Source organism: Haliotis cracherodii, unplaced genomic scaffold, assembly GCF_022045235.1.
Source record: "Haliotis cracherodii isolate W230 unplaced genomic scaffold, xgHalCrac1.p SCAF_13, whole genome shotgun sequence".
Taxonomy (NCBI): domain Eukaryota; kingdom Metazoa; phylum Mollusca; class Gastropoda; order Lepetellida; family Haliotidae; genus Haliotis; species Haliotis cracherodii.
In genome coordinates this window covers 36,145,206-36,289,384 of record NW_027266268.1, presented here as the reverse complement: position 1 = coordinate 36,289,384, position 144,179 = coordinate 36,145,206, and the positions used below count along the sequence as shown (strand labels likewise).

At 41.4% G+C, this 144,179-nt stretch overlaps 5 protein-coding genes across 6 annotated transcripts in view; 1 reads left to right on the top strand and 4 right to left on the bottom strand.

The window, feature by feature from the left end:
- The window catches only part of LOC139458672 (whirlin-like), a 46,547-nt gene extending 26,193 nt beyond the window's left edge, over positions 1-20,354 (top strand). The window contains exons 14-16 of the mRNA XM_071240086.1: positions 1,166-1,289; positions 15,843-15,992; positions 17,294-20,354. Of these exons, the coding sequence (XP_071096187.1) occupies positions 1,166-1,289; positions 15,843-15,992; positions 17,294-17,527 (508 nt within the window). The 3' untranslated portion in view covers positions 17,528-20,354. The remainder of the gene's footprint in view (positions 1-1,165; positions 1,290-15,842; positions 15,993-17,293) is intronic.
- Positions 20,355-23,100: 2,746 nt separating this feature from the next.
- On the bottom strand, positions 23,101-52,484 carry LOC139459270 (AP-3 complex subunit mu-2-like). Its single transcript, XM_071240721.1, has 13 exons — positions 52,397-52,484; positions 49,681-49,759; positions 48,407-48,512; positions 47,738-47,850; positions 45,837-45,961; positions 44,406-44,565; positions 43,517-43,630; positions 42,373-42,446; positions 41,605-41,710; positions 39,876-40,034; positions 39,094-39,144; positions 37,684-37,752; positions 23,101-24,820 (listed from the first exon to the last, which is right to left on the bottom strand). The coding sequence occupies exons 1-13, from the start codon at positions 52,429-52,431 to the stop codon at positions 24,755-24,757; spliced, it is 1,257 nt and encodes a 418-aa protein (XP_071096822.1). The 5' UTR covers positions 52,432-52,484; the 3' UTR covers positions 23,101-24,754.
- Positions 52,485-55,916: 3,432 nt separating this feature from the next.
- Positions 55,917-93,928, bottom strand: LOC139459894 (ATP-dependent RNA helicase A-like). The gene is made up of 29 exons (XM_071241609.1): positions 93,898-93,928; positions 92,500-92,626; positions 91,063-91,197; positions 90,238-90,334; positions 88,969-89,081; positions 88,151-88,290; positions 81,119-81,165; positions 80,194-80,330; positions 78,208-78,297; positions 77,364-77,552; positions 75,012-75,089; positions 74,779-74,898; positions 73,682-73,895; positions 72,940-73,022; positions 72,345-72,501; positions 71,236-71,357; positions 70,122-70,335; positions 69,496-69,590; positions 68,884-68,957; positions 68,103-68,255; positions 67,174-67,334; positions 65,540-65,651; positions 64,741-64,908; positions 64,076-64,160; positions 62,707-62,805; positions 61,502-61,669; positions 60,574-60,689; positions 58,785-58,979; positions 55,917-58,151 (listed from the first exon to the last, which is right to left on the bottom strand). The coding sequence occupies exons 2-29, from the start codon at positions 92,608-92,610 to the stop codon at positions 57,686-57,688; spliced, it is 3,939 nt and encodes a 1,312-aa protein (XP_071097710.1). The 5' UTR covers positions 92,611-92,626; positions 93,898-93,928; the 3' UTR covers positions 55,917-57,685.
- A 10,277-nt stretch (positions 93,929-104,205) lies between these two features.
- LOC139459893 (uncharacterized) lies at positions 104,206-113,740 on the bottom strand. 2 transcript variants are annotated; one of them, XR_011652704.1, is made up of 4 exons: positions 113,214-113,740; positions 106,054-106,264; positions 104,900-105,010; positions 104,206-104,265 (listed from the first exon to the last, which is right to left on the bottom strand). XR_011652704.1 is itself a non-coding variant. In XM_071241608.1 (3 exons), exons 1-2 carry the CDS (start codon positions 113,681-113,683, stop codon positions 106,066-106,068), a joined length of 669 nt encoding a protein of 222 aa, XP_071097709.1. In that variant the 5' UTR covers positions 113,684-113,703; the 3' UTR covers positions 104,863-105,010; positions 106,054-106,065. The 2 variants fall into 2 exon arrangements, 1 of the variants encoding a protein (XP_071097709.1); XM_071241608.1 differs by lacking the exon at positions 104,206-104,265 and having other exon boundaries at positions 104,863-105,010; positions 113,214-113,703.
- A 20,122-nt stretch (positions 113,741-133,862) lies between these two features.
- Positions 133,863-141,323, bottom strand: LOC139459269 (uncharacterized). Its single transcript, XM_071240720.1, has 2 exons — positions 140,851-141,323; positions 133,863-134,114 (listed from the first exon to the last, which is right to left on the bottom strand). Exons 1-2 carry the CDS (start codon positions 141,321-141,323, stop codon positions 133,916-133,918), a joined length of 672 nt encoding a protein of 223 aa, XP_071096821.1. The 3' UTR covers positions 133,863-133,915.
- Between the last annotated feature and the right edge of the window lie 2,856 nt (positions 141,324-144,179).

The window sequence follows — 144,179 nt, the reverse complement described above, 5'->3', positions numbered from 1 at the left end:
TTGATCTAGCTTGTTACTTTTTAGACATATTTAATAAGCTGACATTAATCTTCCAGTTGGTAACTGATGCCAGTGTCTTACTGGATGACCAAGGGAGATAACTGCAATTTTAATGTAGTTTATACACTGGGTACATGCTGTTAACACATACCACAATGGCAGTAAACTGTCAAGTTCAGACAGATTCCACTGTACTTTTTGTTGTTGTCAAGTGTTCCCCTACGTGTATTTTGTTTTTGCTTTGAGTATCGGTAAAGTTCCCCGTGATGCCAAGACAGTGATATCACAACCGTCCAATCCACACGCTTCAGACTGATTACATGTTCCCTTTTATTGCATGAGTTTGTTGTAAGTTTGCAACGTGTTTATGGATTAACCTTACTCGTAAGCAGAAAATGTCGCCTACATATGCAGATCTTAATTGGCTTGTCTTCTGTTAATCCCATTGGCTTAACATTTTAGTGTGTTAATTTTTATAGAGATTTTATGTTTAGATATTTAGTATCCTGTGGAGTTTCCGGGCTAGAATAGGTCTTCAGGAACCCATGCTTGTCGTAAGAGGCGACTAACGGGATTGGGTGGTCAGGCTTGCTGACTTGGTTGATGCATGTCATCGTATCCCAATTGCGTAGATCGATGTGCGTGATGTCAATCACTGGATTGTCTGGTCCAGATTTACAGATTGCAGTCATATAGATGGAATATTGCTGAGTGTGGCGTTAAACAACAAATATAAAAACAATCAAAGATATTTCATTGTCTGTTCACCAGTCCTTCTCATGTAACTAATTATCTCTGAATAAACTATTGTTTAAAACAGACAACAGCAATCTTGATACTAGGACATGAGCCAGATGTGCTCATGGCCGAGATACACTGTCAGATGGGGTGTGTGTGTGTGTGGGGGGGACTGGTCTAGAACCCCTACCTAACTCTGCTAAGTTTCATTTGAACAAAGATTAACAGGAACTAGACAGATACTTTTTATTTCAGGACGAAAGTAGAGCCAGTTAAAGAAAATGGAATTCTAGAAAAATCAATCTGTTGCCCATCACCAAGTACCTGTTGCGAATGTCTCTCAAAACACAATACATGGGAGACACCACTGTCTGTACTATTTCATATGCCTTCTTTCGTATGACTCTTTAGATTATTTCTGTGGCAGGGTGACGATTTCAGCAGCTGCACCGGTTGACATCAACACAACATTGTCACCTATCAATGGTCACCATGGCGATGGATATGTTGACACAAAGATGTCACCACAGCCAGCTCCTAGAAAGTCAAAAGTGAGTAGTTTTAACTTTTCAGTGAATGAGTGTGTCATGTAGTATTCTATCGTGACTTTTTTCAATCTTGCTTTCTGATTGGTCTGCGTGTACTATAAAATTATGTCCAGTGAGATGAGACGAGACAGGTGAGATGAGACAGAGGTGTGTCTGCCAGGGATGAGATGAGACAGAGGTGTATCTTTACCTGGGGTGAGATGAGACAGAGTTGTCCCTTCCTGGGGTGAGATGAGACAGAGATGTCTCTTCCTGGATTGAGATGAGACAGAGGTGTCCCTTCTTGGGGTGAGATGAGACAGAGGTGTATCTTCCAGGGGTGAGATGAGACAGATGTGTCTCTTTACCTGGGGTGAGATGAGACAGAGGTGTCCCTTCCTGGGTTAGATGAGACAAAGTTTGTTTTTACCTGGGGTGAGATGAGACGTCACTGCCTGGTCTGGCATTGCTACTTGGGTTGTAATGATTAATGTAAGAAAATAACAATAAACAATATAAGATTCTTTTTTTCCCAATTTGCTTGCTACAGGCACTTAGTTTAACATCACTGACAGACCTTCTTAGCATAATAGTCAAACATAAACATTAACACAGAAATATCATTTCCTGATACGTGATAAGTGGAAAATACAGAAAGTACTGGAAATCATATGAATGTTTATGTAATACTGTACCGACATGTTGTTACTATGGAAACGTTGCAGAATAATGTCATTTCTCTTGTGACACTTTCCATCAACTAATATTAATTGGTTTCCATAGTAACACAATGGGAGTGTTCCCATGTAGAATAGTGGTTTCAAATGAAACAAATAAATAACAGACTGAAGGTCCCATCTGCAGCAGTAGAGACACAGATTAGATATTGATGTATGTTTTATATTGTTATTAGAAAAGAATATGACAACATTGTCTATGTGACTATCTAAATGGTAAATCTCTTAATTGCCACTGTAAACATGATAAAGACACAGTAAGTAGGGTCATTATAGGAAAACAGTAGGAGTAAGTGCCACGCCCATCAGCCACGGCAACTGGAGACACTATTATGTTGAAATGTCATATTCTTTCCCGTCTCATGGACAACGCGACAAAATGTGTGCCGTAAATACTCTGTTAAATTGTACATACAAATCATTCAAAGTTTTGGTATGTTTGTTACTCTATACACTGGCATTTATTTCTAGTCCTGGCGCAAATATCATTCTTTAAACGGTGAGCATCTGTCAATTCTGGAAACTGGCACTGAATATTGGTCAAGTAGTTCATTATTTTCTGACCAGATGTTTGTTGGGTGTCTACCTTTGTGTTCACCTAGCAAGTCAATTAGAAGTCAGGAAAACAAGGTACTCAGTCATTGACAAAGCATAGAAACCTTATTTCTTTCAGAGAATATTAAGAAAGACAAGACTCACGTCAATTGGACAGCCAATAAGAAAGCTTTATCGAAAATGCACAATCTTTTGCCCATGGACTAGGTCTTACTAAGTCTTAGCGCTATGATTGTCATGAGTCTGTGTTAAAGTATGGGAGTTACGATCATCTTAGTGCTATGACTGTCGTTAGTCCATGTTAAAGTATAGGAGTTACGATCATCTTAGTGCTATGACTGTCGTAAGTCCATGTTAAAGTATGGGAGTTACGATCATCTTAGTGCTACCATTGTAGTTAGTCCATGTTAAAGTATGGGAGTTACGATCATCTTAGTGCTATGACTGTCGTTAGTCCATGTTAAAGTATGGGAGTTACGATCATCTTAGTGCTATGACTGTCGTTAGTCCATGTTAAAGTATGGGAGTTACGATCATCTTAGTGCTACCATTGTAGTAAGTCCATGTTAAAGTATGGGAGTTACGATCATCTTAGTGCTATGACTGTCGTTAGTCCATGTTAAAGTATGGGAGTTACGATCATCTTAGTGCTATGACTGTCGTTAGTCCATGTTAAAGTATGGGAGTTACGATCATCTTAGTGCTACGACAGTCGTTAGTCCATGTTAAAGTATGGGAGTTACGATCATCTTAGTGCTATGACTGTCGTAAGTCCATGTTAAAGTATGGGAGTTACGATCATCTTAGTGCTATGACAGTCGTTAGTCCATGTTAAAGTATGGGAGATACAATCATCTTAGTGCTATGACTGTCGTTAGTCCATGTTAAAGTATGGGAGTTACGATCATCTTAGTGCTACGACAGTCATTAGTCCATGTTAAAGTATGGGTGTTACGATCATTTTAGTGCTATGACTGTCGTTAGTCCATGTTAAAGTATGGCAGTTTCGATCATCTGAGTGCTATGACTGTCGTAAGTCAATGTTAAAGTATGGGAGTATGGGAGCATCATCTTAGAGCGTCAAAGATCGCTTTGTGAAATGGGGCCCAGGTCTTTTGGAAAAACATTTTTAACAGCCAATATGTTAGGCCTGTACAGTTTCTTGCTTTTATGAACTTCTTGGTTGATATGTGGGCCAACAAAAAGAGACAAAAAGATAAATTTGAAAATGAATTTGAGGTTGATTTCCCAAACCTCTTGAAACCTCATTTTATTTTTTCTTTGCAAAAGACAATCATTTACTTTTCTTCTTAATTACTATGAGGAACACAAACAGACACGCAATCCACATTGGCTTGAGTTATGAAGTACAAAACAAATTATAATTAATTTCTTTTGCAAAGATTTGGTTACGTTTATCATTACCAGAATCTGAACAAGTCTGGCCTTGACTGAGTGTTAGAAGAAGAATGTAATTAGTTTTGTAGCCTTATCGGAATAATTACGGTATGTATGCTACAAATAGTGTCTTATGGGTGTCAGCTGATATTGATTTATTCAAGGACAGTAATCACCTGCTGATAATTGTCTTACCTGCTTTGTTGATGAAGGATGCTGAACAAAAAACATATTTTCTGGAAATTGGAATATGTGGCTCCGTAGAAAATGAGACTACAGAGGCTGCCAGATGTTATGATAATAATAAATAATAATAGGCCATTTGTATTGCACACATTTCCACACCACACAGGGGCATGCTCAAAGCACTGTTATTACCCCGGTCACTGGATCAATGTGCACTAAACAATCATTCTCAGCTCCCTGGGGAGTATGCAATCCAAACAGAGTGTTAAGTGCTAGAAGGATAACAACCACATTGCCATCTCATCACTGGTGGGTGAACAGAGGCACATTTCGAACAGTCACATGTCCAAGGAGACACCACATGTGTTACATGTGCTTTAGTGTCAATCACTAGTGTCTGGTCCTGACTTGATTATTTACGGATCGCCATCAAATAGCTGGAATATTGGTGAGTGCTGTGTTAAACAAAAAAACAAACAAATTTACCTGCCCACACACGTCATACTTCAGCCACTTGATAATGTACACGTAAACCATGTTTTTCCCTTTTATGTTGTCGTCTGAAATTCCCCTGCCGGATGCTTGGCATTAAGGGGATAAAACAAGGACCTGTCAGTATACTAACGTGGGCTATCCATGATATACTGCAGCATGGTAACTCGGTGGGCTACCACTATAAAATACTGACACACACCCCATTTTACCTCACCTAACCTTCTTTAGAAATTGGCAAATTGTCTGGCACTCTGTCTAAAGGGGCATTTCATGGCCCCCTATAATAATAGTTCACCAGTCCCTAAATAATATTCAAATTTAAAAAAAGCAAAAACACACACACACACACACACACACACACACACACACACACACACACACACACACACACACACACACACACACACACACACACACACACACACACACACACACTCAAAATCCTAATCTCACTGGCCAACCAATCCATAAATAAATGACTGGTCTCTTAGAAAGTCCATTGTATTGAAATCAGTTTTATTTGTATGTATGCTAGATTACCTCAAGCTCCTTACATTGCTATCTTGCTCCCTAGAGAGAGGAGAATAAATGTGTCAAGCACTGCAAGGAGCTTTTATGTGTACTGGTTCTTGGATGGCTATGCATTGCATCACCTATAGGTACTTTTTATTACTTTATTTTCGTATCCACAAAATATAATTAATATTAGTACAAGCTGTTGATTACTGACCTTAAAGTTTAAAAATGTGATTAAGTAAGAAAAGCTTTACAATGTACTGAGACGGATTTTTTTGTGAACTTATTGATGAATCTATTACTAGTTGACAGCAATATTTTGCCCTTTTGTTCAATGTCTGATACCTTTAAGAGCGAGATATTAATGCAATATTATGTCATCAGGTACCATTGAGAACATGTAACATGTGAATTGGTTGATAATCATTACTTAGAAGTTGATGGATGACAAAGTAGACACAATTTATGGATAACAACTTCTTTAATACTGTAAAGGCGACGTTTCGATATAGATCCTTATACCGTTGTCAAACATTTGTGTCTACTATACAACATGTAAAGTGAGCTGCTCCAGCCAAGCTAGTTTCCCAGGGAGTGGGAACATACTTGTGTCATGTTACACATGTGAAACGACCATATTGATCAGGTTATGTACGGTCTCATCTATTTGATGTCACGTTAGGGTCTTGATGGGGTGTCAGTAAACAGTTAAATGTGGAGCCTTTAGTCAGTAATTATGTTTTCATCTTAGTCAATGAAAAAAACCCTAGAATAGCGGACAAGCTGTCGAGTTGAATCTAAAATGTCAGTCTGTCTGTAGGGTCAAGAAAATTGAGCAGCTGGTAGCATATCAGATTAACTGTAGTAATATGAAAGAATTAGGTGATCCTTAACTTCTTTTGAGTAGTATACAAAACTCTGGGTTTGTAGTGTCGTGTCTAGTTATACAGGACTTTATGAGATGCTAGCATGATTATGATAAACAGTAAAGTTTTAATTATTCTAAGCAGATTTATGTTGACATTTTATGTAACTCATGTTACGTTTGTGTTTGTGTTTTTTGGGGGGGTTGTTTTCTGCATATCAGTATACTCCAGAGGACCCTCCCACCTGTCTGGACATGAATGTGAATGTGTGAATGTACACCTGTGACAATGTCCATCTAAACACAGGTTTTACATGACGCAGAATATTGTGCCCTATATATATATATATATATATATACTCATCGCCAAAAGAAACATATCTCATGCCTCAGACTTGGTCACAGAAAGCACTATGACAAGGTTTGTTCATCTTGCAATGAGGCTGAAACCATTGTCCACGTGTTACTAGAATATCAAGACCATGCCCCAGCCCGGGCTAGGTTAAAACAAGAATTGCAGTTAGATCCGCTCTCTGTCATAGATCTCCTAAAGCCAAGAGATGCAATAGCGAAGGCCAAACTAACTCTATTTCTGAGAGATGGACAGCTGCTCAAACGTATATAAACAGAGCAGCCAAGGATAAAAATGAAATCATATCAATATAAGAAAATAGAAATCATATGAATGCAAAAACAGAAATTATGTGAACACCGAACTCACAATAGATATGTGAACCCTTCTCACACACAGGAGTCCGAAAGAGGGACAGGTCAGCCGAAATTGCCTAGGCAGAAGGCGACCTCTTAAACACCTAATGCAACAACAACAACAACAACAACAACATAAATACCATACATGTTGGTATATATATGAAGACTTACTCATATTCCAGAGATATTAGATTGGTTCAATGCACAAACAAAAATACTGGTATGTTGTGTGAACTGATGCTCATGAACGCATCACTGTTGACTTCATGGATCTGTGACCCTTTGTCTCGTGCAGGATTAGCGTGTAAAGTTTATGAAATCACGTGCAGCATATCGTGATAAGAATATAGACACTCTGTGATGACACTTGACTGATTGTTACTTTTGTCATCAAGTGGTACACATTGGAAACATCTCTTCTTGTGTACATACTTCTCTATATATTTCTATTGTTCGAGACTGGTGAATATCCGGGGTAGAATAGGTCTTCAGCAACCATGATGCTTGCCATAAAAGGGTGGTCAGGCTGGCTGACTTGATTGATGCATGTCATTGATCTCAAGTGCATGGATCGATGCTCATGATATCAATCAATAGATTGTCTGGTCCAGACTCAATTATTTACAAACCGCTGTGGGCTACAAAGTAGTATGGGTGTTGGAATCAATGAAACTCATCTTCTGAGTCAGCTTCTGATCATGTGCAATGATTAATATGTTTTTACACGTGCCACATATCGACCACCTTCCCGAGGCAAGAGAGTTAACTGACTTTGAAAGTCCAGTTTCCACCCTTGCCGAACTAGGCTGGAATTCCTGGGCTCAATCGTAGCGCCACCAGTGGCTATTACGTGTTATGTCTTTTCTATGCCTCCCCTATCGACCAATCAGATTCAACCTCTCGTATCACTTGCATTTGTTTCAAACAAAACGGTGGCGCCCAGTCAAGACGATCTGATCGATAATCAAGATCTATATTGTGATAAAACGAGTCTTACATCGTGAAGTGCATTAAATCATGTGAGCACCTTGATTAAAAACATGAAAAGATTTAGAAAATATCTGTTTACAAGGAGTTAGCGGTGCACATGTTTTGCAAATCCTGCAGTCGACCAAAATCTGCATGACACCCTACGAACCGGATTTCGATTTCGGTGCACGATTTTGATTGGACTATGCATAGACTCGTTAGTCCAGCCAAAATCGAACTCCATAATACCAGCCTAGTTCGGCAAGGGTGGAAACTGGACTTTCATAGTCAGTTAACTCCCTTGCCTCGGGAAGATGCATATCGACAACTTGAGACCCCACAATCATAAGACCCCGAAAATGTATCACTGAGATTCGCTTTGCTCGAAAATTGATAGACCCCTGTAAATTCCTGTATTTATTTATCTTTAAATTATATATTTGCTGTTGTTTCAGTTACATTATATGTTGATATTCATGTTTGATAAATTGATTCTTTTTATGACATTTGATTATTTGAGTGTTAGTTTACATTCTGTTTGATTATTTAATTGAGGCTTACGTAGGTGTTAATCTAATACTACCCATATACTTGATGGTATCTCAGATTTACTGGGTTTTTTTAGGTTGATTGAAAAATGTTTAACTTTCAAAACAATATAGGATAACTTATCATACCTGAATGGGTGAGTGAGTTGGTTTTATCGCCGCTTTTATTAGTATTGCAGTTACATCACGGCATGTCAGCTTAATGTGTGAGGAAAGCCCGAAGTGATGCAGGTCTCAGACGTTTGCCACTTCGGTGAAACCCACGAGCACGGGTATGGTGCTGACAAACCTTGAAGCATAATTGGGGCGAACCAGGATTTGAACCCACAATCATAGGTTTCTGGTGTGCCCAAGGGATGCAACTCTGCACATCAAATTGCGGCGCCTTAGACGACTGGGCCACCCGTGCCCCCTCATATCTGAGAATACAAGAATATTGGGAACAAGTTGTTAGAAAAACGTCTCTTTCCCCACAATCTTACATGTCTACCTTTTTCAATAACACACTCAAACTACTTCAGTTCCAGTAGGCTAGTTCTATGGTGCTGTCTTGTTCAAGAAACTTGTCATCAGAATTATTATGCCACACATTTTTTATTTTTCGTTTCATGGGCCACGGCTCCTACTGACAAGCAGCTGGAAAAAAAATAAATGAAACATGAAATATTTATTTTTATTATGTCTCCCGCTAGTAATATAGACCAGCATATGAAATAGATGTATTTGTCTAAAGTCAAGTTTTTTTACTACCTATGGCAATCGTTGTGACAAATTTAAAAAACTAGTTTAATATGTTGTATCATAATGTATCCTTTTTACTGTATTTTTGTCATTATCATGCATAAAAATACTCAGCCAAAAAACTCCACTTTTATGTGGGTTTCAAGGAAATAAGCCTTACCAGATATTGTGATATTTTTGTGAGATTTTGAAATTATGGTAATTGTCTGTCAGTGCATAATCCATTTATTCTTCTTGACAGAATGCAGGGTGATTTCACAATACCCCCGACAGGTAAACACATTGGAAGAACACATTATCCGTTTCCGACGCAAATTTTCCCAAGCTGCTAATGATGATGAGCTATCAGATATCATATTGATCCATAGTGTTGTTCCGGGGGATTAGCTTGCACTGAAGCCAGCATCCGATACAATACATCATCACTGGTGGTCACCTGGTCACACACAGGGGCACCTGCTGCTGGAGTGGGCAGTCGCTGACCAATGGTCAGAATCAGGCAGTGGCAGCTGGTGTTAATTATCTAATGACTGCTTGAGTGCTGATGTGATGGTGGACGTGGAATGTGGATATTTATCATTTGTTTTTGTGATTTTAAACCATGGAGTTTCATTCATCAAATTTGGAGGATGAAAATGTTTCTAGTTTCTACTGATGTAATTTAATTGATCTTCTTTATGGAATCAGGACAGTTGTCAGTTTTACTCCACTGGCCAACTTAAGCATCAGAGGAGATTTTGAGCAGGGAGTTTCTGGTAATTTGTGATTGACGACATGCTGCAGATGGCATATGTGGTTAGGTGTGATTGACGACCGCTATTGATGGACACGTGGTAGATAGCGCTTGTTTCTTTCAGAGACCATTAACGATGAGACGTATTGCATCCATAGTGTCTTGAACAACTGCAGTAACAAGTGACAAATTCAGAATGTTGAATTAAATTTCGACATTTAGTTGAACAGTTGAACTGATGGATGAATTGGATCAGCAGGTGGACACTTGTGATGCATTGTTCACAATTCCTATAACTACAATTGCACAGGAACCTTGTGATGGAACGGTTAGTTGAGATACAGAAATGGTCCTGAGAGATGTAGAAATGTATTGACAGATGACTGTTGACTACACACTAATGATGGATGGGAATACGTCATGCTATTCAAACGGACATCATTTCAGGAATGGAAGCAAAATGGGGCAGTGAATTGATATAACAGACACCAGACATTGCCAACACCACTCATCTAATGGTTTTTGGTGACTTTCACTCATCGATCACTCACTGGCTCCAATGATCAGTCACACTATAGAAAAACGGTCCTGATTGTTTACGACCTTGCTATCAGCGCTGATATAGACAGTCCGGAAGGGAATATAGTGGAATGGTATGGACTGTCATCAAGTCATCCAGTGTAAATAATGAAACCAGTGACTGTGTAATGGTCAGTTGTCATGACATCACCAGAATGACCTAATGGATATGTCAGTCAATTATCCATAAGCATTCATATTGCTGACAATAGTACATGTATTGACTACAGTTTCTGAACATGTGTTGGATGGCTGTGTTGCTGTGAATATTTTGTTTTTGGATAGTTCAGTGACAACTTACATTGCCATGTGTGTCCTTGACCTTCGGGGAATGTGTCCGATCGCAGCGTTATGACATCATTTTTGTGACTCCGCATCACGCAGCATTCAGTCATTCATTGATGCATTAGTGAAGTATATGCATTGAATGAGGATTGATCAGTGGCTCAAAATATGATCAAAGTGAAACCATGGTTACTGTCATTCCATTTGGTTAAATAATAGAAAAGACTTATTATTTCTGAAATATAACAAGGAACATTGTAGACAAAATATTTAGTTGTTGAGAAAAGCGTAAAGTGAAACCAGTTTTGCTGTTCAAATTAGTCATGTTACAGAAATTATCTATGCTGTTTCTTTAAGGTACTTTGAAGAAAAAACGATCAACCCTTGAAAATTGTGATCATGTCTTAAAAAAATCTTCACAGTTTCAAATTCATATAAGAATTTGCAGATTTGAAGAAGAAAGTATCAACTGTTGAAAAATATGATCAAAATGAAATTGTGATCTTTACCCAATTTGGTTTTGTCACAGAATATATCCTCGTGGTTTCGAAAAAACATTGTATGAAACACCAGTTGAAGATGAAACCAATGTTACCTTCATCCAATCTGGTTATGTCATAGGAAAGATTTATGTAGTTTCTAAAACATATCCATCATCTAGACTTACTCCTTGTGTTATGGGCTTCTCCAGGTCAGGGCTGTGTTATATGTGAGTGAGATAGGAGGGGGTGTTTTCAGTTCTCTGATCATAAACGACCCTAATTAATCTTGATGTCCTTCCTGGAGTTAACGCAGTGTACAATAATCTCTGGATATGCAGCTTTTGTGGATACTCTTAATGACTTCGCAGCAGGAAATATGATACACTGTGTATGCTTGGAGGGATAGTATGTCGTTGGTGTCAGGATGAAGTTGGCTGTTGTTGATGTAGGAATGAAACAGATACATTTGAGGGCAAGGACCTCTGATGTTAGTGATGTTTGAAGGACAGTCTGAAAGTACACGAATCATTTGTTACTAAACACTGTTTGATTAACAGCATATCTTTCTGTGATAAGGTTTCATAACTGAGAGTGGAGTAGAAGATACGATCTCAGCTTATTGACCATTGTCTGTCGATCCTGATGTTTCCTTGCATGGATGTGTTTGTGGGGGAATGTCATCCTCTTGAATGATGCTGTGAAGACAACTCTTGCACTATGTCTGCAATCTAGCCTCAGTTTGGATGATGAAGCTGATTGTTCTTCCTCTTTGTGATGCAGCTTGGAATGGATGATCAGTTGATAATATTGATGAAATATGTCATACATCCTGACAGAAAAAGAGAAACTGGGAGCTAGTTGTAGTCACACAAGATGAGATAACTGAGGATAATTGATAACAACTGAGGATAATTGATGATTAGATCTTAGGTGATGATTTTGACTAATGATTAGATCCTAGGTGATGTTTTAACTGATGATTAGATCCTAGGTGATGATTTTAACTGATGATTAGATCCTAGATGATGATTTTAACTGATGATTAGATCCTAGGTGATGATCTTAACTGATGATTAGATCCTAGTGGTGATGATTTAAACTGATGATTAGATCCTAGATGATGATTTTAACTGATGATTAGATCCTAGATGATGATTTTAACTGATGATTAGATCCTAGGTGATGATTTTAACTGATGATTAGATCCTAGGTGATGATCTTAACTGATGATTAGATCCTAGGTGATGATTGTAACTGATGATGAGATCCTAGGTGATGATTTTAATTGATGATTAGATCCTAGGTGATGAACTTAATTGATGATTAGATCCTAGGTGATGATTTTGACTGACGATAAATGATGAATATGATGATGTGGGATGATGAGTAAGATGATTACTAGTTGTTATGGTGTTAACTGATGATTATGGTGATAACTTTATCTAATAATAAAGTACGATTATGACGACAACTGATGATAACTGATGATGATCATTATGGTTATGGAGGAATCTGTCGTCAAGAAGATTGGGAAGTTCTAGTCGTGGATCTATTCACAGCAAGCGATCACCAACTGAGCTACACAAGGACTTGATTTCCGTGTAATACCACCACTGCTTGAAGGACATTAGCAGTGTTGAAGGATGGGCTGACATTCAGTTCGTATCAGTCCAGCTTGCTCTTGTGCTGACTACGGTGCCGACCACGGTGCCGACCACGGTGCCGACCATCTGGATGGTGGTGGTTTGGATGGAGGGATGTCTGTCTGTTGAGCCATTTCGCATCCCCAGGCCCAGAGTCTACTCCGCAGCTGATGTTGCTTATATTGAACAGCATGAGAAGGTTTTTGTTATTATTATCATTTAAATATTATAAGTGTTACTATTGTCCTTTTTAAAATAATTCTTATTCTGAAAAAATATCATGTCATTTTTTAAACATTTTTAATTATCATTATTGTTTAATATATTTATTGTTGTTATTTACAAAAATCATGCTTATTATACAAAAATATTCTTATCATATTATTTAAAAAATATATTCATTATTTTGTTTTTATTATTTAGTACAGATTAAAATTAACAAATGCAGCAAAGAGGGCTTGGGTGATCCTGGCACAGTCAGGCTGGTTAGGCTCATCATCAGCTCAGGGCCCTTGCCCCCTCTACACGCAGCCCAGACAGCGAATGGGACTTCTCCCAGGAAGCACTGCTTTGTCGAACCAACCTAGAACTTTTCGGAGAATGTGAAGACTCCCCAACATTGTGCAGTACCCAGATTGTCAGAAGGGCTGTATTCCTGGCAGCAAACCCGGGTACTCTCCCAGTGTCAGTCAACAGATTGGGAGGTACCAAACCTAAGGCTCTGAGAACAATGGGGAGTCAGACAACTTGGCACTTTGGATGCAAGAGTGACATTTTCAAAGCGAGGTCCGCATATTTGCCATGTTTTCCTGTATCTTGTCAATCACATCAGTGTCAAAAGGGACAGAAAATTCAATAATATGAATGATTTCATAGAATTTATAAAAAAGGACAAGATCAGGTTGGTTGACCTGGATACGTCTGGGGCTGTATAGGGGTCTATTCCAAAGTATTTTGTATTTATCATTTTCCATTACCCTCCACATATTCTGGGCCGTACCATGGATGGACCACTGTCCAAACCACAAGCATGGCGAAGACGGTAATAAAAGGATCGAGCCATGCCATCATGTCACTTTAGATACTGTGTTTGTGCCAAAGCTGGGCATCCATTGACCATATGTTGTACAGACTCATAAAATTCATTGTATAATCTACATTTCATGTTTATGTTTTGATGCAAAATCACACATTGACGGTTTTGAATGGGAAGAGACTGGTCCTGATCAGGCCACTTTTCAGGCCATCCGACTTCATCCAAGCATAGGAATCTACAGGGTTGCTGATCTTCTCAACACACTGCGCATTAACTAGATTCTGGTCTGATATAATCTGGCACTTCATGTGGTTGACACTCATTTCTGTACAGCCCAGCAGTACAGAGCCATCTACAGAGTCAACACTGAGATTGAGATTATGTCCCACATCCTTGGCTCGTTTATGGAAACTGTGGAATGCCTTGTTTTGATTATGAGTCTTGACATGCTTCACAGTAGGATCATCAGACAAATAAATGTGTGCAAAAGTGACAATACAATTCTATCATGAAGAACCTCCATGTTAATCAAACCACGCCCTCCCATTATGGTTGGTAAATATGAGCCACTGAGGGAACAGCGAGGATGGTGGGATCTATTGTCTGTCATGATGCTTCGTGTGAGGGTGTCAATGCCCTTGACTGTTGTAATGAGAAGTGATTTTTTTTTTTTGCTTGACAACGGTATAAGGAGCTATACCAAAACGTCGCTTTTTGCAGTATTAAAGAAGTTGTTATCCATAAAATTGTGTCGTGAAATGAGAATTGGTTGGCAATGATGGCTGCCGCGTGTTCCTTATCAGTTCCTGTTTGCCTGCACTGAACTCAGCATCAGAAGAACTTGCGAGGTGGCTGCCTGAGGTCACATTGTACAATAAACAGTAACTTCATCCCCATCTTCATAACAGGGCAGATAGTAGGCATGTGACCGTGACAGGTGGTGTGACCGACAGGCGGTGTTACGGTGACAGGCGGTGTGACCGTGACAGGTGGTGTGACCGACAGGTGGTGTGACCGTGACAGGTGGTGTGACCGTGACAGGCGGTGTGACTGTGACAGGCGGTGTGACCGACAGGCGGTGTGACCGACAGGCGGCGTGACTGTGACAGGTGGTATGACCAACAGGCCATGTGACCGACAGGCGGTGTGACCATGACAGGTGGTGTGACCGTGACAGGCGGTGTGACCGTGACAGGTGGTGTGACTGTGACAGGCGGTGTGACAGGTGGTATGACCGACAGGCGGTGTGACCGTGACAGGCGGTGTGACCATGACAGGCGGTGTGACCATGACAGGCAGTGTGACCGTGACGGGCGGTGTGACCGTGACGGGCGGTGTGTTGTCACGGTGGTGTGGCCGTGACAGGCGGTGTGACCGAGACGAGCGGAGTGACCGTGACAGGTGGTGTGACCGTGACGGGCGGTGTGACCGTGACAAGCGGTGTGACCGTGACAGGTGGTATGACCGTGACAGGCGGTGTGACCGTGACAGGTGGTGTGACCGTGACAGGCGGTGTGACCGTGACAGGCGGTGTGACCATGACAGGTGGAATGACCGACAGGCGGTGTGACCGTGACAGGCGGTGTGACCGTGACAGGCGGTGTGACCGTGACAGGTGGTATGAGCGACAGGCGGTGTGACCGTGACAGGCAGTGTGACCATGACAGGCGGTGTGACCGTGACAGGTGGTGTGACCTGGCTGATTGTGCAGTATCCTGTCCTCATAGTGTGGAGTGTTGCTCATGTTATCAACCACTGGTTTGTTTTGCGATATAGCTATAATATCGCTGATTGATGTGCTTTATCACTGGGTGGTGGGATAGCCTAGTGGTTAAAGAGTTGGCTCGTCACGCCAAAGACCTGGGTTTGATTCCCAACATGGGTACAATGTGTGAAGCCCATTTCTGGTGTCCCCAGCCGTGATATTGCAGGAATATTGCTATAAGTGGTATAAAACCATACTCACTCACTCACTCTTCACATAGGCCAATGTTCAGTGCCTTATCCTTTCACAAATAGCACTCTAATTCCATCATACAGATACTTTTACGTTATATTCTAAAATGTTTTGACCCATGTCCACCATATTGTTTCTCAGGAGGAATCAATGAAGGCCAAGTTCAGGGAGGTGTACGGCGACATCCCACTCCACCTGGTGAGCCTGTACAGAACTAAACCCACCCTGGGGCTGGCGATAGAGGGCGGGGCCAACACGAGGCAGCCACTCCCACGGGTCATCAATGTACAGGTATGATCCAGAGTTTTACCACACACAACCTATACACAGAAGACATGAGACTGGGAGGTCTGGCTATCGAAATAGATTATGGAGATCGATAATCGCGAACTAAATATTGATCAATTATCGATAAATATCAGAGAAGCCACTGGTGAGGAGTGACACATTAGTTCATTGATTACTTTGTGGATGTTTGAGATATAACGAAAACAGTTGCTTTCCGTCTTCGACAATTGACATTACTGATAATAACAAGTCTGTTTTGGTAAGTTTATGTAAGTTATAATCAATGACAACAATTTCGTATCGATAAGTGTTAATATTTCTTCTCATCAACGATAATTTTGATTATCAATGTTTTCAGCCAGCCTTAGAGACGCTAGTCGCTGTAGGCAGTTTGGGTTGTATACTCCCCAGGGAGTTGAGAATGATAAGTGGAATGCATACGGATCCACTGGTCAGGGAACAAATGAAACCGCATTTGAGCAGATACCAGTACCTGGATACCTGCAGTATAGAAATGTATAAAATAATAATTAGAATATATTGCTGAGTGTGGTGTTAAACAACAAACAACCTAACAAACAAAAGGGTTCACATCAGTGGTGTTTGAATGTACCGGTAACACTGGTCCAGTCAGATAGCGATTTGTCACACAGCAAAAGAAATACATTTAAAATTTTGACTGACCAAAATTCATGTCATGTCAGTAGAAGTGGACAGATTACGATAATGTACATGTGGATGACTAAGTGTTGTGTGATTGTTGGTGATGTGCTCTACTCCACCCTGGTCACAGGTTAGGTCCAAAATATTGGGGCAATTTAGTATTGGTTAATTTCGGGACTGGTCATTTATTGCAGGGTGGGGGTGGGGGTCAGAGTTTTATGCACTAATGTACAGAAAATGATGACCCTTGGATGACCCTCCCAGTGTCCTTGTACATTTTGTCATGACCCTCCCTGTAAAAACAAGATGCAATTTAAAATACTTTGTATTTTATTATATACTGTCCATTTTTTCATGACCCTCCCCAAATATGTGAATTATTTTTTATGACCCTCTTCTAGTCATATTTTTTGGTGACCCTCCCGATTCCCTCTGATCCCCCCCACACACCCACCCTATAATATATGACTGGTACCAGACATTCTATTGAACACATCAGATGGAATGGCAATTTTTAAGTTCAAGGTCACTATTTTCTTTAATTTATCTTGGTTGATATAATACTTAAAACAATAAAATTGTTACACTTTTATCATGTGAGAAACATGAGTTTCATCAATATCTTATATCTTGTATTTTAGCCTGGAGGATCAGCATTCGAGTCCGGTGGTTTAAAGGTCGGCCATGTGATTCTGGAGGTCAACGGTCAGACGATGGTGGGCCTTGGCCACACAGACGTAGCCAGGGCCATTGCTGAGGCCTTCAAGAACAAGCAAGCGAACAAGATGGAGTTGCTGGTCACAGAGACAGGTGTGGAGGTGAAGGGCGTTGATGCTGCTGGCGGGATGGAAGAAAGGGACTCAGGAAGATTATAGCCAGGAGGACATACTGAGGTTTACAGAGGGAGAAGTGTGTAGCAGGGTGTCAGCCAGTGACAACCAGTGACAACCAGCCACAGAGCTTACCACTGTAGTCATGTGACCAGGTGTTGGTCTCCTTAGAGGATTCAGGATTTTTCGTCCCATATCCAGCTCAATAACTAGTCAAGGTGTCATTTCCAAGTCAAGGTGGCTGAAAAAAAACGGGGTAGACCCCTCTGCCCCGCTGGACCTGCCAGGGAGCTGGGATATGCCTGGAAGGACCAACCTGATGAAGATTTGTTAAAGATGAAGAATGTGGATGCTTTTGGGGGAGGTTTAGCTGTCAAATATTTATCTGAGGGATGGTGACAGACAATGGATTCAAAACAATGAATATTGAATGTGCAATTATATGTTGATGACTGAGGATCTGTTGTTTCACTGAAGTCGGTGACTGCGACCGCCTGGAGATGTGTTGTGTGGGATTCTTCAGCAGAGGCTTATGATGGATGGATAGTATGAGAACATTCTACACTGCCCATACTAGTGAAGGGGTTGACCGACGCGAGTGGTCAGAGATGAAGTAGTCTTAGATGATGATGATGATGATGATGATAATGAATACTGTTGAAGATAATGGAATGGGGTTGCCTATACCTGGTTCACGTGGCACAATGTTCTAGGATATGGAAAACTCATGTATTTTGGATGCTCATGATGATCCCAGTGAGATGAAAACTTATTTTCGTGGGTGGAACTCTTCATGGCATCAGTGCTTGTCAATCGTCACAGGAACTTGTCTTGAGGCAATGGCATTTGTCTACAATATCCTCCAAGACATCACAATGTCCAGCATGAACACTTGTGTCAGTTGTTTAGTACTAATGTCTACCCCTGGGATTCTGGGTTACACAAGGTGTCCGGCAGCCGATGCTGGTCGTAAGAGGTGACTTAGTGGATCAGGTGGTCAGGCACGGTGACTTGGTTGCCTCCATGTTGTCGGCCCCCATTGACGTAGATCGTTGCTCACAATATCGATCAGTGGATTGTGTGGTCCGGACTGGATAATCTACAGATTGCAATCATATAGCTGGAAATTTGCTGTGTGGCTTTAAACAACAAAGATTTGTTTTGTTTTTTTCGTTGTTTAACGCCGCACTCAGCAATATTCCAGCTATATGGCGGTAAACAACAAAGACACACACTTCTGTGTACAGTATTCACATATTCTTGGGAATGAATACATCAGCTATGTTGTTTCAGATAGACTGTATTTAGGAGCCATTGTATGATCATGATGATATCTCATGCATGCATAATGTTTTCATAAATTTCATTAATCTTGTTTCTCATGACTTTCTTGTCAAGATACATGAATTTATATTTATATGACGTTTTTATAGAGCTACTTAAGCGTGACCAGGTGATCTTGATCCACATTGATGTTTTTTATATATTCGTGGATCACTGTTCACATTGAATATGCTGACAGTGAATATCTGAATGGCTTTTGGGTCTTAAAAATAAAGTATCGATATTGACACTGTGACCCGTGGGGTTACAGGATATATAATATAAGAATATAGCACCCCAGCATATCCTAAGAGGCGACAAAGTGGCTTGGGTGGTCAGGCTCATTGACTTGGTTCAGGTCATTGTATTCCAGCTGTATGATGGATGCTCATGTCAATCACTGGATTGTCTGGTCAGACTCAATTCTGTACAGGCCGTCATCGTATAGCTGTAATCTTGTGTGCAGCATTACCAAGACACAAATTGAGATTATGGCAGGTGTGTCATGAGAATCGAAAGCCTTACTTTAGTTGTGCTTGTATATATTGCTGTTGTATATTAACTCCCCTGATTGAGTGGTTTTATATGTTTTACATATCTCAGTTTTAGCAACCCGGGGGAGGTATATTAGATGATATTTTCTGTTTTGTGCTCTAGACCATGTCGATGTCAGTGACTTCAATTCAACACATCTTCATTATCACTGGTCACATAGCGGTCTGTCACTAACACTTGCAGCCAGATTGCGTCCTTGAAGACTATTTTGATTACAAGGTCGTGATAATCGGCCATTATAAAGCCAAGATGTCACTGTGTGGAGGGACATGTTCATGGAGGGTACCTTACCAGTATTATCCCATCAATGGATCGCTGTGCACTTAATTACATTCTCTGCTCCATGAGGATCATACAACCCATGGTACCTAATAACGTGGGTTTGCATTCACATTAACATTATGTAGGACGACCAGGCACTGCTGGGTGACAACAGGCATTATAAAGATGAGAATGTAAAGCCAATGGTCTATCCTACGCTACATGTTCCAGCTCTACTGGATACAGACTAGGGTTTCGGCCATGTGGTTAAAATGCAGACTTCTTGCAGGGTGTTACCTTGACCTTCAAGGGGCGGTCGGGTAGTCTTGTGGTTAAAGCGTTGGATCATCACACCTAAGATCCGGGTTTGATTCCCGACATGGGTACAATGTGTGAAGCCCATTTCTGGTGTCCCCCGCCGTGATATTGCTGGAATATTGCTAAAAGCGGTGTAAAATCAAACTCACTCATTTAACCTACAAAACTAGGGGTCCCCAATTTCTAATTTCAAGGGTCCAGACAGAAAATATGCCATGGTGTACTGTACTGTATTGTAAAGTTTAATAACTAGGTACTGTAATTACAGGAACTGTATATTTCTCGTCAAGAAGTTGGTGCAATGAATAGAATTGTGTATCCCTTGGGACGCAATATATATATTTTTCGCATCCATTCTATACACTTACTGGACGCACAATTCCGCATCCCATAAAATCCTGCTCTTGAATCAGTAAAATGCTCCATATTTTTCTACTTTTGATGACAAATACTGGAAGCTTCCATCTTCTACAGTATTTTCACATTGTTTTGATTATTATCATCATAAGCTTCGCCCAGTACTCAAAAGAGATAACACTGACACTACTTGCAGGTTTGATAAGAAATAATAAGTGCAATTTATGCATGTCATAATTTTGGTGACCATTGCACACATATCTACTGGGGCGATGTGTGCAATAAGCATGATTAGGATCAGTAATATGTCTGTGTTTGGGGGTCTCTGCAGGTCTGTATTTTGTATGAAGAATCCTGCAGAACTGCAATCCTGATGTTTCTTATGCTGGATACTGGTTATACTGCCTGGAACCATTGTTATCTGTTACCATGGTGATCAAAGAAGATACTGGTAATACTGCCTGGTACCATAGTGACCACAGAGGATAGTGGTAACACTGCCTGGTACTGTCATCTGTTACCATGGTGATTACAGAGGAAACTGGTAATACTGCCTGGTTCTGTCATCTGTTACCAAGGTAATACTGCCTGGTACCATTGTTATCTGTTATCATGGTGATCACAGAGTATACTGGTAATACTGTCTGGTACTATTCTGTTACCATAGCAACCATAGATCATTTTGTCACATCATCACAGAGGATATAAATCACATATTGTATATTACAAAAGACTTGTGTTTTCATTTCACATTTAATCTTCCATCAGCATGGCATTTACATTGATTTATCTATACACCAAGAATATACAAATTCATAAATACAATTACAACATGATCAAGATATAATTGCCAAAATAAGAGAAACAACAAATCAACAACATAGATGGGATGTTGATGATATAACAATGTTCTCTCCTTTAAAAGAGAGTGAGTTCTGTTCCACACACCCATGAGCAGTTCTGTTGTTCGGATCCGGGGTCGCCCCGGCTATGTTTCTAGGTTTGTCAGCACCATACCTATGCTTGTGGCTTTCACCAAGGTGGTAAATATCTAAGCCCTGTATCAACATGATCACTTTGGGCTCTCGTCCCACATCAAGCTGACACGCTGATGTGACTTGAATATGTTAAAAGAGGCGTTAATACCCAACTCTCACTCACTCACTCACTCACTCCTGGTTGAATTATGTGATCGTACCCCAAAAGCTTGAACGGTTGCTCATGCTGTCAATGGGCAGTCGGGTAGCCTAGTGGTTGAAGCATTCGCTTGTCACGCAGAATATTGATAAGTGATATTTCTGTAATATTGCAGCAGCATAACACAAAATTCACTCACTCACTCATTCCAATCTCACTGAACATGTTGATGTCTTAAGTTGTATAGCAGTTTGTCAGGAAAGCCTCCGTTGATGCAGGAGGTCATTCTGGATTGATCACAAGCTGCCTTAGAACCAGAAGAAGATAAATCGGGGATACTGCCTGTCCGACACGGCAACTGTGATCATCATAACAACGTATCGACAATCATCTCTAGATACACTTATCTCTTATTATTCCCGTATCGTTTTGTAACAAACCATATTGAAATTGACAATGGGGCGACTGCTTATTAAAACCATACACAACAAGATAAAATATGTCAAAGATCAAAGAGCAGAGATTAAAGAGACTTTTTTATATTAGTTACTAGACAATCTTACACTGCTGCATTTTCTGAAAAATCTGTAATATACACAAGAAAAAATGGACTGTCATCTATATTTTCGGACTTTTAAAGATTACTTGTAGATGGGTGATGATGGTCAGGGAGAACATCATGCTGAGAGCACTGTGATATACATTGTTATAGGATACAGTTAATTCTCACATCTACCATTACATCAAAGCTGATTGCATCTTCTGAAAACTGCCACATCCCATCAGCACCTATCAGTCTCCAGATCAGTGTCTACTGTGATAGTGCAGTTACATGCTGAACAATGAACAAAACTGTGCCTTCACACCATGGTTCAAATTATCACTGGCAGTAATGACATAATTGTATTGACCATGTTCACACTAACACTACATATTAACCATTAACAACCTTTTCTTGTGCTCTGCACAAATGCAGCTGTCTTACTGAGCATCCAATAGGTACACAGCAATTGGCAATAACATTAACACCTCATCAGCCCATGGATTGTAGTCGGATGCATCTGGGCACATTCCACAAATGATCTCAGCGCTAAGATGATCGTAACTCCCACTGTTTGACTTACAATAACGTAGAGCTAAGATTGCTGTGGGGAAGAAGGCCTGAGGAATAGGACCTTTATGTTTTGTGGAAGCTAGAAAATGACTTTTCTCCAAACGTAGTGTTTTGATTCACATGTATCTTCATGGAAGAACTGATGCCCCTCATTGTCCGACATCACGAAATACTCCTGTGATTCTACAAACCCTTTGATAGTGTTACTAATGACGAACCTTCTGGGTAGTGTTTTCACTGCTGGTACATCCTGCAATATATCCATCATATATCTACTATTTACAACAACTAAACTAAAATTAAAACCTAGTCCCATCTATGTTCAACCCCTATGTCCAACAAGGGCCAAGTGTACTTTGACAGGAGTTCGACCAAAGCAGGTCCAACTCTATAAAACATTTTTCTACTGTACTTATAGTTCATATGATTTTATGACTCTGGGCCCCATTCCACAAAACGATTGTAGCACTACAACTGTGGTAAGTCTATGTTAAAGTATGGGCGTTATGGTCATCTTAGCGCTACGATCGATTTGTGAAACAGGGCCCATGTCACCTTTTGATTCTTGCAGGAGATAATAGATTTATCCCTGAATTCATGTAATATACAAAATATGATTTCTAAGTGTGCCCTTTGGATCCCTGCACTTCTGATTTTAACCTGTCATTGGCACTACAATACAAGGAATTTAGAACACTGCCATGCCTAGCACCTAGGTAAAACAAACCAACTTTATTTTTAAGCAAATCATTATTAAATTTCTTTCTGCTTTTTAAGGAAAAGAACTGGCGGATGCATGATCAAAGTAACAATACATCTCTGGTACTGATAAAGACAAAACTAATAAAGGAACTGGATCGTCCATTATGTACACGTGAACACATTGGTACTGGCTTAGACGATTCAAATTCTTAGGTCAACAATTTCATCAAATATGCTGGTCCAATAACAAATTCAAGTAATAATTAATGAGGACCAGGGTGGTTTGTACAAAACAACCTTAGCACTACGACTGTCGTGAGTCAATGTTGAGATATGGGAGTTACAATCACCTTAGCACTACGACTGTTGTGAGTCAATGTTGAGATATGGGAGTTATAATCACCTTAGCACTACGACTGTCGTGAGTCAATGTTGAGATATGGGAGTAACGATCACGTTTGCACTACGACTGTCGTGAGTCAATGTTGAGATATGGGAGTTACAATCACCTTAGCACTACGACTGTCGTGAGTCAATGTTGAGATATGGGAGTAACGATCACCTTAGCACTACGACTGTCGTGAGTCAATGTTGAGATATGGGAGTTACAATCACCTTAGCACTACGACTGTCGTGAGTCAATGTTGAGATATGGGAGTTACGATCATCTTAGCGCTAAGATCGTTTTGAAAAACGGCACCCTGGTGTGTTAATGAGACGCTTTCACACATTTGGTACCAAAGTATCCATGAGCTTGTTACGACTGTCTGTCGTCAATACATCACGGTTTTTATATACTGTGTTCGTCTATCGCTCGGCAAGGATACCCCTGGTATGTAGCGACAAAAGTCTATTTTAACTGAGCCAACAATGAAATGAGGCAGTGTATAACTCACGGATTACATTCCAGAGCAGTGATGATTTACCATTTAACCACTGCCACGGACTAATTTGTATATCACGTGATCAGACTTTTCACTTGTTCATAAACAAATCTGCTTATACCGAAATCAGAGCAGACAGGCCTAATGCGCAAGCCTTTCTTTGGCGTGATTTCAGTGTATTTACTATGTATAACATTTGATAGTCACTAGGGCCGGCCTAATATAATCTATATTTATCGATAATTGATCGATATTTTGTTAACGATTATCGATCTCTATGATCTATATCGATAGCCAGCCCTAATAGTCACGATATGGCTGAAATACAACTGATGTGACTTTAAATCTTAACTCTCTAACTCATTGGTCTGAGTACTTCCTGGCTTCAATCTATCAGTAGCCAGGTCACCGCTTGAATCGTTACATATCGACTACACAGCAGTGGCTGTATGTATTCAGGGTTGATGGAGGAATGTAGTTTATACAAATCCGTGAAGTATTGCCGACGTATCGTCAGAATGTCTCTGTGCACCAGACTGTCCCGTACAGCCGTCCCAGTGATGATGTGCATACTCCTACATACATGGAAATCAGAAACACAGATAGTACAGTCTTTGTTGATCATGTGCGAATCTGGAACTTTCCCGCCCTTGTTAAATACTTCACTCCCTTGAAAGGTTTGTATTTCTGAAAGCAGAGAATATCAAAAAATTGTGTATATGAAATTTGAATTATTTGAAACATTTGTATAAATGACATGAATTATACATGGATTAGCATTTGTCTGAGAAACTAAGTGAACTCGTGGTCAATGACTGCGACAGAAGAAGAAACCAAAATATTTCTAGATTCCAAATTCTGTGGATCCATGATGTAAACAAACGATGCTGAAAGGGATTCACATGCAGGGTTAAAAATTGGCACTGGTCCTATAGTCCTTGCCAAACTGCCTAATGGTAAAGGTATCATAAGGACAAGCAGAAAATTGCCATTTTTAAGGGTTTTGCTATATGTTATCATTATAAGGACTAGTGGACGAAAACTGTTAGTTTCTAACTCTGCACATGACGACCAGTTATGTTTTCATACATTGGGCAGTGGGGAAACCAATTGGTAAAAGCGATCATTCGTCACACCGAAGGCATAAGTTTGATCCCCCAGATGGGTACAATGTGTGAACCCCATTTCTGGTGTCCACTGCTATGACATTGCTGGATTATTGCTAAAAGAGGCGTCAAAAGCATACTCACTCAATCAGTTCCTACTTGTTCCTACAAATGTTCCTACTTGTTCCTACAAATGTTCCTACTTGTTCCTACAAATGTTCCTGAATAACAAGGCCTACTAAATACAAAATGCTAGTGTGATGCGTCTTTCGCCATCACTGTCATGGTTCACAAGCCATTTTCCAATGCATCAGATCTTAGTTTTTCACCCTTCTGTCTTTAGATAAAATAAAGTTCCTATAAGGCATGGTCTAAATTTGACATAAACTATGGCACAGTTAGTATTTTTTCCAAACTTTTGCCTGGACAGGCAGTAAAAACAAGGGTTGACTTTTAGAATGGAAAATTAGGTATATTTTTTGGTAATTGGGAAAGATTTTTCAGTCCTATTTTTCTGATTCCTAAAACACATGAAGATGACGGCCTCCATTATCTATTTGATCATACATGTATCGATCTCCATTCAGTCATGGACATACACTGGACCTGTTCGCCACAACATCAAGAGTTTATAATAAACAACCAATCAAAATACCACTTCTGAATTCGAGTTCAGTAAAGATCAAAATTCAAAATTGCAGCCCCATACGAGCGAGCCCTCGATATAGTGAACAAAGTCAGATGGCTGTTTTTATTGATATTAAGTGGAAAAATATGTTATTTTGAGTAGAAGACAGAGAGACTGATAGTCATATGCCAGTAGCTGTATTTTAGATGCAAACAAGGTAAGTCGAGTACTGGCGATAATTCCACTTGCTGGCCCAGGATATGTTATCATGATGGAATGGAGATGTGATGGACAGGATTATCGAGGATGGAAGATGACAGGTATGCAAGTTTGTAATAAATAAATCCTTGTCAAATGAACAATACAGATAAGGGAAATATTCATGTTAAACCACATTCAACAAATATCTGTCGGGCTTCACACATTGTACCCATGTCGGGAATCGAACCCGGGTCTTCGGCGTGACGAGCAAACGCTTTAACCACTAGGCTACCCGACCACCCGTCCACATTATGAATCCAACAAAGCACAATTCACTTGGTAAAGTTGATACAGAGAGTGTGTGTGTTTATCTATGACTAACACCTCACTCAGCAATATTCCAGTCAAATGACGCAACAATCGAGTCTGGACCAGACAATTCAGTGATTGACATTGTGAGCAATGATCCACGCTATCGGGGTACGTTGACACGCTATCGGGGTACGTTGACACGCTATCGGGGTACGTTGACACGCTATCGGGATACGTTGACACGCTATCAACCAAATCACCGAGAATAGTGAGTGAGTGAGTGAGTATGGTTTTACGCCAATTTTAGCAATATTCCAGCAATATCACGGTGGGGGACACCAGAAATGGGCTTCACACATTGTACCCATGTCGGGAATCGAACCCGGGTCTTCGGCGTGACGAGCGAACGCTTTAACCACTAGGCTACCCGACCGCCCCCACCGAGAATAACCAACTGATCCATTAAGTCGCCTCTTACAACCAGCACAGTTGCAAGGGACCAGTTCTATCCCTGAATCAACATTGATTTCCCACTCAAGTCGCTTCTTACGACTAGCAATGGGGTGGTGTGGACCCATCCTACCCCAGAACTCCATTGGAGCGACACAACAAATATTGTTGTTTCCAACGCAATAACAACATATATCATCAATGAAATATTTAAAAAAATTCAAAATAAACTAAATGGGTTAAGTTAGGATTAACAGATATTGATAACAGTTCAATATTAAAACTAAATATTAGTTCATGAGTACATGAATTTATACTGAACTACGAACATCTTGAAAACCTTTTCCCTCCATGCAAAGCAAGGTAAAGACTGAAATACATCAGCACGTTTTCAGCATGCAGTCAGTACAATCTAGCTTAAACTGTACAACAGACTACTGAATAATTAGATCAACAGCAGAGACACCAAAGGAATCGACTGTCAACAGCAGATTTGAAATCCTGTTTATGGTAAGGGAGATAACTCAATGTACATGATGTACTAATGAACATTTTTCGTTAGCAACCTTTTCAATCTCATCTAAAACAGGGTCCCGTTCCACAAAGGGATCTTAGCGCTACGACTGTTGTATGTCAGTGTTAAAGTATGGGAGTTACAATCAATTTAGTGCTAAGATGGCTTTGCGGAATGGGGTCGATCCTCTAGTCCGATATAATAGCTCTCTGCGTGAAGATCTGAGGACAACCACATAGGAGGTTGCATCTGGTGAACTTTTTAATTAGCCAGTTAGCAGTGAGGCTTCTAAATTCTTGGTATTATAGAGCAAAGCATTCAGACAAGCATACCTGACTCGAAAAGGAACATCAAGTGTTATCCCAACATTAAGCCCCCTGTGTTGTGGATATTTCGTACATACTGTTGCTTCTGAGCACAATGGCATCTACCCCCAAAACAAGGTTGGAACTACATTTAAAAGCTTTAGGAGCCTGGGTAAAGATAAAATGCCTTTGTAATGTTAAAACAATGGGGAAATTTGAAATTTGTACTAGCCCACAAGAATTTGGCTCCCAGGTTAGTGTTAATTTTTAACTCATTGAGGGTATTTTGCGTTCCAAGGCGTTTTCTTTTCATAAGATTAAAATGTCCGCATCGAGGTGTTAAGAAATGAGTGAGTGAGTATGGTTTTATGCGGGTTTTAGCAATATTCCAGCAATATCACGGCGGGGGCCACAAGAAAAGGCCTTCACACATTGTACCCATGTTGGGAATCGAACCTGGGTCTTCGACTTGACAAGCGAACGCTTTAACCACTAGGCTACCCGACCGCCCCGTTAACAATCATTTAGAAAGCTGACATCAGACTGGCTCCAGACCGCCAAATTTAGATTTGGTGGTCGCTCAGGGGTCTCCCATGGAGGTGTCCTCAGACCTTCATGCAGAGAGGTATCATATCGGAGAAAAACATCTGATTTAAATCACATGTTGATAATGAGGATAAAAATGAAATACAAAAAAACATTTCATTTCTCGTCAAAATGAAAAAATCTGACATTTATTTAACAGTTGATTTGGTTGGCATCTCTGATGTTTACAAATACACAGATGACAAAATGGGTGAGAATCTACTAAAACAGCTTGATATTCATCAGGATCATGCCACATCTGCTGAAACACAATCTCAAACACAATCGCGAACACAATCTCGAACAAAGGACACAACAACACAACTTAAACAGGGTGGTGAAAAGGATGACCCAGGATATTTTGAGTGGAACGTTTTCACAAGTGTCTAATCGTTTGAGTGTAAAAACCTCAAGGTGCTTTTTGAGATGAAGAAATAGTTGGAAAAATATGCTGAGAACATCAGCCAATTTTGCCCAAAGCATAAGAGTGAGTATTTTGAGTGATTGGGGCTGAATTCTGTAGCTGACAAGGGCTAAGATACATCATGAACATCCAGTGAAACTGTGCTTCATTGTTAATCCATAACAGCTGGAAACTTGCTGATGCTGCATTAAGCTTGTTCATTCATTCATTCATTCATTCATTCATTCATTCACTCACGCACTCACTTACTCACTCACTCAATCACTGAGCTGGTGAAATGCACAAGCATCAACATGGTGCTGACATACCAAAGATCAGAATAAGGTTGAAACCGTAAGAAGATCCTTGCAATGCTAAGGGACACAACTCAGTACGGCAAACTGCATCACCACACACCACTGGGTGAGTATGTGAGTGAGAGGGTTGTCTTTTAAGCCACTTCTAGCAATATTCCAGCAATATCAGAGGGCACACCAGAAATGGGAGCCATCAAAGATCATGCACCCAATCCATTTTAGAAGAATCTTTCAAAAAGATAGAATAATGGAGCATTCCTCAGACTGGTAGTTGTCCCATGGATTGAGTCCTTGATTGAGGAATGTAGTGCTAGATTTTCATATGAATGAATTATGACTTTTATATCAAAGCATTCCAACAATTATATGGGTGATGGAGTAGAAAGCGGGATGCTGATGTTGAGAGGCAGAAACAATGGTAGACGGTGCTTCTCCTGCTGTCAGGGAGAGCATGCAGCGGCGCCATGCAGTGCTTGGATGAGACTCCACCACGCACAACAGGGAAGGGGAGACAACCCAAGACAACTCCCACTTGGACTGTCTGAATATACTACGGTTGGTAGTTCTCACTAAAGAGAGTTATCACTTACAGGTAGTTATCACTTACAGGGAGTTATCGCTTACAGGGAGTTATCATTTACAGGGAGTTATCACTTACAGGGAGTTATCACTTAAGAGAGTTATCACTTACAGGTAGTTCTCACTTACAGGTAGTTATCACTTACAGGTACAAATCATTTAAGAGAGTTATCACTTACAGAGAGTTATCACTGTCAGAGAGTTATCACTTACAGGTAGTTATCACTTACAGGGAGTTATCACTTACAGGGAGTTATCACTTACAGAGAGTTATCACTGTCAGAGAGTTAAAACTTACATGGAGTTATCACTTACAGGTAGTTATCACTTACAGGGAGTCATCACTAACAGGGAGTCATCACTTACAGGGAGTCATCACTTACAGGTAGTTATCACTTACAGGGGGTTATCACTTACAGGGAGTTATCACTTAAGAGAGTTATCACTTACAGGTAGTTCTCACTTACAGGTAGTTATCACTTACAGGTACAAATCATTTAAGAGAGTTATCACTTACAGAGAGTTATCACTTACAGGGAGTTATCACTTACAGGTAGTTATCACTTACAGGGAGTTATCACTTACAGGTAGTTATCACTTACAGGGAGTTATCACTTACAGGTAGTCATCACTTACAGGGAGTTATCACTTACAGGGAGTCATCACTTACAGGGAGTCATCACTTACAGGTAGTTATCACTTACAGGGAGTTATCACTTACAGGGAGTTATCACTTAAGAGAGTTATCACTTACAGGTAGTTCTCACTTACAGGTAGTTATCACTTACAGGTACAAATCATTTAAGAGAGTTATCACTTACAGAGAGTTATCACTGTCAGAGAGTTATCACTTACAGGTAGTTATCACTTACAGGGTGTTCTCACTTACAGGTAGTTATCACTTACAGGGAGTTATCACTTACAGAGAGTTATCACTGTCAGAGAGTTATCACTTACATGGAGTTATCACTTACAGGTAGTTCTCACTTACAGGTAGTTATCCCTTACAGGGAGTTATCACTTACAGAGAGTTATCAATGTCAGAGAGTTATCACTTACATGGAGTTATCACTTACAGGGAGTTATCACTTATAGGAAGTTATCACTTAAGAGAGTTATCACTTACAGGTAGTTATCACTTACAGGGAGTTATCACTTACAAGGAGTTATCACTTAAGAGAGTTATCACTTACAGGTAGTTATCACTTACAGGGAGTCATCACTTACAGGGAGTTATCATTTAAGAGAGTTATCACTTACAGGGAGTTATCACTTACAGGTAGTTATCACTTACAGGGAGTCATCACTAACAGGGAGTCATCACTTACAGGGAGTCATCACTTACAGGTAGTTATCACTTACAGGGAGTTATCACTTACAGGGAGTTATCACTTAAGAGAGTTATCACTTACAGGTAGTTCTCACTTACAGGTAGTTATCACTTACAGGTACAAATCATTTAAGAGAGTTATCACTTACAGAGAGTTATCACTGTCAGAGAGTTATCACTTACATGGAGTTATCACTTACAGGTAGTTATCACTTACAGGGAGTTATCACTTACAGGTAGTCATCACTTACAGGGAGTTAAAACTTACAGGGAGTTATCACTTACAGGGAGTTCTCACTTACAGGTAGTTATCACTTACAGGGAGTTATCACTTACAGAGAGTTATCACTGTCAGAGAGTTATCACTTACATGGAGTTATCACTTACAGGTAGTTCTCACTTACAGGTAGTTATCACTTATAGGAAGTTATCACTTACAGAGAGTTATCACTTACAGGTAGTTATCACTTACAGGTAGTTATCACTTACAAGGAGTTATCACTTAAGAGAGTTATCACTTACAGGTAGTTATCACTTACAGGGAGTCATCACTTACAGGGAGATATCATTTAAGAGAGTTATCACTTACAGGGAGTTATCACTTACAGGGAGTTATCACTTACAGGTAGTTATCACTTACAGGGAGTTATCACTTATGAGTGAGTGAGTGAGTTAAGAATTAAAGTCACATCGGCAATATTTCAGCCAAATAGTGACTAAATCAAGTTATACAGTAATAATACATTCACATAGATATTAAAATCTGTCAACAAAGGACAGTAAAAGTACATCACTGAAGAGAGTTATCACTTACAGGTAGTTCTCACTTACAGGGAGTTATCATTTAATAGAGTTATCACTTACAGGGAGTCATCACTTACGTGGAGTTATCATTTAAGAGAGTTATTACTTACAGGTAGTTATCGCTTACAGGTAGTTATCACTTACAGGGTGTTATCACTTAAGAGAGTTATCACTTACAGTGAGTTATCACTTACAGGTAGTTCTCACTTACAGGGAGTCATCACTTACAGGGAGTTATCACTTACAGGGAGTTATCACTTACAGGTAGTCATCACTTACAGGGAGTTATCATTTAAGAGAGTTGTCACAGGGAGTTATCACTTACAGGGAGTTATCACTTACATGGAGTTATCACTTACAGGGAGTTATCACTTACAGGTAGTTATCACTTACAGGGTGTTATCACTTAAGAGAGTTATCACTTACAGTGAGTTATCACTTATAGGGAGTTATCACTTACAGAGAGTTATCACTGTCAGAGAGTTATCACTTACATGGAGTTATCACTTACAGGGAGTTATCACTTACAGGGAGTTATCACTTACAGGGTGTTATCACTTAAGAGAGTTATCACTTACAGTGAGTTATCACTTACATGGAGTTATCACTTACAGGGAGTTATCACTTACAGGGAGTTATCACTTACAGGTAGTCATCACTTACAGGGAGTTATCATTTAAGAGAGTTGTCACAGGTAGTTATCACTTATAGGTAGTTATCACTTACAGGGAGTTATCATTTAAGAGAGTTATCACTTACAGGTAGTCATCACTTACAGAGAGTTATCATTTAAGCGAGTTATCATTTAAGAGAGTTATCACTTACAGGTAGTTATCACTTAGAAGGAGTTGTCACTTACAGGTAGTTATTACTTACGTGGAGTTATCACTTAAGAGAGTTATTACTTACAGAGAGTAATCACTTACAGGGAGTTATCACTTACATGTAGTTATCACTTACAGAGAGTTATGACTTACAGGGAGTAATCACTTAAAGGGAGTTATCACTTACAGGTAGTTATCACTTACAGACAGTTATCACGTACAGGGAGTTATCACTTAAATAGGAGGTCACCACTTAAAGAGAGTTAACACTTAAATAGGTCACCACTTAAAGGGAGTTATCACTTAAAGGGAGTTATCACTTAAATAGGAGGTCACCACTTAAAGGGAGTTATCACTTACAGAGGTAGTCACAACATACAGGGAAGAGGCACTACTATCAAGTATATTCTGCTCAACAAGTGGAGACAAAACATCCATATCTTTCCTCAACAAACATGGCTGACAAGAAAGAACATAGTCATAGCAAGATTAGACCAATACCACAACCATGTGTGCTACTATGTTACACACTACATCCCCAGGCAACTCTAGCTAGTGTTAGTTCTTAGCATATACCCATCACACCTGATGTCAATGATGATGAACCTTCACTGGGTCAACCATATACGTGCTTTTTCCGCAAATACATGCTTTTTTTCAACGCCATGCATCAAGAATAACACGATTGGTTTGAGCGAATCATGCTACATGTGAGTGAACAACCTTGGCCTAAAACTACTTTAAACAGTAATTCACTTAAGTCAATGTACGTCAGCTTGACGAGGGAGGAAAGATGAAGTGATGCTGGACTTTGATATTTCCATTTTCGTTAAACCCACAAGCAGTGGTGGCAATCCTAGAAACATATTCTGGGTGAATCTGGCATTCCAACATGCAACGCTTAAGAGTGGAGCAGGGAAACCCATGACAGAGTGAGCATCAAACTCCGCCTGGGGTCAGTGGAGTAACCTGAGTGAGTTGTGCCAAACGTGGTATTTCAATTATATCATCATGGTGTATATAGGAATTTATTACTCTGAATCCTGGTGGCTAGGGGACACAACTCTCATTGAAAATATGGGTTGGTCAGCTGGCTCCCCATAGGAAGACTTTACCCCCAAATTGGCATCAAACATTGCACCACTCTTTCATATAAGGTTGGGACTCAACCTGAGTCCACAGTCTGTTAGTGAACACCCAGACCACTGACCTACCTACCTACCTACCTACCTCTTCAAGCAGAACAATCCCAAACCTTAACACTGACAATGACTTAATACCATTAGACAAGAAACTACACAGCCACACCTACAGGAACAAGAACAAGAACAAGACATGAACAAATCCCCGCCAACGACATCCGAGTCGGGACTCCCCCAGGACTTGTCAATGTCTCCACACCAACACGTCCCCCTCGGTATCCCGCCCATGCTAAACGCCCCACAGTTAGTGTCAAGAGGACAGTTAGGGAAGATATAACATTCACAGCAAGAGAGGAAGCAGGTACTCACTTTTTGATCACCCTGTTTAAGGCAAAATTCTCAAAACTGAGGCTCATATACAACCAAAACTACCAATTTAATACAGAACATCATTTTCGCTTTCATGTCTTCCTTGCAGATGATAATTCCTTGACCGAAAAATGGCCTATTATTATCAATTTCAAATGTGGCCCGACCGGTATGATTAATACTTTCTTACATGACAATTTGAAGTGTTTTAATCACTGGCATCTGCAGAAGACCTTGCAAATGAAATATTGCCAGTTATCAAGGAGTGTTATTTGCATGCACTGAAAAGGACGTTGATGTTAATACAGCAATCCATTTTTTTATTTATGTTTTTTAAAATCCGGAATAAGTATCTGTGGGAAGACATGAACTCGGCATGATTATCATGATTATCATTATATAATATGAATATATATATGTATCTGTGCTTGATTAAAGATTTGGTCAGTGTTTACATGAGTACTGGCTCATTGATCTGAACAGCTGACATCAACAATCTCCACAGCACAGAAGATTATTGTATTATGTATTCAATTGCGGAATTTCCTGATATTCATCAAATAATGATGCTTGACAACCTGAGTTTTCTGAGATAGCAGCTTGATGATACATACATGGTGCTGCATTTGTTTACAAGATGATCTTCTAATCATCAGACCTCTTACTACAATTCGATACTTTGCTCTGTCAAGACCTGTCAAACCTTTGAGGTCATGTGAGGTGACCTATCTAATCAAACAATGAACATGGCGGCTTCTAAATTCTTTGTACCATTGAGCAAAACATTTGGAGCAGCATGTTTGATTTCTTTAGCAGGATAATGAATGTAAATGGGCAGTTCCAAATGAAGAAAATCATGGTCGCACCATGGCTTTTATTTTGTTTAGAAATTAACAACTACAAACTGCCACTGACAACAGATCAGATTGACAAAAATAAAGATTGAGTTTGAATTATTTTAAAAGGTGCATCTGATTGCCTGAAAATACGACACCTCCTGAATTTTGATTGGTGGCCACCTGGTCCTTCCACTGTAGAATCCTCAATAGGGTTTGTCAGATCTTGATGCAGTGAGGTACCAAATTGGAGTAAACACCTCATTTTCCCAGCAATGTCGTTCAACCAAGTGTGTTTATTCACATTGCCACTTCGGTTGTAAGCATCCTATTTTTCACACTCCTGGATCTACCGATAACTACTTTTTTGTTCCTGAGTTTAAAATATCTTTTAATAGGGTACAAAAACAACTCAGACAAAAATGCTACACTGACCAAATCTTCTTTCAAGTACAAAGACAAGTATTTGTGAAAATTGAAAAAATAGCAAGTGTGGGATGACAGGGTAATCATGACATGATGAAGTGAAACATAATGAGCTGGTAATTAGTAAGAGATGAACAGGAATAATCCAATCAAAGGTTAGAATGGACAGCCACCCTCACAAGGCAGGTCTGTGTGGGTCACATACTCCCATACACAAACCCGCGAAGCTACTGCAGCCAAGGAAACATTCCTCACAACCTAGAAATCCTTTTTCTTAGTAGGCCACTATAAATTGTAAGATTTCATCCATAATTTTCAGGGAGGTTTGGTAGGTTTGTTGTTTAATGCCGCACTCAGCAATATTCCAGCTATATGACGGCGATCTGTAAATAATCGAGTCTGGACCAGACAATCCAGTGATTAATATCATGAGCATCGATCCACGCAATTGGTATCGATGACATGCATCAACCAAGTCAGCGAGTCTGACCACCCGATCCCGTTAATCGCCTTTTACGACAAGCATAGTCACCTTTTACGGCAAGCATGGGTTGCTGAAGACCTATTCTATCCCGGAATCTTCAAGGGTTTTTCAGGGAGGAGGTATATTTTTCTAACTATCTTAAACTGTTCCAGGTATCTGCGTAAACTGATGTGATTCAAACAAAGGATGAATGCTTTGTAGGACATGAACATCGTATACTTTATCAAACAAAGCAAGATTGGAACACAAATTTTCTGTAAGTACTTGGCAACAACCAAATGGGAGGCTTAGTGTTTCATAGTGATTCTAATAATTATAGTATACGCCTTAGATATCTATTGCTTTAATTTATATTTCACTTACAGTACATCATGTTCTTGGGGTCTTTTTTATTGATAATTCAGGTTTAGGCTACACATATAAAATAATGTTTCTCAGCAATTCCAGATTGTAAAAATGGCAAGAGGAGCGCGTTTTTTCACCATTTTTCGGACATGGTTTTGTTTTCTGACAAAGAACAAAAAGAAGACATACTAAAGACTAATATCTGAAATGCAGAAAATTAGGAATGGCTCAATTTGGAACCAGAAAATTTAAATAATTTAGCAGCTTGGTTTAAAATGAAGACACAACAATGAGAGACATTTCTTTTTGTGGCCTGACTAAGCATTTAAACACAGTAGCACTGAGTTATGGAAGGACAAAAATGGAAGTTGACATCTTGGAATCTTAATAGAACAGGTGTTTTTCTACACTATGACAAAAAGGTCAGTGCAGATGAAGTGGGTGTTTTCATTATTGATCCGTAAATGAAAGATGATCATGAATTGGGAAAATACTTTATTCCGACTGGTCCATCAGAGGTTTCATGTCAACCTTAAACAAACTTCCCTTGCTATTCAAAACATGTGTAATATACACATAATAGACAGCATATCATAATTGGGTACAGGGTAATGTATATAAATTATTGTTTATAAACCTGGCCAATTTCCAAACACAGACACTGAATATTGATATCTTCCAACAGAAAGCATGTTAAATGTCAAAAAGAAAGGCATAGAAGTGAAAACATTTTAGAAAAATACAGAAAAAGCTACAACAGGCTTTCTGTAACCATGGTAACACAAAAAGCACCTGCCATGAATTAGTAAATACATGTATCAGCCAAAGAAAAGGAAGAACTAAAAAAATAAACCATATTGTATTAAACAGAATTTTGAGCTTGGATGAACAGCACAAACTGAAACCAAGGTATAACAATTTCTAAAATCAAATTATTTACACTGATGGGGTCTTTGTTGTGTTACGTACTGCAGATATCCTTAGCCGAGGGGCATCTGTTTAATGTCTGTGATATCTTTTAGTTCAGGGAGTTCAATGGAGTGTTTAACAGAGCGTTACGTTAGAACAGGAGTTTCGGCCAAACATAGCTATTCCTGTTTGACAGAAGGCTGTGTTAGACCAGGAGTGTCAGCCTGATCTAGCTATTCCTGTTTGACAGGAGGCAATGTTAGACCAACACTGTCAGAATGATCTAGCTATTCCTGTTTGACAGAAGACTATATTAGACCAACAGTGTCAGACTGATCTAGCTATTCCTGTTTGACAGAAGGTTGTGTTAGACCAACACTGTCAGCCTGATCTAGCTATACCTGTTTGACAGAAGGTTGTGTTAGACCAACAGTGTCAGACTGTCCTAGCTATTCCTGTTTGAACTAATACTTTGTTAGACCAACAGTGTCAGCCTGATCTAGCTATACCTGTTTGACAGAAGGCAATGTTAGACCAACACTGTCAGACTGATCTAGCTATTCCTGTTTGACAGAAGGTTGTGTTAGACCAACAGTGTCAGACTGATCTAGCTATTCCTGTTTGACAGAAGGTTGTGTTAGACAAGGAGTGTACTGTGTACAGTTAACGAAGATGTCTTACCTCGCCATACATGTCCAGCCGATTCACTTTGATTCCCGACACAGCCAGCTGACTTATTGTAAATGTCACCTGAAAAAAATACACGGACGAGTGAGTTAGGGAGTTCATGAGTTATATATGCATTAGTCAGAAAATTTCCACACATTAGTCTATGTAGCTGATTTTCTAAAAAATTACAGGGGGGTGGGGGGGGTGGATGTGGGTGGGGGTGACGGTGGGGTGGCACCAGGTCTTTAATCTACCTTTGTCACGGTCTAGCGTATTGCAATCTAAGTTAGAGAATTAGTGACCCGACTATTTCATTCTCTTGTGATCTAATGACGCAATCTCACCATGTTTTGACTTGATGTTTAGTATCGCCTATATATTCGCGACCTTATTCGTGTATTGAAAATGATTTTGTGACCATGATTAGTGGAATTAGTGGAATTTACATGTACACTCAGATATTACTAACATACTGTATGTATGGTAATTTTTGCCTCCTCAATAATTATGTAAAATGTGTTGTAAATCTTTAATACCATTGGATAGCTTATGTCCAGCGCTTTATTTTGATACTTACATCTTCTGTAGGCAGTGGTAGGGACATAGTAGTTAGTTTGCTATTTGCCTTTTCTCCATGTTTAAAAACACACTTGGGCTAAGTGCCCCAGACTATTGTATTGGTGACTCAAGTATTGCATATCAACATGCAGGGAAGGCTCATGGTGACTCAAGTATTGCATATCAATATGTGGGAAAGGCTTATGGTGACTCAAGTATTGCATATCAATACACAGGGAAGGCTTATGGTGACTCAAGTATTGCATATCAATATTTGGGGAAGGCTTATGGTAACAAAGTATTGCATACCAATACATGGGGAAGGCTTATGGTGACTCAAGTATTGCATATCAATACGCAGGGAAGGCTAGTGGTGACAAGTATTGCATATCAATATGTGGGGAAGGCTAATGGTGACAAGTATTGCATATCAATATGTGGGGAAGGCTTATGGTGACTCAAGTATTGCATATCAATACGCAGGGAAGGCTTATGGTGACTCAAGTATTGCATATCAATACGCAGGGAAGGCTTATGGTGACTCAAGTATTGCATATCAATATGCAGGGAAGGCTTATGGTGACTCAAGTATTGCATATCAATACGCAGGGAATGCTTATGGTGACTCAAGTATTGCATATCAATATGTGGGGAAGGCTTATGGTGACTCAAGTATTGCATATCAATACCCAGGGAAGGTTTACGGTGACAAGTATTGCATATCAATACGTGGGGAAGGCCAATTGTGACTCAAGTACTGCATATCATTATTCTGATACTGGTTTACTGTGAAACTCTGGTGACACATACTGTCCCGGAGTCTCACAGGAAGCAGGAAGCATGGGGCTGGAACAACTGTCTTACCGTACACACAGGGTTGGACTCAGGGATAGCAGCACCCGTTTGTAGACTAATCTGAAAACACAAGCTGAATGTTCACACCACTGAAGTATCCACTGCAACAAACAGAAGAAAACAACCAACCCCAACAAAAGTCTTTTAATGACTCCCTTGGCTCCAGAAGAGCAAAAATCTCTCTCACAGAGAAGAATCTGAGTTATATTTACACTTTCAGCACTATTTCAGCCCTAAGACACCAAGAATGGACACGATGTGTTTTAACAATTTTGGGAATCAACCCTGGTTTTTTTCGGTGTGACGAGCCAACGCTCAAACTACGAGGCTACACAACAATCAACCAAGTCATCGAGTCTGACCACCCAATCTGTCAACTCTTACATAGGTTACTGTGATACGACTCCAATCCTGAATGGAAACTCAAGATCCTACATACTCTTTGTATCAAGTAAAACATGTTATAACACAGAATGTGATCAGCCTAGAACAAATGTATGTTTCAGTGAACTTTGTTTCTTTGTTGTTTAACGCTGCACTCAGCAATATTCCAGCTATATAAATGTGGTCTGTAAATAATCAAGTATGGCCCAGACAATCCAGTGATTGACATAATGAGCATCGATCCACTCAATTGGGATACAATGACATGCATCAACCAAGTCAGCAAGCCTGACCATCCGATTCTGTTAGTCACCTTTTACGGCAAGCATGGGTTGCTAAAGACCTATTGGAACCCGGATCTTCATGGGTTGTTTCAGTTAAGACTGTAGAAAAATCTCCCTGCTTACATTGCCTTTGATATTTGGCAATTTAGATGCATCGATCTTGCCGACATCCCACGTCATGAGTTTGGTGACAGGGTCAAACGTGTACTTCCCCTGACTGGTGGAGAGAGTGACGTTCAGGACGGACTTTGGGAACGGCACCTCCAGTGTCACATTCTCTATCTGCAACATAATAACAGCTGACTTGAACAACTAAGTCTTTGAGCCATAACTCTGTTAACAATACATTTACATCACTGAAATGGGATAACAAAAGAAATATGTTACTGTCTCTGTAGGGTGGTGTTACAATGTTTTAATTCCTAAATAGCAACGGCACCAGTTCACTTTATCACATGGCAGAAAATATAGAAATGTTCTTATTTGTTATTATTTTTTACATAATGCCTACTTAGGAGCACAGAAACCATATGTCTTTATAGATGTTATGGAGATGTGTACACGACTGTTTCTCTAGGCTGGAGGCTGATTGATGATTTACCTATTGAGGTCCACGTACATGTCTTGTCAGTCCTACATGTAACAGGTAGAGTGAGTGAGTGAGTGAGTGAGTGAGTGGGTGGGTGAGTGAGCGAGCGAGTTTGGTTTTACGCCGCTTTAAGCAATATTCCAGCAATATCACGGCAGGGGACACCAGAAATGGGCTTCACGCATTGTACCCATGTTGGGATTCGAACCCGGGTCCTTGGCGTGACGAGCGAACGCTTTAACCACTAGGCTACCCGATCGCCCATTGCTCCTTATAAAAGTTACTGGCCCTTCTCCAAACTCCAGGCCTCCAAGAAAATGGTGGAGGCCCTGAAGCGGCAGAATCTGAGGTCATGTAGCCACCTAGTTGGGCTCTGTAGTTTTAGACCTCCTCACCCTCAAATCTTGGCTTCCATTTGCCTCATTTCGTGATGATATAATGATGATGTTGTACACAACATTACAAAATGCTGACTGGTTGTCATTCTACCGAGATGTCATTCCTTGAGTTAACCATTCACATGACCTCATCCCACCTAAATAATGTCTCAACAAAATTACATGAATCACAAGCAGTGTTCAATTAAAAAAAATAAACATACACTGAGAAGGGGTGAAATTTTGACTAGCCAGACGTGCCATCTACTTTACATTTCAGCAAGCCCTTTGTAATTTTAACAGCCCACGGGCCTATGGACCAGCAGTGAAATCAACCCTTGATGAAAACACTGGTACATATATATGTATGGTATATATAATGCGATGTGATGATACAATGGATGACGGCAAATGCTTCCTTCACAGTTGACATTGGTCAGCAGAAAGGAAAAAAATGACAATGTTGTGACAATCATTTATCGAACTTCATGCATACTGTATTTGACGTAATAAGCGCCCAGTGCGCTCTCAAAATTAGAAATAGGGGGCTCTAATTAGAATATTGTTTTGGTGAAAAGTTGGTTGAAAGATAAATTTCGTGGTTCATGCTGACAGCCTGAAAAGTTTATGTACAAAAGATATGTTTTTCAGAATTTAATTGCCATTAATTAAGGGTGCATATAACACACGAGTGCGTATTGTACGCGCATAAATAAGTCTTGTGTACATTGATCAATCGGAAGGGGTGCTAATTGGGATTGTTCATTGGCCAATATATTAGCAAATATCGCCATGGGCGCTTATAAGGGAGGGGCGCTTATTACGTCGAATACGGTAATCATTATCAACATTAAACAGGCTGAAAACCACTGCCTATTTTGCTCACTGTTTTTCCCAAGGTCTGTTTCGGTCCAATGGTGACATCAAACCTGCCTGAGTTTCCGTCTCGGAACGATATATTGTGTCGGAGATAAATTGGAATGGCAACAATACTGAAAATAGAATAAAACATTCATTACTACCTCAAATAACCTAATTAACAGTTCTGTTTATCTTCCATGCCACACTCAATGTTCCATCCAGGTGAGTGAGTGAGTGAGTGAGTGAGTGAGTGAGTGAGTGAGTGAGTGAGTGAGTGAGTGAGTGAGTGAGTGAGTGAGTGAGTGAGTGAGTGAGTGAGTGAGTGAGTGAGTGAGTGAGACAATACACCGATGCATCGGTGGATCGTGATAGTTTACTTCCCGATACAAGTATCGATCACAGTCGCACACTGAGTAACAAATATCGATTCATACCTTAAATGTTTGCTTTCATGGCTGTTACACCAAACACTAATTAGTGAAAAAGTGTGTGTGTGTGTGCGTGCGTGTCTGCTTGTACTAGTCCGGACTGATGCTGAGTTTTTGTGCTTGCCCACTGAGATACCATGCCGCTGTGTAACATGAATACCCCACTCAGACACAGTATACTGACTCCGAGCCGACCACTCCTTGTTTTAGCCCCTTAATGCCGAGCGCCAGGTAGGGTAACAACAAGTACCACCTTTTAGCGTCTTTTGGTGTGACGCATCCGGGGATCAAACCCGGACCTTCCGCTCTTCAGGGGAACGCTCTACCACCAGACCACGGAAGCCTGTGCAACAGGAAGCACTCACTTCTGGGTTCCTATGTGGTACGACATCAGCCGGAAGTGGCCATCAGGCGGCACAAACGACAAGATTCTCTCACTCTGAAATGAAAGCATAAAACTTGGTAAAAAAACTTGAGGGGGGGCTCACCATCCCAATATAAGTCTTGTTTGTTTATTGTTTAACGCCACACTCAGCTATATTCCAGCTAATAGATGGTGGTCTGTAAATAATAATAACCAGTGATTGATATCATGACCAACGTGCCACACCTTCAGGGTATGATGACACGAAAGATGATTCACCGAGCCTGAGAATCAAGCCCAAGGTCACGTTGTACGACCAGCATAGTTACTGGGGACCCATCCTAACCAGAGATCTCCACCAGTTGGGGACCCATCCTAACCAGAGATCTCCACCAGTTGAGGACCCATCCTAACCAGAGATCTCCACCAGTTGGGGACCCATCCTAACCAGAGATCTCCACCAGTTGGGGACCCATCCTAACCATTGATCTCCACCAGTTGAGGACCCATCCTAACCAGAGATCTCCACCGGTTGGGGACCCATCCTAACCAGAGATCTCCACCGGTTGGGGACCCATCCTAACCAGAGATCTCCACCGGTTGGGGACCCATCCTAACCAGAGATCCCTCCCGGGTGGGGGCCCATCCTAACCAGAGATCCCCCCCGGGTGGGGGCCCATCCTAACAAGAGATCTCCATCGGTTGGGGACCCATCCTAACCAGAGATCTCCAACGGTTGGGGACCCATCCTAACCAGAGACCTCCACCGGCTGGGGACCCATCCTAACCAGAGATCTCAGTCGGTTTGGGACCCATCCAAACCAGAGATCTCCACCAGTTGCCTCATTTTGTTTGTTTGTTGTTTAACGTCGCACACACAAATATTCAGGCTATATGACGGCGGTCTGTAAATAATTGAGCTTGGACCACACAATCCAATGATTGACATCATGAGCATCTATCTATGCAATTAGGATACAAGGACATGCATCATTCAAGTCAGCTAGCCTGACCACCTGATCCAATTAGTCGCATCTTACGACAAGCATAGTCGCTTATTACGGCAACCATGGGTTGCTGAAGACCTATTCTAACCTAAATCTTCGCGGGGGATCATGTAAAGATCTGTGACGGATAACCCTCACCTCCCATCTCTTGAATCGGACACATGGATGGAAGCTGACGTCATCCAGGAGACGAGGGTTGATGAAGGACAAGGTGAGATCCGGCATCCCACTCAGTTTGATCAAACAGTCAATCTGGTGGGAAAAGAAAAACATGATCAAATCCAACCGATAGACTGGCAATGAGTGATCAAACTATCAATGGACTGTAATGACAAGTTAAACATTGACAGTCTGGACACTCTTCACTTACTTTAGGCCAAAGGATTCATCTAGGATTCAAAACTAAGTGCCCTTGGAATGGCATATAAATTTGGAAAATATTTCTTTGTTCAAAATTGGGTTTTTCAAGATTTTAACCTTTTAATTTCAGAGCTATTTTAACATTGATCCAAAGCAAAATTGTGACAATAAGCATTTCACTTTATCGGTCCTGTTATCAGTGAATGAAGTCACCTTGACCATGCCATCACATTGGTCGTAACTATATCATGAATTGATTGTCTTCATTCCCACTGGGATTTCTACAGACATCTGGTGCTGACTTGAGACAGAATATCAGCCTCAGAGCAGCCATCGCTTTTCCATATGAGGAAAAGTGACCTCATTTCAAATTTATATCACTCAGACCACAAAAAATTAAGTAGCACTCAAGTACCTAAAGACGAAGAAAATAACTTTGTGTGACCCGTTCTTTGAACTGTCACGGCCATAAACTTGACAAATTCTGTCAGCTTAAAACTGAGTGAGTGAGTGAGTGAGTTAAAATTTAATGATGCATCAGCGTTATTTCAGCCATATACCGACAAAAACAAGTTGAATTACATATACAATTGAGATATGAATACAAAATTATATTTCAAAACAAATTGTAACAAATTGTCAGTTAAAAGACTAAGGTTATGCATACATATCCCTGTATCTCCGCGATGACGGTTGAGCCGGACTTGTCGATGATGGCGTCAATTTCCTCGATCACATCGAAGTAGGCCTCGTTATTCGTGTACTTGACCCCAGTCCGGCGCCAGGGGATGTTGGACAGCTGACCAGTGGGCAGAGTGGCACTCACGCTGCAGGCAGAGCGGATCAGAAATGCTAGGCCTGTATGACTGTACACTGTAATATGCTTTTCAAATGATATCTACTGCAATATTTTTTACTGTGTTCATGTATATTGGCAAAACATTTTTTTGTTCTTATTTGTATTGTATTTATCAACTTTATTCATTTAGTAGTGTAGGCCATAGGCCCATGATACCATGGTAATTTGAGGTAGTCAGGGTACCAGTTGATTCTGACACACATTGCTCTATATATGTACATCGATAGGTTTTAGATTGTGTATTTGTTAGTGGACGACATTAATACATTAAACTTGTGTCTAGTAGGATAGGTATAATATGTTGGTGCTATTGATTGGGTTCTAAGATTATTGTTTTACATATTGTATTGTATCAATAGTTTGTATCTACAGAGAAATTCATTCACGAATGATGTTTCCATGACTACAAAATGGCGGCGACTGACCATGAGTTATATTTACTTCAGTATGTAAAAACTAGGCTCTGCATGTACAATCAGTGCCAATCACTGTCAAACACTGTAGCTCCCGGTATGTAACAATACAGATACCTGTATCACAATATACTGCAATACAAATGTTATGCCAATACACAACCCCAATAAATACCAGGGAGAATTCTTACCCACCTCTCCATGCACCAGTGGAACATGGAGATATTCATGATGCTAGCTTTGGTTGCTTCTGGTTTTAGTTTTGTTTTGCTTACTATATGATGACAGCCTGCAAACCGTTGAGTCTGGACCAGACAATCCAGTGATTGACACTGTGAGCATCGATCCATGAGGTCCGGGTACGATGACACAAAATCAACCTAATCTGACAGCCTGATCCATTTAGTGGTTTCTTACGACCAAAATAGGTTGCTGGGGAACTATTCTAACCCGGAGTCCCCATGTGGTGCCTCTGTTAAATTCACCAAAAGGACAAACCGATAGAAGTTTCATTTAGACTTCTAAAGGTGGTGGAGCAGTCTTGTGGTTAAGAAATTTGCATATTGTGTGAAACCCAATTTTCTTATTCCCATGTGATACTGCTGGAATTTGTGAAATGCAGACTAAAACCAAATCTACTCTCTCTATTTATGAGACCTGTTTCTCAATCCACCAGAAGGAATGGTGGTAATTTGAATAGCACAGGGTCAAGGATACAAGGGGAGACGAAAAGTAACACTAACATGGTCAAGGATATCAGGGGAGACAATAGCACGAATGGTAATACTAAAGTTAAAGAGTAAGGCCAAAAGGGGGGACAACTGACCTGGTGGACTTGCCGGTGACTGTGTCCGTTATGGTACGGAGGAAGTTGGGAGGTTTGATGAGTTCCTTCAGCACGTTTGACTCCACGGCCAGTGGGAAGCCATTGTCCAGCATCTCGTCCAGGAGCTGAATATAGTAGGATACAGCAGTGGTCAACAGGTGCACATCTCACCAGCAATATTGACCAATGTTTCCATAACACTGCATATTAACTGAACAGAAGGAAACAGTTGTTCTCGGTTTGTTTTGGTACAGCTCGTCCAAATACACTCATCGATTAACTTGGAAGTGCTCGCCCAAACACACCCGATGCTATACCACTTGCGCATGTTCTTTTTTGTCATAACCTCAAAGTTAAATGTAAGGGAGATAGAACATTGGAATATTTTGGACCAAATCAATGCCCATTAAGGAGATCAAATTTAGTGTTTTCAAATTTGAGGTGGTCTAACTGTAGATCAGATACCTCTTCTCGTAATTTGGAATGGAGTGCTTCAGATAGTGTTCCGATAATAAATCTTGACCTTGAGTAATTTTTGTAACATGTTTCACTACCTGTGACCCCATTGTGGAACTTTCTCAGATAGTTTACCTACTGACCAATGTGCAATTATGCATTCCAAAAGAATACTGTTCGTAAAGTCTCCTTGTCTGCATGGTAGAATTACTATTGAAATACTATGTATACATATACTGCGGTTCAAGTATTGTGCTATGTCTGGCTACCTGATCATGATGAGGAAGACACATCTCAAAACCTTACCTCACAGACTATAACATTGTGTTCCTTACCTCATAGACTATAACATTGTGTTCCTTACCTCATAGACTATAACATTGTGTTCCTTACCTCATAGGCTATAACATTGTGATCCTTACCTCATAGACTATAACACTGTGTTCCTTACCTCATAGACGTCGTGGTCCTTACCTCATAGACTATAACATTGTGTTCCTTACCTCATAGACTATAACATTGTGTTCCTGACCTCATAGACTATAACGTTGTGTTCCTTACCTCATAGACTATAGCGTAGTGTTCCCTACCTCATAGACTATAACATTGTGTTCCTTACCTCACAGACTATAACGTTGTGTTCCTTACCTCATAGACTATAATGTTGTGTTCCTTACCTCATAGACTATAACGTAGTGTTCCTTACCTCATATACTATAACATTGTGTTCCTTACCTCATAGACTATAACATTGTGTTCCTTACCTCATAGACTATAACGTTGTGTTCCTTATCTCATAGACTATAACATTGTGTTCCTTACCTCATAGACTATAACATTGTGTTACTTACCTCATAGTGAGTGAGTGAGATGGGTTTAACGCCGCTTTTAACAGTATTCCAGTTATATCACGGCCCTCATAGACTATACTGTAGTGTTCCTTACGTCATAGACTATAACATTGTGTTCCTTACCTCATAGACTATAATGTAGTGTTCCTTACCTCACAGACTATAACGTTGTGTTCCTTACCTCATAGACTATAATGTTGTGTTCCTTACCTCATAGACTATAACGTTGTGTTCCTTACCTCATAGACTATAACGTAGTGTTCCTTACCTCATATACTATAACATTGTGTTCCTTACCTCATAGACTATAACATTGTGTTCCTTACCTCATAGACTATAACGTTGTGTTCCTTATCTCATAGACTATAACATTGTGTTCCTTACCTCATAGACTATAACATTGTGTTACTTACCTCATAGTGAGTGAGTGAGATGGGTTTAACGCCGCTTTTAACAGTATTCCAGTTATATCACGGCCCTCATAGACTATACTGTAGTGTTCCTTACGTCATAGACTATAACATTGTGTTCCTTACCTCATTGACTATAATGTTGTGTTCCTTACCTCATAGACTATAACATTGTGTTCCTTACCTCATAGACTATAACGTAGTGTTCCTTGAGCTGGGACTCGGTGCATTCACTGAAGTAGTCCTCGAATGTGTCACAGATCCGGTGTAGAAACTCCACCACAAACAGCGGGGGAACTGATACATAGACAGGGTTGTACAGGAGGCAGAATATTACATCCAACACACATAAACATGAAGAACTGATGCAAGTCTGCTCCACTGTTAGTCCCGTTTGACACAGTGAGTGAGTGAGTGAGTATGGTTTTACGTCACTTTTTGCAATATTCCAGCAATATCACAGCGGGGGACACCAGAAATAGGCTTCACACATTGTACCCATGACAGGATTCGAACCCGGGTCTTCGGCGTGGCGAGGGAACGCTTTAACCACTAGGCTACCTGACCGCCCTCATTTGACACAGAAGAATATGGATGTTGGAATGCTGGGAACGTTTAAATTGAAGCATGTTCTAAAGATATATTTGATATTTGTGTTCTGATAAGAAATTCAATCAATGTTCAGACAGTCAATGTGAGACAGACTTCATTTAGGCTCCAAGTTTCACTTCAAACAAGGAAATCCCAATCTATAACCATGTAACAGTGAGTATTGTTTTATGCTGTTTTTAGCAATATTCCAACAATATCATGGTTCAATGACTGGACCTTACATACTGATCTTCCTACTCACCCTCAGTGGTGGTGACAGCCACGAAGTAGAGGTTGTTCCTGTAGATGTTGATGAGGTAGTGGTGGGGGGTGGGGATGACTGGCGGCACATCCTCGGGGCAGGAGGCCTGAGAAAGAGAGACCGACATCATCACTGTCAATGCCAGTCCAATAACCAAAACCAAGCGCTGTAGACACTTTGCTTCTTTTATTCTTCCTCAGCTTACACCACTCACACAAAAACAACCTGTCACGCCGGCCGGCACATGCTCACTCACTTTCTCACAACACCAGATTTTCCACGCAGACCCACTAGCTTAGCAGACAATATATCAACAATCACCTACACCAGCAGTGCATGATGAAGGCTCTGTGGGGCCAACATGATATGTATTACCGTATTCGACGTAATAAGCGTCCCTCTCTAATAAGCACCCACTACGATATTTGCTAATATATTGGCTAGCGAAAAATCCCAATTAGCACCCCTTCAGATCAATGTACACAAGACTTATTTATTCGTGTATTATACGCAATCGTGTGTTATATGCACCCTTAATTATGGGCAATTAAATTCTGGAAAATATATCTGTTGTGTATAATACGCACAGACTTTTCTTTTGTATCATTTCGGGCTGTCAGAATAAACCATGAAATTTACAATCTTTCAACTCTGTTTTTTTTCTCACAAAAATTATATTATAATAAGAGCCCCCTATTTCTAATTTTGAGAGCGCCCTGGGTGCTTATTACGTTGAATACAGTATTTAGGCAAACAGTCTGTGACTTTAGCCACAAGTTCGAAGACAAAAATCAAAATTACTTCTGGTCTGTAAGATCACCTTACACAAATCACATACTACGGGAACAGAAACAAATAGTTGTTCCCGGTTTGCCTTGGGACAGCTCGACTAAACACTCGTCGTTTAACACCTTGAGGTGCTTTTGTGAATCTTGTGAGTCTGACGCCATGTATCTCATGACAGACTACATCCAACAACTTAACATTTACTGCCGACATATTATCGTTGACAGACAACATCTATAGGACTCCAGTCAAGAGTTTACTTTCTTAAAATAAAAATAACTTCCATTATCAAGAAGAAAATTCACCTTTATTCATTGATTTATGCCAAATTTGACAGTTTATGTTTTATTTTTTCACAACATTTTCAGGTCATTCTGCAACAAGTACAAAGTTCTGTCAATAATTGTACATAATATTTCATATATATATAATATAAAGTAACTAGTACTCTCCGTACTAATAACAGTCTAACCGCATATCAAGCTCACCTTATTCTGGGCTTCAAAAAAGTAGTCACATATTGATTTGTGTATCACACTTTTCCAATGCTTTTCCATGAACACATCTCTGAAAAAAAACAATAATGAACAAAGGTAAGTAAGACAGTGGCGTAACCAAAGTGACAATCTCGCCATACCTCACAGGACCTGATTATCAAAAGATGAAAGGCCACACTATCAAGTGTAGAAAGCACAAGAAATAACATTTTATTTAAGTTTTGATTCCAGAATTTCAACATTAAGTCATCGGAGTTGTGAGGTTGGTCATTCTGTAAATGTCTCCAATTAAAGACATCTATCCATTGTAACATCATCTTCACTTGTTTCCAATAATAAGATCTTGTATTCAATGACTTGTCATCCTGATCACTGGTGATATTAACATTTGGGGGGAAATACAAAGAGCTTGGGCAAAGCTAGGGTAAATTAGATCAGTATCTCATCATACCGATATTTCAGGCTTTATTAAAAGACCGCCTCCGTGGTCTAGTGGTAGAGCGTCCGCCCGAGGAACAGAAGGTCCGGGGTCCGATACCTGGCCGCGTCATACCAAAAGACGTTAAAAGATGGTACTTGTTGTTACCCTGTCTGGCGCGCGGCATTAAGGGGCTAAAACAAGGACTGGTCGGCTCGGAGTCAGTATACTGTGTCTGAGTGGGGTATTCATGTTAAACTGCAGCATGGTATCTCAGTGGGCTAGCACTTTAAATCGGCATCAGTCCGGACTAGTACAAGCAGTCACACAAACAGACAACGTACATGCACGTTGGTATATAAGTGCAATAATCTTGGACTCGACGTTAAACCCAATTTCACCTCACCACACCTTTATTAAAAACCTGTACACCTTCTTAGTAACACATGAATCTCATAATACAGCAGACATTGATTAATCCCGAACCTTATTTAACCCGTCCTCAGAAATGGTAGCTAGTCCTTCTTGAAAAGACAAAAATGTTTACAATGTCTACATTTTCTGTCGGTTTGATTTGTAGCAAACTGAAGCATTGAGAACTGGTTCAGAGTAAAACTAATAGCCCACAAATCCTCAAAGTCAATGAAGACTACCTTAATTCCACGTTTACTTGTCCTCAGCACGACTCAGTAGTCTTGTGCTTGCAGACAACTGTGAATTTCGAAGGCTGAATGTGAAATATTTATTGTTTGCCAAATCTCCACCTTTTGCTTCCCACCCCAACTGACCTGGACATAATAAGACCCCTAACTTCCCCAAACAGATCTTCAAATAAGAAAGCAACTCAGTAAATTATATCAGGGTGTATAGTATGACTCCATATTATCATGGGCACAATATTATCGCGGTATCGGTAAATCTCGTAATCCACACCCCCTGTTGACTGTTTACTTACGCAAATCTAAGCACGATAGTTCATCGCTTGATTGATGTATAGATAATTCAAAATAGAAAGTAATATAAACAACATAAACCACACATATCAAACCACAAAAGACCCATACTCTGATAATATAGAGTTGCCCGCCCTTGAGTCATGCTTATGACAGGTACTTTGTTCACTGAACTCGGTAAAGACTATCAGCATCGATCAATCCTAATTGATGTGTCATAAAATTTGAACAAAGAAAAACAAACATTTTGCGTATGACGTATTTAATAAGTTAGTTAGCATTCACTGATCCATTATAAATAATATAGCGATAATATAGCATATGATCCTACTGAAAATAAATGCGTAACTAAACCAGGGGCAACTTTCCAGCATAATGACAGAAATTGACTGACCATGCGATCCGTTTTAGACTCGTTTTCGACAAGCATAGGTTACTGGGGAAAGGGCTTAAATATGAAAAGGGGACACATTGACTTGATAGGTATTGAATGGAAAATTCATTTGTGCTAAAACTGTAATAGTGCACCATCACAAGTGCATTTCCTGACCAATCTCATTAAAATCAGATCTTAGTTCTCACTATCGCGAAACAAAGATCTGAGGATATCCCATCAAGGGTCAGAACGACGTTTCATCCAACCAATCACATGTCGCTTACCAGAGCATGAAAGTGACAGTCGGAATGTGTTTTCTAATCATGCAACCACGAAATATTTAACGACAGTTACGGATTTTATGATTATATCCATACAATCTAGACCATGTTTAAGCCATTCCAGAATATTCTTCTTAACAGTTTTAATTTTTTTAATGGAGAATACATCAAAATATGTTTCGAAGCGTAGTCGCCAGTTTCAAACTAGTGTCGTAAAGCTCGAGTAAGCTGCCTTCTGATTGGCTCATGTTGATTTCTTGTCGGTCATTCCATTGGTCAGTCAAAATTCGCGAAAGGATGTTCTGACGTGACCCGTAATTGGATGTCCTCAGATATTTGTTTAGCGGTAGCAAAAACTAAGATCTGATTTTAATGAGATTGATTTCCTGACTAAAAGATATCTTTACGTCCTGACTTGTGTGCAAAAGATGTGCTTTTCAGGTAGAATTACGTCACAGACAATGGTTGTGGGGATTCTTCTATTACCGTTTTCGGTTGTTGAAATTATTTTACGTTGTCCATCGTGTTAATGAAATCACAAATGTACAAGAGACATAAACCTCCCACCCACATGACCAAACGTCACGGGTCTAATTCACGGATCGCTAAAACCTGGAAACAAAACGGGTCAAACATGTCTTCGCTATAATAAACACACAAAGTATTCATGATGCCATACCCGCTGTTATTAATGACGAAAAGACTGTGAATCATCGTGAAATATGCCACATAGAAGACGGTCTCAAGAGACGGAAGAACAACCAAATACTAGGGGAAGTTACTCTTGTCATTTCCGTTTGAAGTTAAAATATCGAAAACATCTGCATGTAAAGGTTCCGAGTTCGAATCCCTTACTATCGAGCACACATTTTATTTTTTGTTTTGTTTTATTTTGAAATATGTTTGTTCGGGTATTTTGACGTAAATACCCTTACATCCCCACGTGGTTGGAGGTACCAGGGCAGGTTCTTTTTGCAAAGTGTAACATACAAATAGAACATTCACTATGGTCTCTTATTCAACATTACACAATGTTATGTTCTGTGAGGTGATCATTACACTCACTTTTTAAAAACATGTTATAGTGTTCTGACAATTCCTTTGTAAAATGATCAAAGTGGTAGTTGCCTTCAGTTCCTCAATATATGTAAACAAAAATGTTTGCAATCATCAAAAAATAATTTACAGCTGCTGTGTGAGAGTTTTCTGAGATTTTGTTAGCACCAACTGGCTAAAAAGTCAGTGATAACAAAAATGCCATGAAAATTTTAGTATATTAAACAAATTCCTTCAAAACTGGTTGACAGTACCACTAGAAACATACATGGTAACTGTTCAGTTGTATCAATTTCTCCACACAGCTCACATGTTTCATGGTCTGTCACATTAATTAGATGCAAATACTTGTGACATCTTAATAATTATAATTATTAAAAAAACTTGCCTTTGTTCACCTGCTTGATCTAAGTGATCTACTATTGTTGTGGACAAGAAGATCAAAGAAATATTTAGACATTCAAAGGGATCGTACCAAGATGAATACCATTGACAACTGAGAAACTGTGAGCATTTTCTGGAGTGACTGACTTTATATCAAATACATTGTGTCCAACTGTCCTTTTAACAGCATTTACACAAACAGAATATTTGTGTTGTGATATATTCAAATTATATTTTCCACTTATTACATTTTCAGAAAGAAATATCCCACTTTAATCCCTTACAAAAGTAATACCAGCTTACACAAAACTTGAGTGATCGTAGCTTATCTAAAACAGTCTAAACCAAAATGTTCAAAAGACATTTAGTCTGGTAATATCTGATCTACACAATAGCTGACTGCTCATGTGTTTCATGTGATATCATCCCTGTCAAGAACAGCTGACTACTTAGGTGCTCCATGTGATATCATCTGCGTCAAGAACAGCTGACTACTTAGGTGCTCCATGTGATATCATCTGCGTCAAGAACAGCTGACTGCTCAGGATCAGGTGCTCCATGTGATATCATCTGTGTCTAGATCAGCTGACTACTCAGGTGTTCCATATGATATCATCTGTGTCTGGAACAGCTGACTGCTCAGATGTCCCATGTGATATCATCTGTCTAGAAAAGCTGACTGCTCTGATGTTCCATGTGATATCTGTGTCTAGAACAGCCGACTGTTCATGTGTTCCATGTAATATCTGTGTCTGGAACAGCTGACTGCTCTGATGTTCCATGTGATATTATCTGTGTCTAGAACAGCTGACTACTCAGATGTCCCATGTGATATTATCTGTGTCTAGAAAAGCTGACTGCTCTGATGTTCCATGTGATATTATCTGTGTCTGAGACAGCTGACTACTCAGGTGCTCCATGTGATATCATCTGTGTCTGGAACAGCTGACTGCTCAGACGTCCCATGTGATATCATCTGTGTCTAGAAAAGCTGACTGCTCTGATGTTCCATGTGATATCATCTGTGTCTAGAACAGCTGACTGCTCAGATGTCCCATGTGATATCATCTGTGTTAAATCAGCTGACTGCACAGGTGCTCCATGTGATATCATCTGTGGCTAGAAGTGTTCCATGTAATGTCTCAATCTAGAACAGCTGACTGATTAGGTGTAATTCATGTGATATCATCTGTTTAGAACAGCTGACTGCTAAGTGTTCCATGTCATATCATGTGTGTCTGGAACAGCTGACTGATCAGGTGTTCCATGTAACATCACCTGTTTAGAATATCTGTCTACTCAGGTGTTCCATGTGATATAATCTGTTTAGATCAGCTGACTGATCAGGTGTTCCATGTAATATCATCTCTTTAGAATATCTGTCTACTCAGGTGTTCCATGTGATATCATCTGTTTAGATCAGTTGACTGATCAGGTGTTCCATGTAATATCATCTCTTTAGAATATCTGTCTACTCAGGTGTTCCATGTCATATCATCTGTTTAGAATAGCTGACTGCTCAGGTGTTCCATGTGATATAATCTGTTTAGATCAGCGGACTGCTAAGTGTTCCATGTCATATCATCTGTTTAGAATAGCTGACTGCTCAGGTGTTCCATGTGATATAATCTGTTTAGATCAGCTGACTTATCAGGTGTTCCATGTAATATCATCTCTTTAGAATAGCTGTCTACTCAGGTGTTCCATGTGATATCATCTGTTTAGATCAGCTGACTGATCAGGTGTTCCATGTAATATCATCTCTTTAGAATAGCTGTCTACTCAGGTGTTTCATGTGATATCATCTGTTTAGATCAGCTGACTGATCAGGTGTTCCATGTAATATCATCTCTTTAGAATAGCTGTCTACTCAGGTGTTCCATGTGATATAATCTGTTTAGATCAGCGGACTGCTAAGTGTTCCATGTCATATCATCTGTTTAGAATAGCTGTCTACTCAGGTGTTCCATGTGAGATTATGTATGTCTAGAACAGCTGACTGCTCAGGTGTTCCATGTGAGATTATGTATGTCTAGAATAGCTGTCTACTCAGGTGTTCCATGTGAGATTATGTATGTCTAGAATAGCTGTCTACTCAGGTGTTCCATGTGATATAATCTGTTTAGATCAGCTGACAGATCAGGTGTTCCATGTAATATCATCTCTGTAGAATAGCTGTCTACTCAGGTGTTCCATGTGATATAATCTGTTTAGATCAGCAGACTGCTAAGTGTTCCATGTCATATCATCTGTTTAGAATAGCTGACTGCTCAAGTGTTCCATGTGATATCATCCCTGTCTACTCAGGTGTTCCACGTGAGATTATGTATGTCTAGAGACAGCTGACTGCTCAGGTGTTCCATGTGATATCATCCCTGTCTACTCAGGTGTTCCATGTGAGATTATGTATGTCTAGAACAGCTGACTGCTCAGGTGCTCCATGTGATATCATCCCTGTCTAGATAGAACATGTGACTGTCATGGTAGAATGGAGAAATACATACTGTGTTTTCAATGTTGAGTTAGGTTATCTTCAGATTTAACTCTGCTACATTCAAAAGCTGAAGCACATTTGGTTCACATTGGAATTGGCATGGTAACCTTCCGTGCTCGAGGCAGACACTATCCACTAGAAGCCCTTTGTTCTCTAGACTACCCCCAGCCCAATAGCTTTTCTAAACTACTGTGTCCAACATTCAATGACAAAAGAACAAACTCAACATTCTTCATGAACATTTATTTCACATATAGTTCAACATCTCATTGAGGACAATAAGTCAGATCGTGTAAACAAACTCAACATAGTAAAACAGAGACATTAGTGGTGGTCCACAACTTCACTTCATCATTATCATAAAATCACTTAATACTTTAAGTTTCAGTGACAACAAAGAAAAAGGATTCTAAGAAATTGTAAAAATAACCAAGTTCCATTTCCCCAAGACATTGCCATGATGAACACATGTCCAAGGTCAGTCCTTGTTCAAAAGAAACCCAATGTACAAATAAATATGAGGACAATATTTCACAAATTTCAAATAAATCTGTAGTGCCATATCCATACTTCAATTAACATAAATAAATTGATTCCAAAATTTAGGGACAGACTGAATAATTTCCTTCCTAAAGTAGTATGGTTTTATATTGATTTTAGCAATATTGCGACCATGTCACACTAAAAATGTGCTTCACACATTATACCCATGTTGGGAACTGAACCCAGGTATTTTGTTTGATGAGCCAACACATTAACCACAAGGCTACCCACCTACTCCAAGTAAATGAATAAAAAATATGAATAACTCACAAACTAACATTGAGAGACCATGGTTTAATGCTACTTTGAAAAGAAGTTCAAGCATGCCACTGTTTCAATTGAGAGGAAAGCCCGAAGTGATGCAGGTCCTTGACGTTTACCACTTTGGTGAAACCCAAGAGCTGACAAATTAGAAACAATCAAGGCGATCTGGGATTCAAACACATAATCCTTGGTTCCTGGTACTCCTAAGGGACACAACTCTGACAGTGACGTGCAGCTCCTAGGGCAACTAGGCCACCCTGACAAACGATAAAGTTTTGTCAAAATCTTTGAGGGTTTCCTGCACACAATGACATCATCAAAAAGCCTGGAATCAATAGTCCCCCACATTGTGCACTAAAAGTGTTTAGAATTCCTGTAGACACCCGGACTGGCAAGTCTAATACATTATGAATAGTTGCCAGTCCTGATGTTTTTAACACTGGCAAAAACAGCCTGTGACGGATGGTTAGGAAGGAAGTATCTTCAACACTGGTATAATCATAAAACTGTTATGTGAATCTGTATGTGCAGATGATTAATACAAAGTTTGCAACATGAAGTAACGATACAGAATGAAGCAAGTTGTGAATGCAGAGATGCTAATTCCAAATTGACGAAGTTAGGAATATGTAGGATAACTGTGGCTTAAAATTAGTATTTATTTTTTCTTATTACTAATCACTATTAGGAATACTGTATTGCTTTGACAAAAATTAATTCATCTTTTGATCTGGCATATCATTTCTGCCAAACTCTAAGTATTGTAACCATTCCATCACAAGAAGCACAAGTTATTTCTAACTGATGATCAGTGTGTTCTAGTTGTGACACTTCTTGTAGCAAGGGCAATAATTGCTGTCTATTTTGTTAGACAAAGTTCGAAATATGTTCCACCTAATTGTATTGGTTCAATATATTAGCAGATTTGTGCTATATGCAATAATTCCACCCAAACGGAAACGGCTGTCATCAATGTGTATCTCGAAGTAGTCCCAGGCCAAGTATTGAATCAATGTTGGTCTACACGTCACGTTCGTGACACATATCAGTAGACATCTTTGTCTCACACTTTGTAACAAACACAGACTAAATGTGAACAATCTTCAGTTTCATCCTCGTAAAGTTTTCAAATGAAACATTCATGAACACATCCAATCCAGTATGTCTCGGTCCATAAAACATCCATGGTTTCTTGTGCACATAGAACAGTGATGATCCTCCATCAAATTAGTCCTGATCTCCACCACCACTTCCTCCGCTGCCACTTCCTCCACCAAAGGAGAAGCCCCCACCCCCACTCCCAAATCCACCTTGCTGCCCACCTCGGAATCCCCTTCCACGTCCAAATCCACCCCCACCGCCACCTCCACCCCCACCTCCGTATCTACTCCCACCCCCACCAAATCCTCCTCCTCCTCTCCCACCCCGACCACCTCCGTACCCGCCCCCTCCATATCCTCCTCCTCCTCCCCGGCCACCTCCGTAACCACCACCGCCATAACCACCACCGCCTCTTCCACCCCCATATCCTCCTCCTCCCCCCCGACCCCAATAGCCTCCTCCCCCACTGCCATGTCCTCCTCCACCATATCCCCCTCTCCCTCCACTGTATCCTCCTCCTCCTCCTCCACCAAAGCCCCCTCCCCCCATCCGGGGCACCTTGGCAGGGGGTCCTCGCATGTTGTTGCCTCCCCTGTCGAGAAAACATCTTGTTATCAAATCTACAAACTCACACGATATGCTCTGAATGTGAGAGTTCAGACACAAAAATATTTCCTACAGATAAGTGCAAATAAAGTATGCAAGTTGATTGGAAATGACTACAACAATATTAAGTTACTGTAAATATTAATCATGAAATTAATGTCACCAAATTAATTCGACTGCTGACACCGAGCCAAACGGTGTCAAGACACTTTACTGAACAAAAACAGTTAGGGATCAAGAATATTTTTTCGGATATTTTTATGAAATTGTGTGCTCAGTCTTAACTACATTAAAATATGCCAACAATATTGATTATTACTAAATTTGTTTGTTCAGTACAGGGGGGTGTCTACAGACCCATTCTGCCTGGTCCTGAATGACCAAGAACTTTACAACAAGAAACATGAACCCTCTTTACCAGATCATATGACGTCTGACCTCACCAGTATCTACATTCATATTGGATCCCGAACTCCCTTAAATGCAGATCACCTTTTCTAGCTATTCTAAATAAACACTTCCGGTCTGGGAAAACACATGTCCGAGCAAGACAACTTTATATAAATTTATGTCATCGTGTATAAGCCATAGGCTGCAAGGACTGTTTCACTGTACTCACGATTCCTGGCTGAGCCCAAAGCGGCCAGCGTGGGGGCGGGACATGACTCTCAGCACAGCCAGAAGACACTCCTCCTGGGGCCCCGGCTCCGCCACACCCTCCGGCTCCTTCGTCGACCGCACCATCAGCGCCTCCAGCAGTGGGCGCAACGCAACCACACAAGCTGCCACATCATACTCCATGCGGAGGTTGATCCTGAAGTGACACAATGACATCTCAGCTACACGGTGACATCTCCCTTTCTGAAAGCCAGATTCTAACCCTGGACTGGACCCCATACACCAATCTGAACATCCTGAAGTGACACAATGACATCTCAGCAACACAGTGACATCTCCCTTTCTGAAAGCCAGATTCTAACCCTGGACTGGACCCCATACACCAATCTGAACATCCTGAAGTGACACAATGACATCTCAGCAACACAGTGACATCTCCCTTTCTGAAAGCCAGATTCTAGTCCACTCACCAGTTGTCCAGCACTATCATGTCTCCCTGTAAAGTCACACTCACCAGTTGTCCAGCACTATCATGTCTCCCTGTAAAGTGACACTCACCAGTTGTCCAGCACTACCATGTCTCCCTGTAAAGTGACACTCACCAGTTGTCCAGCACTATCATGTCTCCCTGTAAAGTCACACTCACCAGTTGTCCAGCACTATCATGTCTCCCTGTAAAGTGACACTCACCAGTTGTCCAGCACTACCATGTCTCCCTGTAAAGTGACACTCACCAGTTGTCCAGCACTATCATGTCTCCCTGTAAAGTGACACTCACCAGTTGTCCAGCACTATCATGTCTCCCTGTAAAGTCACACTCACCAGTTGTCCAGCACTACCATGTCTCCCTGTAAAGTAACACTCACCATTTGTCCAGCACTATCATGTCTCCCTGTAAAGTGACACTCACCAGTTGTCCAGCACTACCATGTCTCCCTGTAAAGTAACACTCACCAGTTGTCCAGCACTATCATGTCTCCCTGTAAAGTGACACTCACCAGTTGTCCAGCACTACCATGTCTCCCTGTAAAGTCACACTCACCAGTTGTCCAGCACTATCATGTCTCCCTGTAAAGTGACACTCACCAGTTGTTCAGCACTATCATGTCTCCCTGTAAAGTCACACTCACCAGTTGTTCAGCACTATCATGTCTCCCTGTAAAGTGACACTCTCCAGTTGTCCAGCACTACCATGTCTCCCTGTAAAGTCACACTCACCAGTTGTCCAGCACTATCATGTCTCCCTGTAAAGTCACACTCACCAGTTGTCCAGCACTATCATGTCTCCCTGTAAAGTGACACTCACCAGTTGTCCAGCACTATCATGTCTCCCTGTAAAGTCACACTCACCAGTTGTCCAGCACTATCATGTCTCCCTGTAAAGTGACACTCACCAGTTGTTCAGCACTATCATGTCTCCCTGTAAAGTCACACTCACCAGTTGTCCAGCACTACCATGTCTCCCTGTAAAGTCACACTCACCAGTTGTCCAGCACTATCATGTCTCCCTGTAAAGTGACACTCACCAGTTGTTCAGCACTATCATGTCTCCCTGTAAAGTCACACTCACCAGTTGTCCAGCACTATCATGTCTCCCTGTAAAGTCACACTCACCAGTTGTCCAGCACTATCATGTCTCCCTGTAAAGTGACACTCACCAGTTGTTCAGCACTATCATGTCTCCCTGTAAAGTCACACTCACCAGTTGTCCAGCACTACCATGTCTCCCTGTAAAGTAACACTCACCAGTTGTCCAGCACTACCATGTCTCGCTGTAAAGTTACACTCACCAGTTGTCCAGCACTATCATGTCTCCCTGTAAAGTGACACTTCGTGCCCCGAACAGCAGGAGTTGCAGAGGCGTGGCCATCGTCATCTGCTTGCAGGAAACTGCCCTGGTTCTGATCTGCAGCAGGGACATCAGCATCAAGAGTTACCGTATTCGACGTAATAAGCGCCCCGCTCTAATAAGCGCCCACAGCGATAATTGCTAACACATTGACTATCCCATTGACAATTGAACAATCCCAATTAGCACCCCATCTGATTGATCAATGTACACAAGACTTATTTATTCGCGTATAATACGCACTTGCGTGTTATATGCACCCTTAATTATGTGCAATGAAATTCTGGAAAAATATATCTGTCATACATAAACATTTCAGGCTGTCAGCATAAACCACAAAATAATATTCTAATAAGGGCCCCCTATTTCTAATTTTGAGAGCGCCCTGGGCGCTTATTACGTCGAATACGGTAAACCATCTAACATCAGCGACAAGTGTGTTGTATTTGTTCAATCTCAAACATAAAAAAAAATTATTTGAAAAAAAAAATACATACAAAATAGTTAAAACAGTATACTTTTAATCAACGACTACACTTTTTTAAACTTTAAATTTAATTTAATGCTTATCTGTAAAACATGAGGCCTAACTCCAACATTCTCACTAACATCAAATGATCAACTGATATTACATAAGACATATGAACACACAATGCCATTTAGAAAGTGGTCAAATGTAACAAATGTTATATTTGGATAACACTTTCTTAGTAAAGTACAGATTCTTGTACTTTATGGGGTTGAGTTCCATCCGGAATTTGAATATGTTAAAGATATATTTCCAAAGCAATACATAAGGGACATCTCTAAAAGCATAAAATCCTGGCCATGTAACTTTTTGACATGATCCTGGTTTACCAAGAACTAACCTTCTCTCCAAAGATGAAGAAGGGTGACGGGAACTTGACCTCAAAGTTGCTGCAGTTGACCGACGACTTGTGTACGAGGGCGGCTCTGCTCTCCGTGGTCAGCACTTTGCGCTTCTCCTTGTGGTAGCACACGTTGGGGTACAGCCCCATGGACAGCAGCGTGATGGCCTGCACCACACACACACATTACTTAGTCAGTGTTTCACAAGGCAACTGGCAATACTCCAGCTATATGACGTTGTGCACATGTCGAGTCAAGGCCAGACCAGAAGTTGATATTATGAACGTCTCACAACGTCACGATACTATGACACGCCATCAACTAAGTCAATGAGTCTGACCACCTGGGTGCCATTGTACAAAGCAATCTTTGTACTAAAGTGGTAGTAACTCCCATACCTTAACATAGACTTATGACAGTCGTAGTGCTGAGGTAGTTTTGTATAACGGCACCCTGATAAATTTTAATTCTCTCTTATGACCATCAGAGGTTGAATGCAACCAATTGCAACCCCATCGGGGCATAGTGACATTTGGAATGTTAATTAACAAATAACACATTAAATATTAATTATTGAATTATCAAACATATTTCAGGGCATCAAAACTGAATCATCACACCATGCTGACAAGGTTTCAGTATCAATATAGATGCTGAATCTGAGATCATTATCAAAGAGCAATGGTCAAATCAACAGTGAAAATTGACAAGTTGGCTGAGAATAAACGGTGATGTACAACATGTATTAAGCTCGCCACATACTCATATAAGTTTATTTGTAGTATATATTTTTAACACACATTTTAAAAATTGATAAAAATCATGAAAATGTCCTATTGCCATCTGTCTCAAGAGCAAAATCCCCACAAAGTATCACCTCTGTATCTGAATGGAGTATAGAGACAGTACAGGGTGTGATTTAAAGGGGTTTCATCCTCCGGCAAGTTGTTGAAACACCACTTTATTTGGCTGTTAGCTCAAAATTAATGATGTGCAACAATCTTGAAGAAGTTAATTATTATGTCATTATACCGGGACACATCTAGGTGTCACACCGTTCACGACAATGGTTACAGCTCGGCCGAAAATGAGGCTTAAGAACACAGTCCTCTATTACGTGAGGTCATAGTTCACCACAAAAGGTACCAAAAAGTAGAATTGTGCCAGAATGTTGTTTCAGAATAAACTTGGAGTGACCACTCACAATGTCCAGTCTGTTGTCCGGCCCGGTGAAGTTGAAGCCAATCGGCATCAGGCTCTCGTCCGGGAAGCCTGCATTCACGAGGATGTCACGCAGCTGATTCTGTCACCATGGTAACAAATATAGCAACATATAATCACCGCCAAAAGTAACGCGAACCATAGAAATATATAGAGAAGTACGGTACACGAGAAGACATGTTTCCAAAGTGTACCAATTAATGACAAAGCTAACAATCAGTCAAGTGTCACCGCAGAGTGACTTTATTCTTATCACGATATGCTGCACGTGATTTCCAAACTTTACACACTAATCCTGCACGAGTGAGTGAGTGAGTATGGTTTTACGCCGCTTTTTGAAATATTCCAGCAATATCACGGCGAGGACACCAGAAATGGGCTTGATACATTATACCCATGTGGGGAATTGAACCCGGGTCTTCGGCGTGACGAGCGAACGCTTTAACCACTAGGCTACCCCAGCGCCCCTAATCCTGCACGAGACAAATGGTCATAGATCCATGAAGTCAACAGTGATGCGTTCATGAGCATCGGTTCACACAACATAACAGTATGTTCGTTTGTGTGTCGAACCAATCTAATATCTCTTGAATATGAGTAATTCTTCATATATTAACTTAAATGTATGATATTCACGTTCCTTTTGTCAGTGAGTACATATATTAAAAGTAAAGCAACAGAGAACAAACACTACAACACAGAAACTAACACATTATGGATGAATTTGGGGATACTGATTACTGCAGGCTAGGTTAATATGGGAAGTTAACCTTGGATCCAACCCTTTCGGTTGTCTGATCATCAGGTGCTTGTTCCTGCATAATGACCTTGCCAAATTGCCAAAAGTAATTATTGGTACAATATAGCAAATCAAGTCTTTAAAGGCATTTAGAAGTGATACACATAAGGAAGAGTGAGTGAGTGAGTGAGTTTGATTTTACTCCGCTTTTAGCAATATTCCAGCACTATCACGGCAGGGGACACCAGTAATGGGCTTCACACATTGTACCCATGTCGGGAATCGAACCCGAGTGAACGCTTTAACCACTGGGCTACCCGACTGCCCCGATAAGGAAGAGAATTTATGGATGTCAACTTCTTTATTATGAGGAACAACGTATAGGAGTACATATATATATGCTTACTCTTTCAACAGCTTATGAAGTTGTAAGTATATACTCCAAAACGTTGTGTTCCTTATAATCAAGAAGTTGACATCCATAAATTCTCTTCCTTAAATATAGCAAAAGGTAGACATCATAACACATGAAAATAGATATAAAACTTGTCTGGCCAACTGGGAGACCTTTTCATTGAGGAAGGTGTCAAGGCCATTGTGACTCATGACCTACCTTGGCTTCGGACGTCATGCGTAGTGTTTGCAGCGAGAGGGACTTCTGGTCACAGAAATACATCTCACTGTCCTCACCGCCCGATCTGCAACACAAACAGTCTCACTGAGAGTAGTCTCCCTTGCAACCCTATTACACAAGCTCCTTCCAAGCCCGTGACACCTTCATTACACTCTCGGAAACATCCCTGCCACCAGTGTGGGCACGGACATTACAAGAATCTTGAAATTTGCCCAAATGTAGTCATATTTATATTTTTGTTTATGTCTTTGGGAATGCTATTATAGTGAATTTTGAAAAGGTTTACGACTGACCATATTTCCCAGATGAATTTACCTTATTATTTGTTTGATCAGAATGGTTCGTGATTGCAGACGGACGGAAAATCAACCAACTTCCTCCTTACATTTTAAATAGCACTACATGATAGTGGTAATGAAACAGAAATTCAAACTGACAAACATAAAAGGTCAATACAATATACAACATAGAATGGAAGGGATCCAAGGACACTAACAAAACTTGTGAGTCAAGAGAAACCATACAAAATTTCAGGTGGAATGCAAAGGGCCCTAACTCTGTAATCATATTACGTGCAGACCACTAGAACATATATAGCCAAAAATGTAACTGACCAATGGTGAAGACAACTGAGATGACAGTACCTGGCCTCCTCCCACAGTTGGAAGGCATTGAGTAGCGCCACATGGTCGCTGCATCGGCTCCCAGACAGACTCTTATGCACCCAGCCCAGACGCCGCCGGTCGGTCGGTGTTATGAAGGGCTCAGGAAATGTGGTACTTGCAGCTATCGTGCACATCGCATCTCCAACACTGAAGTAAAGACTTGCATTAAACACACACTCATTCACAGTCTTCAAAATTCCTCTAGCCTGAGACTACTAATTTGGTATCCTGATAAAAAAAAATCCATGGATTGGTCCAACACATGCTGTTACCTCTCTTTCTAAACCTTATTTAGTACTTGTGATGAATATTTGATCACAATAGACTTAACGTCTGTTAACTTTAAGGTTGTTTAGGTCTAATGACCCTTACTTTTTTAGTCTGTCCATCGATCTCACATTATTGAGTCAATCAACTCAGATTTTCCACATCTCCTATCACCCTTTCCTTGACTGCGAGGATTACAGTGACAATAGTATCTGCTATAATAACTTTATCTGAACTGGAAAAAGTCTTCACAAGATATTCCATATGTCCCAATATATCAGTTAAACAAAGAAATCCTTGTGAGTATGACACTATATTATATAAAATATTTTTCCTTATCTCACTGTATTGTTAAATACAAGGATATTTCAATTCTTCTACATTTATCTATGGAAGGCACATGACTTATCCTAAACTACAATATTCAAGCATTTCAAGATTAGTTGCACCAATGTACCAGTTGTGACAGAAAGCTGAACAGAATGTGATTCTCCGTCCTCGGAACACTTACTAGAAGATACATCCAAAGATGATCATCTTGCCAAGCCGGGGCTCGATGGGAAGTTTGGCAAGGATCTTCCCCAGGGGTGTCAGCTCGTCATTCGCGTCCAGCGCTCGCATATCTACAACAAACAGACAAGATGCATCCTGACAACCCTACTTTGACGATCTCAGAGATACAAACTAAACGATGTACATCATGACATGATGCAGCTTAGACAGTGACACGTTGTTCAAAGGAATGGACATTAGAGTGAGTTTGGTTTGATGCCGCTTTGAACAGTATCCCAGTTATATCACAGCGTGTCAGCTTAATGTGAGAGGAAAGCCTGAAGTGATGCAGGTCTCAGATGTTTACCACTTTGGAAAAACCCACAAGCACGGGTATGGTGCTGCCAAACCTAGAAACCTAGAAACATAATCAGGGCGAACCGGGATTCGAACCCACAATCATAGGTTTCTGTCGTGCCCAGCGGATGCAACTCTGCCCAGCAAATTGTGGCGCCTTAGATTACTGGGCACCAGTGCTCTAATTACTATAGGAGAGGGGGCGCCCCTTGAAAAAACTGACAAAGAGATAGGGTTGGGGTTGTCAACTTTTGTCACAGGGGGAAGGAGGAGCACAATATGAAAACATGATACAGTCTGCGGATTTGTTATTCCAGGTATTGGCCAATGTAGACAGGCAGAGGGAGCCGACCATCACCCTTAGGTGATCATAACTCCCATACCTTAACATAGACTTAGCGCTAAGGTGATCGTAACTCCCATACCCTAACATAGACTTAGCACTAAGGTGATCTTAACTCCCATACCCTAACATAGACTTAGCACTGAGGTGATCGTAACTCCCATACCCTAACATAGACTTAGCACTAAGGTGATCGTAACTCCCATACCCTAACATAGACTTAGCACTAAGGTGATCGTAACTCCCATACCTTAACATAGACTTAGTGCTAAGGTGATCGTAACTCCCATACCTTAACATAGACTTAGCACTAAGGTGATCGTAACTCCCATACCTTAACATAGACTTAGCGCTAAGGTGATCGAAACTCCCATACCTTAACATAGACTTAGCACTAAGGAACCCAGGGATCTAGATAACTGTTTGAACCACTGAGTATTTACTCAAGTTACCATTCTCATTGGCTATTGATATGTTTTGGGGGGTATTCAATATATTTATAACTATTCGGTACAGTCTATTCGGTATTTTTACACTCATGTGTAGACATTAGTAATTCTGCTCAAATCCTGTTTCAGGAGACTAATTTTATCTGTTCATGTGTGTAACACATAACACACAACATCTATATACATGTATAATTAACAATGAGTGAGACTTTATCATCACCTTGCATTATTCACAAATACACAGCATAAGCGTATCCAGAGGGGGTGTCCAGACCCCCAACTTTTTTAAAACAACCCCCCCCCCAAGATGATTTTGATATATTGGAGGACTCCCTTTTAAAAATTAATGCTGGATCCAACCTTGTACAGCATATCTGAAGCTCTGTAAACATTGTGTATACATCACAGACTTAGATTCAGTCTGGATTAATGAGGTTGTGCAATACAGGGTGTGTACATGGCTGTACAATCTTTCACCACCATCGTGACATTGTAGCCACCTACCTCGGAGAGTAGCTTCAGCTTCAATGACGGCATCAAGGGGTGGGGGCTCCACCGCCTTGGCCAGGAATTGGGCAATCGGACCCAGTCTCAGAAGTTTGATTGACAAGGCCAGCTCATGGAGAGGAGTACGGAAAATCTCGGGTGTTGTGTGTTGGTCCAATCTTGAAGAAAATATTTAACAGTTTGAGTTTCGTCAAAAGAATATTTAATGAAAGGTGACTAAATATTTTGTTTGAGGCAACAGTAAGTGAGTTGGATTTTACGCAGCTTCTAGTAATATGCCATCAATATCACGGTATTGTCTTTACAGATTGTGAAGCACTATGTGAACATGACGGGCGGATACTGGGCTTCCCCTTTGAGTTGCAGTTCCAAAACAGTTATAGACAATGTCGAGATGAAACTACTCTTACATGTTAAATCTGGCCTTGCTACACATGTGGAAAACAAAGCCAGGCATCACTCAACCCCTCTTACTTGTCAAATCTGGCCCTGCTACACAGGTGGAAAGCAGAAACCGGGCGTCACTCAACCTCTCTTACTTGTCAAATCTGGCCCTGCCACACAGGTGGAAAGCAAAAACCAGGCGTCACTCAACCCCTCTTACATGTTTAATCTGGCCCTGCTACACAGGTGGAAAGCAAAGCCGGGCGTCACTCGACCTCTCTTACATGTCAAATCTGGCCCTGCCACACAGGTGGAAAGCAAAGTTGGGCCTCACTCAACCCCTCTTACTTGTCAAATGTGGCCCTGCCACAAAGGTGAAAAGCAAAAACCAGGCCTCACTCAACCCCTCTTACTTGTCAAATGTGGCCTTGCCACACAGGTGGAAAGCAAAGTCTGGCCTCACTCGACCTCTCTTATTTGTCAAATCTGGCCCTGCTACACAGGTGGAAAGCAAAAACCGGGCGTCACTCAATCCCTCTTACTTGTCAAATCTGGCCCTGCTACACAGGTGGAAAGAAAAGCCGGGCCTCACTCGACCCGCTCGCCCCCGTCGCTGCTCCAGGTTGGTCTTGGACGCCCACACAGTGGCGTAGTTTGTCATGTTGTTGTGGGACGTGAACAGCTTCATCTTGGCTCTGGAATGATAGGATGGATGTAAGATGCCAGTCACAAACTGAGTGCATCCATGTATAAGTGTATGTATGTGTGTGTGTGTGTGTGTGTGTGTGTGTGTGTGTGTGTTAGTGTGTGTGCATGTGACTATCTGTTTAGGAGAGGATTGGTGTTTATGTGTATGTAAGTGTGTGTGAGAGTTTGAGAGTGAGTGAGTGAGTGTGTGTGTGTGTGTGTGTGTGAGAGTGAGTGTGTATGAAGTTGTGAGTGTGTGTGTGTGTAGGAGTGAGTTTGTGTGTGTGTGTGTGTGTAGGAGTGTGTGTGTGTGTGTAGGAGTGTGTGTGTGTGTGTGTGTGTGTGTGTGTGTGTGTGTGTGTGTGTGTGTGTGTGTGTGTGTGTGTGTGTGTGTGTGTGAGCCTGTGTGCTTGTGTGTGTGTGTAGGTTTGTGTTTGGAGGGGGAAGCTGGCATGGGTTAGGGTGGCGTGGATGTCTAGTGAGCCATATAAGCATGCATGGAAAGTATTGTACTCAATATATGCAAACTGTTGTGGAGGAACTTTTTAGGAACCCCTTGTATGGTGGAGAATGGACCAGGGAACTTATAACAATCGTACAGATAGTCAAGCAAGGAATCCACACCACACAACCTACTTGCAGGAGTCGATGACAAACACAACGTCATCTATCGTCACACTGGTCTCAGCAATGTTGGTGGACAAGATGATCTGAAACATCACAAGATGGCAGAGTTATTGCTGCAGTCAGCAATTTCACGGTTTCACGGTGAGTGAGTGAGTGAATTTTACGCCACTTTTAACAGTATTCCAGTTATATAGTGGCGTGTCAGATTAATGTGGGAGGAAAGCCCGCGGCGATGCAGGTCTCAAGACATTTACCACTTCGGTGAAACCCACGAGCACGGAATGGTGTTGACAAACCTAGAAACATTATCAGGGTGAACTGGGATTCGAACCCATAATCATAGGTTTCTGGCGTGCCCAAGGGACGCAACTCAGGGCAGCGAATCTTAGCGCCCTAGGCAACTGGGCCACCCGTGCCCCTGGATGGAAACTGAAATACTTATGCAGCGGTATTATATTTGAGCAATCTACTCAAGCTTAGTTTCACATCTGCAGTTGGTGACTTCGTCTTGTACGGATCAAAGACTCGGTGTTGGTCAAAATTCAGAATCTTAGGGGTTGGTACAACTCAAATACACACAAGATGGCACATTGTTTAAACTGTTCAGTTGAAAACACCTACCTTGGTGACTCCATCTGGCACGGGGTCAAAGACTCTGCGCTGGTCCTCCCTGGGAATCTGGGAGTGAAGGGGGAGTACACGATACGATGAGCTTCCTGGGAACACAAACCATGATAGTGTCAGGGAGATCTAACAGACTTAGGGTCACCAAATTTATGACCTTTCTGGATCCGGACAAATGGCAACGAGAAAGTGAGCTAAAAAGTTGTCATAGTTTCCTGATATTATTCTTCCTACGCTGCTTCAACAACTGTCAGACATACATGATGTCACAGTAGAATGCTATGATGCTATGTTTTGTTTGTTTGGTTTGGTTTGTGGTTTAACGCCACTCTCAGCAATATTCCAGCTATACGACAGCAGTTTGTAAATAGTCAAGTCTGGACCAGACAATCCAGTGTTTGAGATCATGAGCATTGATCCATGCATCGGGATACAATGACATGCAACAACCAAGTCAGCAAGCCTGACCACCCGATCCCGTAATTGCCTCTTACGACAAGCATAGTCGCCTTTTAAGGCAAGAATGGGTTTCTGAAGACCTATTCTACCCCAGGATTGCTATGTGAACTACACTGCCTCGGAGTAAAAAAATGGATCCAGTTTGTGCTGCCATTGTGACTGACCAAACTCTGGACTGCCCTCCAGGTGCTTCTGCAGGGAGAAGATGAGGTTCCAGCCCGGCAGGAAGACCAGCACCGCCCCCGGCACCTTCAGCTGCTTCAGGTACCGCAGGATGGACTCGATCAGCTCGAACGACAGCTCCTTCTCGTTGAGCTGCGCCATGGCCACCTTGGTCTGTGGGCTGTAGTCACCCGACAGAATCAGGTTGCAATTCTCCTGAAGAAGAACATGAAGTCATGAGAAGGTCTTACATCATAGAAAGTAGCAGCTGTCCTCTACAACAAATTACAGTGGAATGTGCTTAAACCAGACGCACGAGAACAATAGTGTAATAGAGTGAGGTCCAGATTAGTGCGAGTCCCAGAGAGTTGCAGCCATTGCCGTTAGGACTGGCAAAAAAGATTGATAATCGGAATTATCATCGATGGGAAGCAATATTAACGATTATCGATATGAAAATTGTGTCATCGATTATACCTATCATAAACTATTGTGATGAAATAAAGTTTAGATTTACCAAAACAGACTTGGTATTGTCAATGATATTAATTGTTGAAGATGGAAAGTAATAGTTACTCTTTTTGTTATATCTCAAATGTCCACTAAGTAATCCCTGCATAAATGTGCCACCACTCACCAGTGGAGTGAAATATGTTGATTTCTTTACGATTTTTGTCTTTTGCATATTTGCTCAAAGATACTTCACCAATATTTATCGATAATTGATCGATATTTAGTTAACGATTATCGAACTCTATGATCTGTATCGATAGCCGATATGAATATGCAAGATCAACGACACCACAAGCAAATACAGACATCCTACACAACAACCTTTGAAAGCATAAATTTATGTTCTGCGAAAAATATAAGTAGTAAATTGCTATACATGTTTATTTTGTAAACATGGTCGAAAATGATTGTTTTTAGAATTTCATCCAAATGTTTTAAATGCCTGGTTAATCTATAGCATGTACAGTGAAGCACACACTATTTACGCCACTGACAATACCAGGATAGTGATAAAAGCTACGGTCAAGGGCTCCAGACTAGGAGCCCTGTCAGAAACAAGAAACACATTTACATGCTGGCCTTCCAACCCATGTAGAACCTAACCTCTTGCTCTTCATCTCCAGGGAGGTCGTCCCCCCCTCCTCCTCCTCCTCCTTTCTTTCTCTTCCTGTCATTCGGGGGCGGGACGAAGTTGAGCATCTGGATGCAGTCCTCCAGGTAATACTCTGTACAGAAGCAGGGGAGGGCCTCACATGACACGACAATCAATCATCAAGCTGTACATACATGGAGTAAATTAACTACGTTAGGAAGTCTGTCTGTTTGAGTATGGTTTTACGCCGCTTTTAGCAATATTCCAGGAATATCACGGTGGGGGACACCAGAAATTGGCTTCACACATTGAACCCATGTCGGGAATCGAACCCCGGTCTTCGGCTTGACGAGTGAACGCTTTAACCACTAGGCTACCCAACAGGCTACCCAACAGCCCCACGTTAGGAAGCCTGTTAACATTGGTGGTTGATGGCATGAGCATCAGCCCATGACAACTGGGTACAAGGACAATCAGCCAAGTCTGGCCTCGTGACCACCCAGAGCTCACACAGGGCAGCTTTTACTGTAACCAATGGTGCTGAGAAACACTAATCCTCATGGGTCGGAAACGAGGGGACAACCATAATTATTCATGCAGGTCAAGTTATTCCTCAGGTGCACAAAGTATGACTTAGTTCTGACCATGTATAAAGAATGACCTCCTTCTGACCATGCACTCATTTTGATCTAGTGCTAACCTTGCACCAAGTATGACCTCGTCCTGACAATGCACCCATTTTGATCTAGTTCTGACATTGCCTCAAGTATGACCTAGTTCTGACCTTGCACTAAGTATGACCTAGTCTTGACCTTGCACCAAGTATGACCTTGTCCTGACCATGCCCCGATTTTGATCTAGTTCTGGCTTTGCCCCAAGTATGAACTACTTCTGACCTTGCCCAAAGTATGACCTAGTTCTGACCTTGCACCAAGTATGACCTAGTTCTGACCTTGCACCAAATATGACCTAGTTCTGACCTTCAACCAAGTATGACCTAGTTCTGACCTTGCACCAAGTATGACTTAGTCCTGACCTTGCACCAAATATGACCTAGTTCTGACCTTGCACCAAGTATGACCTAGTTCTGACCTTGAACCAAGTATGACCTAGTTCTGACCTTGCACCGGGAAGACCCGTCCGTACACTTCTACTACTTCGCAGTCTCCGAAGTAGTCCTGGAACAGCGATGTGTCCACAGTTGCCGACATCAACACTACGCGAAGCTCAGGGTAGGTTCGCACCATGTCCCTCAGCAGCACAAGCAGGAAGTCAGTCTGCAATACAGAGGCAGTTAGTGTTTCACTTCAAAGTTCCAACATCCCTACCACGTTTACCACTTCGGTGAAACCCACAAGCACGGGTATGGTGCTGACAAACATGGAAACATAATCGGGGCGAACGGGGATTCAAACCCACAATTATAGGTTTCTGGCGGGCCCAAGGGAAGCAACTCTGCACAGCAAATCGCGGCGCCTTAGACGACTGGGCCACCCGTGCCCCCAAGTGAGTGAATAGGTAGGTGGGTGAACATTACATGTTGATAACAGTTATTGAGAAGTGATTTATGTCGCCTTCGCTCATATCACTCCATGTCAGCTTAATGTTCAAGCAAAGCATTTCGACAAGTAAAATTAACAGTATTATTTGTGTTAGATATTGAAGCAGTGTATGATTACATACAAAAAATAACAGAGTTACAACAAGCTACATACATTGATATCTCTCTCGTGGATTTCATCAACGATGACATGAGACACGCCCCTCAATCCTCCTTCCAGCCTCCTCAGCAGCGTTCCTGGACAAGTCAACAACATCATTATGCATCAAGTCACGCAGTACATTGTATCAATCTTACAGAGTCTTCATGCAATTTTTTTCAACATTATTTCAGGTTTCCAACAAGTCTAACAATGCATAGAAACCTCAACAAAGCAACAGTTAAGACAGGAGCTAAGTGACATTCAAGCATTCGTGATTATCCAGTGGATCATATCTCAATTCTGTTATGATGAATACCATGGGCCTGATCACCACCCTATCTTTGTTTCAGAAGTGATGTCACCACTGCCATCTCTGCTATCAATATTAAACTTTGCACAGAATTCCTCTCAGTGAAATCATCAACCAATCAAAATGCCTCATTGAATGTGAGTTTGGAACAGATTGACATTCAAAATAGTGGCCTCGTCCGGGTGTACCGTTGACATATGTATTAAAATTTAGAAAACTTAAAGTTATATATATATAAGACATTTTAGCTGGAAAAGAATTTTTACTGGGTACTAAGATAGGGGCGATATGCATAGGGACGTGCATGCACTTGTGTGTGGCTGTATGTACTGGTCAGGGACCATATTGGTTTTATAGTAGATACCCCACTCAGACACAGTGTACTGACCAGTCCTTGTTCTATTCCTTTAACCCTGAGCACCAGGGTGTACCAGTGATACTCACCGACAGTACAGTACAGCAGAGCTCCATACGGTCGAGGCAGGACAGACTCAAATCTGACACTGTATCCAACAGACACGCCAAGGTTCTCACATCTCTCGTTGGCGACTCGCTCGGCAATAGACACGGCACTCAACCTCCTGGGCTGTGTGACAAAGATGCCACAATCGGCACCACGACCCTCGTTCACCATCTGGTCCAAGATGAACTGCGGCACCTGATATGTCAAAATCATATTTGTGAGTGAGTGAGTGAAGGTTGTTTGTTGTTTAACGCCGCACTCAGCAATATTCCAGCCATATGATGTCAGTCTGCAAACAATCGAGTCAGGACAAGACAATCCAGTGACTGACATCATGCGCATCGATCTACACAATTGGGATACGTTGACAGGCATCAACCAAGTTAGCGAACCTGACAACCCAATCCCGATAGCCGCCTCTTAAGACAAGCATAGTCGCCTCTTACGACAAGCATAGTTTGTTTGTTGTTTAAGGCAAGAATCATCTCGGAATCTGAGCGAGGTAGGGACACTGGTAGGGAATAGGACTTTTTGTTTTGGGGGGCATTTGCCCCAATAATTGTAATATATTGCGGACATGTGGTCAAAAGTCAGACAAGGTTATGCAATATTGGTCGTGGTGGGTGCGTGACCATGTGCAGCAAGACTGACTCGTGACAGGTTTTAGGGATTCCCTCCAGCCCCACACTGAAACATGTTACATGTTGTTTGTTTGTTTGTTGTTTAACATTGCACTCAGCAATATTTCAGCTATATGATGGCAGCAGACTGTAAATAATTGATTCTGGACCAGACAATCCAATGATTCATATTGTGAACAACTATCCACATTGTGGGGTACCAAGTCACTGAGTCTGATCACCTGTTCCAGATGACTGGTGAATCTCCTCAACAACATGACATCATGACATCATGAGCATCATTCCATTCAATTGGGATCAGCCTGACCAGCCAAACCTGTTAGTCGCCTCTTACGACAAGCATAGTCGCCTTTTACGGCAAGCCTGGAATGATGAAGACCTACTCTACCCTGGATCTCCTCCACATGAGTGACAGGTCTGCTGTCCTCTCCACCCACCTGTGTAGTCTTACCACACCCAGTCTCCCCCCGGATGAGTGTCACAGGGCTTCGCTGTATCGTCTGGAGGATGTAGTCGTGGGACTCGAACACCGGCAGCTTAGACCGATCGGACATCATCTACAAAACATGTCAACAGCCAAGACGTGAATGTCTGACGTGATCAAATAACGTGAGCAATGTGTGTGCGTGGCTGCTTGTACTAGTGTATGAAAACATCCGACTGTACGTACCCTCTGAAGCTGCTCGTCACGGTTTCGCTGGTCCTCCAGGGAGGTGTAAAGATCCTGACTCACTTGCTCCAGACTGGCCTGGCAAATGTACACAACATTTATACAGCTGGCATGAAATACATCTTATCATATCTCCATGTCATAATGATGAGATCTGATTGGTCTATGTGATCTTGGTAAAATACTGTGTAACCCATCTTGGAGGGAACATAATTCTCTGTTGGGGAATAAATCTCTTATACCCTACCATGAGCAATGCAGGCTGCACGTGTATTTCTGCGAGGCAGACTAAATCCCTTATACCCAGCCTCCAAGCAAAAAGCTGCATTCAATGAGTCAATGGAAGTCACGTGACTTTTGAATTTGTGTTAATTCTCTTAAAACATCATATTAAAACTCGTGGTTTGAAGACATGTTACGCTTGAACGGATAGCTGGAAGCAAGCTTACTTCGCGGAGAAAACACAAGTCTCAGCATGTGCAAAACGAGGTAAATCGGACTGACTGGATGATATGTCGTTTCTATAGGACGTACATTCAACAATTTTGTTCCATAGCTTTTCAAGGTAGGACATAGTAGAACCACTTTCAGTCAGTGTCTCACCATTGCTAGCGGTCCTAACTTTCAGCCACTTTCAGTCAGTGTCTCACCATTGCTAGCGGTCCTAACTTTCAGCCAGTGTCTCACCATTGCTAGCGGTCCTAACTTTCAACCAGTGTCTCACCATAGCTAGCGGTCCTAACTTTCAGCCAGTGTCTCACTATTGCTAGCGGTCCTAACTTTCAACCAGTGTCTCACCATTGCTAGCGGTCCTAACTTTCAGCCAGTGTCTCACTATTGCTAGCGGTCCTAACTTTCAGCCAGTGTCTCACCATTGCTAGCGGTCCTAACTTTCAACCAGTGTCTCACCATAGCTAGCGGTCCTAACTTTCAACCAGAGTCTCACCATTGCCAGCAGTCCTAACTTTCAGCCAGTGTCTCACCATTGCTAGAGGTCCTAACTTTCAGCCAGTGTCTCACCATTGCTAGCGGTCCTAACTTTCAGCTAGTGTCTCACCATTGCTAGCGGTCCTAACTTTCAACCAGTGTCTCACCATTGCTAGCGGTCCTAACTTTCAACCAGTGTCTCACCATTGCTAGCGGTCCTAACTTTCAGCCAGTGTCTCACCATTGCTAGCGGTCCTAACTTTCAACCAGTGTCTCACCATTGCTAGCGGTCCTAACTTTCAGCCAGTGTCTCACCATTGCTAGCGGTCCTAACTTTCAACCAGTGTCTCACCATTGCTAGCGGTCCTAACTTTCAGCCAGTGTCTCACCATTGCTAGCGGTCCTAACTTTCAGCCAGTGACTCACCATTGCTAGCGGTCCTAACTTTCAACCAGTGTCTCACCATTGCTAGCGGTCCTAACTTTCAGCCAGTGTCTCACCATTGCTAGCGGTCCTAACTTTCAACCAGTGTCTCACCATTGCTAGCGGTCCTAACTTTTAGCCAGTGTCTCACCATTGCTAGTGGTCCTAACTTTCAGCCAGTGTCTCACCATAGCTAGCGGTCCTAACTTTCAACCAGTGTCTCACCATTGCTAGCAGTCCTAACTTTCAGCCAGTGTCTCACCATTGCTAGAGGTCCTAACTTTCAACCAGTGTCTCACCATTGCTAGTGGTCCTAACTTTCAGCCAGTGTCTCACCATTGCTAGCAGTCCTAACTTTCAACCAGTGTCTCACCATTGCTAGCAGTCCTAACTTTCAGCCAGTGTCTCACCATTGCTAGTGGTCCTAACTTTCAGCCAGTGACTCACCATTGCTAGCGGTCCTAACTTTCAACCAGTGTCTCACCATTGCTAGCGGTCCTAACTTTCAGCCAGTGTCTCACCATTGCTAGCGGTCCTAACTTTCAACCAGTGTCTCACCATTGCTAGCGGTCCTAACTTTCAGCCAGTGTCTCACCATTGCTAGTGGTCCTAACTTTCAGCCAGTGTCTCACCATAGCTAGCGGTCCTAACTTTCAACCAGTGTCTCACCATTGCTAGCAGTCCTAACTTTCAGCCAGTGTCTCACCATTGCTAGAGGTCCTAACTTTCAACCAGTGTCTCACCATTGCTAGTGGTCCTAACTTTCAGCCAGTGTCTCACCATTGCTAGCAGTCCTAACTTTCAACCAGTGTCTCACCATTGCTAGCAGTCCTAACTTTCAGCCAGTGTCTCACCATTGCTAGTGGTCCTAACTTTCAACCAGTGTCTCACCATTGCTAGCAGTCCTAACTTTTAACCAGTGTCTCACCATTGCTAGTGGTCCTAACTTTCAACCAGTGTCTCACCATTGCTAGTGGTCCTAACTTTCAGCCAGAGTCTCACCATTGCTAGTGGTCCTTCGTCTATGTTGCAGTTGGTCCAGGGGTTCCAGTTCGACTGGGGTGGGGACCAGGGCACCACCCCAGGGGTGCTCCGCTTGGGGGCAGGCTCAAACTCATCCAGGGAGACATGAGAAAGGAGGGACACGGGAGGGACCGAGCCATCCTCCGCTGGTCGAGGGGGTTGCTGAGGCTGATAAAATATCATTGAAGACATAATCCACAACATCATGTCCTACTGCTTTAACACTCCCAGGCACTGACCTCTTATAGAATGTATGGGTGACATATCGTCACCCAAATGGATTGATACATACAAGACTTTTCCTTCTGTATTTGGTTGGTTGGTTGATTGGTTTGTTGTTTAACGCAGCACTCAGCAATATTCCAGCTATATGACGGCGGTCTGTAAATAATCGAGTCTGGACCAGACAATCCAGTAAATAATATCACGAGCATCGATCCACGCATTTTGGATCGATGACATGCATCAACCAAGTCAGCGAGCCTGACAACCCGATCCCGTTAGTCGCCTTTTACGGCAAGCATGGGTTGCTGAAGACCTATTCTACCCCGGAATCTTCACGGGTCCCCTCTGTGTTTAAGGCTGACCTGATTCAATATTTTGAAAAAATGACAAATGAATCCTAATCAAACACAGCCCCTGAATCTTTATCAAATTTTCCAAAATTAGGATTTACTTGTCTGTACAATAGAAAATAAGGCCTGTCCTTATACAAAGTGAGATATCCTAAACAAGTATGAAGCTTTCGACTCAAAATGGAAGTGAAAATTATAAACCCTAAGAAACATGGCCGTCATGGTGAACACACAGAAAACCCACTCACCCTGGGTACTGGCTGAATACCCCATTTGTCCAACACCTGCATGATCTGAGTCTGTAACTCGGGGCTGACAGCAACATCATAAGGCTCCAACTACACCGCCAACAACAACAACAACCGTTTTTCACTGTTCTCAGAACAAACAGACAGATTCACAAAACCATATTTACCACAATAGTACCGGAACCATGTGCTTAACTACACTCAATAAATACCTCTTTGTTTCATCATGGCCCCGAGGTTTTATTCTGATATCTATACATTTTGTCTTGGGGTGTCATTTTTGGAACATTTAGAATTAATATACTGATACTCAAACAAATTATACTGACTTCCATGAAACCAGTCCTTGTTTTAAAGCTTTAAAGCCAAATTCCAGGCAGGGTAACAACAAGTACCATCTTTTATTATGCCATACTTGGCATCATTCAAACATATGCTCTCTTACAACCAAAAAAACTCTTAAAGGGCAGAGCCACTTTGCAAATTTCAATATTTTAGCACATACATATTCATAAATGCTGGACCAAAATTAAATTTGAAAAACAAAAATAGCCTAAAACAGACCAAAAAACTGACAGACAAAATCCTCCGCCAACATGGCCAAATGAAAAATTCTGTCTCTCGGGATTCTCTTTACTGGTGTAAAAAACTGTTTCCCGCTTTTGGGCGAGTACAATTTTTATGATCATGATGATTGGGCCACCACCCTGTCTGCCTCAGCCTTTATAATTGGCTCATCCGTTTAATTTGCGTGTCCATAACTTTTATCACAAGATATAGTAACAACATTGAAGATGCCTTCAGCATGTTCAGTTGATACTGATATTCGCAACAAAATCACAATCATTTTTTCCACTTTACTTGCCCTTTAAAGCTAAAGTAGTTGAGTAGGTTCATGATATTTATTGAAACGTCAAGTTGGTTGCCGTTTCATTTCTTCGAAGTCATTTCAAGTGACTGTACCTTGTTCAACCTCAATAAGAAAGCACTGATCTCAAACATATTGACTAAGGTATTGTTATTCAGGCAAATACCAGTGACCATTAAATAGTTTTTGAGTAGATTTGATCTTGATACTACAATAGTAAGTGAGTATGGTGAAACACCCCTTTTAGCAATACTCCAGCAATATCACGGCGTGGGACACCAGAAATGTGCTTCACACAGAGCACAGAGTGTGTGAGTGTGAGTGTGAGTGTGTGTGAGTGTGAGTGTGAGTGTGAGTGTGTGTGTGTGTGTGTGTGTGTGAGTGAGTGAGTGTGTGTGTGTGTTTGTGTGTGTGTGTGTGTGTGTGAGTGAGTGAGTGAGTGAGTGAGTGTGGTTTTACCCCGCTTTTAGCAATATTCCAGCAATATCATGGCAGGGGACACCAGAAATGGGCTTCACACATTGTGAGTGAGTGAGTATGGTTTTACGCCGCTTTTAGCAATACTCCAGCAATATCACGGGGACACCAGAAATGGGCTTCACACATTTTAACTATTCACACATTGTACCAATGATACAATAACTTCTTTGAGGGACATTTAGAAGTTGGAGTACAAAGTTAGGATAAGATATATGGATCAACAACTTTTCGGTGTAGGTTCAAACACTGTTAGCAAACACTTGCTCGATAACGAGCAAGTGTGTAATAACAGTGATAGAAACTACACCAAAATGTCCCTCTTAATTGTAAGAAAGAAGTTCTTCATCTATATATCTTATCTTTACTTTGATACAACAAACCACCAGATTATAAATAAAAAAACACAAATATACACTAATTTGTTGATGTAAGATTCAGCTAAATACAATTTTCCTTGTTTCCATAACAAGTGACCAAAGTTAGGACTTTCAACATTGAATTAGTTAAAGTTTCCACTACTTTTTTAGACTACACATACAATTCCTTCTTAGTTACAGGATATACAGACAGACAGACAGACAATCAGTCACTGGACGTGGCTTTCAAAATGTTGGTCAGACTGACCACCTCCAACACACCTGTTCCGAATCCTTCTTCTTCTTCAGACCTGTGAAGGGCTCGATGACGTTCATGTGATAGAGTTGTCGGACGAGGGACAGAGCGCAGGACTTGGAGGCCACCTGCTTGTTAGATCCATGTTCTTGTGCATGGATGTCTGGGAGCAACAAGCTTCATGTAAATTTTGAATGCTCGGGATCCAAAGCCCTGTCTCAGCAACATTTCATCGAAAGTTTGCTTCACATATTGTAGCCATATCGAAAATTGATTCAAATCTTTCCCATCATACAGGAATATACATAAACCTTTAATATTTTCCATTATACAGGAACATCTCCATTATAACATTATAATTTTTCCCAAAATAACACATATATAAATATTTTCCCAGCATTCAGGAATATTTCCCAGCTTAACACTTGAATATTTCCCGGCTTAACACTTGAATATTTCCCATCAAACACTTGAATATTTCCCACCAAACACTTGAATATTTCCCAGCATAACCCTTGAATATTTCCCATCAAACACTTGAATATTTCCCATCAAACACTTGAAAATTTCCCAGCAAAACAATTGAATATTTCCCAGCATAACTCTTTAATTTATCTAAATATAACACTTCAATTTCTACATCATAAAATCATAACATTTCCCATCACAACACTTTAATATTGCCCATCACAACACTTTTATATTGCCCATCATAACACTGTAATATTTCCCATCATAACACTTAAATATTTCCCATCATAACACTTTAATATTGCCCATCACAACACTTTAATATTTCTCATCATAACACTTTAATATTGCCCATCATAACACTTTAATATTGCCCATCATAACACTTTAATATTGCCCATCATAACACTGTACTATTTCCCCTCATACCGGAAGAGTCCCCATCAATCCCTCCATTGCCAACAGCCACTAGCGACTCACTTGTGTTCATTTTCTTCACATAGAAGTTCATCTCAGCCATGAAACTCCTACAACACAAGCAAACAGTCAGTTAGTGCATCCCCCAGCACAAAGTCGGGTGTGTGACACACAGAATAGTGCATCCCCCGGCACAAAGTCAGGTGTGACACACAGAATAGTGCATCCCCCAGCACAAAGTCAGGTGTGTGACACAGAATAGTGCATCCCCCGGCACAAAGTCAGGTGTGACACACAGAATAGTGCATCCCCCGGCACAAAGTCAGGTGTGTGACACAGAATAGTGCATCCCCCGGCACAAAGTCAGGTGTGTGACACACAGAATAGTGCATCCCCCGGCACAAAGTCAGGTGTGTGACACAGAATAGTGCATCCCCCGGCACAAAGTCAGGTGTGTGACACACAGAATAGTGCATCCCGCGGCACAAAGTCAGGTGTGTGACACACAGAATAGTGCATCCCCCGGCACAAAGTCAGGTGTGACACACAGAATAGTGCATCCCCCGGCACAAAGTCAGGTGTGTGACAAAGAAAAGTGCATCCCCCAGCACAAAGTCAGGTGTGTGACACACAGAATAGTGCATTCCCCGGCACAAAGTCAGGTGTGTGACACACAGAATAGTGCATCCCCCGGCACAAAGTCAGGTGTGTGACACACAGAATAGTGCATCCCCCGGCACACAGTCAGGTGTGTGACACACAGAATAGTGCATCCCCCGGCACAAAGTCAGGTGTGTGACACACAGAATAGTGCATCCCCCGGCACAAAGTCAGGTGTGTGACACACAGAATAGTGCATCCCCCGGCACACAGTCAGGTGTGTGACACAGAATAAGACACACCATTTGACAGAGTTACACAAGACCTTTAGATCAGTATTAATGTACACACCATCAGGTTCGTCAGTCAGAGTGGTGCTGTCTGTATACACCAATATCTGGATGACATCCTAATAAAATATATCGTGGATGCAAATTGACAGAAATATGACGTATGTTTTACAATATAAACATCAGTATAAATTTTTCTGAGGTTAAAAGAAAGAGTGAAGACATAATGAAATATACATCAAGCTTACACAAGTAACAGATCACAAATAGCAACACAAATATTTAAGGATCTATTTGTTTGGTTGGTTTTTGTTTGATGCCACACTCAGCAATATTCAGCGATTTGACAGTGGCCTGTAAAAAATCAAGTCCGGATCAGACAATCCAGTGAATGAAACTGGGAACAATGATCCATGCTGTCGGGGTACAATGCCACACCATCAATCAAGTCACAGAGTCTGACCAATCGATCTATTTACTCGTCTCTTACAACAAGCATAGTTTCTGGGGTCCCTTTCTAACCCGGGGATGTTTCATGATAATACATGACACTCACCTGTCAGTTAGTTTCCTGACTCAAGAAGATGGTCCCGAGCGTCCCCCGCCACTGGGCCCTAGATCATGGAGAAACAACCTCAAGAATGCTGAGCAACCCACCAGTCAGACAGCTCCATCCATAGCCGCGCCAGTGACGTCACTGATCAAGCTATGTCATCAGCCTACGCATCCTAACAACAGCTTCACTCAAAGAACGGTACCTGATCATCAAAACTGCAGCTATTTCACCGATTCCAGTTTTCCTGTTAAGTTTGCATTAAACGATGTAATAATGTTTATTAAAATCAATTCCTGTATATCAGCTCTTACATCAAAATCTTAATGTTACTTTTTACATGTTTTAAGCAAATAATTTCAAGAATAATACTGTTTCCTGGATATTTTTCTGAAGTTTACTCAATAATTTGAGATGCTTTTGATTAATTTGATTGGTGTATTGCTGAACACGCCTCTCTGCGTGGTACACGGCTGATTCTCTATCAGCAACAGTACCACAAATGATGAAGGTTGTTTTTCCATGATCCCAATGACCAAGGCATCAATCGCTGGACGGACGACACACCATTACATAGGATCCTCCTCGATTATCCAGTGCATTACTTCTCTGTTCTATTAGTAAGGAGATTTCTATGACGATGAACCCATTCGCTACTGTGGTTTTTGAATACAAGGGTTGGTCAAAAAGTTCTAAGCCTAACAAACAAAACCAAAAATTTTGAAAATGTTTTTAATTTTATTTTTAAACATAATCTCAATGCTTTTCAATACACTTCTTATATTGACAATGAAGCACTTATTTCGATACACTTTCGGTCATGAAGTTCTTGTCAAAAACTTGATGACTGCTAGATACTCGTTCTTTTCCATTTCTGTGTCAAATGGACCCTTATCACGTTCAACTGGCTGTCACTAATATACAAACGGCCTCAACACTTGCCATGAACGTCTTAAACAATGTACTACATTGACTAGATCACTTTGTTGTAGCCCACAGCTGAAAGTTAGTCAGGCTTAGAACTTTTTGACCAGCCCTTGTACAGATGAAGTAGGGCTGTCACTTCCTAAAATATTCTTTGGTAGCAATTGGATCCAGGGTATTTGTCACAATAGAGTGGAGATATAATACACTGGATTACCGAGGATGCTTACAAGAACAATACACAGTCTCTCATCATCCAAGAGAAAGGCTGACAAAATGTTGTTTAGTAAACAAATTCTTGCACGTGCTTTCAGAAAACAGAATTACAAATTCATTTTGTTTTGTATCAAAACTTGACCTATTTGAAGTGTAGCCAGTAGATCATGGCATTGCCATATTTTGGTGAATCGACTCATATGCTCTTAGGTCATTGGACTGATTGGTTTGTCCACAATCTGGCGCCAAGAATCTCATCTGGCACCAGGCTGTGTCTTGTCAGTCCATCAACCTTCTATCTTGTGTTTAACCCTGCGCCCCTCCCCCCTTGTGGTCTGTGTGTATCTTGTGTTTAACCCTGGGACCCTCACGGCTTGTGGTCTGTGTGTATCTTGTGCTTAACCCTGGGACCTTCAACGCTTGTGGTCTGTGTGTATCTTGTGTTTTAACCCTGCGCCCCTCCCCCCTTGTGGTCTGTGTGTATCTTGTGTTTAACCCTGGGACCCTCACGGCTTGTGGTCTGTGTGTATCTTGTGCTTAACCCTGGGACCTTCAACGCTTGTGGTCTGTGTGTATCTTGTTTTTAACCCTGGGACCCTCCCTGCTTGTGGTCTGTGTGTATCTTGTGTTTAACCCTGGGACCCTCCCTGCTTGTGGTCTGTGTGTATCTTGTGTTTAACCCTGGGACCCTCCCTGCTTGTGCTCTGTGTGTATCTTGTGTTTAACCCTGGGGCCCTCCCTGCTTGTGCTCTGTGTGTATCTTGTGTTTAACCCTGGGACCCTCCCTGCTTGTGGTCCGTGTGTATCTTGTGTTTAACCCTGGGACTCTCCCTGCTTGTGGTCTGTGTGTATCTTGTGTATAACCCTGTGCCCTTCCCTGCTTGTGGTCCGTGTGTATCTTGTGTTTAACCCTGGGACCCTCCCTGCTTGTGGTCTGTGTGTATCTTGTGTTTAACCCTGGGACCCTCCCTGCTTGTGGTCTGTGTGTATCTTGTGCTTACCCCTGGGATCCTCCCTGCTTGTGGTCTGTGTGTATCTTGTGTTTAACCCTGGGACCCTCCCTGCTTGTGGTCTGTGTGTATCTTGTGCTTACCCCTGGGACCCTCCCTGCTTGTGGTCCGTGTGTATCTTGTGTTTAACCCTGGGACCCTCCCTGCTTGTGGTCTGTGTGTATCTTGTGTTTAACCCTGGGACCCTCCCTGCTTGTGGTCTGTGTGTATCTTGTGCTTACCCCTGGGATCCTCCCTGCTTGTGGTCTGTGTGTATCTTGTGCTTACCCCTGGGACCCTCCCTGCTTGTGGTCTGTGTGTATCTTGTGCTTACCCCTGGGACCCTCCCTGCTTGTGGTCTGTGTGTATCTTGTGTTTAACCCTGGGACCCTCCCTGCTTGTGGTCCGTGTGTATCTTGTGTTTAACCCTGGGACCCTCCCTGCTTGTGGTCCGTGTGTATCTTGTGTTTAACCCTGGGACCCTCCCTGCTTGTGGTCCGTGTGTATCTTGTGTTTAACCCTGGGACCTTCAACGCTTGTGGTCTGTGTGTATCTTGTTTTTAACCCTGGGACTCACATCGCTTGTGGTCTGTGTGAAACTTGTGTTTAACCCTGGGATCCTCACGGCTTGTGGTCTGTGTGTATCTTGTGTTTAACCCTGGGACCCTCACGGCTTGTGGTCTGTGTGTATCTTGTGTTTAACCCTGTGCCCCTCCCCCCTTGTGGTCTGTGTGTATCTTGTGTTTAACCCTGGGACTCTCACGGCTTGTGGTCCATGTGTATCTTGTGTATAACCCTGGGACCCTCACGGCTTGTGGTCCATGTGTATCTCGTGTATAACCCTGGGACCCTCACGGCTTGTGGTCCATGTGTATCTTGTGTATAACCCTGGGATCCTCACGGCTTGTGGTCCATGTGTATCTTGTGTATAACCCTGGGACCCTCACGGCTTGTGGTCCATGTGTATCTCGTGTATAACCCTGGGACCCTCACGGCTTGTGGTCCATGTGTATCTTGTGTATAACCCTGGGATCCTCACGGCTTGTGGTCCATGTGTATCTTGTGTATAACCCTGGGACCCTCACGGCTTGTGGTCTGTGTGTATCTTGTGTTTAACCCTGGGACCCTCCCTGCTTGTGGTCTGTGTGTATCTTGTGTTTAACCCTGGGACCTTCAACGCTTGTGGTCTGTGTGTATCTCGTGTATAACCCTGGGACCTTCAACGCTTGTGGTCTGTGTGTATCTTGTGTTTAACCCTGGGACCCTCCCTGCTTGTGGTCTGTGTGTATCTTGTGTTTAACCCTGGGACCCTCCCTGCTTGTGGTCCGTGTGTATCTTGTGTTTAACCCTGGGACCCTCCCTGCTTGTGGTCCATGTGTATCTTGTGTATAACCCTGGGATCCTCACGGCTTGTGGTCCATGTGTATCTTGTGTATAACCCTGGGACCCTCACGGCTTGTGGTCTGTGTGTATCTTGTGTTTAACCCTGGGACCCTCCCTGCTTGTGGTCTGTGTGTATCTTGTGCTTAACCCTGGGACCTTCAACGCTTGTGGTCTGTGTGTATCTCGTGTATAACCCTGGGACCTTCAACGCTTGTGGTCTGTGTGTATCTTGTGTTTAACCCTGGGACCCTCCCTGCTTGTGGTCTGTGTGTATCTTGTGTTTAACCCTGGGACCCTCCCTGCTTGTGGTCTGTGTGTATCTTGTGTTTAACCCTGGGACCCTCCCTGCTTGTGGTCCGTGTGTATCTTGTGTTTAACCCTGCGCCCCTCCCCCCTTGTGGTCCGTGTGTATCTCGTGTATAACCCTGGGACCTTCCCCGCTTGTGGTCCGTGTGTATCTTGTGTTTAACCCTGGGACCTTCAACGCTTGTGGTCCGTGTGTATCTTGTGTTTAACCCTGGGACCTTCAACGCTTGTGGTCTGTGTGTATCTTGTGTTTAACCCTGGGACCTTCAACGCTTGTGGTCTGTGTGTATCTTGTGTTTAACCCTGGGACCTTCAACGCTTGTGGTCCGTGTGTATCTTGTGTTTAACCCTGGGACCTTCAACGCTTGTGGTCTGTGTGTATCTTGTGTTTAACCCTGGGACCTTCAACGCTTGTGGTCCGTGTGTATCTTGTGTTTAACCCTGGGACCTTCAACGCTTGTGGTCTGTGTGTATCTTGTGTTTAACCCTGGGACCTTCAACGCTTGTGGTCCGTGTGTATCTTGTGTTTAACCCTGGGACCCTCCCTGCTTGTGGTCCGTGTGTATCTTGTGTTTAACCCTGGGATCCTCCCTGCTTGTGGTCTGTGTGTATCTCGTGTATAACCCTGGGATCCTCCCTGCTTGTGATCCGTGTGTATCTTGTGTTTAACCCTGGGATCCTCCCTGCTTGTGGTCCGTGTGTATCTTGTGTTTAACCCTGGGATCCTCCCTGCTTGTGGTCCGTGTGTATCTTGTGTTTAACCCTGGGACCCTCCCTGCTTGTGGTCCGTGTGTATCTTGTGTTTAACCCTGGGATCCTCCCTGCTTGTGGTCCGTGTGTATCTTGTGTTTAACCCTGGGACCCTCCCTGCTTGTGGTCTGTGTGTATCTTGTGTTTAACCCTGGGACCCTCCCTGCTTGTGGTCTGTGTGTATCTTGTGTTTAACCCTGGGACCCTCCCTGCTTGTGGTCTGTGTGTATCTTGTGTTTAACCCTGGGACCCTCCCTGCTTGTGGTCTGTGTGTATCTTGTGTTTAACCCTGGGACCCTCCCTGCTTGTGGTCTGTGTGTATCTTGTGTTTAACCCTGGGACCCTCCCTGCTTGTGGTCCGTGTGTATCTCGTGTATAACCCTGTGCCCTTCCCTGCTTGTGGTCTGTGTGTATCTTGTGTTTAACCCTGGGACCTTCAACGCTTGTGGTCCGTGTGTATCTTGTGTTTAACCCTGGGACCTTCAACGCTTGTGGTCTGTGTGTATCTTGTGTTTAACCCTGGGACCTTCAACGCTTGTGGTCCGTGTGTATCTTGTGTTTAACCCTGTGCCCTTCCCTGCTTGTGGTCTGTGTGTATCTTGTGTTTAACCCTGGGACCCTCCCTGCTTGTGGTCCGTGTGTATCTTGTGTTTAACCCTGGGATCCTCCCTGCTTGTGGTCCGTGTGTATCTTGTGTTTAACCCTGGGACCCTCCCTGCTTGTGCTCTGTGTGTATCTTGTGTTTAACCTTGGGACCCTCACGGCTTGTGGTCCGTTTGTATCTCGTGTTTAACCCTGGGACCCTCCCTGCTTGTGCTCTGTGTGTATCTTGTGTTTAACCCTGGGATCCTCCCTGCTTGTGGTCTGTGTGTATCTTGTGTTTAACCCTGAGACCCTCCCTGCTTGTGGTCTGTGTGTAACTTGTGCTTAACCCTTGGACCCTCCCTGCTTGTGGTCTGTGTGTATCTTGTGCTTAACCCTTGGACCCTCCCTGCTTGTGGTCTGTGTGTATCTTGTGCTTACCCCTGGGACCCTCCCCGCTTGTGGTCTGTGTGTATCTTGTGCTTAACCCTTGGACTCTCACCGGTTGTGATCGGGGCCCATCATGGAGTATTTGTAGTCTGTGTGTATCTTATGTTGCTGCAAAAACTGATGAAGTCGACTCTTGGCATTCTCGAGCGTCCAGTTGCCATGGAGATCAGCATTCAGGTCAACATCCTCGGACTGAAAGTCATAAAGATTTCCATTATCTAACCACAAAAAAGCACTGAGTAGTAACTTGTGAACCAGACTGTTAATCAAAACACAGATAGAAAATGCTGATTTAACTCTGACATCAAATGGAAAAAAGCCATCTGCGGCAGTAATTTTGGCACATAATCCTTCACTGACTGTCAAGTTTTCAAATCACTCAGGAATCTGGAATTACAACCAGTGTTTGACATAATCTTAAACCCCAACAAGACAGTCAGGCAGGTGACCCATAAATGTTGCCTGCCCATCTTCAAAGTTACCTGCCGGCATTCAGAAATAATATGCATTGAAATATCGCGAAAAAAAAGAGACAAATCACATCTTGATTCAGTTGAAATAATGCTGACAATTACTTGAGAATCTACAAGGAGTTACTGAATACATAAGTTGGCTTAAAATTTGCTGCCAAATAGTTGGGCAGGTGGAGGAATATTTCATGCAGCCCGACAGCAAAGTTACCAGCCATGGACAGACGGGCAGGCTGTTATTTCGGACACTCTACAAGGAGTTATTGAATACATAAGATGGCTTAAAATTTGCTGCCAAATAGTTGGGCAGATGAAGGAAAATTTCATGCAGCCCGACAGCAAAGTTACCAGCCATGGACAGACGGGCAGGCAGTTATTTCGGACACTGATTACAACGTACCTCTTCCATAACTCTCTTATCAGCAGCCAGCCTGTCGAGGTAGGCTTGTGGCGGCCCTCTCTGGTACATGGGGAACTCACGGGGTGCACCCATCGGCTTGCTGTCAGCGCCACCTGCAGGGGGAGACAAGCGTGAATGATGTAGCTTTACATAGATAAGGCAGAATATTCCATCATAATGTAGATATTTGTTTTATATTTGTAAACTTGTCATACATTACTCCTTAATGCCCTCACCGCCTATCTTTTGACAGTAGTGAAGCTGTGATTGATCCTGCTGAAGAAAGAAAAGTGCTGTTCCATTCACAAGCAGCCCCCCATCCCCCCACACCAATCGCCAGCTGCCACGTCATACCGGAAGCGGCAGACACAAGATGTCTCCATAATACTGTTGGTTTCATGTCAAATGTCTGAAGATATTGTTGGAAAGCAGGACTGTGACAGGTTGGCCCTTAGACATAGTAATGCAGGATAAGTATACAAATACTTAAAAATAACTAGATTTTACTCGATTTTTAACCTATCCTGCTTTAGTCCTTAATGCATCTGTATCTGATGGTATGGAGGTGGGAATTCCTTCATATGTGTACTCAATAAAAACTCTCATGAACCAAAAGTTGTGTCTGCCGTATGGCACAATTTTTCTGGACAGACCAGGAAGTGATCAGCCAGCCCTGTCTACGGAAAGGTAACTTGAGTATGCGCACGTCCAGGTAAAACAGACAATAGTGTGGGTTAGGGTCATAAATTGACAGGAGCCTTGGCCACTGCCTCGTCCTTTTCCTTGACAGGAGGACTCATCGTTGGTCTTGTCCTTGAGGGATGAGCGTCTGAGTCGATAATTCCCGGACTTTGAGGCACGTTTGCCATAGTTCTGGGATACGTTTCAGAGCCTTGAGTGCTGTCTCGTCTTGAGCATAACTTGAGACTTTGATATGAGTGTCATTTATTTGGCCATTAAACATATTAAAAAATGTTGAGACCGATCATGGCTGATGGAGCAGTTGACGCACAAATTTAGAATCCCAATTGGATAAGACACCCCAGACGGCAGTATGACATCGCAAAATGCATAGGTAGGGATAGAATGTGTCCAAAATCTGATTTTAGAGGGATTCAGGGAACGGTTTTCTAATATTTGACATGAGCAAGTCTTTCACCCAAAACTGATTTTCATAGATGTACATAGAAAACATTCTGGTGCCTGGCAATGATACAGACAGAGTGAAGTCACTGTCACTATGTGTCACCAGGTGAAAATATAACTTACCAAGAGTCTGGTGAGGCTGTAGACGTCCTCCTGGTAATCCAGGTGCTTCTCCAAAGTTATCTGCCCCTGGCTGTGGTGGCGCTGTAGTCAGCTCCAGCTGTGGCGAAGGGTGGGTGAGTGAGTAAGTTTCATAGTCCTTTGATTAGTATTTTACTTTGTAACATGGCGTGTCAGGATGGCAGGAGAGCCCTAAGTGACGCAGGTCTGAGACGTTTACCACTTTGGTGAACAAGCCAAACTATCTGATCCTTATCATTTGTGAACTCACAATTATGAATTTGTTACAAATGTGTACAGGACTTTATTGTTATTATTTTTAATACAGCGTTAATACTAATCAGATTTGTGACCGGTTTGCAGAAGTAATTCAAAACAATGTTTGTTGGTTGGTTTGTTGTTTAACGCTACACTCAGCAATATTCCAGCTATATGACGGCGGTCTGTAAATAATCCAGTCTGGACAAGACAATCCAGTGATTGATATCATGAGCATCGATCCACGCAATTGGGATCTGATGACATGCATCAACCAAGTCAGCGAGCCTGACCACCCGATCCTGTTAGTCACCTTTTACGACAAGCATAGTCGCCTTTTACGGCAAGCATGGGTTGCTGAAGACCTATTCTACCCCGCATCTTCACGGGTCAAACAATGTTTGTAAGCATTAAGATATTTGATATTTGTAGGTGTAGATTACTCTTGTATCCTTGAAGTTTGTGAACTATGGCAAGGGCTGCAAACACAGACTTTGAAAAAATCTGCCAGTTGCTGCCTACTGCATTACCAGCAGGCCGTCAGACATTATGTCTTGTCTGATGTCTCACCCCAGGTATTTCGCTGGCTACCATTTCCGATCTGCGGACGAGATACTGACAGAAGTCTCTGGCAGCGTTGGCTTGTGCATCCTTCTTGCTGGTGGAGTTCCCCACACCGACATAGTCGTAGCCTTCAACACGAATCTAGAGAACAGCCAGAAAATTATGCAATTTCAGGGTGCCAAATTCATCGTAGTAGTAGTAGTTGGTTTTGGTTTGTTGTTTTACGCCACACTGAGCAATATTCCAGCTACATGACTGCGGTCTGTAAATAAATGAGTCTGGACCAGACAATCCAGTGATTGATATAGTCGCCTTTTACGGCAAGTACAATCGCCTTTTACGGCAAGCATGGGTTGCTGAAGACCTATTCGACCTCCCGGATCTTCACGGATCAGTAGTAGTAGTAGTAGTAGTAGTAGTAGTGATATATCGACTCAAAAGTATCATGATATTTATTATCCAAAAGTTATCTCTATAGGAGATATCATGAGATCAAGCGATCTATCCTTGGAGATATCGGTTCAAGGAACAAACAATGAAATTGCATCACATGCTTTGCAGACCAAAGTGACGTCATCAGTTACCAATAATTTCTCTCCTAACAAAGCTGGTTAGAAGTGTTTTCACACTCTGTATTTCTGCTATAGGAAGTGCTAAAGGTTATAGTGCAAAACAGAAGCTTTGAGATCTGGTTCCAAATTATATCTCTTAGGGGTGAAACGATACAGCAAGGTCATAGTACTATATGTATCGCGAAACATCTTTACAATAAATATTTCAGAGCAGGTTCAAAAGCAAAACCTAGCGGCATACACATGTTCATAAGGGTTATTGTTAGTAGTGAACTTGAAATGTTAATTACATCACATTTTGCTGCATCTGACAGACAAAAAACACCAGGGGTCATTAAACGAGTAGTACATATTTTTTTTCAGTAAATGTAAATTTTGTTACAAAGAAACAATGCATCGTGTATTGTATCATCTTGGGCTGGGACGAGTCAAAATTTAATAACTGGGTACCCACACCCCTATTACCCGACCCTATCTGGGTACCCGCTGTTGGTGTCAAGAGATAGGTACAAAATGTTCAATTTGGAATAGTTTGACAGTAGCCCTGGCAGAATGTATTTAGATACATGTGTAAAATGATGTGGTAATGCATACATATACCCACCCAACCCGAGTACCTGAGTTACAGGTCCCAGCCCAAGTATCATAACACGAAAACTCATGATGCATCGGTGCACCAATGTATCGTGTCACCCCTAATATCTCTCATTTGTCACCAGTCAGTGAGGACCCACCATTACAATTGAATTGTTACTTGTCAAGCATGTCAAGAGCACAAGCAAGTTGTGTCAGGCTAGCAGATTAGTTTGCATTTCTAAGGCAGAGATAGTGCTGATATTACCAGGATATTTTGGTTGGTTGTAGAACATACCTCACACTTGAACCTCATGCGATGTTTGGGTCCCCCAGTACTGAAGTCATAGTCTGGGGTCACCTTCTTCTTCCCCAGCCAGGCATACAGGAACTGCTTGATATCACCCATACTGTCTCGCCCACTCCTGAAACCAAGGAACAAGCAGTGACATCTATTGGTAATTTCAATATATATCGACTCAAAAGTATAATAATACATCGATTTATAATAAAATAAATTGAGAAGAGCTGCTATTAATCCATTATAAGTTTAAAAGTGAATTTTCTGCCACTTCCTTGCCCGTCTGTACTACAAACTTTTCTAACTTTGGTAAAAATGGCAGACATCATGGAGAAAACTTCAACCTTTTCAACATTTTTGCCGTAATGCTTATCTTGGCATTTGAGTATTCACTAAGTGCACAGTTCTAAAGAATACCAAGATGATTATCAGGATGGATATAACTGCAGATGGCGGTACAATGTGCCAAGCTAAGTAAAATACCTTAATCAAAGCGGGCCTATATTTTTAGATAGTTTTTATCAAATTTCGAGTTTCACACACACAAACATTACCCCCCAAAATATGGGTAAACAATTAGGTGCTGATCAGTGGTTAAACGAGCAATGATTGTTTGTCATAGCACCCATGGTAGGCTAAGTAGATTATTAACTCATAAACTGAGCTGAACTTCAAGTTGGCAACATGAGTTTGATCCTCTGTGCGGAACTAGCCTAACTGAAAATCAAAATGTGTGCCCAGTTCAGCGCAGTACTCCCTATGATACATGCAACAATCCAACAACCAATTTCTTCAAGAAAATCCTGAAAATACAACTAAAGCCCCCTACGAACATGACTAATGGGTCTGAACATATAGGCCTATTACAGAGACAACTGATGATATTGAGAATATCAAAATCTACTTTGACAATATGTCGTTTGGGTTATCATAATTCAATTGACTGTGTTTACTCTCGACCTAATTATAACCTGAAGTATAAATAGATAGGTATTGACATTTTCAGGTACTTTTTACCGTTCCAGTTTTGAGATAAATATTGAAATCACCTAACGTTTCTGTTACTGCTACTTATTTTCAATTTGTTCGGTTTGTAAACATAAGTAAACACATTGGAACAGGCATTCCCGTTGATGCAAGACAGGCGTTGCATAACACAGGTACATGAAACACATTGAGTACAAACATTGCCGAACAGCACAAAAGATTACTGATCGAAAACAGGACAAAGCGTGTTTTCAAACTATGCAAAGGCGTGCATGCAATATTCTACTTTCTTCCGAACGCATAAAGTCTAGTTTTGATATAAAAGAGACATGCTTAAAATAGACATCACAAAAGAAGTGAATATAATAAAAGAGATATCAAGTGTATCCATATAACACGACTGTCTACCTCTTCAAAAGAAGGAAGCCACACGCGATAAAGGGAGATAATTTCCGGAAGCAGCTTTGGCTGGGACTATGCCAAACTGGATGCGGAAAAGATTTGACAGATTTGACCAAACAGCATACCGCTGAAACTGTAAAATGAACATTTCGTAATTTACAACAATTAAATGGGACTAAAACGTGATCTTATTACGGAGATAAACATAGATCTACAGTGTTTTCAAATGCCTTACACCGTTGTCTAGCTCATGCTCATCATTCTGGATGGTTGCCATGGGAGGATTAGCACACTCTTCAGTAAAATCATTGCCGAGTTCCTGTAGAGTTTCCGGAAGGACAGGGCATCGTGAGAGGACATCTGCAGCTCGTTCCACATGTGTTCGATAGGGTTGAAGTCTGGTGACAGGCCTGACCACTCCATGTGGACAGTGGTCTCCTGTTGTAAGTAGGCATCAACGACCCTGGCACGATGGGGTCGTGCGTTATCGTCCATGAGCCGGTCCGGTCCGACTGCACCAGCATACGGCTTCACGTACACGTCCAGAATGCCATTCCTGTAGCGCACACCTGTCATCGTATCCCGCTGTAGGACACTGAGATCGGTTCTTCCAGTAGTGGACAGAGCGTCTGCCCGGAGAGCGGATCATCGGGGGTTCGATCCCCGGCCGCGTCATACCAAAAGAAGTGCTACATCTAAGTGGTTCAATGTTTTTCAGTTCGAGAAAACGAGACGTCTCCTTGATAGAGAAATACATGCTCTCAGTTCAATACACATGTTTCTCTATCATGCTATAACCCTTTGGGAATAAACATTTTAACTCAGTGAGTGAGTGCCTTAAAATTTAAAGTCACATCGGCAATATTTCAGCCATGCCGTGATTTTCAAAGGTTATATATAATAAATACATGTAAACTATAACAACCTGTCAACACCGGACAGTAAAATATCTAGACTTATCACAGATTATGATTTAAAACTAGCATGGAACCATAAAGATACATCACTAAACAGAACAATACATTATAAAAAAGAGCTATAGATCGCCAGCAACTGAAGGTAGATCACATTTTAACTGACTTACCCATAAACAATAGATGAGGGAGGGTGCCAACCCCCCTCTGATACACCGGATGCCGAGTCCGTTATATTCAGGATGCAGAACACTGGGTCTTATGAAATGTTTGTCTGGTACACGGCTGTCAATATTTCAATGTGAACACACTCATGGGAGTACCCAGCTATTTGTGAGACCGCCTACTTCCCATACACCCTACACCTGTTTGATATATATTTAATTTATGTTGGCGATACTTTTGGACCAGTCCAGTGAAGATCCGGACTAGAACTGGTCTTCAGCAGCCATGCTTGTCGTAAGAGGCGACTATGCTTGTCGTTAGAGGCGACTGACGAGATCGGTTGGCCAGGCTCGCTGCCTTGATTGATGCACGACATCGTATCCTAATTGCGTAACTCGATGCTCATGACGTCAGTCACTGGATTGTCTGGATATTTACAGACCGCCGTCATATAGCTGGAAAATTGTGCGGCGTTAAACAACAAACAAAACTTTTGGTCCACAGGACTATGGGAAATTGAGTGAATAATACACGTATTGTCATTTTTTTCAGTGTGCTGCTTTCTCTTTTTATTTAACATGAAATGCATATGGGGTCTATTCATGATAAATATCAAGTATATTTACAAAGACGCGCTGAATTGCAGCATTTTTAAAGATATTTCGCTAGAATATAGAGAGTGAGACATTTTTGCCTTACAGAATACTCCTGACTGTAGTTTAAGTATGCTTCAGTGACTATTGGTACAGTGAGTGTGGCTTAACGCGGCTTGTACCCACAGAAAGTGTACTATTAACGACAAAGTTACCATAAATCCTCTAATAATCTTTTGACTTGTATTTATTTCGGACATACCGTTGTCCCGGCGTCTATTCGAGGCAGGCGTTCTTTTAGATAAAAACATTTTCCCATGTTGTTTCACATGTCTCTTTTCCAGGTATCTTGTTGCGTCGGCTGAGTCGGGGTTTATTCTAAAATAAGAAGGGTTCCCTTCGGCACATGTTAAAAAACCATTAAAGATTTAAAAAGTGACCTTCGCTTGTCAGGAGTCTTCAGCGGACACACGTCAATTAGATTGGAAATTAGATTCCATTGAGGAGAATAATAAACTGTTAATATGTATTGTGAGTGCTTAACTTCCCTCTCACGCTATAATGTGTTTAATTTTGAATTTCCAACGTGAGTAGGGTTAATTGCCGGTGTTAAGTTAATAAGCTATGCAATGTGAAACTAAATATTCGACGAGTGCTGAGCTCATGCCTTTTGCTCTTCGTGATATTTTAATTCGAAGATTTTTCATTTCAAATCGGACTTTGTTCAAATGTAGGTAGGGCACTCCCGAAATGCTAGCTTTTGCTATTCCGGTTGGTTGGTTGGTTTGTTGTTTAAAGGGGAAGTGTACACGCAAAAATCACTTTCTTTCTTTTTCTAAACAAAACGCAATTTTAGAATTAGTTAGTATCTGTGTTTGAAAATATACACTCATTTTTTTCACAGTGAAAGTAGGAAGCTCACAATAGTGTGAAAGTGATATGCCGTTATGAGGCCTTCGTTTTACGAGCGAAATAGGCCTGAGTTATCCCCCTTAGATTATGACGTAATTGGTGCCAATTCAACTGGGTCCCTGTCTATTCTCAACGCAAAAGATATCAAGGACCAGTTTGCGGTAAAACAACATGGTCTACGACACACTCCGGCGCAGGGTGACTCAGCATAACACAATTCTGGCTGGCATCTGAGATGCTAGAATCACAAAACTGTACCTACACCACGTGAAGCGGCTCTAACAAAGCATGATGACGTCATAATGTTTATCAATTGGCACCAATGACGTCATATTGCAAGGGGCATAAGCCATGGTGTTTTTGTTATGGAAAAAGAACACTTGGTAAATGTGAAAAATATTAATCGTTTTAGTGCAAAAAATATGTTAATTAATATGATGTTTTTATATTTTTGTCTATGACACTTCTATGTTAACACTTTTAATGTGGAAAAAGTACAAGAAAAAATGGTTCATTTCCGTGTGAACTTGCCCTTTAACGCCGCACTCAGCAATATTACAGCTATATGACGGCGGTCTGTAAATAATCGAGTCTGGACCAGACACTCCAGTGATTGATATCATGAGCATCGATCCACGCAATTGGGATCGATGACATTATCAACCAAGTCAGCGAGCCTGACCACCCGATCCCGTTAGTCGCCTTTTACGACAAGCATAGTCACCTTTTATGGCAAGCATGGGTTTCTGAAGACCTACTCTACCCCTGAATCTTCACGGGTCTTTTGCTATTTCGGAACTAGGCTGGACACACACACGATGTTTGCGTCACTTTAACATTTTCCATAGATTTTCAAACTACCTACGTGCACATTTTGGAAAGAATCCAAAAATATTAGGCGTGTACAGTAAACTACGTTTATAACGAACATGCTCATAACGAATTGACGGATGTAACGAAAAGTGTTTGATCCCCGTGCATTTGCTGAATATTTGCTGTAGAAATGCTTATAACGAACTACGTTCATAGCGAACTAAAATTAGTGATCCCTTTGAGTTCGTTATAACCGTACTTTACTGTACTTTCTTTTGTACTTCATTTTATGACGGTCGAGTCTTTCTTGCCAACTGCAGAGTACAGACTAGTCCAAAAAGAAGAGACCATTTTGAAAATTTTGCCGTGTTCCAAACATTAGAATAGAAATGCCAGTTTGATTCTGTGCTCAGTATCATATACTTGTTGAAACAGGCGGTGTGACTCACCCCGAGTGATAGGCCGCGGAATTCTTGTTATGTAAAGGCTGTCGCCTGGAATAACATAGGTTATTGTGAACGGTTAATGTCTTTTTATCTTACACATGTTAACCGAATTATTTAGATAGGACAATATGTGTTAGCTATGAAAGCTTTTCAGGGTTAAAACCATAAGCAAAGATTTTCGGATGTTTGCTCGAATTTGAGTTCCGCTGCCGCCGCACTTACGACATATGCTGGAGACTTCCTATCTGATACACTTCATATTTTTATTCCTGGGGGTGTTTCCTACATATTGTTACATGATAAGGAAGGTCTTGAAAGGCTTGTGTAAACGAGAACTTGTGTATTTATTTATGAATACATTGTCGGTATGTTATGTAACACAGACTAATCCTTGAAGGTCAAGATCACACATTGTGAGACGAGTTTTAAAAAGTTTGTGTACAAGAAAACAACTTGACTATCTATTGCTTTCACTTGACGAAACTGTCAGGCGGGTCTAGATCCATCAACTTTGTGGGTGACCTCCATATAAGAGCAAGGTCACAAGAGGTCAATCGAATCCGGAATCCCACAGTTCATGAAATATTGTTGAGGGTTTGGAGACTTCATATCTGTAACACCACCCACATGAGTTTCCGCAGGTTAATTCCCGTACACCCCCAAGTTTAGCATTACAAGTTCGCAATGCCCGTGAAGATCCAGGGTAGAATAGGTCTTCAGCAACCCATTCTTGCCGTAAAAGGTGACTATGTTTGTCGTAAGAGACGACTAACGGGATCGGATGGTCAGCCTCGCTGACTTGGTTGATACATGACATCGTATCCTAATTGCATGGATCGATGCTTATTATGTCAATCACTGGAGGGTCTGGTCCAGACTCGATTATTTACAAACCACCGTCATATAGCTGGAATATTGCTGAGTGCGGCGTAAAACAACAACTTATTTCCTAAATAGGTAAAGATAGTTTTTACAACCTTTACTGAACATGCAAGGGAAATACTCCCAGAAAATGAAGGTTCGATTTTCTGTGCTTAGATAAGTTTTCTCTTTTATTGAAAAAAAGATCTCTAATGGTTTGCCATAGCGTGTAATTTAATCAACTGAAATTAAGATATAATGTTAAATTTACTGTAATTTTGTTATTATTACAAAACAGAAGTTGGAGATGACAGCGCCGGTGGCCACCCAGGTTGTGCCGGGGGCGGGTCCCAACTAGAGGCTCTCGTTCTAGTCACAATTCACTTCTAACTGATAACAGGCTCGCTCACTTGGTTGATGCATGTCATCGATCCCAATTGCGTGGATCGATGCTCATGATGTCAATCACTGGATTGCCTGGTCCAGACTCGATTATTTACAGACCGCCGTCAAATAGCTGGAATATTGCTGAGTGTGGCGTTAAACAACAAACAAACAAGGTCACAAGATGCCCAAACGTCTCAGCTGAAACATGTTTGTGAGACGTTTCCTCTCTTTATCATTGTTCAGAATTCAAAGATCCTATTGACCAGTCGTAGTCTTATAAACAACCATCGTCAGCAGTAGAAGGGTTAACTTTGTAATTGGTCACCTATATATATAAGGGATATAAAAATTACCCACCATCTGCGCGGTACACCTACTGTGTTTTCAATTTAAAGGTTTCGGACATTCATTTTCTTTTTCTGTTGCTGCCATTTCTTTTTGACACTTTTTTAACACTATTCCCACAGACGGATTCTGTGCCTAGGGCATCGCATATTCTTAACGGGCCTGTGAACACCACGTTCCTCCATCATCCGTAAATCCATACGTCCGCTTTGCGATGTAGCTTGTGAATCAGGCTACCCTTGGTTCCAGCGACAGGAAGTCTGCGAGTGCCTAGACAAATGAACTCTCAGATCATCTCGACAATAGTTCTCGTACAACGTGTGCCATAGCCTTTGGTCTCGACTCTACACATTGCTTCATTGTCAGGCAACGGTTAAGTTCGCACAAAGTTCGTGCAGTGATAAGAGCTCTTTTGGCTTACAGAGAGTTATGCACGGCCTCATTTCATTAGCTGAAAAGGTACTGCCGAAAAGAATGAGATGAGATGTGAGTAAGTTTATCCAGCGGATTGAGTGCTTTCTGTCACTCCACATTGCCTTCTTACCAAGATGGGAAGGTATTCTGCACAAGATGGGACTGCGACTATGTTTGTTTACAGTCCCAGTGCTGCTCATCCTCGTGCGTGATGATGTGGAGAGTAGTTCCGACTCACCGAAAACAAGACCAACTACATTTGATAGAGATTTGAGTATGTCAGAGCTGGTATAAAAATAAGAGGTCTGCGCCAAGAAATAAGTGAACCTTTCTCAAACTTGACAAACAGTACATTTTGAAAGACATTTAACAACACTGGTGGATACTAAGGAATAGAAGCCCAGTTGTGAAAAATAAAATTGCAACTGTGGACTGGACTATGTATTTCAACAATTTCTTTTAGGGTTGCATATCTGTCTAGATGATCGAGTCTTCCATGATTATTTATCATCCAAAACTGGCTCCCACAGGAGATATCGCTTGGGTGAGATCCAGCGATACATACAGTGTAGATATCGCTTCAATGAAATTGCATCACTATGCTTTGCGGACCATTGTGACATCATTGGTTACCATGACGTCACAATCAAATGACATCACTAATGGCTCTGCAGCTGAAACTGTTGGCAGTACTTTTTACACTTAAGACACTGCTTATTACTGTCTACAAACTAAAAAAGCTGAAAGAATTATGTTGGAGGATAGATAAAATCTCCTCATATCTTTTGATATCAAATATATCATCACTCGTTGATAAAAGCCACTTTTATCAACTCGTGTTGATATACTTCATATTAAAAGACACTCGGGTGAGATTCTCTATTTATCATTCAATACTGGCTCCCACAGGAGGTATCGGTGGGTGAGATCAATGAAATTGCATGAAAATGCTTTGCATGGTTACCATGACGTCACAATCAAAAGACATCACTAATGGCTCTGCTACTGAAGCTGTCAGCAGTAATTTTTACACTTAGGACACTGCTTACTACTGTCTACATACTGAAAAAGTTGGGAGAATGATGTCAGATGATAAATAAAATATCACCCTCGTGTCTTTTGATATCAAATATATCAACACTCATTGATAAAAGTGGAAGCCTCGGAGTTTTCCACGTTTATCAACTTGTGTTGATATATTTGATATCAAAAGACACGAGGGTGAGATTCTCTATGTAACAAACTTTGTAAAGTCTTTTACGGGTGCTTTCATAGGTTCTACTAGAAAGCCTATTACATATCAAGAAATTAGCTCTGCAATCTCACAAATCTCCTGTCGTCAAGCACCTGGGTTCAGTGGTGTTCCTATTGAGTTTTCCAGATTGCACCTCAGAGGTGTTTTGATTATTTAATCGTTTTATTTAATGCTCTCCTGTCGACAGGTGTATTCCCAGAACCGCTGATTAGAGGTATTATCTTGGATGGAGCTTGTGAAATATGTTCTTAGGTGATATGTAATAGGTTATATAACTGTGAAGAAGTTTACTTAAGGATTGACTGTGTATTTTTTCTTCTTTTTTTAACTGAACGAACCTGAACAAATATGTCTGAGAGAAGGCGGCTGTTTCAAATGACATGGTCAGTTACCGCCAGGTTCAAATATTAGTTCCCTGAGAACGTGAAGACACACAAGGAAAATGTCAATTAGAAATAAAACCCGAGGAACCGAGGAGAACAGGAAAAATAACACGTTTGTTGTTTCATTCCTTCTCGGCATGCGGTCTCAAAGGGGTGTTTGGACAATGAATATGCACGAATTTCGCTAAATGCCCCGCTAAATGACGATGCACGTGAGCAGACTCAACTGTAATATTGGGCTTTCCCGACATTCCGTAGTAATAAACGTAGTCCCCCTCGGTGGGCGTGGCGTAATTTTTTACATTCATTGGGAAATGAATGCAAATCACGTGACCAATTCAGCTAATCAGATTGCAGGAATTTCAATGAACACAACGGAAATTCTATTATAAAGTCTTGGTACCTGAGCAAGATAGCTCTAGAAAGGGTTTTCAGACAGTTACTGTAGACACTATTTTTGTGTTATACACAGTTATTACTAATTTTTTTTTATCATCATATGAGGGAAGGGTGTCTTGTTCCATTACAGACTTGAAGTCTGCATTTGATTCGGGGTACAGAAAAGGGTTGTTATTTCAACTTTGGACTGTTATCGTTGAAGAAAAAAACATTTTGGTTAATAAAAAAATGTATTTTAATCTAAATTATGTGCAGTTATACACACTTTTTTTTATTGTCTCTTTGGTGTTAGACAAGGGTGTCAGTTATCATCACTTTTGTTTTCACTTTATGTAAACGATATTGTGGATATTGTGCATTTATCCATCCTCCGACGTTACACGTATTTATGACAAGTTTTGTAAATATTACCGTCATTTTGGAAGCACTACCCCAAGATTTAGGGGTGAACTAGGTCGGTGCTCTCTTCGAATATTAATATGAAAATGATATTGTATTAGACTATTACACCAGGAAGACAATGTTATTCTGCGGGAAGTATATTCTTATCAATGCAGTTTAGCAGATTGAGGTTACGATTGCTGGGCCATGGGCGTTAAAACTCTATCATCTAAATTTGGCTTCGGCTATGTGTGGGTTAACATATAACTTGTATAGATTAATTAAATTTGAATATTGTTTTGAAGTGTAATTATCTGCAGTGACTCTACCTAAGTGCAGAATAGCATTAGCAACATTCCGATATTCTAACCGTATTTTTATAATCAATAAGGTCAGAGTGAGTGAGTGAGTATGGTTTTACGCCGCCTTTAGCAATATTCCAGCAATATCACGGCGGGGGACACCAGAAATGGGCTTCACACAATGTACCCATGTCAGGAATCGGCGTGACGAGCGAACGCTTTAACCACTAGGCTACCCGACCGCCCCCCAATAAGGTCAGAAAGCTTGGTATACTAAGAAATGAGCGTCTTTGTCCACTATGTGTAACAATACCAGTCAATTGAAGTTGGGTATTTTGTCTCGTATGTCCATTTTATCATTTGTGACATGACTTGACTTCTGTAAGTTTCCTACGCTTATTTAAATTTCAACAGTTGCTGGCGTCGCGCAGTTTGTTTGTTATAAAATATTGGTAATAAAAAGCGTTGTACATATATTCTTGTTTCAAGGTGCATCTGTATAACTGTACGGCGCTCCACATCTTGAAGCTGATTATATTAGTGTACTGTTTAATGGGCCGGAGGCCTCTTCACTGAAATAAACTAACTCACTCCAGTTTCATCTAGAAAAGTGTGCAATCCCGTGGCGCCCGTGGAGATCTATAAGATCTTCAGGAACCCATGTTTGTCGTAAGAGGCGACTAACGGGATCGGGTTGACAGGCTCGCTGATTTGGTTGATGCCTGTCATCGTATCCCAATTCCGTAGATCGATGCTCATGATATCAGTCACTGGAATGTCGGGTCGATTAGTTACAGACCGCCGTCATAGAGCTGGAATATTGCTGAGTGCGGCGTTAAACAACAAACAAACAAAACGACACCCGTGCGGGTCCCTGTTCAAGGGATATAATTCTATGGATATGCAACTTCTTTATCACAATGTATGCGACGTTTCGGTGTAGATACTAACACCATTATCAAACAAGTGAAGCATTGTCCACACTCGGATTACTCACTTGCTTGATAACAGCGTCAGCAGTCAATGCAATAAAGACGTTGTATATTCATAGAACTAACGGGGGCACGGGTGGCCCAGTCGTCTAAGGCGCCGCGATTCGCTGTGCAGTTGCGTCCCTTGGGCACGCCAGAAACCTATGATTGTGGGTTCGAATCCCGGTTCGCCCCGATTATGTTTCTAGGTTTGTCAGCACCATACCCGTGCTCGTGGGTTTCACCGAAGTGGTAAACGTCTGAGACCTGCATCACTTCGGGCTTTCACTTCGGGCTGACACGCCGCGATATAACTGGAATACTGTTAAAAGCGGCGTTAAACCCAACTCACTCACTCACTCATAGAACTATCTGCCTTGTTCATCGTGCCAACTTCTAAATGCCATTTAAAGCAGTTGTCAATCACTGGATTGTCTGGTCCAGACTTGACTATTTACAGGTCGCCGTCATGTAACTCGAATATTGCTGAGTGCAGCTTTAAACAACAAACAAATACTCGAACAGTGACTGAGCCTGACTAACCATTCCACATCTCGATCGGCTCGTTCCATCACGACACATATGAGGTACTGGGAAGCTACTCGGGCCTGTCAACTCATAGGATAGATCAATAAGAACTAATACATTTTTTGGTAGAAAAGATCATGTTTTGTTTGTTTGTTTGTTGTTTAACGCCGCACCCAGCAATATTCCAGCTGTATGACAGGGTAACAACAAGTACCATCTTTTAACGTCATTTGGTATGACGCGGCCGAGGATCGGACACCGGACCTTCCGCTCTCCGGGTTGACGCTCTGGACCACGGAGGCGGTCTGTAGAAAAGGGCAAGTGGAATTCCAAGTAACGAAGAAGGTGTTGGATCTTGTAAGAACGAGTAGGAGATCAACAATGTTTACTAAGTACTTAATAGTACTAACGACGCAATAAAAGACAATAGAACTGTTTTGTGAAATTGAAATGAACATGAAGACGTTTCTTGAAGCAGGGCAACATCCAAAAATTTAAGTTTGAAACTGTTTGTACCGCCTTTTGTCCTGCGTTTGTCGTTTTTTAAAGAGTATATTAACTAGCCCCCTCTGTGGTACGACATTCAAAGAAGAACTCAGCAAATAATTTGTTTTTAAAAAATGTACAGGCTCATTTTGTGACCACAAGTAAATATACAAGTACTCAATGCATGCAAATAATTTGCGAAGCAGTATTAAACTTTGAGATGAAGTGAGGTGAGGTGACATGATGTTCAAGATTTTGCATTTATACTGCAAAGTGTGTGCGTGTGCATGTGTGTGCGTGTGTCCCTGGTGTCTTAAGGACTCTGCACAAGAAATTGTAATGCTTAATTTGGAAGCTGGGCGACCAGTACCCTTTACCTATAGTGATAACGTTATAAGAAAGGTACCAGCAAAATCGACAAGAACATAAATGGATTTTAATGCGAACACTTACAAAACCGTCACGTCATGTAGCACAACATGGCTACGTCGGTGTATCTGTGAACGTTGTATTGTGCGCTGACGTCGTAGTTGGTGAACAGCGTCCTCTCCACCCTGGACCCGTCTGAGGTGAGTGTACGACAGTATGATTATTAACTGTGAGTTAATTGCAATGGCATAGCCTCATATAATAGAGCTACAAACAAAAATAAAATAGGCCTGATAAACAAACATATGATTAAACAATATACTCTCAACAGAACAAATATATAGACAATATACCCTCTTTAGAAAACTTATGGTGTAAGTATACTATTTAAGTAATCATGCTCTTTGACAGAATCATATTCCTTTGTACCTACATATTCTACATTCACGTGATCCTATTCAGGACATCTGCTACATGGTTCACGGATCCCTTTAAACACCTGACTGTAAATTACAAGTCTGTGTACCCAAAGCCAAAAACATTACCCTTGCATTCTGTAATCTTACTTTTGACAAGAATGCCTGTCTGTTTCAACAATAATGACTGGCCATATAAATTATTTCTAAAATTATTGACTGACCAAACAAGAGCCAATCACCCCTGTTCTGTGACTGCATAGCTTCTCCCACGTGTCTACAATGTCCTACTAGCATATGCACCTGGAAACAGCTGATCTCGCGTTCCTGGGGGAGCAGAGAACCGATTCCTACATCATAGGCATCAGTAAGTACTTAGAACGTCTTTGAAAAGTCTGGAAGCCTCGGAATTGGCTCTCTGGAAAGCTTTCTCTTTGCGGTGTCAAGATATATACATTTTGTTGTGGTGCTTCCCATCGCAGATGGTTGGAACGCTTCTCTTTTTGTAAGATCAATCAAAGGTACAGTAAATGCAGCTGAAGTTCCTTATTTGTTTTTGGTTCTTGTGCCAACCTAATTGTTTGGAATATATGAATAACTTTGTAAACTCCCCATCACAAGTTAAATATATCATAAATCACACACACACACACACACACACACACACACCCGCACGCACGCACGCACGCACGCACACACGCACGCACGCACGCACACACACACATTCTATTTGTTCAAGTAAAGAATAGAATCTGTCAAAGGCAAGCAAACGATGATGCAACAGTGACGAGAACATTAACGTATCATGAGACGAACACTTACAGAAACGTAACATTATGCATAGCACGGCGATGTCGGTGTATCTTTGAGCGTTGACTGCCACATCTCGACGTGACGACGTTGTACTGTGCGGGCTACATTGTCGTAGTTGAGGAACAGCGTCCTCTCCACCCTGAACCTGTCTGAGGCGAGCCCCAGGGGTAGCGCTCCCCGGTGTATCCTTACAGATGTGTAGTAGGCAGGGGACATATCTCTGGAAAACATCCAAGAAACATCAATATAAAATATATACTCAGCCAACGCATATGTGGTTTTCAAGAGATTCTGTGAATTCTACAAGGCTATAAGCTGGGACATGTGCGTGTGTTTGAAACTTACAAAGTGAAATAGAGGTCATCAAACGTTAACGTCTGAAGAATAACACTGCTTACAGCTGGGACAACCTGAGAACGTAAGATTTCTTCAAGATAACACACATCTATTAAGTTACCCTGGGTATGAATAAGATATGTTTTTAGGGCGTAAGTTCTAGCACCCAAAATCATGTTAGTTATCTGTCGCATGTTAGGTATAACGTTCATTCCGATCTGAACCCAATAGAGTTAATATGGGGTGTCATCGGAGGTGACGTTGGACGACTGACCACGACGTTTAATTTGCGGGATGATTGAAAGCTGGTAAATGAATCCCTTGGTCGGGTAACGGCGGAGACATGGCAGCGTTGTGTTACCAAAGTCGACAACGTGATAGTGTCAGGATACAGGCCACGTTGTGGACTTCAGATTTCAGACTTCAGCAAGCAACAGTCCCAACTATGGTTGTGACTGTCAGCAGTGACACAAGCGATTCCGACAACGAGGGTTGTCAGATTGATTTGCTATATAAATGCAAATTATCATGAGACAACTCCTCTTATGCTGTCATTCCCTGTACCGTTTTGCAGCACGTGCAATAAGTGTTTGCGCTGTTCCTTACACCGTTGTGCCAACCTCCCATTCCTGATCACCTCGTCCCATTCCGGGACAAGCTGAATGTAGACTCGTGCCCCTCCATTTGTGCGTATGAACACGAGAACTACTTCAAACAAGAACGATAACTCTTATTCTATCCGCGTCTTGTAGTAAAATTGATGTAGGCAGCGCTCGCATATTCCTGATGTAGAAGTATTGAACCTCTGTGATATAAAAACTAGTATATTCTTTTGTACAAAAAGTATATTTGGCAAGCCATTGAACTCATTCGTTCTCAGCTGTTCATCTTTTATTTGCAAATTATTAATTTTTACATAAGATTTTGAATAAGATGAAGAAAACTGACAAGAAGGTGTTTTTCAGATTTAAGTTATTTCAACGATGAATTTCGCAGACATATTCAGTTAAAGCGTGGCACATTTGACATTGTCTTTTAATACTTTTCATTTTTTTCATGACTGAATCTGTCCTTTCATGGATAGCGTTGGCAAATAGTACACACATTTTAGACGAAGTAATTACAATTATGAAGGAATGCCATATCCACCATGTCTGAAAGGTGTATAGACGTATGTCTAAACATATACCAGGAACATAGTGAGACCATGTTAATATTCAAACTCCTTGGGGATTCCCATGTATCCTTGGCCTGTCGTTCGAGGCGACTTAATGAATGGGGTGGTCAGACTCGGTAACTTCGTTAACTGGTGCCATCGTCCCTCAACCGCGTGGACCGTTGCTTAAAATATCTATTACTGGTTTTCCTGTCTCGATTAAGTACGAGAAGCCGTCAAATGGGTGGAATATTGTTCAGTGCGGCGTTAAACAACAAATAGCATTTAATATTCAAAACTCGTTCAAATTTAAGGTGTTCAGAAAAAAAGGAAGAATTATTACAGTCTTATCAAATAAAGATAGCTGAGTAGAAACTATGCGCTAGATATAACATGAATAGCTTAAACTGATTAAATTGTGTGGAAAAAGCAAACTGGTCTTTTACAGATTACATAACCCAGATTATATGTACGTCGTCCATTTAGGCAGTTTTAAACCAATAACATTTATTGCATTAAGTATTCATAATATAATATAATATAATATAATATAATATAATATAATATAATATAATATAATATAATATAATATAATATAATATAATATAATATAATATAATATAATATAATATGCACAAAAGTTAAGCGCCATATTCATAGTCTCTTGATTTATGATGAAATATGATGATGACAGAATTAGGCTTCCATAGTTTCATGAACCCCAATTTGTCCAGATACCACAGGGAAAGCATGCTTTACGTGTTGCTGCAGTTCCCCTACCCTATAAATAGTGAAATTCAAGTTTCAGACACGTGGCATTTTGCTCCTGTGTGAAACTCCCCTTCCAAGAGAGGTTGAAAATCAGTCATAGTGAGGAGAAAGTTAACGAAGGCTGAAAGATGGCAAGTGATAGGCATGGAAAATGCCGGCATGTCATGCAGGGCCATTGCAAGACAAATGGGTCGTCATCACAGTGTTATCACTCGTTTGATGGTCAAACATGATCAAACCAATGATGTCAATGACAGGCATAGGTCTGGTAGGCCAAGAAAGACCTCTAACAGAGAGGAAAGACGTCTTTTCAGGATAGTCAGACGAAATCCATTTGCCACTTCAACAGATTTAAGACTGCAGTGGATTACCCATCAGAGACTCTCGACGATGACCGTAAGGCGTCGCCTCAGAGCGGCTGGTTATAACACCAGAAGACCAGTAAAACGTCCTCAACTGACTGAGAGGCACATGCAGAATCGTCTGATATGGTGTCGTGCCCGTAGTCGATGGACCTTGGCCAACTGGAGAAGGATCCATTGGTCTGACGAGTGTCGAATGCTGCTACGAACTGTTGATGGTCCAATACGTGTTTGGAGGCAACGTAACACTCGTTTTGCACCAAGGAACATCCAGAAGACCTTAGCATGTGGCGGGGGGTCTGTCATGATATGGGGTTGTGTTTCATTCGGCTGCAAACTTCCGCTGGTGACAATTCGTGGAAACCTGAATGGCCAACAATACCACGATGCCGTTCTTCGTCCAGTGGTAGTCCCTCATTTTGACAACCATCCTCTTCAGACAAGACCTGTTTACATGGACAACAATGCTAGACCACACAGATCTCGGGCAGTTTTTGCTTATTTGCGTCAAGAAGCTATTGTTACTCTTCCTTGGCCGGCCTGTAGTCCGGAACTTAATCCGATTGAGCATCTCTGGGATATTCTTGGCCGGAAAATCAGACATCGTGATCCCCCAGTTCAAAATCTCGCTGGACTTGAAGCCGCACTTCATGAAGAATGGATCCGTTTGCCCAGAGAAGCATTCAACGACTTGTAATGAGTATGAGGCGTAGGGTTGAAGCTGTGGTCAATGTCCGTGGATCATACACAGGTTACTGACGTTTCTGTCTTGCAATAGACTCTGCACTCCCTAGGGTGTCTATGTGACACCTGATATGGTCTGCTGATATCATGACAGTTACATGACTAAAAGACGTTTTTCAATGTTTTCCAATCCTTCAATTTCTGGTCTTCGGTAAAATTCCTTTCTGCTCATATTCTTTTGGAACACAAGATAACCTTGCTTTGGGACCACTTTTGCATCACATGAGGTTTACATATACGGCTTATAACAATCGTACATCTCGTTATAATATTCATCATTAAGTGCCAAAAGTAACAGCTCACAAATATGGTGGGTGGCGCTTAACTTTTGTGCATGTGTATATATCAGGGCGTTTATGTGTTGAAAAGGTCAAGCGAATAATCATTTGTTGAAGCACTAGTTATGGAAGTGGATTGTCTCTCTATATGTCACTGCTAGCTGGTGTACATTAAATTTATATCCCAGAGCAATGTCCGACAAAGTCATATTTATGAATAGTATGATAGTCATTTGATACACAAACCATACTCAGCTGAGCGGACGTAGACCTACACCGTGTACTTTTGACATTGGCCAGGAATACCATGAAAATGTGAATCTCCATAGATACATGTTCAGTTTACTTATTCTAATATCGCAGTACAATATATTTAATTTTTTGAAAAATAGGAAACGCCGGGATATAAAGTGTCTGAAAGAGATATACATTTAATCGAGGAAATACGGTATATTTGCAAAACGTAAACACTGAGCCGCACCACTTCCGGCATATGCAGACCAGAAAATCCCTGCAAACTCAATAAGGAGGTCTGTGAACTATATGGCAAATAGACACGCACACAAGCACGCACGCACACAAACACGCACACAGACACACACACGCACACATACAGACAGACACACACACACACACACACACACACACACACACACACACACACACACACACACACACACACACACACACACACACACACACACACACACACACAAACACACACACACACACACACAATATTCTGCCCTCGTAGTCTGGACCATCCTCTATGTATCCAAGGCTCGCACTTCGGTAAAGCTACACTGAACCCAATTACCCGCAGTTGATTTCAGTAACATTTTACCCACCAATCAAACGTCGACATAGGAACAGGGAAATGGGTAAAGGAGGTGGACACATCCTTGCCATCAAAAATACCTTTGAGGAGTTTTTTGCGTGTCAGTCAGGTTTTCAATGTTGAATTTCTCGCAAGCGTTATCGTAACCAATGGGACTGGCCGTCGTGTTGTTAATATTGCCAACCCAACATTAGGGCTGGTTTGTAACTCGCGTTAAGTTTGGTGCGTTAGATTGAGTAAAGGAACAAATCAAATTGGCTAAAGAAAATCAAGGGCGGTCGATTTGGTGTAGGTCTATCGAAATAGAGGATGACACTGGACCTGATGGGAGTTCCGACAAATAATGTTTTGGGTAAAGATGTTTGCTCTCGGAGAGAAAATATATGTCATGAAAAAAATCTTCTGCCTGAAAGAAACAAGACAGATGGCGTTCGATAAGACATGACAGTGTCATGTCTGTGTCATTCTACCGATAAGGGCTAAATTGTGTCACTGAACAAAAACAAATTTTCTGGTATTGTGTTCATGTAAACAATTCTGACGTGTGTTTCAACACATTCAATGGTATATATTCAAACATAACATTGCATTGTGTACAAGTGCATATCTGACAGTTTATGTTAAAATATGCATGAGTGTATCAATGTTTTCCTGCCATCATGTGATGTTTTTTAATGCTGACACCACTTTTTCTAGTTAAAAATATCTAGTCGATCCAGTCAAAGTCTTATATTTGTGAAGACAAAATCATGTTAAGAAAGTATCATAAACAGACTACTTTGTTACATATACTCACAAGACATTCGACCCGTGAACATCCGGGCTAGAATAGGTCTCCAGCAACCCATGCTTGCCGTAAAAGGCGACTATGCTTCTTGTAAAAGGCGACAACGGGATCGGGTGGTCGGGCTCGCTGACTTGGTTGATACATGTCATCGATCCGTCATATAGCTGGAATATTGCTGAGTGCGGCGTTGAACAACAAACAAACAAACAAACAAGACATTCATTCTTGTTAAAAGAATATCTGGCGCTCGACATTATGTTTCATGGCAGTGGTAATTTATTGTTAACAACTATTGCAACTGTATTACATTGTTTCTGTTGCGATCCAATAGGGTGAGTGAATGAGTATGTTTTACGCCGCTTTTTAGCAATATTCCAGCAATATCACGGCGGGGGACACCAGAAATGGGCTTCACACATTGTACCCATGTCGGGAATCGAACCTGGGTCTTCGGCGTGACGAGCGAACGCTTTAACCACTAGGCTACCGCCCCGAGATCCCATAGAAGCTCATTGCATTGTATTTCGACAATGTAAATAATGCCATATGGCCAGACCGTTTCAGAAATGGAATTTATGTAAGAGATGTGTCACAATTCACCCGAAACCATGGAAACAAGAAAACATCATGATGAGAATTTTGTTTGTTCATATAGTAATGAATATTAACCATAAAAAGAGTCCTATAAAGCCTTAGGAAGAGATAGGCACAAGGGTCGCTTAAAGTCATTAGGAAAAATGATTAAATGTGAAAATACTGCACACAAATCCCCATTATGAAACCAATTCCCGAACTCTTGATAGCTTCATAAACTTCAGCAGTTTCTGAAAAAACTGGTCCCTATTGCAGACTCTATGCACTTTGTAAAATAACATGATGGATCAAGGGCACAACCGTGTATGCTCAAAATAAATAAAAAAGAATATAGCAAGGGAAGTAACTCTGTAAGAAAATAGTGTTCAGGACCAATGTGCGAACACAGTCTTGACAAATATCCTATTGATAAGCTTACAAAGTTTCATTTATGTTACGTGAATAGTTTCTGAGAAAACCTGTCCCAAAGGCAGTCACTATGCATTTAGTTGAAAAGCACGAAGCAAGGGCCATAACTCTGTAAAAAACATAATTTACGGGATCAACTTTCGAAATGTCGAAAGTATCTCTTATGTAAAGGATGCAAACTTTCATTCATGTTTTCAGAGGTATCTGAGAAAAAAAGGGCCATATCTCTTCATGACCTGTAATAACAATGTGTAAAATTTCATTTCTCTAACTTAAATAGTTTTGAAGAAAATGTGTCCCCTTTGAGAAGCGGACGGACGGAAAGACAGAAGGACGGGCGGACGAACTCCGTTCCTATATCCCCTGCCCCACTTCGTGGTACCTATAGTCAGAATATGGCAACCATATGTACAGTAAATTATAATAGGACATGTTTGAGTTTTGCATCCAGTGTTAATATTTGTTTGTTGGTTGTTTGATGCCGCAATATTCCAGCTATTTAACGGGCGGTCTGTAAATAATCGAGTCTGGACCAGACAGTCATGTCACTGACACCATGAGCATCGATCTACGCAATAGGGATACGATGACATACATCAACCAAGTCAGCAAGTCTGACCACCTTAATCCGTCGCCTCTTACGACAAGCAATGGTTGCTGAAGGCCAATTCGAACCCGGATCTTCACAGGTTCCAGTAATAATGAACTGACCATGCATTGCTCGCTAAATCTCAGTTGTGTGTACATGGTGCCTTCTGCTACTATAATACGATCAGAAAAACTCACCTGGTACATGTATACGTTTACCCTGATCAAAATAAAATTACCATAAAAGATGTGGCTTGAAAAACTGAGCCAGAATAAGGCGTAAGCAGATTGGAAAGCAGTCGAGTACCTTATTGCATTGTCGTGAATCTTAAGTTGATTCCATTTCTGTACTGCCCGGGGGTGCCGGCACACCACAAGGTCTCCCCAGTTACCACCAGGGACTCTCTCTGCACTGCAGTAAGCCATGATGTCCTCCTGGTTGCATAACTCGGCTGTAAGCACAGCATCCATCTGCCAGACCTCTTGTTCCACGCTGTCGTCCACAGTGTCTTGCTTCTGACCAATGAATCCTACAAAGTACAGAAAGCTGTCCCCGGTCTTTGCCCTCTCTCTATATTCCTCCAGCAAACCCATCCCATGAGGAAACACTACTCTTGCCTGATTGCCATTGTCCATGTGTTTAAAGTACTGCAGCATTGTCTTGTCATCGTGCTTGGCCAGTAGTTCCAAGTCCATCTCTTTGTTGATGAAGTCGAGGCATGTTTTAAGAAACGTAAAGTCGTCTTCATAACACGAGAGATTCTTCACATCGCTCATTTTGTGTTGTTCAGAGATCACTGGAACACATTGGTGTGGTGACAGATCGTGGAACATATATAGCACATTTCTTATCTTGTTAAAAAAGATAAACCCAACTAGTTCTCGGTAAAACAGCAGGCTTAAAGTCATTCAGTTTGTTTTGTTTGTTTGTTGCTAAACGCCGCACTCGGCTGTCGTGTCTGGAACAGTGAGTGAGTGAGTATTGTTTTACGCCGCTTTTAGCAATATTCCAGCAATATCAAGGCGGGGGACACCAGAAATGGGCTTCACACATTGTACCCATGTCGGGAATCGAACCTGGGTCTTCGGCGTGACTAGAGAACGCTTTAACCACTAGGCTACCCGACCGCCCCTGGTGTCTGGAACAGGCAATCCATGATTCATGTGCATCGCTCCATCGTCTAGCCAACACTGAATAATAGACAGTGAAGCTCGGTGTCTCTTTAATACGTTGGTCCTGACACACACAATATAGATAATAACAGACCTTGTACTCAGACCAACCTGTATTTTCGTTTGCCGAAATGTTCCCAGCGAAACTATGCCTACATCGAATTTTCTTTCAATAGCAACCATATGCTGGTCAGGCATCTGGTTCATTAGCCGCGATGTCTGAATACCAATGATTAAATCACCATGGTAACATGATTATACTCTAGACAGCTGCAGTAATACACTGAATGGAACACGTTAATGTCAGGTTAACTTGTATGTTAAAATGTAGTATGTAGGATCGCTATGTACTATGCTTCAAAGAAGATTATCCCTTTTTACTGTAGATCTGGACCGCCTCCGTGGCCTAGTGGATCTAGCGTCTACCCGGAAGGCGGAAGGTCCGGGGTTTGATACCCGACCACGATTTTTCCAAAAGATGTTAGAGGATGGTACTTGTTGTTACCCTGCCTGGAGCTTGGCAATACGGGGCTAACGCAAGGACTGGTCGGCTTGGAGTCAGCGTACTGTGTCTGAGTGGGGTACTCATGTTAAACATGAATCTCATGGTGTCTCTGTGGGCTAGCACTATAAAATCAGTCCGGACTAGTAAACGCAGACCCACACGTACGCACGCACACACGTGCATGCACGTCGCTATATAAGTACATAGTCTTAAACGTGACCCAACCTCACGCTTTCGTTGTTTTTGTATGTTTTTAGTTTTGTTTGTTGTTTAACCCCGCACTCAGCAATATTCCAGCTATATGACGGCGGTCTGTAAATAATCGAGTCTGGACCAGACAATCCAGTGATTAATGTCATGAGCATCGATCCACGCAATTGGGATCGATGACATGCATCAACCAAGTCAGCGAGCCTGACCACCCGATCCCTTTAGTCGCCTTTTACGTATATGTCTATGGTATCCATCGACTGTTAGATAGTTCAAAACATTCTATTGAGCAAGTTCTGATTGACTTTAATAAAATTTGATGACTTAAACTTTCTTAACCTGGCCGTCAGCTGGTTTTGTATACAGTGCCACAATATCATGACGTCGCAGTTTCAAAAACGTATAAAATGTATCGAAAGTGTTACAACGTTCTTATTTCAGACAGACAGATTATTTAGTAATTTAGGCATCAAGGCCCATAGTACAATGCAGATTGCATCTTAACATTGGTCGCGTGGTGTACACGATTAGATTATAAATTGTATTTGCACCTCGGTACACATATACATATAAAGACATACGCCATAGTTTATTTTAAGTACCGTTTCTCATTTCATCCCATTCTACAAAAGGAAAAATTTGAAAAGATAATGATCATAGATAAATGAAACTAATGGAATTATTTGTCCTAAAAGGGAAAGCGGAAATGAAATTGGATTACGAAAGTAAAACTAGGAAAAAACGTTAATATATACGTTTTTCAGTAATTATATCTTTCCTTTTTTTCTTTTTCTAGCTACATCATGGAGGAACATGTCATTTAAACTTGTTAAATAAACACAAGTATACATTCATATTGCTCCTTGACAAACTCTTTTTTACAAATGTTATCAATGACACAAAATAAACAAGAACACAGTATTATCACTATTCCCAACCGTAGGGCACATAAGGAGTTTGTTTGTTCGTATAGTAGTGACCAATAATTGAGTGAGTGAGTTAACGCCGCTTTTAACAGTATTCCAGTTATATCGCGGCGTCCCAGCTTAATGTGGGAGGAAAGCCCGAAGTGATGCAGGTCTCGGACGTTTACCACTTCGGTGAAACCCACGAGCACGGGTATGGTGTTGACAAACCTAGAAACATTATCGGGAAAAACCGGGATTCGAACCCACATTAATAGGTTTCTATTGACCAATAAGGATGCTCAATGAAATCTGAAATTGATCCACACAAAAGGCCCCTTCTTTGGGAAAAATGATTTATGATACCAATTTTCGAACTCTTGGCAAATATTCTTAGAGAGGCATGAAAACTTTCATTCATGTAACTTCAGTAGTGTCTGAGGATATTGTCCCATTTCACGCAGTATGCACTCAGTTGCAAAGCATAGAGCAAGGCCCGGAAGTCTGTAAAAAAACTACTAAAAAACTAGGAAACCAATTTTTGAACTCATTGAGATCGTGACCAGTATGATCAGTGTGTAAAATGTCATTTCTCTAACTCAAATAGTTTTTGAGAAAATTGGTCAACATTGATCCTCAATTTCCATATCCTCCGCCTCACTTCGTGGCGGGGTATAACTAAATATAAATAAAAACGTATGTAACTTAAATCGCATTGATCGAATTTGTTGATAATTTATATAATGCAGGTTAAAAAAGAATACGATGAAAACTATTTAAAACATCAAAACAACATCACATTTACAATGAAAATATTCTGTCTTTCAGAAATCGATTATCTATTAATTTGATGCAATTTCTATAACTCATGTTGTTATTGATTCAACCATTAGAGATTCTAGTGTATAAATGACTACAAAATTAAAGAGGCTGTTTAATCTTTGATCCATTTTGACAGCTTCTCACTGTAAAACATTCCATTCCCTTACTCAACTATATGTGCCCATTATTGTTTTGTACAAAAAACTAAGCGTTTATCCATTGCTGACACTACAGATGACGTGTCAAATAAACAGACTTGCGATAGATTATCATACGATAATCGAGAGTACAACCCATATAAATAATTTGTAGATCTAAATTTATATTGATCCTATATCCATTGCAGAATGTTTGAAATACGAACCCTGTCGTTTTACGATAATATATTCCATTTTCTGAGAAGATTTACAATGTGTATTTGATATCTTCATACATAATTGGTCATAAGTCATGTTCCACAATCACAGCATGTTACACATGAATTAGACACACCGCAAGTAATATCTCAGCAAAGCAATCACAGCGCCATTATCACAGTTTCAATAAAAAGAAAACAAACCTGAATTTTACAGCACATCGTTTCCGTAAGCAGTAAACTCAGATGCAAAAGGGTATTGCTGTGATAATTCAGAAGTACTGTTAATGTTTTCAGTAATTGTATTATGTTTGTATCGTGTGTACCATCGAGGGAGTTTCAGACAGTCCTTCCAAGGCTCTCGAACAATATATAGTACAGGCTACGTTAGCGTAAGGTTGTTTCGTCGAAAAGTGTGTCAACCTTAACAATGGTCTAAGGTTAAAATCGTGCGATTTAAGATAGCACTGAGGTTGTTTTATTTAACAGTGTGTCAACCTTAACAATGGTCTAAGGTTAAAATCGTGCGATTTAAGATAGCACTGAGGTTGTTTTGTTGAACAGTGTGTCAACCTTAACAATGGTCTAAGGTTAAAATCGTGCGATTTAAGACAGCACTGAGGTTGTTTTGTGGAACGTGGACCACGATACGAATACTGCTGGAATTCGTAAGGAAAATTCAACCGCAGTATGGTTCCCTGTTCAACTGAAACTGATAAACAATCTATACGTGAATGTTGACATTGTGAGATAATTCTACGTCATCGCACGAAATATCAGGAATACACAATGTTTTACAAATAATGTTAGGCTGGCTGACAATTCATTGTCCACGTGGTAGTACATGTACGTAAACGTGTAACATAACAGACTGAGGAGACAACACAGATGTCACCTTCTCTAGCGGCAAGTCTATCAAGACCCATCTACAAGCCAATGGCAGAGGCACAAGCAGCGCAAGTCCCAACCCCCGAGGATGTATATACCAGATACCCTTCAACTGTGGCCACCAGTACATTGGAGAAACCCTTAGACCCCTCAACACCAGACTCAGTGAACATCGATCCCTGTTAACAAACTCGACCAGAAATCCGCTACTTCCGAACACATCGTGAAGAACGAAAATCATAACATCGTGTGTGAAGCCACCAATGTCCTGTCTACCAGGACACCATTCTATGCTATGTCCATTCTTACACCTATCAGTGATAATTACCACCACCCCCCCCCCCCCCCCCCCACCACCACCATTTGCCAAGTGTCCATTACCAGTTACTTAGCTATTATAACTTAAGTGTTGGCTTCCATTGTCTATTGCTAATCACCTATCAGTGCCAATCATCTGTTGGCTTTCTTTGTTAGCTTGTACCCTTTGTTATCTTCCACCCTTTGTTATCTTATTAATTTTGTTGTCCTTACATGTACATATATATGCTCTCTGCCTCATGGCATTCATTCATGGCAGTATCCTCAGCCCCACCCTCTTCAATATAATGATAAACGATCTATTCGAGGGCCTATGCCCTAAAGTAAACACATCAAAATTCGTGGATGATGGAGCCCTCTGGATCCGCACTAAAAGCATTAAAATGGCCCAAAATTTACTCCAAAAATCTCTAAATAAAATACAACAATGGGCTGACAAATGGGGCTTCTCCCTTAACTCAGAAAAAACAACAGGAATAGTATTCAAACATAAAAACATGAAACCCGCCTCCCCAATCCTCCAGCTTAACAACCAAACAATCAAATTTCAAAAAACAAACTTAAAATTCTTAGGACTTATTTTCGATGAACATCTCACCTGGGATGCTCACATCCAAAACCTAACAACTAAATGCAGTAAAGACCTAAACACCCTAAGATGCCTAACTGGCTCTAACTGGGGAGCCTCCAAAGATAACCTCTTCTCTGTCTACATATCAATAATTAGATCAAAACTAGACTACGGCTGCGCCATGTACAACACCCTAAACAACTCTCTATCTAAAAAACTTGACTCAATACAATATCAGGCTCTCAAGCTAATTACACGCACCCAACATGGCACCTCCTACACTTTACTTCAGGCCTTAACAGGAGAAATGCCACTAAGTCTACGCAGGGAACAGCTAAGCTTAAATTTCTGGGCCGCGTCCCAATCAAACCCTCTCATCCAAAACTTAATAAACCAAAATGTCAGCCCCCCAAACCAAGCTCTAGCTCGTAAACACCCCTTACTTACCCCAATATCCCAAAGAATAACAAACTACCTAAATGAACACCAAATTAAAAATCTTAAACAAAACTGCAAACAATCAAATATATTCACCCCTAAACTAAAAAAAACCCAAAATAGACACAACGCTAGCTAGCCAAATAAATAAACAAACCGACCCAAACATAGATAAAACCACCACACTAGCATACATACACGAAAATTGGCCAAATTGGGGTCACATTTACACGGACGGATCTTCAGATCCGACCTCCAAGCACACAGTCTTCGGAGTCCATACCACACAACCAACTAAAACCACACGATCCTTCCGACTCCCAAACAACCAATCAATATTCACGGCAGAACTAATGGGCATGGCCTCAGCCCTCCATAATCAAGAATCCAAAAAACACAAAAAAAGCCTAATACTTACCGACTCCCTAAGTGGACTGCAAGCCCTCCAAAACAAAAATACCAAAAACCGACCTAAATTAATAAATACTTAAAAGCTCCAACGACCTAACTAAGGCAGGCAAACAAATAACCTTCTTGTGGATGCCCGCCCACGTAGGAATATACGGTAATGAAAACGCCGATAAGGCAGCCAAACTATCCCTCAAAATCCCAGAAATAAGCTTAAACTTACCCATCTCAAAATCAGAAATTAAAAGCGTAAACAAGCAAAAAATCACAAAAAATTGGCATAACCTATATCTAAACTCAAATAGCCAAATCAAAAAAGTACTCAGCAAACCACTAACCAAACCAAAAATTCTCCATCCATCAAAAAAAATCGACAGAGTAATCACTAAACTCCAAACAGGACACACCAACCTAAATAACCACCTAAATTTTAAAAAAAAAACACACTACAGGTAACTGCCCACACTGCAAACAACTAGAAACCCCAGAACACGCACTCATCCACTGCACACATTACCTAACACATCGAACCGCATTACAAACCACCCTCAATCTAAACAAGGCTCTCACTCTAGAAGCAATACTAAACCCACAAAATAAACTAGAAAACATCAAGGCCTTAGGCGTATTCTTAATCAAAACGGAACTAATACCAAATCAAAATCACATAAACAAACAAACATCCACCATACCCGGCTCCCTTAGTTCTACTCCCCAACCCCATCGGCATCTATTCCAAATCTCAAAATTCCCAAATTCTATATAAGCAGCCTTTCGTCCCTTTCGGAAACACATTGAATGGCCTGGCCGGGCCCGTGTGCGAAATACGCATCAGTCGGAAAGCGCACGTTAAATCTCCAAAGTAAGTAAGTAAGGCATTCATTCACCTCATGAAGGAGGAAACATATACTCCGAAACGATGTGTTCCTCATAATAAAAGAAGTTGAGATCCATATATTCTCTCCCTTAGACCGAGGAGTTTGTTTGAAAATGTAATCAGGAATAGCATAGTGTAGGTTTTTCATTGAAAAAAAATTGTATACATGATTCATTTACATAGATACATAAATGTATCATCAACTACACACCTACATCATATGACATTTAATTTCTGATGGAAAGAATTGGTCGAACGGTTGGAATCAATCACTGAATACCCTCCTAATCTCCTAATTTAGTTACACCCAAACAAGGTAATTTGGCCAAGAAGTTTAACTTGAGCGTCAGGTATATCAATGATCTGACAACGTTCAATAACAATCAAATAGCCAATTCCCTTCCACTGATTTACCCAGCTGAATTAGACATAAAGGAGAGCTGTGAGGCCGCCCTGTCTGTCTCATATTTAGATCTATGCATAAAGATTCAGAGTGACAAAACACTCTCCACAAGACTGTATGACAAGAGGGATGACTTCAACTTTCCAATAGTCGACTTTGCCTTCATGTTGAGCAATATTCCAGGAGCTCCAGCCTTTGGTTTTTATATTTCGCAACCTTTCAGATACGATCGAGCATGCTCTTTCAACCAAAATTTCAAAGAGCGTCATACCACTTTTGCTTAGACGTTGTTTGATCAAGGTTACAACATTCAAGGCCTCAGTAGAGCTTTTAAAAACTTTCATGGTAGACACGTGGAGGACATTAACAAATTAGACGCATCAGTGACAAAAATGATGTCCGATGCAATTCCCTGTTTTGACTTGTTCCATATGTTCCCATGTTTTGTCAGGTGAACAACTGACTTGCATGTGTTTGTGACGGGTGTCACCGGTGGGTCAGGATACGCTCACCTTTTCGCGAACACATGGTATCCTTACTATTTGATAGTGATTCATTAACACATGTTCAAGATATAGTCGGAATTGAACAATCGACTTTGCCTAATGCAGAGATTTCTTTTGGATATGGAAAGGGTTTTCTCACTTTATAACAAACAAATGTGTGTGCTAAATGTATCCCCATGTTCATGTCATTACGAAAAACCCCATAACCAGCCTCTTGCAAAATTGTTAAATTTGAGTTTGATTTCCAGTCAAATGCCATTCTTGTTGTCCGAAAAGTAGTCTCTGAAGGAATCAAAACAACATGGCACCCACCTGTGGTCTCTCCCGCCCATAGAGGATTGTGTCAACACATCGTCCCAACAAACAGTAGCTCCGATAAGTATTTGAAATGCAGACCCATAAGCATTGACATTGTCATCACTTGCACTTCAAACTGCAGCCATGAGTTTGTTCAGGATTGTGTCGATGGATGATGTGAAGAAAGTAGGATAGAGGTATCTTGCCGGTCTACACTGTTGGAAAGTGTGGACGATCTATAGATGACCTGCGATACCTGAACATCCTCAGTTTCTGTTAAACGCACGCTCTTCATGCATGCACACAAGGGCTGGTTTCTTCCATTCCCTGCGACTTCATCTGCAGGTTCACACAGGCATCATCTCGAAACGTTACATGACAAGGAAAGGTTTGAGTTCACAAACACTCATGGCCATTTACTCCCAGTGATCATTGATAGAGATCCTGCTTCCCCAGTCCGGCTTAAGGAGGTCAGATGTTCATGCAAGAGCTCCACAAGGCTATGTACTTCTTGCAGATGTTTCAGGATGAGAATTCCGTGTTACAGCCACTGCAAATGTGAACGTGTGTGTGAAAACGGAATGCCGCTTGATGACAGTCGGTTATCGATTAATAGTTCCATCTGTTACAACAGCATATACAATTACAGACTGAAATAAACTGTTTGAAGAGCTATCAACTTCTTGTCAATGGTGGATACAAGTTGATTTTACTCTTCGAAACTGATCAGAAAACATGAGGCTCTATAAGGATGTGTACCTGACTGTGGGTGTGTCCCATTGACATAATTGTACGGACCTTTTACTACTCAAAGTATCTTCTATAATCATAAAGTAACTGCAAATATTCAAGTTGCAACGAAGACCAAACTTTCGATAGTTCGTGCAAGTCTGACCTTGCCACAACTGGCCTTGACCTAACTGTCATAGAAAATAAACGCAATTCCATTTTCAATCATGATAATCTGTATTTGTTTACCAAATCTGGTAAATAATCACCATTATTTGTTGAACATCATGGTTTAGCCCTTCGTGAAGAAATCATTTTCTCTCTTTTCTACAACCTTTGTCTCAATAAGTAAGATGAGGAGAAATATAATTGCCTGGGGCTGATTTTGGTTTGGTTTCGTGTGATGTGGCGTGAAGTAATATGCATACCATTCATTTTAACATAAAATGTGTTTGTTATAAAAATGTCCAGGTTTTTCAATATTTCCGCTGGCCTACAACGTCGGGTGCATTGGTTCACAGTCACCCAAGTCACCAAGTCTGGCCACTCAGTCCGTTTGGTCCCTCTTGCTGCCAGGATATGGGGACCAATTCTAACCCGGATAACCCACGGTGGTAATTTTGGAGGATATCGGATAGAAATATAAACTGACTCTATATATCGCTTCTTTGTGCTCTTGAAAATCTCACATATTGTAAAATTGAGCTACGTTTAAGCTAACCGTTGCTATGAATTGTAGATCCAATACCAACCGAAACCTGGTCTACACGCTCCTGGTGTAAGATATGTCACACATCATTGACGGTTCTCCGACAACCATGAAATTCATAATGTTGTAAAGACTGAAACATCACATACTAACATAACTGTTGGCGCCCTCTATGAACATACAATCCTGTCCCGACTCTGACACAAAATTACAGCAGGAGCAGCCGAGTGTAGAGTAGTCGTGATGGCAAATTCAATTAAGTTCATAGTAACACGTGTTGTATTATTGATATAATGAAGGCAAATTCAATTAAGTTCATAGTAACACGTGTGCGCCAAATAGTTCACTGACTTCCATTTTGACTTGGCAGGGATTTTCTGGTCTGCATATACAGGAAGTGGTGCGGCTCAGTGTTTACGTTTTGCAAATACACCGTATTTCCTCGATTAAACGTTTATCTCTTTCAGACACTTTATATCCCGGCGTTTAATCGAGGCCCGGCTTTAATAATTTAAAACTTTCGGTTATGATTCGGTCAGAACCATCTTCGGTACCGAATTGGTTTCTGGATTCGCGTACGCCGTGCAGTTGTTCGTCAATAACAGCAGGCCAACGATTTTTATGGACGGGAAAGTCCTGTACGCTTCTTTGGAACGAGAAAAAGAATCTGTTAACTCTAGACATTGCATTTCCATGTGGTTCTGTCAAGAGGTTCCGGTTAAGGGATCGATCGTTACGCAAAGATAATAATGGGGAGAAATCCGTGAATAAAAACTACTCTGCGTTTAATCGAGACCTGGCGTTTATTGTATTATGATACCCCGGACCCCGACGTTTAATCGAGGTCCAACGTTTATTCGAAACCCAACATTTAATCGAGGAAATAGGTAGCATCGATACACGTATTTCTCTCATCTCACACATGGCGTAACGTTTGGGACAGGTAAAAAAAAATGAAATGGGAAGCTCGTTCCTTATCCTGTGACGATGTCCATGAACAAATCATCGATTGGTCCCTTGTCCTGAGAGGCGACTAAATGGATCGGGTGGTCAGGTTCGGTGACTTTGTTTATGACATAGGCACACGTACCCCGACAGCGTGTGGATCGTTGCTCACAGTATCAATAACTGGATTTCCTGATTCACACGCGTTTATTTACTTGCCGCCGTCATATAGCTGGACTGCACAGTTATTTTTATATTCATTTAAGCAAAGATTGAAGGATATATTTTGTCAACAGTGGCACCAAAGTATTTCTGAATCACTTTATCTCAGCAATTACAGCAAAGTAAAATCATTGTTACAAACTGAAAGATATTTAACTTGTTTAAATGATAAAAGTTTAATCAGAGCTCATTGTAAACTTAGAATCTCATTGCATAGTTATAATGTAAATATATGTCGCAGGTCCAAAGACGGTGATAAGTAGAGGATGAATACCATGTCTTACTTATATGTGAAACGTATTTCCATTAACGTTATAAATTTCTCCCCATGTTGCAAGGTCGTTTTAAAGACCGTCAGTTAATGATAAATCTGCTAAACTCTGAAAATCCTGATATGATCCATGTTGTTTCTGTATTCTTAAAACATGTCTTTACAATGAGGAATGTGTAACTTGATTTAAAATCTAATCATGTACATCACGTGACAAATGTTAATATCCAATCTGCATTGTATTATGGGCTTTGATACTGAATAAACTCTCTGGACTGCTGCTGAGTGTGTTTGGTCGCCAACTGAACAGCTTGACCATGAACGGTGGATGGATATAGTGCCTTTTATATACACAATATTATTCACTGAATGAGAGATTTGCGACAGAGGAGAGTGTCACGCTTGAATTGTTTAAACTTTGAGCATCACATAAAATCACATTGAATACGAAGTTTACCTGGCCCTGGAATAGGATCATACACCACACCTGTTTGCAGATATAGAGTTACTATTAACCAACGGGCTACGAGGAATTGTGTGTCCCGGGTGAACTGAGCATTTACGGTCTCGAGCCTTGGGAACCGCGTTCAGAGTGACTTATTTATGGCATTACCTAACTTCATCCTTTGTCTGTGTTCGTCAACTGTAAGGTTGTTGTTGTTGCATTTGGTGTTTAAGAGGTCGCCTTCTGCCTAAGCAATTTCGGCTGACCTGTCCCTCTTTGGGACTCCTGTGTGTGAGAAGGGTTCACATATCTATTGTGAGTTCGGTGTTCACATAATTTCTATTTTTGCATTCATATAATTTCTATTTTCTTATATTGATATGACTTCATTTTTATCCTTGGCTGCTCTGTTTATATACGTTCGAGCAGCTGTCCATCTCTCAGAAATAGAGTTAGTTTGGCCTTCGCTACAGCATCTCTTGTATCTCTGTAAGGGAGACGGTCCTTCTTTATCACAAGTGTCTATCCGCGTATAAAACGTCATTTCTAATGCCTCAACGAGGCCGATTGATTATAAGTCCTCCAAATGTTTCAATTGTAAATAAACAAAACACAGAACTGTTAGTTTGGACCGTTCAATAGCCAAACACTCGAGGATGATAAACAACAAATCAATCATCTTTTCTGTTATTGTACCAGTGAAACTACACATGACTGCTACCTAAACAAAGGCCGTTTGACATGGATTTTGGACAGGTTGCAGGGGCTGTGCATCATATTCATTTGATGAGCCTGGCCCCTTAAAGCTGATCACTGACAGCCAACATGTTTGCAGAGGGATATTAGAAATTAAGTTTCTGGAAATGTAGTTCAAAGATCGCGTTTGATTCTGGATTATGTGAAGCAAGGCTGTTTTGACTATTTTATCATTACACAGAAGTGTCATGGAAGGGTTAAATAGGAAAAAATAGGAAAAAACTGTAAGTAGAATTGTGGTTCTTTGCAAGATGTCCCAAAATGCCCCATTGTCATCACCATGCTGTAGATGTTATATAAGACAGAAGAGACATCATGCAAAACATTACAAATCACATTATTCTCATGGAACACGCCTTGTTATTTGCCACTGATAATACTCCATGCTTGTCGTAAAAGGCGACTAACGGGAGCGGGTGGTCAGGCTCGCTGACTTGGTTGATGCATGTCATCGATCCCAATTTTGTGGATCGATGCTCATGGTATTAATCACTCGATTGTCTGATCCAGACTCCATTATTTTACAGACCGCCGTCATATAGCTGGAATATTGCTGAGTGCAGCGTTAAACAACAAACCAACCAACTAAACAACCAGGACTGATACAATGCTGAAGATGTATATTTACCTTGCAGAAACTTGCACGTCGAATGAAAATTGTCCTGGTGTCACAATGTCAGGCAACAGCAACACATCGCCGGACGCTCGTCCAAACCTGTTTGAAAGGAAATTGAGACACTCACTGTTACTTTACAGAACAACATGCCAGCTGCTAAATGTAACGCTCTGTTTGTCGCATACGTGTAAATAGCCCGTATTACTACAGCTGTGACGAATTTATTTGAGTGTGACGTTATGAAAACTGCAAACGCTAGTTTACACACACTGAATGTTTCATATTTCACACTTTTAAAGTCTAAAACTTCCCTAACTGGATATATATATATTTAAAACCAATAAGTTGATGATAGGTAACTAATAATACCTTGGCAAAAAATATTGGATATGCGCATTTGTCGAAAACGTCAATGGCAGCTATTTAGGTCAACGTGCGTATTTGGTTATAAGTGAGTGTCTGTGTGAATTGGGGTCAACGCCGATTTGAACAGGATTCCAGTTATATTGAGTGAGTATATTGTTATGCAGCTGTTAGCAATATTCCAGCAAAATCATGGCGGAGTTCCCCAGAAATGGACTTCACACATTGTACCCATGAGGGGAATCGAATTCGGGCCTTCAGCAGGACGAACGAACACTTTAACCACTGGCCTACCCCGCAACCCTACCAGTTATATCACGGTGTGCCAGCTTAATTGGTGAGGAAAGTCCGACATGATATTAGTGGGCTCGACAGGCTGTAAATAAGGGGAGAGCGATGTTGACAGCCCGGACCAAGTCGGACCGAACACAGACCAAACACTTCTGATGGAGACTATGTTGAGAATGTAGATTGTAAATGGCTCCACTTTGAGTACGGTGTATGCTCTAAATACCGCGTTTATAGATGTAAACACATTTGGTGATACATCTGTGAGGTTTAAGTTGATTTTGACAGCCATGTAGGACCGAACACAGACCAAACACTTCTGTTGAGAATGTAGAGGGAAAAAGGCTTCACCTTGAGCACCGTGTTTTCTTTAACTCCTGTGATATAAGATACTATAAAGCGTAGATAGATATAATACTAGTCAATAGATGTAAAATATTTTTAGTAACTTTAGAAGTGCTTTAACAGTTATTAACATGTGTCGTGTCAGCCCTTTGACATTCGCGAATATCCACTCCCAGAAAACATCCTGTGTTGGTTTAACATAAATGAGTGAAGGTTAATTAGGGAGGCCTAACACGTTAATTAATGAAAGAAAGGTCGTCAATACACTGTCATTTCCTGCCAAGGACATCACGCCCATTAGGTCGATGAGGAACTTTCTCATCAAAGATTTTAGGCAATCCGGATGGGAACGTGCCCTGTCGATCACTTCGGGCCTGGCCATTCAATGTTTTCGTGTTGATCATTAACTTCCTGCCCATTATTATACATTATACCACCTAAATATTAACGATCACATCTTTCTTTCCATATAATAGATTTGAATAATTTCTGTCAATCAGCATCATGAACAGAACCTGCAATGTCGTTTCCTTAAAAGCGCCCTGCTAAATCGCCATGACACTACAGTCAATAGAAATATGCAATAGTTGAACAAAAAACAGTGAGTTAAGTGTGTGAGTTAAGATTTATAGTCACATCGGCAATATTTCAGCCATATCGTGACCTAATCAAGTTGTACAGTAATTACACATAAATATAAACTATAAAATCTGTCGACAAAGGACAGTAAAAGAAGTAGTAGAGTATCACAGCCATAAATACAAAACAAGCAAAGTAACCATAACTATTGACTATTCAGAACAATACAATAATTATAAAAATGGTCTAGTGATCACCAGCAACCAAAGTTAGGCCACCATACCAGGGACTATGGAGACTTCCGGTAGATCTGCTTCCTGCATGGTACCCCAGCAGCATTTACATCATCCCTCTGGTCACTGGTGATTGTCAGGAGGCTTAAGTATTCTGCGATTAAAATCATGGAAAATGAAAAATACTTTGAATGAAATGGGACTTACGTACCCTCTCAGAGGAACAATTATTTTACGTTACTTCAACCCCCTTTGAAGGTACAGCCACTAACAATCACAGTTATATAATCATTCTACTAAATTAAAATCACACACTTTTTACATTACATGTCATCAAAAAATTCTTTTAACTCAATTTCTTTTAAAAATCCAAGAATTAAACGAGAACTTAAGAAAATCCTTTATGGATGAAACCTGCAAATAATTATACCTTGTGATGGAAAAATTAATACAGCCAAGCAGTCTTATACACAATGTTTTACAAATAATGTAAGGTTGGCTGACAATGTATTATCCACGTGGTACGACGTAAACAATTAACATATCAGACTGTGAGGAGTTTGTAAATGTAATCAAGAATGGACACGGCATAGTGTAGGTTTGTCATTGAAACAAAATTGTACACTTGATGCATTTACATAAATACATAAATGTATCATCAACTGAACAGCTACATCATATGACATTTAATGTCTGATGGAAAGAATTGGTCGAACGGTTGGAATCGATCAGGTCTTAACTACAATCAATAGATACAACATAATTGACTATAAGCATAGACTTTTTCATTACTTGCACTTCAAACTACAGGATTTTGTCATTGGATGAGTGAGTAAGTATGGCTTTACGCCGCTTTTAGAGGCGGGGGACACCAGAAATGGGCTTCACATATTGTTCTCATGTCGGGAGTCGAACCCGGTCTTCGACGTGACGAGCGAACACTTTAACCAGTAGACTACCCGACCGAGCCTTTTCATTGGTTGATGTGAAGAAAGTAGGATAGAGGTATCTTGCTGGTCTACCTTGTTGGAAAGTGTGGACGATCTATAGATGACCTGCGATACCTGAACATCCTCGGTTTCTGTTGAACGCATTCCCCAAACAAGGGCTGGCTTCTTCCGTTCCCTGCAGGTTCACACAGGCGTCATCTCGAAACGTTACATGACAAGGAAAGGTTTGGGTTCACAAACACTCATGGAAATATACTCCCAGTGATCACTGATAAAGACCCTGCTCCCCCAGACCTGCTCATGCAAAATTTTGCCATCGATCCCAATTGCGCGGATCGATGCTCATGATATTAATCACTGGATTGTCTGGTCCAGAATCGATTATTTACAGACCGCCGTCATATTGCTGGAATATTGCTGAGTGCGGCGTTAAACAAAAAACAAATAAAACAAACAAACATGCAAGAGCTCCCCAAGACTATGCACTTCTTGCAGTTGCTTTAAGATGAGAATTCCGTGTTGCACCCATTGCAAATATAAACGTGTGTGTGAAAACGGAATGCCGCTTGATAACAGCCTGTTATCGATTAATAGTTCCATCTGTATAACAGCATATACAAGTACAGACTGAAATAAACTGTTTGAAGAGCAATCAACTTCTTATTTATGGTGGATAAAGTTTGTTGCTCTTTGAAACTGATCAGGAAACTTGACTATTTTAGGATTATGGAGGCATGTGTACCAGACTGTGGATGTGTCTCCTTGACCTAATTGAATGGACCTTTTGCTGCTCCCAAGTATCAATCACAAAGTAGCTGCAAACATTAGATATGAAGAAGGCCAAAATTTTGACAGTGCATGCAAATATGTTTAAAGGGGGACACCTCAAGTCTGATCTTGACATAATTTCCTTAAAAAATAATCCCAATTCCATTTTCATTCATAATCTGTATTTGTTTACCACATCTTGTAAATAATCACCATTATTTGCTTAAAGACATCATGATTAAAGTCTTTGTGAAGAAATCATTTGCCCCCTTTTCTACCACCTTTCTCCCCATAAATAAGATGAGGAAGTATATATTTGCCTAGGGTTGATTGTGGTGTGGTGTGGTGTGGTGTGGTGTAGTGTGTGATAGAATATGTACCATTCACGGTAACATTAAATCTATTTGTTAACGGAGCCTGACCAATCAGCCCGTCTTGCGACCAGGATATGGGGACCAATTCTAATCCACGGTGGTAATTTTGGAGGATCTCGGATAGAAATAACCTGACGGCAAAAAGAAACGTTACCAACGATATTTCTAGGATAAACTATGACCAACACAATTTGAAGCAGCAATAACAATTCTATTGTAGAGTGAGTGAGTGTGTGAGTTGGGTTTGACGCCGCTTTTAACAGTATTCCAGTTATATCGCTGCGTGTCAGCTTAATGTGGGAGGAAAGCCCGAAGTGATGCAGGTTTCAGACGTTTACCACTTCGGTGAAACCCACGAGCACGGGTATGGCGCTGACAAACCTAGAAATATAACCGGGATTCGAACTGTATTGTAGAAATTGATCATTCAGAACAGTAAAATGCGAATTTACTAATTCAACAACAACGTCCTTGACCTCAAACAGGGACATTTCTTGACAAGGGGTCATTCGTCCCGTATTCGATCAACAACATTGGTTACAACTTTAAGGTGACGACGGCCCAGACCGTTCAATACGGGATATGACCTCCATGAGCTGCAATGCATCTTCGAATGCAGCGTCGAACTGAGTAGACAAGCGTCCTAACATCGACTGCAGGTATCCGATTCCATTCCTCACGGAGGGCAATGATCAACGCTTGTCTCGTGAAGGGAGGATGTTGACGTTTCCGAAGACGACGCCCAAGCTGGTCCCAGAGATGTTCTATGGGTGACGGATCTGGTGATCGAGCTGGCCACGGCAGGACAGTCACGTTGTTGGCGTTGAGGAAGTCTCTAGTAAATCGGGCTTTATGGGTTGTGGCGTTATCTTGTTGGAACACCGTCCGTTGTTGACGCTGGATGAAACGAAAAACCACTGGCCGTAAGATATTGTCAATGTAGCGTTGTGCTGTCAAATTTCCTTCGGTGATGACAAGTTCCGTCTTCTCGTCCCCGCAAATGCCGCCCCAGACCATCACACTTCCGCCCCCCGTAAGGTTCCACCTCCTGGACACAACAAGGAGCCGTACGTTCACCACGTCGTCGATAAACTCGCGTCCGCCCATCAGGTTTGAAGAGTTGGAACCTGCTCTCGTCACTAAACAGCACTCGCCGCCATTCCCTTTGTTGCCATCGCTGAGTTTGCCTGCACCACGTCAATCTGGCACGTCGATGTTGACGGGTCAAGGTCATGCCCTTGAAAGGGCAATAAGCCCGGAGACCATAATGTCGTAGTCGTCTGGTCACTGTTTGTCTGCTGACCGGATGTCCTAAACTGTTGGCAGCTGATGACGTCACAGTAAGAAATCTGTTCCTCAGATGAAGTACCCGTAAAAAGCGGTCATCCTGCGGGGTGGTGACCTTTGGTCTGCCACTCCGTGGTCTGTCTGCGGTTCTGCCAGTCTGTCGGAGACGTGCGACCAGTCTGGTAATGGTCATCTTAGCAGTTCATGTTAATGGCAACCGCTCTCTGTGTCGCTCCCATCTGCAGCATATTTATGGCTCTCTCCCTCTGGACAGCGGTCAGTCTTGGCATGTTCGTTGGTGTTAATCATCGCAACCAATGATAGGGAACAGATCCGTGCGTAATTTATACCCGGAAATTGCACGATAATTTGGGAAAAAATGTTTGAAGAAATTGTTGACAAACACCAATATCTCCCAAAATCCGCAAAGCACGTGCAAAGAACGACAGAGAACATGAAGGCTGTATTCGTGAGATGTGTCCTTTACTGTTTTTGAACATGTTGGCATCTTTGTTTCAAAGTGGCAAATCAGTTAATGTTGGTAACGTTTCTTTTGGCCCTCAGTATATAACCCGATTCTATAGAGCACTTGTTTTCTGCCCTTGAAAATCCAACATATTTGTAAAAACGAGCTTCGTTTAAGCTAAGTTACCGTTACTGATAGAATTGTAGATCCAACTCCACTCAGTAATATGGCTGACCATGCAAGAAACCTGGTCAGCTCAGTGGGCTTACTTACTCAACACTGGATTCTCAAACCACACGCTCCTGGTTTTAAGCCTGTCTCACATCATTGACGGATCTCCGACAGCAACGAAACTCGTTATGTAGTAAAGACTAAAGTCATCGATAATTATACTCGGCACACAATCCTGCCGTGAATCGTACTCACCATTGCAGTAGAAGCAGCCAAGCGGAATGAAGTCACAATGGCAAATAAATAAGATCAGTAATGTCAAAGTAACACCTGTTGTATAACTGATTTACGCTATGCATATATATATATTTTTTAAAAAAATCACCGACCTCTATATTGAGCTCACAGGAGTTTCTGGTATACATATCCCGGAAGTGGTGCGGCTCAATGTTCACATTTTGAAAATATACCGTATTTCCTCGATTAAAGTCCTGAGCGTATATTTCTTTCAGACACTGTTTATCCTCGGCTTTTCAGTTGAGCCCTGGCTTTAATACTTCACAATCTTTTACTTATGATTCGGTCTGAACCATTTTTGGCACCGAATTGGTTTCTGGATTCTGGTAGGCTGCATAATTGTTCATCAATAACAGGAGGCCAAAGATCTTTATAGACGTGAAAGTCCCGTACGCTTCTTTTGCACGAGAAAAAAAATACGTCAACTCCAGACATTGAATTTCCACATGGTTCTGTCAAGAAGTTCCAGTTTAGGGATCGATCGTTACGCAAAGATAATAATAGGGACAAATCCCATTCGTGACCACTGGCCCCTTTCGGTAACCTGCACGAAGACTCGTCTCCTAATCGATGAATTTTATGTGCGAAAATACGAAAAACCAATCATGACTTAAGTACTTTTGATTTTACTTGCATTGTAAAATATACCCCAGACACAGTTAAATGTGTTTAATCGTACTGTTTAATAATGTAAGCCCCGATGTGTTTTCAATAGCATCTGCATTTGCGCTTAGACGGAATTCAGTGGGAAAAATGGCCACGAGAGGGGCATGACTCCCGACATATATTCGGGTTGTCCCGGAATAACACGAGTTGGTCACGAATGGAACATCCCTGCATAAAAAAATACTCGGCGTTTAATCAAGACCCGGCGTTTATTGTTATCAGATCCTGGCGTTTAATCGAGGTCCAACGTTCATTCGAAACCCAGCATTTAATCGAGGAAATACGGTAGCATCCATACATATTTTTCCCTCATGTTACACATGGCGTAAGGTTTGGGACATGTAATAACTATTCCACTTGTTTCCTATCCTGTAAGTATATCCCAGTACACAATCACCATTACCCGTTGGGAGTCCGGGATAGAAGACGGATAGTCCTAAGAGGCGACTAAATGGATCGGGTGGTCAAGCCGACGACGTGTGGATCGTTGTTCGCAATATCAATCGTAGGATATTTCTGGTTCACAATCGATTATTTACAGGCCGCCGTCATATAGCTGGACTATTGCTGAGTGTGTTAGGTCGCTAGCTGAACAGCTTGACCATGAACGGTGTGATGAGTCTCGAGAGTAATGAAAAAGACTACAGGATTCGAAGCCACGACCATGCAAAACCAGGCTGCTACGGGACACAACTTTGTCCAACGAGTTTCGAATCTTTATCAGACCCCTAGATCGCCAATGTTCTGCACCATTGAATAATACAATAAAAAGCACACAGCAGAACAAACAGGACTGAAAACCGAGTTTAATACGCACACTATGATACAGATACAATTACAAAACTTGACATAATTAAGCATAACAAGGCGACGTCGGTGTATCTTTGAGCGTTGACTGCCACATCTCGACGTGACGACGTTGAACTGTGCGGGCTACGTTGTCGTAGTTGAGGAACAGCGTCCTCTCGACCCTGAACCTGTCTGAGGCGAGCCCCAGGGGTAACGCTCCCCGGTGTATCCTTATAGATGTGTAGATTTGTGGGGAGATGTCTCTGAAACATTGGGAAAAAGTCCTGAACCAGGCTTTAGTTGCTTGTTTGTTTGGTGTTTAAAACCAGTGATGGATAATCTGAGCAACGCCACAAGCTGTTGTGATGATTTTACATGGTATATGTACGCCATGTCAGTAACCTGTGATTTTCCTGCTATTTGATAAATTGTTGAATGACCTTATGACATATTTATCAGTTGGATGATGTTGGTTATGTTCATACTTCTACAGGGACGGTGGGGTAACCTAGTGGACAAAGCGTTTGCTCGTCACGCCGAAGACCCGGGTTCGATTCCCCACATGGGTACAATGCGTGAAGCATTTTATTTGGTACACCCACACCCACACCCACACGGGTCACACCCACAGGGGCCACACTCACGACCACAGGGGCCACATCCACACCCACACTCACACAGGCCACACCACACCCAAACGGGTCACACCCACAGGAGCCACACCCAACCTGGTCACACATGCTTCTTGGAAATGGAATGACAGACAGTTGACTACATTTCTTGGAATTTGTAACGTGAGGTAGAAACAATTTCCGACTATTGAAGCTTCGTTAGGCCTAACTTTGATGAAATATATTTTTTGACACTGCCGAGGCTCACAGGCTCTTGATCGCGAAAACTTTGTTGACACAAAACAGTCGAACTACAACAAATGTGACTTTTAACGAGTGAGTCAGAGCATGGCATTTATGATATATGTCTCTATTTATTGTCAACTAAAGTTCATTTCAAGGCGTCAATAGCGATAACCTGACCGTGGTTGCTGTAAATGACGGCAAGATGTGCGATCTTCCGATCCCTTTACGCACGATTTCGCCTAAATTAATCTAAACTATATTGAATGAACTTTTGCATAAAATAAATAATAAATGCTGCAAACATATGTCAAGGTATACGACGAATATATTTTTATAACCAGATAGTGTAATAACAGGATTAAATTGCGGACTTCATTGCGGATTTGTTGATTGGTATTTCAGGCGTTTTTTGGCGATGGGGACACTGCAATTACATCGTGTCAGTGACTTGAGTTTACTAAAAGTGTATATAAATTTTGGGAGCCATGTGTTATCGCACACGCAAACTGAGCTAGCGCTATATTGAAAAGCGTAATAGCGAGGGATCACTGTACGTGAGCCTGCAGTCTTTGTTTCAAGTGAGTAAGCTAGTGAAGGATAGAGTAGCCTCCCTTTGCCTCATAAGCACTCACAGGGGTATCTTCAATAACAATTTTCATTGCCAGTACCGCACGTCAGGTTATGTTACAGCGGCCTATTTTACGTTTCTTCGGCGGTAGGGACAAACCTATTAGGAAGGCGGAGAGGAATTCTGAAAATTCAAATGAATCTATATCGGCCGAGAATAAGAAGTATGACGAATATAAACGAAAACGAACATTCACCGCTGGGTGGAAAGACCATTCCCTTGGGTTGCGTATAATGACAGGGCCGAAGTCACGAAGTGCACCAACTGTTCCAAGTACCCAAACATACAAGCTTGCAATCGAAAGAGAACTTTTATTGATGGATGTTCAAATTTCAGAATTGAGTATTTGAAAAGTCACAATACATCAGATGTACATTTGCAAGCTCCTCACAGCGATAGTACGTTCGCGGAGCTCTCTATACTATCGCTGCTACCAGTCAAAACTCACCACTGTGATAGGTGGCCCCAACCATGCTTGGAGTTGAACTCGCAACTGAATGACCGTTATGTTTACTAACAAGCCGAATACAATTACCGCTTATAAATTACTTACTTTGTAAGTCAATTTGAATTTCTATTTCATTAAAAGTATCATCTTTAATTGTTATAGTAAGAATGTAAGGGAGAAATTGGTTGATTTTCCCTTTGTCTGCAATCTCGAACCAATCTGATTATTTAAACAATAAAGTAAATTCATCCGGAAAACATGGTCAGTCGTAAACCTTTTCAAAATGAAATATGATGGCATTTCCAAAGACGTGAACAAAAGTATAAACGTTACTAGATATGGGGTCAGGGGGCAAATTTTAAGATTCTTGTAATGGCCGCGCCCACACTGGTAGTCGCGATGTTACCGAGAGTGTAACGAAGGAGTCACACGCTGGGAAGGAGCTTGGTACATTTGGCGTGTATGTCATATGAGAGAGACAGACAATGCAGAAGTTAAAAAAAATATTCATTACTGCATTCCATGTTGTAATTTTGAGTATAATTTACACCTACTTGACTGTTGGTGTCGACATTGGAAACAAAATATATAGGAACATTTCACGTGCACGCGAGTGTATCAAAGCCATCGCATTTTCTCCCCAGAAGGTATGTATTCCCGAACTGAAGAAAGACAGATTTGTGATGGAAGCACAGACAGTGTCATCTTGGAACAAGAAACTGTCTTTATAAGATATGTAAGCCATGGTCAACCAATATCCTTCCATGCAGGAACAGTACCTCTTGAACATGCTGATGGTGTGCTAGATGGAAGTAAAGCTGTTGAATTGAATCAGTTGGAATATGTTTTGCTGATCTGTTGAATACTACAGAAGCAAGTGGCCCTACTTTAATGTCCATGAATTATGATTGTGCTTCCGTAATGCTTGGCAGCAAAGATGGTGTAGCAGCAAAAATATGCAAATATGCAAGACATGTTGTACCAGTGTATTGCGTAGCACATAAGCTTGAACTGGCCTTATTGGATGCTGTCCAACATTTTCCTAGTCTGTCAAATTTTGAAGATGTTTTGAAACAAGTTTTTAAGTTTTACCATTTTAGTCCTAACATGAGAAGGGAACTCAAGTCAGTGTCCAAAACATTCAATACTGATCTTGCCATTCTTTCTGATGATGGCTTGCGAGCACAATCCGAGCTGTTAGAGCACTGAAGATAAGCTTTCATTCAGTACTCAATCACTTTGAAAGTGTGGCCACTGGTAGATCAGATCAAAGTGCCAAGTGTCAGGGAGGGATGGCTGAGGAAAATGAAGACAGTTTCATTTGTGAATACAATGTGCATCCTTCTTGATATCCTCCCCATCCTCACAGAGGTGTCTCTTGTCTTCCAGAAGGAAGACCTTCTCATTATTGAACTCCCTTCAGAAATTGAAGGTCTTATCATGAAGCATCTTCACTGTAGAATTGGACCCATGAAGATTCCGGGGTAGAATAGGTCTTCAGCAACCCATGCTTGCCGTAAAAGGTGACTATGCTTGTCGTAAAAGGCGACTAACGGGATCGGGTGGTCAGGCTCGCTGACTTGGTTGATACATGTCATCGATCCCAATTGCGTGGATCGATGCTCATGATGTTAATCACTGGATTGTCTGGTCCAGACTCGATTATTTACAGACCGCTGTCATATAGCTGTAATATTGCTGAGTGCGGCGTTAAACAACCAACCAACCAACCAACCAACAACCACTGTAGAATTGATCCTGTTGGAGCAGGGGGGGGGGGGGGGGGGGGGGGATATGGAATACTATTAAAAAAATGTACGGGGGGGGGGGGATATGGAATACTATTAAAAAAATGTACAACCATGAGAAATCCTCTTTTGATGGTGTGAAGCTAAATGGTGTGTGCCCCACTGTCATCTTTAAAGAGGATACACTCCTCATATCAGTTGTTGATGGCATCATCCCCATTCCCGACCTCTCAGAGTTGATGGAACATATCGCTGCACTTTTCTCAGAAGAAGAAAGAAAACAAATGTCCAAAGAATTTATTGACCTAATAGGGCACCTAAAAGGATGCACCAGACCAGTTCTTGACACATACCAGCGACTGCTCAAAAATACACCTCACAAGGTCTCACAACTCATGCTTGTGGTTTGTCCAGGAACGTCTATTTGTCACTTTGTCATACACTGACAATTATATCACATGGTTCAAAGAAACTTTCAGATTTTGATCCAAGACCTGCCATTATGGAATGGCTTCACAACACACCAGGATCAAGGTATATCTTGTCTTTAGTGAAAGGGGCTAAACCTGAGTCTGTGTATCATGCATCAGCAAATGTGTTGATTAGACTGTCACTCACTGTGTACATGAGATGTAGAGTAAACATGGTAAATAAATGCGACTAAAGGGTCAGATTTAATCTTTTTTTACAGAAATCCATAGGAGACAGGTGTATCTGTTTTTCCAGTTCAACAACAGTCACATTGTACTTATTAGCTTGATTGTGGGCAAGTACATATAAAATAGGGCAAGTAAGAATGTTGGTCATACTTGCCCTTGGTCAAGTAACATTTGTCATAGATTGTCCACTCCAGATTTGTCAAAGAGTGGTGTTGATTTTTATGCCTGTTTGTGAGACAAATCCCACTTGATAGTATATACTTGTAAAATAGGCCAAGCCGCATCATTGTGAGATTCCATTAAATAAAACACACACACACACCCTCCTCATGGTTTATTCTCCCTGCAGTGTTTTATTGTACGACAAACAACTCCCACTCGTCGTTTATTTCTTAAATACTATTATTGGTTTGTAGAGGAGGGTTGATACTTTAAACATTATATACTTCTGGGTTGCCATCTGTCATGGAACCTTAACAGAATGATAAAAGAAAAAAAAACTCTCTGAAGCAAGGACACTCAACGATCAAGTTTATGGAGGGACAAACATGAAAAACCTCCAGTTATTATAATTATTAACGAATTCTATTTACAGCCGGAATGTAAAACACTGAACATTAGATATAAATAATACATTTCCAATTATTTCTATGAATTGTTTTGCTGACGGGCAGGACGTGCTTACCGTTTTTTCGAAAACCTGTTGTCGTCATTGATATTTCATTGCTCCATTCATGTAACTGAATCCGTTTCGGCAGATAATCGAGAATGATTACATTATTATTATATTTATTTGAACTATTATATACCTACTTAATTGTTACCTGGACTTGTAAAGGACAAGGTATGATAAGGCCCTTTTTTGGTCAACAGGTTCTTGAAAACATCAAAAACAAGGATCAATAAAAAAAATACTGGGAATGAACAGGGTGACAAAATCAATGCAGTGTTTTGAAAAAGGCAATGTTGTGTGTCCCAATGCAGAAATGCTTGTGGAAATAGTCGGATGAAAAACTTTTGCAATCAAGTGACCTTTATGCCGTTTACGAGACGCCTAGTATGACATAATTTAGTGTCACGTAACTACGCAAGCCGGGTAATATATGGTACCGCCGGCTACTGGCGCCGATCTACGAATCAAGGCCTTTCCCTGTTAGTTTGACAACACTGACGTTGCGGTTGACGATGGTGTTGATTCAATAAATTATCATCAGATCCCGTTAGACCAGAAACTAGAGGTGGTGACTAGAGACACATTGCATTCCCTGGCTACAGCCGACTTCTGCTTTAAATCGTTCGACGATGTTGTTCAGTCATAATTCAGTTACTCACTGCATAACGACTTAGTTGATGTGCATACATTTCGGCAGTTGAGAATGTCATCACTTCTATGAGCCTATACATGATTTACACGTGTTTATTCAATGAAGCCAGAATACATTGTTGTTTGGAAGCGCTGACTCATAAATATACTTACTCAAACTAAAAAAACCACTACATGTGAACACCAAGCGAACTTCGACCGCCCTATCAAAATGAAGGATGCAATTGTAAACCGATTCCCGACTCAGAACATATATTTCCGGATAGTACAGTGTCACCCTTTGGGTGTAGTGAGTGAGTTTATAGCCACATCGGCAATATTTATGCTATATCGTGACTAAATCAAGTTATATAGTTATGATACACAAAACTGAACTATAAAACCGAAGGACAGTAAAATAACTAGATTATCACAGACGTGGATTTAAGTTAAAACTAGCATGCACCATATAAATTGAACTATTCATAATATAACAAAATAAAAATGCGCTAGACATCACCAGAAACCAAAGGTAACGCTCAGGGCTCAAAGTTCACGCAATAGTCTACGGAGAGCAATGTCAGGATTCTTTGATAGCCCCGATTATGATCCGCAGTGTGTCACCAGGATAACTTTGATACCCGTCATCATAGAGGTAAATATCTTTTTATTTAATTTTTTCATCCAATGGAAGATGTAGATGGGCGTTGTAAATCCCATAGCGCACTGACGAGTCGATATATAGCCATTAGTGAGGTGAGGTGGGGTTAAACGTCGCGTCTAAGATTATTGCACTTATGTAGCGACGTGCACGCACGTGTGTGTGTGTGTGTGTGTGTGTGTGTGTGTGTGTCTGCATGTACTAGCCGATTTATAGTGCCAGCCCACTGAGATACCATGCCGCAGTTTAACACAAATACCCCACTCAGACACAGTATACTGACTCCGAGCTGACCAGTCCTTGTTTAAGCCCCTTAATGCCGAGCGCCAGGCATGGTACGAAAAGGTTCCATCTTTTAACGTGTTTTGGTATAACGCGGCCGGGGATAGAACCCCGGACCGACCTTCCGCTCTCCAGGCGGACGCTCTACCTCAATACCACGGATGCGGTCTATAGCCACTACTAGTGACAGAAAAGTTGATGTAGCCTGGTGGCTGCAGCGTTCGCTTGTTTCACCAAAGGCCCGGGTTCGATTCCGACATGGGTACAATGTGGGAAGCCAATTTCTGGTTTCCACGCCGTGATTTGCTGACTATTGCAGAAAGCGGCGTAAAACACACCTCACTAAGAAGCAAACTGATATTAAATGATGATGAGATGTGGTAACCACAGCTTAATATTCACATAATGCCTACCTGACTGCCTTGTCGTGAAACTTGGCATTGCGCCATTTCTCCACCGCCTTGGTGTCGCGGAATATGACCAGGTTCCCCCAGTTTCCCCCGGGCGTCCTCTCGCCACTGATCACCGCCATGATGTCCTCGTGGTCTCTAAGTTGAGACAACAAGCAATCGTCCATCTCCCACAGATCTTTCAACCCACTCTCATCAACGCCATTCCACTGGTTCCCGATGAAGCCCACAAAATACAGGACGCTCCCCGAAGCCTGACCTCCTTCCCGCAGCTGTTGCACAATCCGTGCTCCATGGGGCAGGATCAGCTTCGACTTACAGCCGTTCTGCAGGTGCGAGAAGTACCCCAGCGTGCACCTGTTGTCATAGTCGTTCAAGTCGCCAATGTTGTCTAGTTCCTGGTTGAGGAAGTCAAGGCACAGCTTGAGAAAGCTGAAATCATCTCCGTACGTTTGAATGCTTCTTGCCTCAGTCATGGTGTCTCTCAATGGTTCGTTTATCATCTTCGTGTGCTTATATACCCCACGTGAATAGGCGCAGCTTGTTGTTATCTGATATTTATTGTAAGTAGGCTAACTTCCGTAGGCTAGTGCCAAAACGTATAATTTAACTCTCTGGGTCTGGCAGTATATTAGTATAAGGTTATTGAAACCGTATTTATAAACCTAGTCATTGGGATCGCTATTAAGAAAGAGACTTCTTTCTACAGGCATTAATACCTATTGTGAGGTTTTACTTTCCAGTCGGGTTAAATCTCATAAACACGGACGTTGTAATGTCCCTCGGAGTTTATATAATATCCAAGGGGTTTTACATAATGTCCTGGGTATTTTATTAATATAACTTCCGTTCTGATTGTAACGTACTGAAATGTAAAATCAAATGACAAATGTTTTCTTTATATTCCCGAGGATGGAACTCTCAACATTCATATCTGTAGCCCAGTGAGTGTACCCCGAGGCTACAGAGGTGTTGATAATCTTCACTGGTTTTTAGAATGTCCTTTTCAAGATCCGTACGCCAGCAACAAATATTTTAGGCGCGTTTCCTAAGGTTCATGGAAAGTATGTTCGAAACATAAAAATGTTGATAAATGTTGTTTTAAATTTCTTTTTTCGGTTTATAAGCATTGAAAAACACTTTCCCTCGGTTTTGGTAGACAGAGCATGCCCTTGGGGTTGGGAATAACCGCGGGGGCTTCGCCCCCTTGTTTTTTCCCTCTCCCCAGGGCATGCTCTGTCTACCAAAACCTCGTGAGCGTGTTTTCTCAAATACATAGACACTGAATATCAGACCGTGAAATAATAAATGCTATACAGCATTTGAAAACTGGCAAATCACCGGGACCTGTCCTCTGTTATTACTCTTCTATAAGCTTCTTTTTAACCATATTGTGGGACTTATTGTCCCATGACATAAATCCGACTCGAAGGATAACCTTTAAATATATTTAATTCTCATGAAATGAGTGAGTGAGTGAGTATGGTTTTACGCCGCTTTTGGCAATATTCCAGCAATATCACGGCGGGGGACACCAGAAATGGGCTTCACACATTGTACCCATGTCGGGAATCGAACCTGGGTCTTCGGCGTGACGAGCGAACACTTTAACCACTAGGCTACCCGATCGCCCCAATTCTCATGAAAAGGATGGGGCACGAGTTATCACAACTCAGAACGCCGTCTCCCATAGATTTACATGTATGCTTATTTACAGTTAATAAATCAAATGACAGAAAGGAAAGAATGAATTGCCATGTTAGACATTATAAGTAAAATATTCATATCAATGATTGAATCTCGAATAAACTTTTGGATCTCCACACAACAGATACTGTCAGAATGCCGAGCAGGGTTTCGCGAAGATTACTCAACGATTGATCACATATTTACTTTATTTTCACTGACACATATACTGAGTCAAATTAAAAACTTCACATTTTAAAAAGTAATCCCATATATGATATATATATATATATATATATATATATGATATACAATGGACAAATGTATCAGTGACGGTCATTTTTAATAATTGATGTCCAAAGAAGGATTTTAATTAACGGTGGTAACCATAATTTGTTCCAAGCACCTACGGTATTCGGTAATAACATCAACAGTTTAAATCATAAGTCCCAAGCACGAGAATCTGATGGCACACAAGTTAAGTAGCGTGTATGGCCACCATGTGCGTTGACAACTGCCACACAACGCCTCTGCGTGGACCTTGTGATGCTTGTGAACACATGATTTGGAAGACGACGCCATTGTTACTGCAAAAAGATGCCAAGATCTTGCAAATTCTGTGGTTGGTTCTGGAGAGTGCGCAGACTTCTGCCAAGAGCATCCCAGACGTGTTCGATGGGATTGAGGTCGGGAGACATTGACGGCCAGTCCATGACGTTGACTCCCGAATTCTGAAGGAGATTCCTTGTCGAAATTGCTGTGTGGGGTCTGGCAATGTCGTGTTGGAAGATCAAACCGGGTCCATGTGCTGCCATAAAAGGCAGAAGACCTGGTGCCAGTACCTGGTCGCGGTAAGCAGCAGCGTTGAGGTTGCCACGGATGACAAGAAGCCTGAAACGTGCATTGCCAAAGAAAGCACCCCATACCATGACACTTCCGCCTCGAAATCTGTCAACTTCCTATACACAACACTGGGCGTAACGTTCATGACGGCGCCTCCCCACCCTCGCCCTAACATCAGCAAATCGAAGATTAAATCGGGATTCATCACTGAAGACGACTTGATTCCAATTCCTCTGAGTCCATCGTAAGTGTCGCTGTGCCCACAATTGACGTTGACGTCTGTGTAATTGAGTCAGAATCGGCCCGAAGTATGGCCCTCAGTCTACCCCTAAACAGTTCATTACTGGTTGATGCAGCCGTCAAATATCGGTTACGGAGGTGACGTAAGACAATCTGACGATCCTCTGCATGTGACGTCACACGTAGTCGACCTGGCCGAGGGCGATCAGCAGTGGTACCCGTTTGCTGTAGACGCGTAGACGCGTAAATCATAAACAGTCCGTCGACTACAACCCATCGTCCTTGTGACTTCAGCTACGGACGTTCCCGTCTGCAACATGCCGATGGCACGTTCACGTTGCACATTTGAAAGGCGTGGAATGACAAATGGCCGTAAAGACTTTTGTATTCTTGTGTTTTTCTTTTTTTTGTTAATGACTGCTAACAAGTATGGCTGAAAACACGTGCGGTAACCAGTTGCACGTGAAAAAACACTTTTGCCACTATAGTGCTGTGCACATGATTTTGATCGATTCACCTGCACAAAAACGGGTGTTATCTGAAGACAATACGTGGCCATTACT

Bases quoted from the DNA above. Each gene is read 5' to 3' on its own strand.
- LOC139459270 (XM_071240721.1), bottom strand. From the start codon at position 52,431: ATGATTCACAGTCTTTTCGTCATTAATAACAGCGG. The intron at 48,513-49,680 runs GTGAGCTTGATA...TCTCTTTCTCAG, and splicing joins TTTTTGAAGCCCAGAATAAG to GCCTCCTGCCCCGAGGATGT. The intron at 41,711-42,372 runs GTGAGTGCTTCC...TTCTATTTTCAG, and splicing joins TACCACATAGGAACCCAGAA to TATTGTTGCCATTCCAATTT.
- LOC139459894 (XM_071241609.1), bottom strand. From the start codon at position 92,610: ATGGGTGATATCAAGCAGTTCCTGTATGCCTGGCTGGGGAAGAAGAAG. The intron at 64,909-65,539 runs GTAAGTGTTCCG...TCTTTACTTCAG, and splicing joins ATCTTTGGATGTATCTTCTA to TGTTGGAGATGCGATGTGCA. The intron at 62,806-64,075 runs GTAGGTCATGAG...CCATGGTGACAG, and splicing joins GCATGACGTCCGAAGCCAAG to AATCAGCTGCGTGACATCCT.
- LOC139459893 (XM_071241608.1), bottom strand. From the start codon at position 113,683: ATGAGCGATGTGAAGAATCTCTCGTGTTATGAAGACGACTTTACGTTT. The intron at 106,265-113,213 runs GTACTCGACTGC...GATGTTTTCCAG, and splicing joins ATTCACGACAATGCAATAAG to AGATATGTCCCCTGCCTACT.
- LOC139459269 (XM_071240720.1), bottom strand. From the start codon at position 141,323: ATGACTGAGGCAAGAAGCATTCAAACGTACGGAGATGATTTCAGCTTT. The intron at 134,115-140,850 runs GTAGGCATTATG...CCAATGTTTCAG, and splicing joins TTTCACGACAAGGCAGTCAG to AGACATCTCCCCACAAATCT.